The following is a 124,138-nucleotide window of genomic DNA, read 5'->3' as shown; positions in this document are numbered from 1 at the left end:
GTCTGGAGTAGCCAAGATTCCAGCTTTAAAACAGACATGTTCAGACTCAACCCTACATGAACTCTGTAATAAGCCACTGCTTTTATGGCTTGTCAGTCTCCTGACTTCCCAACAGAGATTATTTTAGCATGTACTTTTTTCTATCCTTTTTTTATTGTTTATTCTATTACAGTTGTTCCAATTTTTCCCTTCCCCCACCTACCCAGCTCAACCCTCTCTTCCACAGTCAATCCCCTCTCCATTGTCCATGTCCATGGGTCATTCATACATGTTCTTTGACTAATCCCTTTCCCTTCTTTCCACCATGCTTCCCCTGCCACTGTCCCTTCTACAGCTCTCAGTCTGTCCCATGTTTCCATTTACACAATGGATACTATGCAGCAGAAAGAAAAAAGAAAGTCCTACTTTTTGTGACTGCATGGGTGGAACTACAGACTATTATGCTAACTGAAATAAGCTGGTCAACAAAAGACAAATACCATATGACCTCATTTACAACTGGAGAACTAGCATGTACTTTTTAGGGGTATCCACAATCATATGTGAACTAAACCTATTAAACTGAAGGATTGCTGTCACATGTAGGTAGTTCCTACTACCTCTATTTTCTTCTTGTTACTTATTGTATATGTTCATGTTAAGATCTTACCTGTAGTCCTTATACAGGGGTGGGCAAAAAGTAGATCTACAGTTGTTTGTATAAAACTAATACAATTATTTATATATAATAATACAAGAAAAAACTCTGTTTTGTGTACTCACAACCACACCTACTTTTGCCTACCACTGTAGTTACTACAATATTATTGACTATATTTCATATGCTGTAATTTACATCCCCATTGCTGTTTTGTAACTACCAATCTGTACTTCTCAATTCCTTTAGCTTTTTTACCCAGGTCCCACTCTGGCCAACCATCATTCTATTCTCCATATCCATGTTTATGTTTATGCTTTGTTTGATCATTTATATTCTTCTTTAGATTCTACATATACATAAAATCATATGGTATTTGTCTTTCTCTCACTGACTTATTTCATTTAACATAATACCCATAGTAAGTGCTGTCACAAAATGATAAGACTTTGCTCTTTTTTATGGTTGGGTAACATTCCATTGGGTGTGTGTGTGTGTGTGTGTGTGTGTGTGTGTGTGTGTGTGACAGCTTTTTTTATCCACTCGTCTATTGATAGGTACTTGGGTTGCTTCCCTTACTTGGCCACTATAAATAATACTGCAGTGAATATAAGGGGTGCATATATTCTTTTGAATTAGTACTTCGCATTTTTTCTGATGTATACTTAGAAGTGAAATTGCTAGGTCATAAAGAATTTTCATTTTTAATTTTTTGAGGAACCTCCATACTGTTTTCTACAGTGGCTGCACCAATCTGCATTCCCATCAACAGTGCACTAGGGTTCCCTTTCCTTCACATCTTCACCAACACTCATTTGTTGATTTATTGATGATAGCCACTCTGACAGGTGTGAAGTTATATCTCGTTGTGGTTTTAATTTGCATCTCTGTGATGATTAATGATGTTGAGCATCTTTTCATATGTCTATTGGCCATCTGTATGTTCTCCTTGGAGAAGTGTCTATTCAGGTCTTTAGCCATTTTTTAATTGGATTGTTTATCTTTTGGTGTTAAGTTATCTAAGTTCTTTATAAATGTTAGATATTAACACCTTATTAGATGTATCCTTAGCAAGTATGCTCACCCATTCAGTGGGTTATCTTTTCATTATGTTTATAGTTTCCTTTGCTGTGCAAAAACTTTTTAGTTTGATGTAATCCCATTTGTTTACTTTTTCTCTTGTTTTTCTTACCAGAGAAGATATGTCAGAAAAAAAAATTCCCAAGAGAAATGTCTGAGATTTTACTGCCTGTATTTTATTCTAGAATGTTTATGGTATTGAGACTTACATTTAAATCTCTAATCCATTTTGAGTTTATTCTTGTTTATGGTGTAAAAAAGTAGTCTAGTTTTGACTCCACTCCAAGAAGACAAACAACCCAATTAAAAATGGGCAAAGGACTTCAACAGGCACTTCTCCAAGGAGGACATATAGAGGGCTCAGAGACATATAAAAAGATGCTCAACATCACTAACCATCAGAGAGATGCAAATTAAAACCACAATGAGATATCACTTCACACTGGCCAGAATGGCCATCATAAACAAATCAAGAAACAAGTGTTGGAGAAGATGTGGAGAAAAGGAAACCCTAGTGCACTCACTGTTGGTAGGATTGCGGACTGGTGCAGCCACTATGGAAAACAGTATGGAATTTCCTCAGAAAACTAAAAATGGAAGTGTCTTTTGATCCAGCAATTCCACTGCTGGGATTATATCCTAAGAAATCTGGAACACCAATTCAAAAGAACCTACACACCCCAGTGTTCATAGCAGCACAATTTACAATAGCCAACTGCTGGAAGCAACCTAAGCACCCATCAGTAAATGAATGAATAAAAAAACTATGGTACATTTACACAATAGAATATTACACAGCAGAAAAAAAGAAGGAGCTCTTGCCCTAAATGATGGCATAGATCGAACTGGAGAGCAGTATGCTAAGTAAAATAAGCCAGGCAGTGAAAGACATACAATCTCACCTATAAGTGGAACCTAATCACCAAAACAAACAAGCAAGCAAAGTATAACCAGAGACATTGAAATTAAGAACAAACTGATAGTAACCAGAGGAGAGGTGGGAGGAGATAACGGAGAGAAAAGGGTGAAGGGTTTTCAGGAACATGTATAAAGGACAAATGGACAAGACTAAAGGGGCTGGGATTGAGGGTGGGAAATGGGGATGGCTTGTGGGTAGCGGTGGAAGGAAAGTGGAGACAACTGTACTTGAATGACAATAAAAAGATAAAAGAGTGAAATGCAAAAGTAAGAAAGAAAGAAAGAAAGAAAGAAAGAAAGAAAGAAAGAAAGAAAGAAAGAAAGAAAGAAAGAAAGAAAGAAAGAAAGAAAGAAAGAAAGAAAGAAAGAAACTAGTCTAGGTTCGTCTTTTTGCATGAGTCTGACAAACTTCCCCTACCCTATTTATTGAATAAACTGTCTTTACCTTATTGTATGTTCTTGCCTCCATTGTCAAATATTAATTGACCATATAGGCATGGGTTTATTTCAGTTCTCTCTATATTCTTTTCCATTGATCTATATTCTGTTTTTATGCCAGTACCATGCTGTTTTAATTACTATGGCCTTGTAGTATATTTTGATATCAGGTAGTATGATTTCTCCCACTTTGTTCTTCTCTCTCAAGATTGCTGAGGCTATTCATGGTTTTTGGTGTTTCTATATATAATTTGGTATTAGTTGTTCTAGTTCTATGAAATATGCCATTAATATTTTGATAGAAATTATATCAAATCTGTAGATTGCTGTGGGTGGTATGGACATTTTAACACTGTTAGTTCTTCTCATCCATGAGCATGGTATGTGCTTTCACCTATTTGTATCTTCTTTAATTTCCTTCTTTAGTGTCTTATGACTTTTTGAGTACAAATTTTTTTACCTTCTTGGTTAAGTTTATTCCTAGGTTTTTTTTTTTGTTTGTTTGTTTTGGTGCAAGTGTAAATGGAATTGTCTCCTCAGTTTCCCTTTCTGGTAGTTCATTATTGGTGTATACAAGTGCCACCAATTTCTGAATATTTATTTTGTATCTTGTTACTTTACTGAATTCATTTTTCAGTTCTAGTTGTTTTTTAGTGGAATCTTTAGGGTTCTCTATGTAAAGTATAATGTCATCTGCAAGTGATGACAGTTTTAATTCTTCCTTAATTTGAATGACTTTTATTTCTTTTTGTCTGATTGCTGTGGTTTGGATTTCCAGTACTATGTTGAAAAAGAGTGGTGAAAGTGGACATCCTTTTCCTGTTACTTAAGGAAAATGCTTGTAGTTTTGTTCCCACTGAGTATGATGTTAGCTGTGGGTTTGTCATACATGACTCTATTATATTGGGTATCTTTCCTCTATTCCACTTTGTTGAGAGTTTTAATAAAAAATGTGTGCCATATTTTGTCAAAAGATTTTTCTTTATCCACTGATATAATCCTATGATTTTACCCTTCACTTTGTTTATATAGTGTATAATGGCGTATCATGTTAATTTGGTTTATGGGTATTGCACAATATTTGCATTTCAGGAATAAATCCTTCTTGATTGTGGTATACGATCTTTTTACTGTATTGCTGGATTTGTTTTACTAATATTTTCTGAGGATTTTAGCATCTATGTTCATCAGGGATATTGGCCTATAATTTCCTTTTGTTGTAGTGTCTTCATCTACTTTAGGAATTAGGATAATGCTGGTGTCATAAAATGAGCTTGGGGATCTTCCCTCCTCTTGAATTTCATGGCATAGTTTGAGAAAACAGGTTTTAGTTCTTCTTTGAATGTGTAATAAAGTTTACCTGCAAAGTCATCCACTCCAGGACTTTTGTTTGTTGGAAGTTTTTTTATTACTGCTTCATTTTATTAGTTGTATTTATTGTATTCAGATTTTCTGTTTCTTCTTCATTCACTTCTGGTAGATGATTCTAGTAATTATTCATTTTTTCCAGGTTTTCCAATTTGTTGGCACATAGTTGTGTGTAATATTTTCTTATAATTGTTTGTATTTCTATGGTGTCAGTTGTTACTTCTTTTTCATTTCTGATTTTATTTATTTGGGCCTCCCCTTTTTTCTTTATGAGTCTGGTTAAATATTTGTCAATCTTGTTTATCTATCCACAGAACCAGCTCTTAGTTTCATTGATTTTTTTTTGTATTTTTAGACTCTATTACACTTATTTCAGCTCTGATTTTTATTATTTCCTTTCTAATACTCACTTGGGGTTTTCTAGCTCTTTTAACTATAAGGTTAGATTGTTTATTTGAACTTTTTTGTTTCTTGAAGTAGACTTTTGATGGCATGAATTTCAATCTTAGAATTGTTTTTTCTATTACTCCTAGATTTTGGGTTGTTGTGTTCTCATTTTCATTTGTTTCAAAGTATTTTTTGTTTTCTTCCTTGGACTCCTTGTTAACTGATTTGTTGTTTAATAACATGTTATTTAGCCTTTATGTTTTTGTGTATTTTTCAGTTTTCTTGTGATTGATTCTTAGTTCTGTACTATAATGGTCAGAGAAGATGCTTGATATGATTTGAATCTTCTTAAATTTATTTAGAACTGTTTTGTGTCCTAATACATGGTCTATTGTAGAAAATGTTCCAAGTGCACTTAGAAGCAATGTAAGTGCTGCTGTCTTGGAAAATGCTCTGAAGATATTAGTTAAATCCATCTTATCTAGCATGTCATTTAAGAATGCTATTCCTTGTTGATTTTCTGTTTATATTATATATCCATTCATGTCAATGGAGTGTTAAAATCCCCTACTATGATTTTATTTCTGTCAATCTCTCCCTTTATGTCTATAAAGAATTGCATTATATATCTAGGTGCCTCTATATTATGTGCATAAATGTTTACAAGGTTTATATTCTCTTGGATTGACCTACTTATCATTATGTAGTGCCCTTTTTTCTCTCTTATTATTACTCCCATTTTAAAGTCTACTTTGTCCAACATAAGTATTATACATCAGATTTTTATTTCCATTTTCATGAAATATCTTTTTCCAACCTTCTATATTTAGTGTGTGTGTCTTTTGTTCTGAGTTGGGTCTCTTGTAGACAGCTTATACATGGGTCATATTTTCTTATCTATTTAACTATCCTATGTCTTTTGATTGGAGCATTTAAATCATTTGCATTTAAAGTGATTATTTATAGGTATGTATTTATTTCCATTTTATTTTCTATAACTGTGTTCCTCTTTTTTCTTTCTATATCTTAAAGAAAACCCTTTAACATTTCTTACAATATTGTTTTGGTGGTAATAAACTCCTTTAGCCACTTCTTGTCTGGGAAGCTTTTTATTTCTTCTTTAATTTTAAATGCTAGTCTTGCTGGGTAAAGTAGTCTTGGTTGTAGGTCCTTCCTTGTCATCACTTTGAACATTTTGTGCCAATCCCTTCTGGCCTATAATGTTTCTATTGAAAAATCAGCTGACAGTCTTATGGGAGCTCTCTTTTAAGCAATTAACTGTCTTTCTCTCATTGCTTTTAAAATTTTTACTTTGTCTTTAACCTTTGCCTTATTAATATGATGTGTCTTGGTGTGGACCTCTTTGGGTTCATCTTGTTGGGATTATCTTCACTTTCTGGTCTTGTGTGTCTTTTTCCTTCACCAGGTTGGGGAACTATTCAGTCATTATTTCTTCATATAATTTCTTGATTCTTTGCTCGCTCTATTCTCCTTTTGGTAGCCATATAATGCAAATGTTGTTATGCTTCATATCGTCCCAAAGGACTCTTAAACTATCCTCATTTTTAAAATTCCCCTTTCTTTTTGCTGCTCTGATAAGGTCTGGTCTATTACATTACCTTATCTTTCAAATGACTGATTCTATCTTCTGCTTTATGCAACCTGCTGTTTATTCCTCCTAGTGTATTCTTCATTTCACAAGCTGTGTCTTTCTAACTGGTTATTTTTTTATGGTTTGTATGTCCTTTTTCATGCTGTTGAAGTTCTCACTAAATTCTTTGTGCATTCTATTAGCCATTGTTTTGAACTCTATAAGCTAGCAGATTGGTTGCCTCCATTTCATTTAGCTCGAAAAGAGGGGGAAACTGGAGAGTTCTCCTGTTCTTTCATTTGGGGTATATTTCTTTTTCTAACCATTTTCGCTGCCTTTTTTGTGTTTGTTTCTGTGTACTAGATAGTCTGGTATGTTTCCCAGTCTTATTAGGGTGGCCTTATGTTGTAGATCCTTTGGGAGCCAGTGGCACAGTGCCTTTAATTACCTAAGCTGTGATTCCCAGAAATTTCCCTTGTGTGGGTTATGTGAGCCTCCTTTTGTAATTGGGTCTTGACTATTTGCCTATTTGTGAGTGGGGTCAATGCTCATGCCAGCTGACTGTGAGGATTGACCCTGACCACAATGCTGTGCAGGGGCTAACCACAGAAAACAGAATTTGCTTCAGCAGTGTCTAGTACCTGCTGATATCTTCCTTTCTATGTGTTGCTTATGGAGCTAATTAGAACCGGTTCTGACATTGTCTGAAGCTTGCCTCTTGGTGTGTTTGTTGTGGGGTGTCATGAGCAGGACTGTGGTGAGGGTCAATGTCAGGTGCTGTGGCTGGACATGGGCAACCTGTATGGAACTGCAAAGCAATCTGCAGTTTGTGGCTGCCTTTTCTGGGCCTGGGTATATGTGTGAAGGATTAAGTTGCTCACTAAGGCTTTCTTCCACCAGGTCCAACCCTAGGGACATGTCAGCAAAAGGCTCAAGGTACCCTGATATCCACCTCTGCCTTCCTCTACCTGCTGGCTGCCTGTTAGTATCAATCACTGAAAGAGCTTTTGATGGTACTAGAGTTGCATGAGGTAGGTTCTTAGTGAGTTAGCAAGTAGAGGTAAGTGGTGTTCAACAGGCTGATACAGGTTCAAGCTCAGTGCCAGTGCTACATCTGGGGCCACTGAGCAAAAGTCTCAGGGTAACCCTGACCAGTGTGTCTCAGTGGGTTGGGTATCACCCTGCAAAGTGAAAGGTCATTGGACCAATTCCAAGTCAGGGCACATGCCTGGGTTGAGGGCCAGGTCCCCAGCTGGGAATGTGTGAGGGGCAATCAATCAATATCTGTCTTGCACATCGATGTTTCTCTCCCTCTCTATTCTCTCCTCTCTAAAAATAAATACAATCTTTAAAAAAGTATCAGTGGATTCTAAACTTAGCTGCCACCTGTCAGGTGGCCTCAGATCTTTGAGGTATGGCAGGGTCTCAGGGACTCATCAGAGTGAGGCCAGCAGAGTTTATCAGGCCCCAAAAGACCAAGATTTGGATGTGTGAAGGAAGGGCCTGCATTAGTCAGGTGTGCAAGAAAAAAATGGTCCCTGTCCTAGAACCACACAACTCAGTTTGTCCTGAATTCTGCCAGGACCTCCTGGAGAGCGTGAGCTAAGCAGGGTGGAGCCACCATGAGTTGGGAGGGTGGGACTGCTGGGAGTTGGAGGATGGAACTACTGGAACTCCTGTGATAAGAAGGTATTGGTCAGGCTTATGGTAAGTTTGGGAGAATGGTCCCTGCTCCATAGCTACAGAACTCAGTTGATGACACTCCCTGAATCTGCCTGGACCTCTATATCTTGGGCCCAGGCAGCTGACTCCTCTTCAGAGTGTGGGATTTACAGGGTGGGGACACAGTGATTTTGGAGGGTGGGTCTCTTGTTTTCTTCTGGGCTGAAGCCTTATGTAGGGTAGTACTCCACCCAAGAAAGATGGCATCTGCAGTGTTGGAGAGGGACTCAGCACAAAAACTCTGCAGTTGTCTCTTTACCTCTCTGTCACCACAAAACCCAGCCTCTTATCACATGACTCTATTCCAGTCTGTCCTTTCTCTGCCAGAGCCCAGGATGAATGGCTGCAAATGAGACTTTGTGCACTGTCCCTTTAAAAAGTCACCTGAGTCTCCAGAAGATACCTTTCTGGCCCTGGTGGACAGAATCCCTGCAGATTTTTCACAGCCAAATATTATGTGAGCACATCTTTCTGGTTCTGGTGCTCTAGGCTGGGGAGCCTAGCTTGAGGTTTAGATGCTATGCTTTTCAGAGGGAAATCCCCACAGCTGTGATAGCTCCCTGGATTCTCAGCTGCTGCCCAGGGAAGCAGGGCCAGCCCTTTTCATGTCTCTACCCTTCCTACCAGTCTCAATGTGGCTTCTTCTGTAAATCCTTTGTCAGATGACTTCTGTTCTGCTAGTCTTCAGTTGGTTATTCAGTCTGACTTTTCTATATTTTAGTTGTAGTTTCAGTTTGGTCACAGGAGGTGATGTTAACTTCCATCTATACCACAACCATCTTGGATCCCTATACCTTACTTTAAAAATAAACTTTCAAAAGTATAACTCAAGTATTAACTTTTCTGTAAAAATATTTTAAAACCTATTATAAACAGTTTTAAAAACTGTTTTTTCTTTTATTAGCTGTAAATAAAATTATAAATATAACCATAAAAAGTCTTTTAAATGTACAAATTATATTTAAATATTTTTATATAATACACATTTAGTTTGGCCTTGTATTCAGCTGAGTACAGAGGGTTTATTCCACAAGTTAGTTTTAACTGTTTTTATTCATAGCTGTGTTTGTGATTCATGGACCAAAGCTGATTGTGTTATAGCATAAGTCATTTAAAGTGTTAGCCATAATAAGCCATGTTAATGCATAGTAAGACTATTAATGTTAGGCATGATAAGATTATTAATATCAGGTTTTATATCAGTTATCTTACTGAATCTCAGGCACATGAAAATATAAGGAGAAAATAAACTTGTGATATCATTTTGATGTTGATTTGAAATCATTAAATTTTAAAGCATATATTTATAAACTATGTATTTAGTAAAGTACAGCATAAAGAATATGGTCAATAATATTGAGATAACTACATAAAGTATAAGATTGTCTAACCATTGTGCTGTACACCTAAAACTAATATAAAATAATATTGAATATAAACTGCAATTAAAACATTAGTTTCTTAAAAAATAGAAACCATGTATTTAATAATTAATATTTTATTTTTGCTCCTAAAAGTGTGAATCAATGGAGCCATGAGAAGGAACACTTTCATCTTAAAAGGCGCAAGTTAAATTCTTATTTGTTGTCATGGACATAGTATGCGTCTTTCAGTGAAAAAAAATACATGTTTGTACTGGTTAACTAAGTTAGGCTTACACAATGTTATTTTAGACAAGTAATAAAGAATTTAAAGACATAAACAGGAACAAAAAGTTATGTTTTGCAACACTCTAAAAATATGTTATCTAATAACAAAGAAAAATGATTGCTACCTTCTGGATGAAAGAGAAAACTAAGAAATATATCTGAGGTGTTGAACATAAAACAACATTATTATAAATGTCAATATTTATGGGCTACTGTGAAAGCAGTAGTAAAAAAAAACAAGTTCTCATAAAGCTTAAAACAGACAACCATTTAAATATCTTAACAACTTAAATTATTGTAAAGTCAAGGGTTTCTTCTAAATTTTTACTTTATGTGATAGTGAAGGCAACTGTTTATAAACTGGCATTCATGAATACAATATATAATATACATGAAAAATATTCACAGAGTCATCCATTATTCTGTAAGCATTCCTATTGTCTAACTACTGCTATCAATTGTAATGTTGGAAGCACTTTATCAACAATGACTGATTAGAAAAAAGAGAAATATATCTGTCATTAAGACAGACCTCTGATAGTGGAAGCTTATTGGTATTGGTACTGTATATAAACCTACATCCACTGTGTTGTATACCTGGAATAAATATAATATTGTATGTCAATTATACATTAATAAAAGTAAATAAATAAAATTCCAAAATAAAAATATGATTGATTTCTCAACATTCTGCCCCATAATTTTTGTGGGAATACTCTGTGTTCTACTTTGTCCTATGGCCATGTTAATCTTTCATTGCAATGCATTTTCTTAGATCAGCTGCAGTTTTTTCTAGTTGTTGAATGTCCCATTGCCATTGCCTTCTATTTGACTGAAGCTTGTTCACCTGACAATGCAAACGCTTAAGAATTGCGCCATATCTCTTATGTTGTACCTATAAAAAGAAGAACACATGTCAACAGGACTAGAGAAGGATAAATAGTAAATAGCCAGAATGTTTTTATTATCCTAAAGAGGTAAGCACTTGATTAGGAATTATTCACAGTAAAGGATAATAATAAAATAAACAGTATTATAACTTTTGACACATACATGTTACTGTGCTTTTTACATATAATTCTCATAACACCTTATTATGTGGATACTATGACACCCACTTTTGTATAAAGAAACAAAAGAGCAAAAGGATTAAGTAATTTAACCAAAGTTTCACATCTAGCAAGTGATGATGTTTGGGATGTGAAGCATCTGTGACAGAGTGCCTTTTACTTATCAAGCAGTTACCAGTTAAGAGCAATAATTTTATTTCTTTATCTAGTGATTCAGTGAGACATAGACCCATTGACCTAAAAGGTGCAGAACATATCCATTTCCCTGTCATTAAATAGATCAGTGTTTGAGCCAGACACTGAAGCACAGTGAAAAGTGCAAGGGCTTTGGTATCAGGGTACATGAAAGTAAAAAAGTCAACATTCCTGAGATTAGTCCTTTGTATAGTACTGAGACTATACAAAGAACTTTCAAAAAGCTTTATTGAGGTATAATTCACATACCATACAATCCACCATTTAAAGTGTACCATTTAATGGTTTTTATTATATTCACAGGGCTGTGCAGCCATCACCACAATCAATTTCAGAACATTTTCATTAGCCTAAAATGAAACCTAGTGCCCATTAGTAGTGACTCCCCATTTCCCCAGACCCACCCTTTGCACTAGGCAACTACTAATCTACTTTCTCTTTATATGTTTAGATTTTCCTATTCTGGGAGTTTTACAAAGTGTATCATATGGTATGTGGTCTTTTGTGACTAGCTTCTTTCACTTAATGTTTTTAAGGGCCATCCATGCTTTAGCATGTATAAATACTCCATTCCCTTTTATTGCCAAGTAATATTTCATTGGAAGATATACTACATTTTATTTATCCATTTTATCATTTGATGGACATTTGAGTTGCTTCCACTTTTTGGTTATTATGGATAATGCTTCCATGAATATTCATGTACAAATTTTTTGTGGACATGTTTTCTCTTCTTGGGGGTATAAGCGGTTTGTCCAGAAAGTATCCACCTACACAATGTGAAAAATGGAAACTTTTATTGAAGAAGATACAAGAAACATACATAGGAAAATAATGCCTCAGTCCCCTCAAAGTAGGCACCTTGGGACCTCACACAGTTCTTCCAATTACAATCAGCTGCCCTGTCATATTTTCCTAATCTCATCAATGGTCTCTTCTCTCCCCTTTCAAAGGTGATTTTAGTTTTGAGAAAAGTCAGAAGTCACAGAGCACCAAATCTGGGCTGTAAGGGGACTGAGTCAACTGGGTGATTTCATGTTTCACGAAAAAAGTCTGCATGAGATGTGATACATGAGTGAGCACATTGTCACAATAAAGCTTCCAATGACCCATAGCTCCAGCCTTCTGAATCATCCAAATGGTTTCCATGGAGGGATATTTAAGCTTAATGCAAAATTTGACGCAGATTTGTTGTTCTACTTGCTCAGTCATTTCGAATGCAATGTCCACACAGTACACATGCTCACTCAACAGTGTCTACTGTCCCCGATGACTAATACAAATAAAGATCAATTTGTCAAAACACCATGTCACCAAATTTATCAAAGTAACATATCAAAAATAAGTTTATAGCCTAAGAGGAATGTAGGGAGACAAGACCCTGGGTTTCTTGGGCCTTAAGATTCTGTCCCCAACCTGTCTCCCTTTTCTCTACCCCTCAGCTGTCATTGGGACCCAGATTATACCACTTGTTGACTCTCATCTTTCTCCCCCAGCAAAATGTCTCATTTTTCTTTCCCAGCTCCTCACTTAGTTAAAGGCTTCCTTACCTTTGTTATGGAATAGATCGTTTTGACAGTATGGTTAAAACTATGGATTCCTTAGAATGATGTTTTTCAATGCACAGAATGTGGAGAAAAGGGAGGTATATGGGGAATAAATGGTAATGAAATACAATAAAAATCTAAATATAAACCCATAAAATAAAACATAGAGGATTACAAAAAAGACAAATTATATTGAAGCACAGTTCTGCAGCAGAGGAGGGTAACTGAAATGAAGATACTCTAAGCATTACAACATACAGAAACAAAAACAAAGTGAAAACCTGTCAATTAGTACCACATAAATTGCTACAAAATTTGTACATTTTTGTAAGTTTTCAATTTTTGGTAGTTCTGCAAATTCTGAAAATTCATTCAAATTGGTGATCTTGGCTTGCTGATGATAACTTGGTAAAATAAAAAATGACTTAAAAAAGATTAGAAATAAATATGGAATAAACTGAAATATATTAAGTGATAAAGCTATACTCAAGATTTTTTATACATTGAATATATTCAAGAGGATGCATATCCATTTATATATGTATATATTACATATGCATATATATAGCAGTTATAATAATCGGAACAAATTTTTGGTTAATCAATAAATTTGGTTGGTGGTAAATTAACCTGCTTCTGAAATTGTTCTTCAAAAGTTAAAGTATGAAATGAATACACAACAGATCAGAATAGAGATGTGCAAGTTCCCCAGAGCTAGTGCTAAGTATCTTACTTATACATCTTGTTTATGTCTATCTCTCCAACTAGAATGAAAGTTCCACGAGGGCAGGGATTTTTATCAACTTATTTTGTTCACCACTCTATATTTAGAACTAAAAAGGATAATGGACACATTGTCTGAACTCAATAAATGTGTTGAATAAATTAATGAGACAATTTTTGTAAATCAAAGGGCTGCAACCCTGTTTTGAGAAGAACATTATATAAAATATATTGCTAAATCTTTATTGTTCACAATTCTCCATACATGTGACAAACATTTACACAAGGTTATTGTTTTACCATGGAGAACATACCTCACTTAAAAGATTTAGTGCTCACTTGCTGCCATTTGAATATGTCATGTAACCTCTTGTTCTTCAGCTGTTTAATTTAAAGAGTGATGGTTAAATATTTTAATGAAAGTATAAATATACAGATTTTTTTAGTGCAGGTCAACTTTTGACAAATTTATATACCCACATTTTGTGTATGTATTGCTGACTAATATTTCATATGAGCATACCACAATTTTCTTATCCATTCTGCTTTTGAGGCACAGTTTGAGGGACATTTGTGATGTTTCTATCTTAAGATTATTATTAATAAGGCTTCTGTGAGCATTCATATGCAAGTTTTTTTCAAGGACATGTCATTTTTCTTAAGTAAACAGTCAGTGAGGGAATTGCTAAGACATAGTTTAGGTGTATGCTAACATTTAAAAAAACTGTGAAGCCACTTTCCAAAACAATCACACTATTTTATAATCTCAACAAAAATGCACAAAAATTTTGGCTGCTCCACACCCTTGACAACATTTGGCAGTATCATTTGTTGTAATTTTGACAATTCTATTGAGTGTGAAATGTTACCTTTTCATTTTTTATGGCTTCCTTCTTCATTTCTCTGATTGTTAAATATGCCAAGTATCTTTTCATGTACTTATTGGCCATCTTATGCCTTCTTTTGTGAAATTGCTATTTACATATTTTACCTATTTTTAGAAATGATTATAGGAGTTCATTATCTACAAGTCCTGGGCATAAATCCTTTCTAGGATATACATGTTGCAAATACTCTTACTCCTTCTATAATTTTGTCTTTTCATTTTCTTTAAACTTTTTTCAATTACAGTTTACATTGAATATTATTTATATTAATTTCTGTATAGCATAGAGGTTAGACAATTCTAATTTAATGAAGTGATACTCCTGATAAGTCTAGTATCCACCAGATACCATACATAGTTATTATAGTATTATTGACTATATCCTGTACTTTACATCCCTGTGACTATTTTGTATCTACCAATTTGTACTTCTTAATCCCTTTACCTTTTTCACCCAGCTGTCCCATCCTCCCCCATGTGGAAACCTTCAGTTTTTTCTCTGTATCTATGAGTCTGTTTCTGTTTTGCTTGTTTATTTTGTTTTTAGGATTCACAAATAAGTGAAATCATATGGTATTTTTCTTTCTTTGACTTATTTCACTTAGCATAATATCCTCTAGGTCCACCCATGCTATTGTAAATGGTAAAGTTTCATTCTTTTTCTGGTGGAGTAATATTCTATTGTATGTACAGTATGCACTACCTCCTCTTTAGCCATTCATTTATTGATGGGTACTTCATTGTCTTTTCATTTGCTTGATGGTGTCTTTTGAAGAATAGAAGTCTCAAAGTTTGAAATCCAATATGTCATTTTTTTCCTTTATCATTAGTACATTTTGTGTCCTAAGAAATCTTTGGTTGACCTAACATAATGAAGATATTCTCCTATTGTTTCTTCTAAAAGTTTAACAGTTTTAGCTTTCCTGCTTAGATCTCTGATCCATTTCAAATAGTTTTGTGTGTGTTGTGAGGTAGGCAGAGGGGTCCATTGTTTCCATATAGATATTTGGTTGTTCCAGCATCATTTATGATAAGACTTTCTTCTTCATTGAATTATCTTGAAATCTTCATAAAATTGACAAAATGTGATTGATTTTTAAACTCTACTCTGTTCCATTGGTCCATTTATCTTTCACCAATACACACTTTCTTGATAACAGTAGCTTCATAATAAATCTTACTATAAGACAGGGTAAATATTACAACTTTGTTCTTCTTTTTCAAGATTGTTTTGGCTAACTAGACCCTTTGCATTTGCATATAAATTTTAAATGTTTGTCAATATCTACAAAAACACCTACTGCTATGTTTTTATAATCATTTTTATTGTTATTCTATTACAGTTGTCCCAATTTTACCCCTTTGCTCTCCTCTGCCCATCCCACCCCTGCTCCTACAGTCAGTTCCCACACTGTTGTCCATGTCCATGGGTCATTCATTCATGTTCTTTGTCTAGTATCTTCCCCTTCTTTCCACCATTATTCCCCTCTCTCCTCCCCTCTGTTCACTTGATCTCACCTATAAGAGGAATAATGAATGAACTAATGAACAAAAATAGAACCACAGGCATGGAACCATGGAAGCTACTGGGATTTTTATGAAATGGTGTTGAAACTATATCATTCTATAGGAAAATTAACATTTTAAAAATATTGAGTTTTGTAGAACATGAATATAGTATATCATTCCATTTATTTAGTATTATTTATTTCTTAGTAATATTTTTTATTATAGAAGTTTACATATTTTTTCATAAAAATTTTGGCAAGGATCCTTTGTTTTTAGTGTTAATAAAAAGCATTTTGCTTTATTTATTTCACTTTCCAGTTGTTAATTGCTACCCATAGAAACTATATAGAAATATAATTGATTTTTGTATTTTGATATTTTGTCATTAGACCTTTCTCACTAAATTCACTTACTGGTTTATTAGGGTTTTTTACGTTCCTTAATATAGAAAAATATTTTTCTCTTGTCTTATGGCACTGAGTACAACCTTCAATATAATGTTTTAGAGAAAAGATGGGATAAGAAATCTTTTCTTTGTTCCCAATCCTAGGGAGAAAGCATTCAGCATTTCACCAATAAATATGATATTGTTAGCAATAAGTTTTTTATAGATGCCCTTCATCAGGCTGAGAATGTTCCCTTCTATTCTTACATTGCTCAGAGCTGTTGGTATGAATTGGTGCTGAATTTTTCTAATGCTGTTTCTGCAACTATTGCATTAATTACACCTTTTTATGTCCTTCATTTTGTTAGTGTGGCAAATAACATTGTATGCTTTTTGAAAGTTGAACCAACTTTGCATTCCTGGTATAAACTCTGCTTGGTCACAAGGGATTATACTTTTTATATATAGCTGAATTCAAGTTTAAAATTTTTTGTTAGGAAATTTTGCATTTATGTTCATGAGGGACATTAGACTGTAATTTCTTTTTTGCTAATGTTCCTGTTCACTGTTTTGTACCAGATTTATGATGGCCTCATAACATGAGTTGGAATGAGTAGCATTTTCCACTTTCTGAAAGAGTTTGTATAGGCTGGGTTTTATTTCTTCTTTAAATGTGTGATAGAACTCACCAGTGAAGCTGTGCCAGTCTTAAACTTTCCTTATGAAGATGGTTTTAATTATGAATTCAATTTCAATAATTCCTACCCCACACTATTTATAAAGCTTAATTTGAAATGGATCACAGGCCTAAACATAAAGGATTTTCTTCTTGTGTTAGTTATATATTTGTTTTTTGGGGAATATGTCCATTTCACCTAAGTCATCAAACTTATTGACATAAAGTTATTCATAATAGGCCTTTATCACCCCCTTAAGTCTATAGACCTCATTATCCTATTGTTTCTTCATCAGTGTTGTGGTGGTTTATCTATTTTACTAGGCTTTTCAGCTTTTGCTTTGTCGATTTTCTCTGCTGCTTTTGTTTTCTATTTCATTGATTTCTGCTAGTTATTATTTCATTTCTTCCACTTGCTTTTGGCTGAATTTATTCTTTTTTTTTTTGTAGTCTCTTATGGTGGAAGCTTAGATAATTGCTTTAAAATCTATTTTCTTCTCTAATATAGTCACTTAAATATGTAAATTTTTTCTTTAAATACTACTTTTGCTATACCCCACAATTTTTCATGTGTGTGCTTTCATTATCATTCATTTTCAAATATTTTAAAATCAGTTTTGTGATTTCTCCTTTGACTTATGGGTTATTAGAATTATAATGCCCAATCTGTAATTTTTTATATATTATCTGGCTATATTTATTTTTCCTTTTTAAAATTAATTTTCAGCTACAGTTGGCATACAATATTATTTAGTTTCGGAGTGAACACTAATTTAAAGTATGGCCTCTGGGAGATAATCATGTGTCAATGTAGGTCCATCAGTTGAAACAAATGTACCACTCTGGTGGGAGATGTTGACAGTGGAGGAGGCTTGGGGGAGGCTGTTGGGGAGCAGGAAGCATATAGAACTCTCTGTACTTTCCATTTAATTTTGCAGTGAACTTAAATAATAGTCAATTTATTATTCTAACTATTGTTCTTGACTTTTTCTGGCTGCTTTTAAGATGATTTTTTCTTTGTATTTGGTTTTCAGTAGCTTGACAATTTCCTTATATATACCCTCCTCCTCCCATATTTATCTTGCTTACAATTTGCAGAGTTGTGTAATGAGTTATTTTTTGTCACATTTGGAGAAATTTTCTACAATATTTCTTTAAATATTTTTCTAGACATATATATATGAGGAGGGATTCCCTCTACCCTACCCCCCAAAAAGGAATTATCTTCTGGAGGGCAGGCCCCTTGTCGTACAGGCTTCCTCCACTATGTGAGTGTTCTAGGAACCCATGTGTATCAGTGCACCAGTTGGCATTGTTGTGAGAGTCTTTTCAGCTTCAGGGAATATTTTCTGAAGACTCTTTCAGTACGTTTGTCCATTTCATGATAGGTGATTTATAAGCCCATTTGCCCACACTGCACTTTGTGTTTAGCAGCTTTTGACCCAAAATTCCATGACCCCCATGTTCCCCCCTCCCTCAAAGCAACTTTATTTTGCTTATCTGGATGATAAAAGTCCTCAAAGGGAAATGTTTTGCAGATGTGGGAGAGGTGAAACAAAAAAAACAGCAAAAGCACTAAAAGGCATCAAAATTGATGAGTACAAAAACTGCTTTGAGCAGTGGAAAAGAGTCTTGGTGTATTGTATCAAATGGAGAGTACTTTGAAGGTGACTGAAGTTTCACTATGTAAGAATAAATATACACATTTTTATAAATAAATTCCAGGATTTGAGAGTCCCGCCTTGTAAAACAAACATAAGAAGTTTCTGAGAAATGGAGCAAAAAAGGAAGCTGTCCTGGGACCTCAGGACCCAAGGCATCATGTGGTGATGGGTTCCCTGGGTGATTTTGCCTCAGATATCACAGAGTGGATACTGGAGAAGACAGCTACCTGGAAATGCCCATTGCTGCAGACAAATAAGCTCCAAGTAAAGCCTACTCTCTCTGGCCAAAGAACTAGGAAAAGGGTAGCCTAGCAAGATAGAAAACTTTCAGATGCTAACTTCTAAAGTCAAACACTACAGAAAAAAAAGAAGGAAAAAAAAACTATGGCACCATCACCACACAAAACAGCAAAGGATGAGAGAAATGTCTAAATGTCCACCATTGCTAGGTTATAACTATGTGCCTCAATTCCTGTGAGGGTGGTGTCAAAGAAGGTTAACTGGGGAGCCAGGACTTTTCACTGCTACTGAGCAATAATGAACCATAAACTACTGGGTCAGTGGAGCCCATTTGGGAAGCCTGGCTTTCTACCCCATCTAGTGATTTCCCTCTCACTGAAAGAAGTCAGAGGAGACCTAGTGGAGAGTCATGATTTTCACTAGCATTTAGTACTAACAAGGCCTTATCTACATGGTATTAGTGGAGGCCACATTGGGGGCAGTAATGAGGTGCCCCTGCCCTTCCCACCCAGAGGGTTATCAGCACTGGCCTAATGGGCAGCCAGAACTCCCACACTTGGCCAGAAGTAACAAGAAGTCCTTCCTCCCTCCATGAGTGTCAACAGAGACTTAGTAGAAAATCTGAAATTCTACTACTACCCAGAAGTAATAATAATCCAAAGACTTAAAAATAATATTAGATAGAGTAGGTAGTAAACTAAGGCAGGGAGGAGGAGGGAAACATGCCTCAACCATTGACTCCACAGTCCTGAGCCTGGTCTGATAAGATTCCCAGGCTTTCCAAATATCACAAGCAGGGATAGCGTAGGAGGACGGGAGCTTTGAGACTTGGTGCTGGTAAAGGGAGCCTCTGTACCAATTTCACTAAGACAAACAGCCTTTACTAGTTGAGAAACAAAGCCTTTGTAGCTGTATATTATCCCCAAAGTTTAGAAGGGGAAGGAGGAAAGGGAACCTAAAAGTTGATTAAGGTATATAATCCTTGAACCCCAATAGTCAGGGCACTCAGATTAGCTAAGCCTACTTCTAGCCTCAGCTCAAGTGTATAGAACAAAATGTCTAACAAACTTACTAACAACTTTATTTCCTATGTATGTGGGGCATTCAGACTAGCTGGGTGTTTGTTTGCAGCTCTGTGCTCAACTGTGTTTCATAAACTTGGTATCTCATTTCCACTATATGTGCTGTCTCTTGCTTGAACTCATCTTTTGTGAGTGAAGGAAGAACCAAGGAACAAGCTCAGTGGGGGACAAGGGGTTCCTGACTTGGGTCTCTTCCCAATAACCATAACATCCAACATGTCCAGATTTCAATAGAAAATCACTCATGAAACCAAGAACCAGGTTCAGTAGCAGAATGCAAGGGAAGAGGGAAAAAATCAGTGAATAAAAGAACACTGGAAATTACTCAGTTTAAACAACAAAAAATAGACTGAAAAAAAAAATGAACAGAGCCTCAGGTACCTGTGAGGCTAAAACAAAAAAAGATCTACTATTTGTGTCATTAGAGTCCTGGAAGGAGCAAAGAAACAGGGCAGAGTTAAAAAAGTATTGAGATAAATAAACATAAGAGTTGAAAATTTCCCAAATTTGTCAAAAGACATAAACATATAGAATTAAATAGCTAAGAGTATTCCAAACAGGACAAATTTAAAGAAATTCATGCCAAAGCATATCACAGTAACACTTCTGAAATGAAAGACAGGAAATCTTGAAAGCAGCAAGAAATAAACACCATATCTCTAGGGAGAAAAACAATTTGAATGGCAGTAGATTTCTCATTAGAAATCATGGAGACCAGAAAGAAGTGGAAACACATTTTTGAACTGTAGAAAGCACTGTCCACCTAGAATTCTATATCCAGCAAAAACATCCTTCAGGAATGGAGAGGAAATGGACATTCTCAGATTAAAAAAACTAAAAGATTTTGCCAATAGCAGATCTAACCTAAGAGAATAAATTTAGAAGTGTTCTAAAGAGAAGGAATTGATAAAAGAAGGAATCTTAGAACATCAGAAAGGAAAAGAATGTGGTAGACCAAATATATGGGAAAACACATTAGATAAATGGAGCAGTCGTAGCTAAAGTGTATGAAGTTTCTTTTTCAGGCAGTAAACATTTCTAAAATTGACTGGTGATGGTTACACTACCTGTGAATATACTAAAAACCATTAAATTATGCACTTTAAATAGGTATAATGTAAGTGAATTATATTTCAATAAAGCTGTTTTTAAAAAACAGAATAGTGGTAGCCTGAGTAAAAGGACATAAGAGAACTTTCTGGTCATGATGAAAAAGTTTTGTATCTTAGTCTAGTTTATGGTAACATGAGTGTACATATACATTAGTCAAAATTAATCAAGTCAAACCCTTACAATTTGTGCCTTTGTTCTTATGACAGTTTTAACTCAATAAAGTATATTAGCAAAAAAATTATTAAGTAATCTCAAATTTCTTTCCAAAGTGCTTTTACCAATTTACACTCATATCAATAGTATATTAGAATTCAGGTGCTCCGCACCTTACCAATTGTAATATTGATAATCTGACAGGATAAATATGGGACTACATTGTGATTTAAATTATCAATCCCTTATTGATAATGAGATTACTCATATTTTCCATTGTTTTTTGGATATCCTTATTTTAAAAAAATTTGATACCATTTGATACCATTGATACTCAATGTTCTGCTGGCATGTTTGGCATTTTATTTCTAAATAATACATACATATATATGTTAAACATACCTTCTCTCAAAATGAATCTTGTTTTCTTTATTATTATGGTGAATTTCAATAACTGAGAAATTTATGATACAAAGTGATATTTAATTATGCAGTTTGTGTATGTGTCTTTTAAAAGAAATAACTCTCTGATACAAATGGTTAAGTTTGTCTCCTATATTGTCTTCAGTCCTCCTAGAAGTGTGCTATGACATATAAATCCAATTTTATTTTAACATTTTCTTGAGTTTTCTTTATTTATATGGCTAACCTATTTTGTTTCCACCTCATATGATGGTTATCTCTTGATAATTTTTTATATTTCACTAATTACTTTTCTATATCTATGCCACTTACATACTTTCTTACTATATATATAGTTTTATAATAAACTTTTATGTCTAGAAGGGTAAAAAAAATTTGTTAGATTACTAGAAAAATGTAAGAAAATGATGGTATTTCTTAAAGAGAATGTTTTATAAACATAAGGGTTTTTATTTTCAAATTCTTCAGATGCTTTTTAATTGTATCAAATTAATCACATGCAAAGTTAAAGACATGGAACTTTTTAATTTCCAAATTAATGTCTTAAGGGTTAAAATTATTTCTTTGCCCTTAACAACATATTCTTTTTCATTTTTATGTCCATTCATCTAAACAATAATGACTATAGGAGTCTACTAAAGGTACTCAAATATATTCTCATTTTTAATTTTTCATATCATTTTTAATTGGACTCAATAACTGCAAATGTGAAGGAGTTTGTAATATTAATGACTTCTATTATCTTACTCTATTTTGAGGAAATCCTGATGTCTGTCTTGAAATGGTCATCATTTTTTATTCAATAGCCTCTGCTCTCTAGTCATTATTCAGTCACCAGGTTGTTGGTGGAATGAAACCTTGCAGAATTTTTGGCCAGGTTTAAATATGAGTGATTGCTTGCTTTGTCTAAGTACATTCATATTTGAATAACTTTGAATGAGAGAGTTATCTCTCATTATCTATTAATGATTTGGACTTATCCAATCCTTTATATGGTTCCTTATTGTTCTCTAGCTGTTAGGAGGATTGAGAGTTAACTGTGCAAAGTCTGAATATAGTATAAGTTTAAGAAATGATCCCATCAAACACTGAAATCCAGGTAACTAAGACTTACCTCTATTTCTTTTCTTAATTTTTCATGTGTCTTATTTTCTACCTGAAGAAAACAAGTATTTTCGATGATAGATTCTTTTATAGTTGTAATTTCATCCTTTAGCTTTGTAATATCTTCCTGTATGTTTATAAAATTGAAAATATAAAGTCAAACAATGAACAATAAATATAAATCCAAGATTTTCAGTGTTTTTATAATATAAGAAAACTAGTCATGATATTTAATTTTGATAAATAGAATTGGAATGTTACTTCTACAGGAGCATATAATAAAAAAACTATTATCTATTATCCCAAGAAACAAACCACAGATTTAAAAATTTAGAACTAAAATCCAAATGAAAATAAGACATAAAGGATAGTGGCACCATGGTAATTATCCAGCAACAGTGTAAAGGATACTTGTAAGTCTCTAGCAACACATAATAGATATTTTAAGTTTGTCTCTTCCACTCTTTTCAAAGAATAGTAAAAAAATAGATGTGTAAACTACAATTATTAATTCATATTGTTTGCATAACAATATTAAGCATTCTAAACTGACTAGTCTTGGCCTGAATCCAATCACTTAGAAGCTAGGGTTTCAACATTTTTGTGAGTCACACTTTCTGCAACAAATGGATTAACTGTTCACCATGATTCTGTTTGACTATGTACTTTCATTAATCTACATGGGAGCTGGGTATGTCTTCTTTACACACTTGCACATTTGGCATAGATGTTACATAAGTCGTGTACTTATTCAAGTTTTTTAAAGTTATGAAAATATTAGTTTCTGAATCTAGTTAGAGCAGCCATGATATTTTATTAAGTTAATGATAGATGTATCACTTAATAAGTGTAAATTTAAAAGAATAGAAAAATATTTAATAAGTGATATTTCAAACCTGTACTTGTTTCATCCAGTTTCCTTCTGGATTCTGGAGATCTTGCCTTAGTTCCTCTTTCATTGTCTTTAGTTTTTTAACAAGATCTTGTTTTTCATGGAGTTCAGTCATAAATGGCCATTTGCTTTCTTCCTCCCTCAAACTGTCCTTATGCACTTTTATTTTTGCATAGTAATCATTATATCTTATCAGGTGTTCCTCAAAATTTTCTTGGGCTGCTTCTATGTCAAATTTAAGTTTTACATTTTCTATATGTAAAGATTTGATTTGCATTTCCAGGTTTTCACACTGACGTTTGCTATTCTCTATGGCAGCATCTTGCTGATAAGTTAGCCTTTCTATTTCTGTAGTTTCTGCAGAAACAGATGCTATTTGTTTTTCCAGATCATGAAATTCATTCTGTAAAATATTTCAACATTATTATTATCAATTCATGATATTCAACATGAGAGAAAAAGTTATTTTTCAATCCATTGTTCAAGCAGGAAACCACAATATGAGAAAATATTTATCAGCTATAGAAAAATGGATGTAAAATGGAAGGAAACATTCAATAACATAACAAGATTGTTATAATTTCAGTGGGAGCCCAGTTATATATTTCTTATTTTTAATAGTTTATTTTTATTGTATTTTTCCATTACCATTTATCTCCCCTCCTGCAATCACCACACAGTTATCTATGTCCGTGAGTCCTTTTCTTTTTGCCAGATCCCTCCACCCCCTAACACCATCCCCCAGAGCTGTCAACCTGCTCTCTATGAGTCTCTATTTTGCTTGTTACTTCAGTTTGTTCATTAGATTCCACATGTAGGTGGGATCATATTGTACTTGTCTTTCTCTGACTGGATTATTTCACTTAGCATAATGTTCTCTGGGTTCATCTATGTTGTCGCAAAGGGTAAAATTTTCTTTTTTATGATATTTCTTATCTTTTACTGTTCATGTAATTCTAAATATTAAAATTTTATTATTTGTTTTAACATCTTATATGTAAAAGATACCTTACAATCATTTAAATGATATATTTATATCAAAATACATACTGAAGAGAGACAACATGATAAAATGATAAAGCCCCGGGTTAAAAAATTGGAAAGACCTATGTTCTAGAGCCCTTACTGTTATTTACCAGTTGTTACCATCACACACAACAAACTTAATCAAACTATCCAAACCTAATTTTTCTTTATTTGTAAAATGAGTGTAAAAATGCTTACCTTTACCTCTCTGTGCATTTGGCAGTTCTAACAAACACTTCCTTTTTTAAATCTTAAAAGATTTTTTTCAAACACAGTTTACATTCAATATTATTTTATATTAGTTTCAGGTGACACAATCATATACTTTACAAAGTGTTTCCTTGATATTTTCAGTACCCATCTGGTGCCATATATAGTTATTCCAATATTATCAACTATATTCCTATGCTGTACTTTATATTCCATGACTATTTTATAACTATCAATCTGTACTTCTCAATTTCTTCATCTTTTTATACCTAGTCCTCCAAACTAACCCACCACCCTGGCAACCATCAGTCTGTTCTCTGTGTCTATGAGTTTGTTTCTTGTTTCCACACTACCGCTCTTCTCTGATTCTCCCCTGATATTTCTGAGCATTCATTTTCAGTCACAATGGTTCCTTCAAATGCAGGTTTTCCTTAGAGTACAGTCATCATAATTTCCTCCTTTCATTATCCACACTTGAGCTACATGTATGCTGATGATTCACAAAACTTAATTTTTGAGTCCTACACCCAGCTGCTACTAGCCATTTCAAATTCAGCATGTCCAAAAATCAGACTAATCCTCCCCTCATTTCCATCCTATTCTTCCTTGTATCAGTTATATATTGTCAGAATGATAAAACCTCAAACACTTAAAAATAAGTGTTTATTGCTTATGTGACTGGAAACAGCTGAAGATTGTGAGACATTGACCTCAGCTAGATTTGCTCAAATGTGTGGAGGTTGGATGGCTTTTAGATAGTTTAGTTTGGCTGACTGAGCCAGCTGGGGTGTCTTGCCTTTGCAACTCACATATCTTATCCTTGACTGAACCAGGCCAGGCATGTTCTTCTCATGATGATATCAAATGCAGAAGAACTGAAGCCCAATTATGGAAGAGGTTTTTCAAGCTTCTGTTTGAATAACATCCTGGCTGGTCACATGATGAAATTCACAGTCAAAGGTTAGATGTATGCCCATCCACTATGGGAGAGCATAATAATGATACATAGCAAAGGGTATGAATATACAAAACAATGAAGAATGGGACCAAAATGCAAATTACCTTATGCCTATTTTCACAAGTACCAAATTAACTAATGGTACTATTTTGGGGGCCAACCTTGTGCCCCTGCTTCTCCTTATTATGTAAATCTAACTGATATCAAACCAACCTTTTTTTTCTATCTAGTATGGTTCTACTCTGAACACTGTTATAATTTTGGGAGGGTGTCACTGCACTAAAAAGCAGACCCAGTCTATCCTTTTCCTGGCAAACAAGAGGGAAGTATACTGAAAAATACAACATGCTGATGAATCTCAGTATTTATCTCCAGTTCTGATATTTCAAATGCCCACTTGACATTTCTATTTCTATAACTAGTAGACATATTAACTATACATGTTCAGAAAAGAACTTTTAATTTACACACTCAATGTGTTCTTTCCCCAGTCATCTAATTTCAATAAACTGTACCACTTTCCACCCGAATACTCAAAAATCTAGAAGTCATTCTTGATTCTTCCCTTTATTTTAACCCCAACACCTACTTACCAGCAAATCTTGATGTTTTAGCCTCCAAAATAAAATCCCAAATTCACTGCTGACCATTTTTTTAGCAGAACTTAGCTTCTAACTGATCATCCTGCTTTCATTCTTCCCCCTGTACCTCAACTAAGTTCCATTAAAAATCAAATCATATTATATATTACTTCCCTGCTTAAGATCCTCTAATGGTTTTCCATTTCATTAATAATAAAATTCAAATCATTAATGTGGTTTACAAGGTCATATATGCTCTAGCCTCTACCTACATTTCCACCTTTCTTATAGTTTTCTCCCCATCTTCCAGCCCCCTTTCTGTTTATTAAATATGCCTAGCTCCCTCCCACCTAAGGGCATTTGTACTTGTCTCTACTTTAGAATTCCCTACCCCTAGCTATTACCTGTTAGTGTCTGCCTTTCACAATTCAGCTTTATTATTAATCCTCAGAGTAGTTTACCCTGAATCAAAATATAAATTAACCACCCACCCTCTTCTCAGAGTTACTCTCTACACATTCTATTGTATTTTTTAACATATCAATCAAGTTAACTTTTGTTTATTTCTTTATTGCTTGCCTCCCCTTACTAGAAAGTAAGCTCCATGGGTATAGTAACCTTGTCTATATCGTCTTTATCACAGTCTTCCCAGTTCTTAAAATAGTACCTGGCACAAAGCAGTGCTCAATAAATATTATTACATGAATGACTAGTGATGAATATGGAATCACCAGGAAAGGGACACATGCCATGCCAAGCAGATCAAGCTGTTGGCCCTATTGATTAATATGGGAAGCCATGGCATTTCCACTGATTTGGCCATCATTTCTTCTCTTTCCTGGACTAATATAATTGACTGTTTACTTTTCTCCCCAGCTTTAGACAGTTCCTCCTACAATCCCTTCCTCCTTCAATCTCGTCCACTAGAATTACATTTCTTGTTGTTGCTGTTCTTCCCCCTCACATTTCCTCCTCCCTCTCCCTCTTTCTTTCCTTCTCTTCCTCTCTTTCTTCTTCTTCCTCTTCCTCCTTTCCCTCCCTCTCTTCCTCTTTTTTTAATTTACAGATTTAATCAAGTATATTTGATGTAAATAAACTGCAGATATTTAAACTTTACAGTGTGATGAATTTTGACATACATTTATGCTCATGAAATCATCATAATGAATATAATAAAAATATCTACTATCCACAAAAGTTTCTTCCTGCTGCTTTACAATCCATCCTTCCCTCCTCATCTCTGTTTCTGGATAACAATTTACCTGCTTTCTGTCATTAAACATTAGCTTACATTTTTGAGAATTTAATATAAATAGAATTATATAAACTATACTTCTTAAAATCTCACTCCTTTCACTCTGCATAATTGAGATTCATCCATGTTGTTGGATGTATCAGTAGCTCTTCCTTTTTATTGCTGAGTAGTTTTCCTTATGTGAATATATCACATTTTGCCTAACCATTCATCTGATGGGCATTTAGGTTGTTTCCAGATTTCCAATGGGCATACACTTTTATTTTTCTTGTGTAAACAAATACCTAGAAATTGAATAACTGGGTAATATGGTAGATATATTTTAACTTCTTAAAAAACTGTAAACTGTTATCCATTGTAAAGTGGTTATACCATTTTACATTCCAAATAACAGCATCTGAGAGTTCTGTTCTTTCATATCTATATCAATGCTTGGTATGATCAGCCTTTTTTTGTATAACTTATTTTTATCTTATTTTTTCATCACCATTTATCCCCCGTATACCCTCTTCCACCTCCATCCACCTCCTCCCCCCTGCAATCACCACATTGCTGCTCATGTTCATGAGTTTTTTCTCACTTTCTTCTTTTTTGCTTATTCTCTTTACCCCTAGATTCTGCTCAGAGCTGTCAGCCTGCTCTCTATCTATGAGTCTGTCTCTAGTTTCTTGTTAGTTTAGTCTGTACATTAGATTCCACATATGAGTGAAATCATATGGTACTTGTCTTTCTCTGGCTTATTTCACTTAGCATGATGTTCTCCAGGTCCATCCATGCTGTCACAAAGGGTAAAATTTTCTTCTTCTTTATGACCAAGTAGTATTCCATGGTGTTAATATACCATAGCTGTTTTATCCACTCATCTACTGATGGACACCTCAGCTGCTTCCATATCTTGATGATCGTAAATAATTGATCGCAATATTCATTGTGTAATATTCATTATGCAACATTCATTGGGTAAATAATACCACAATGAATATAGGGGTGCATGTATTCTTTTGAATTAGTGATTTGAGTTTCTTTGGATAAATTCCCATAAGTGGAATTGCTGGGTCATAAGGCAGTTCCATTTTTAATTTTTTGAGTTAATTCCATACTACTTCCCACAGTGGCTGCATGAACCTGCATTCCCACCAACAGTACACAGGGGTTCCCCTTTCTCCACATCCTTTCCAACACTTATTGTTTGTTGATTTACTGATGATAGCCATTCTGACAGGTGTGAGGTGATATCTCATTGTGGCTTTAATTTGTATTTCTCTGGTGATTAGTGATATAGAGTGTTTTTTCATATGTCTATTGGCCATCTGTATGTCCTCTCTAGAGAAATGTCTATTCAGGTCCTTTGACCATTTTATAATTGGATTGTTTGGTTTTCTAGTGTTGAGATTTATAAGTTCTTTATAAATTTTGGATATTAACCCTCATCATATGTTTAGAAAAATATTTTCTCCCATTCAGCAAGTTTTCTTTTCATTTTATTGACGGTTTCCTTTGTTGTATATAGAAATAGAATTGATTTGATAATTAATCTTATATCTTATAAGCTTTCTAAACTAACTTATTATTCCTAACAGCTTTTTTAAAAAATAGATTCCTTGGGATTTTCTAAAGATAAATCATGCTTGTGAGTAAAAACAGTTTTACTTCCTCCTTTCCAATCTGGATGTCTTTTATTTCCTTTCCCTGCATGATTGCACTGGCTTGAACCACCAGTACCAAAAAATAAATAGAAGTGGTAAGAGCACACAACTATGCTCTGTTCCTAATCTTATGAAAAAGACATTGTCTTTCACCATTACATGTCTAGTTGGCTGTAGGATTTATGTAGATGCCCTTTTTTAGATGGAGGAATTTCTATTCTAACTCTAATTTGCTAAGAGTTTTTATCATAAATGGTTGTTGTATTATAAGCATTTTTTACACATCTAGAATTTCCTTCTAAAACATAAATTTAATCATTTGCTCCCTTGCTTAAAGACTATCAAAACCTTCCCACAACCTTTAAAGTAAAGCCCAAGTTTCATACCATGGCATACATCTCTCACCACTTCTCAAACACACTCTATGCTATACCACCACTGAATTACTTACAGTTTTGTGAATGTACCAATGCTATTTCAGGTCTTAGAATTTTCTCAGGTTATTTTTTCCTGGAATACTGTGCTCCTCATCCCTTAACCCTTAAACCTGTCCCACACACCCAATCATTAAAGTGAATTCTGTCCTTTAAAACTCAATCGAAGATAACTTTCTTTGTGATCACAACTTCAGTGTTAAATCTGTACTCATGCCTCTGTTGTTGACACTGAAACCCTGCAACTATTTGTTTTACTTCTTTGTCTCCTTCTTCAAATGATAATGAGCAACTTAAAAAAGTAGATCATGTTCAGCAACATGCTTAATAGAAAGAAGTCCCTCAACATAAGTGAAATAACATCTGTGAAACTCTTTGAAGGTTGAGAAGTATTGCAGGAAATTCCTTTATAGAAACTGAAGATATTATTTTTATATTATATTCTATTGTAAATATGAATTCCTTTCTAACAGTGACTAATGCAATACAAATATGCATAAGAAATACATATTACCACTATATTATAATCATCAGATCTCTGTTGATGCACTAATATATTCTTAAAGCCAATATCAAAATCCAGTCCTGCCCTGGCTGGTATGGCTCAGTGGACTGAGAGCCGGCCTGCAAGCCAAAGGGTTGCTGGTTCGATTCCCAGTCAGGACACATGCCTGGGTTGCAGGCCAGGTCCCAGTAGGGGGTACATAAGAGGCAACCACACACTGATGTTCCTCTCCCTCCTTTTCTCCTACCCTTCCCCTCTGTCTAAAAATAAATGAAATCTTTAAAAAAAAAATCCAGTCCTATACTATCTGCTGGGGCTCCAGCAAGGATACCTTACATAACATTTTCAAGTATTAATTCATTAGTGATCATGAAAACCTTATAGACAGTTCCTATTATTACCTCCATTTAAAAAATGAGAAAACAGAAGCATGGAGAAATTAAATCACAGAGCTGGAAGTAGTAAATCTTGTCTTTCAATCTAGGTAAGTCAGCTCTGAAACCTCTTCTTTTCATATCTATGATATATTTAATAAAAAACTTTTGCAAACCACATAGTAAAGATACTGTTTCCATTTTGCTTTTTAAAGCTGTATTAACATATTATGCTAAATATATATTAACATATTAAGCTATATTAACATATTATTCATATATATTATGCTGTATGCAAAAACCAAATATGGCTTCCAGATTGCCTATAGTGGAATTATAAATATATTATGAAATGTAATAAACACAGGAATGTTCCTTATTTATTTGAAATGTACACTGACAATTAGTAATTCACAAGCTATAACTCTAAAAACACTGGCTTAAAAACTTAACATTCCCTAGATTTCAGCATTTTAGGAAATGCTGAAAATAGAAGTGAATTTAAATTAATTCTATGAGACACACTGGGTATTATATGCTCACACCAGAGTCGCAATGACATTGTTGATTATTTGTATATTGGGTGTGTAGAATACTCCACAAAACTGGAATACTCATTTGGATTTCACTTAGGGATAGGAGAATAATTAAGAAAGACGTAAATATAAAAATATGGGTATATCCCAGAGGAAGATGGTGGTGTGGTAGGAGGGAGCAGATTCTATTTCCCCCTATGCACGGGAGAGAAAGTAACCAATCTACCAATCTACGGAGGAACAGAGCAAGGGGCCAACAATATCATACCATATATGAAAATACAACATCAAAAATTATACCGGACATTGAAAAACCAGGTGGTAAGGAGGCTACTTCAGGATAATAAGGGCCCAGGAATCAGCGCAGGGGCCAGGGAGGTTGCAGCCCCCAGGTCCCGGTGCTCCGGGTCTGCCCCGGGCACTGGTGAGAGAGCAGGGTCAACCTCTCCCTCCCCAGCCAAACAAGGATCCAGCAGTACCGGGGGAGGGCTTGTTGCTTTAACGCACAGAGAGGGGAGTGAGGACTGAGAGACAATCACACAGGGGCTGTGAGCACCCACGCATAGCTCTGGGAAGAGTGTGTGCCCCAGCCTGTGTGACCAAGGGCGGCCTGGCCATGAACCTGAACCCCTAACCCAGAGATAGTGTGGTTTTGTGGAAGACCCAGACCCCACAGCCCTGGATACGGAAAAGGTGCGGGTGCTCCGAGGGAATTTGGAGCTCACGGCAGTGAACTCCGGGGAAGTACCTGCACCCTCGGGATCCCTGCAGCTTACACTGTGAACCCAGAAAAGACACACGTGCTCTGAGGGATCCCGGAGCCTGGGAGCCTGCAGCAGTGGGCTCCAGAGAGCATGCTTGGGAGCACCCAGACCCACACCCTGGGCCCTGCGGAGAGGCACCAGACAGGCTCTGGGGAGACCACGCAGCTAGCCCTGGGGACAGACAGTACATGAGAGACTGACTGAGTCCTGATTGAGAAGGGTGAAAAGCATTCCAATCGCCCCTCAGCCTGCTGAAGTCAGCAAGACCAGAAAAACTGATTTGGCCAGTTAGAAACCAACAAGAGGTTTTGTTGTGGTTGTTGTTGTTCTTGTCTGATTGTTTAATTTTATCTATTTTTAAGTAACTTTTTAGTTTTTAATTCTTATTATTTTTATATCTCTCAATTCCTTATGCTTCTCTTCCTTTCATCATAGTGTTATTCCTTCCTTTCCAAATTTATCTTTTCTTCATTCCATCTTTTGCTTTTTTCCCCTTTTTTTTTGAACCTGCAAGTTACTGCAAATTTGTCTTATCCTTTTTTCATTATTCTTACATTATTTATTTTACTAGTATTTTGGGATTCCTCTTATTTCTGCATAGTCTTCTTTGTTTGGCTGAGTATACTGTATCATTTGATAGGTTTCCCCTGTTAGCTCATCCATAGTGTATTGCTAATTTACTGTCCTTCATTTGTATTCCATTAGAACACTACCCAAGGTTCTATACTCTCCATTCTTGTTACCTAGATCTCATAGATTTGGCCATATGATTGTTGTTCTAATATTACTGTAAATAAGACCTATTCCATACAATTGTAAATACTACACAACATCATTCCCAGATCTCAGCCCACTTCGTGGTTTCCCGAACTCTATTACTGTAGTGGTTAACTCTATTCTCTTACACACTACATCTATTTACTATTCTTTACTCTCACCCTACCTCAGAATCTGACCTCGCACTGGCTGCGACTGTAAATATCATAGAATACTCCCTTGCTGTCTTAAAACATTTTGCCTTACTCCTACAACTGATCACAAAAAAAGAGTATGGGGAAGCTGTGAACACCAGGATACCCGAAGGAGACGGCACCACTGAATGTCACAGGTATTCTACCACAGAAGTTCACACCATAAACCCAGGGAACCAGAACAAATCAATTTAAGAAACAGAAGCTAACAAGAGCAGTCTCACGAACAATGAAAAGACAAAGAAATAATCCCCAAATGAAGGGAAAGGAGGAGGCATCAGAAAGAATGCTAAACGAAATAGAGGCAACTCAACTATCAGATATTGAGTTCAAAGAAATGATTATCAGGAAGCTCAATGCGCTCACAATGAGCTACCAGAAACTACAGGAAAGCTACAACAAACTCACTGCAAACTATGTCAGCATGAAAAAGGAAATAGAAACTATCGAAAGGGCCAAAAGGAAGTGAAGAATACAATTTCTGAACCGAAGAGCACAGTAGAAGGAATGAAAAGTAGGATCTATGAAGCAGAAGATCAGATCTGCGAACTGGAGGAAAAAGTAGAAAAGAACACCCAGAAAGAGAAAGAAAAGGAAAAGAGGCTCAGAAAGAATGAATAGGGATTAAGAGAAATGCAAGACAATATGAAATGTAATAATATCCGCATAATAGGGATACCAGAAGAAGAAGAAGAAGAAGAGCAAGGGATAGAAAACCTATTTGAAAAAGTAATGATGGATAACTTCCCTAATTTGATGAGAGAAAAAGTCACACAAATCCAGGAAGCACAGAGAGTCCCAATCAAGAGGAACCCAAAGAGGCCCACATCAAGACACATCATAATTAAAATGGCAAAATTTCAAGACAAAGAGAGAAGCTTAAAGGCAGCAAAGGAAAAATAGGAAGTAACATACAAGGGAGCCCCAATAAGGCTAGCAGCTGATTTCTCAGTGGAAGCACTCCAAGCCAGAAGAGAATGGCAAGAAATATTCCAAGTAATGAGAACCAGAGGTTTGCAACCAAGGCTACTTTATCCAGCAAGGCTCTCAATCAAGATAGAAGGCTAAATAAGAAGCTTCCCAGACAAAAGAAGTCTAAAAGAACACACCTCCACCAAACCAGCTCTGCAAGACATGCTAAAGGGACTGCTTTAAGGAAAGGAAGGAAAAGAAAGAGAGAGAGAGGAACACAGGTACATAAATGGCAATGAATTAGTACCTATCAATAATAACCTTAAACATAAATGGATTAAATGCTCCAATAAAAAGACATAGAATAGCTGAATGGATAAGAAAACATGACCTACACATATGCTGTCTACAAGAGACCCACCTCAGGATGAAAGACCTACACAGGCTGAAAGTGAAGGGCTGGAAACAAATCTTCCAAGCAAATGGACAAGAAAAAAAATCCCAGGGTAGCAATACTCATATCAGACAAAATAGACTTCAAAAAAAGGGCCATAAAGAGAGGCCCAGAAGGTCACTTCAAAATACTCAAGGGAAGAACCCACCAAGAAGACATAATAAATATTGTAAATATATATGCACCCAACATAGGAGCACCCAAATACATAAAGAAAATCTTAGAGGACTTCAAGAAAGATATTGACAGCAACACAATTATAGTGGGGGATTTTAACACCCCACTATCAAAAATGGGCTGATCTTCCAAACAAAATATCAACAAAGATGTGGCATTGAACAATGCCCTAGATCAAATGGACTTAACTGATATATACCGAGCCCTCCATCCAAAAGAAGCTAAATACACATTCTTTTCAAATGTACATGGAACATTGTCAAAGACAGACCACACGATAAGACACAAAACAAGCCTCAACAACTTCAAGAAAATTGAAAGTATACCAAGCATTTTCTCGAATCACAAGGGACTGAAACTAGAAACCAACCCCAAGGAAAAAACCCAAAACACTTAAAATCGTGGAGATTAAATAGCATGCTATTAAACAGTAAATGGGTCAAGAATGATATTAGGGCAGAAATCAAAAGGTTTCTGAAAACAAGTAAAAATGAACTCACAACAACCCAAAACTTATGGAACACAGTGAAGGCAGTCCTGAGAGGGGATTTCATAGCTATACAGGCTCACCTAAAAAAGTTAGAAACACTTCAAACAAACAACCTAACCCTACATCTATAAGAACTCAAGGAACAACAATAAAGACAGGTCAGAGCAAGCAGAAGGAAGGAAATAACCAAGATCAGAGTAGAATTAAATGACATAGAGACTAAAAGTACAATTCTAAGGATGGATGAATCCAGGAGCTGTTGCTTTAAAAAGATAAACAAAACTGACAAGCCTTTAAGCAGACTCATCAAGAAAAAAAGAGAGAAGACCCAAATAAACAGAAGCAGAAATGAAAGAGGAGAGATTGTAACTGATACCAGAAAAATACAAAGGATTGTAAGAAATTACTACGAAGAACTGTATGCCAAGAAATTTGAACACCTAGGTGAAATGGACAAATTTCTAGAAAAATATAATCTTCCAAAACTCAATGAAAAAAGAAGCAGAAAGCCTGAACAGACCAATAACAGCAAAAGAAATTGAAGAAGTAATTAAAAAAACTCCCAACACACAAAAGCCCTGGACCAGATGGTTTCACAGGAGAATTCTACAAAGCATTTAAGGAAGAGCTAACCCTTATCCTTCACAGACTTTTCAAAAAACATCTGAAAAGATGGAAGACTCCCAAACTCTTTTTATGAAGCCAGCATCATCCTAATCCCAAAACCAGATAAAGACACAACAAAGAAAGAAAACTTCAGGCCAATATTGCTGATGAACAAAGATGCTAAAATTCTCAACAAAATATTGGCAAACCACATCCAACAATGCATTAAAAAGATCATACACCATCACCAAGAGGGATTCATCCGAGGAATGCAAAGATGGTACAATATTTGCAAATCAGTAAATGTAATACTTCACATAAACAAAAGCAAAGACAAAAAACTCACAATCATGTCAATACATGCAGAAAAAGCATTTGATAATGTACAGCACCCATTTATGATAAAAACACTCAGCAAAGTGGGGATAGAGGGAGCATTCCTCAACATAATAAAGGCCATATATGAGAGATCTACAGCCAACATCATACTCAATTAGCAAAAACTAAAATCTTTTCCACTGAGATCAGGAACAAGACAAGGTTGTCCACTTTCACCTCTTCCATTCAATATAGTACTGGAAGTTTTAGCCACAGCAATCAGACAAGAAAAAGAAAAAAAGGCGGAGAAAAAGAAATAAAATCCAAATTGGAAAGGAGGAAACAAAACTGTCACTGTTTGCAGATGACATGATAGTGTATATAGAAAATTCTATAGACTCAGCCGAAAAAACTGCTTGACCTAATAAATGAATTTGGCAAAACAGTGGGATACATATTCAGTATTCAGAAATCAAAGGCATTTTTGTATATCAACAATGAAACAGCAGAAGCAGAAATCAAGAATAAAACCCATTTGATATAGCAAAAAGAAAAATAAAATACCTAGGAATAAAGCTAACCAAAGAGGTAAAAGACCTGTACTCAGAAAACTACACAACACTGAAGAAAGAAATCAAGGAAGACACAAACAAATGGAAATATATACAGTGTTCATGGATTGGAAGAATTAACATCATAAAAATGTCCATACTACCAAAAGCAATTTACACATTCAATGCAATAACTATTAAAGTACCAATAATATATTTCACAGACATAGAACAAACACTTCAAAAATTTATATGGAAGCATAAATGACCCCAAATAGCTGCTGCAATTTTGAGAAAGAAGAGTAAAGTAGGAGGGATCACAATACCTGACACTAAACTATATTACAAGGCCACTTAATTAAAACAGCCTGGTACTGACATAAAAACAGGCACATGGACCAATGGAACAGAACAGAGAGCCCAGAAATAAACCCAAATCTCTATGTTCAATCAATATTTGACAAAGCGGGCAGTAAAATAAAATGGAGTAAAACTAGTCTCTTCAACAAATGGTGTTGGGAGTACTGGTCAGCTATGTGCACAAAAATGAAACTCAAGCACCAACTTACAAACACCTTATACAAAAATAAATTCAAGGTGGATAAAAGACTTAAATACAAACCGTGACAACATTAAAGTCCTAGAGGAGAACACAGGCAAGAAAATCTCAGATATTTCATGCAGAAACACTTTTACTGATATGTCCCCTAGAGCAAGGGATATAAAGGAAAGAATAAACAAATGGAATCTCATCAAAATAAAAAGCTTCTGCACAGCTAAAGAAAACAGTATCAAAATAAAAAGAGAACCAACTGTATGAGAAAACATATTTGCCAATGATACCTTAGACAAGGGTTTAATCTCCAAAATATATGAAGAACTTACACGATTCCACTCTAAGAAGACAAGCAACCCAATTAAAAAATGGGCAAAGGACTTGAACAGATACTTCTCCAAGGAGGACATACAGAGGATATAAAGACACATGAAAAGATGTTCAATATTGCTAGCTATCAGAGAGATGCAAATTAAAACCACAATGAGATACCACTTCACACCAGTCAGAATGGCCATCATAAACAAAGCAACAAACAACAAGTGTTGGAGAGGTTGTGGAGAAAAGGAAACCCTAGTGCACTGTTGGTGGGATTGCAGACTGATACAATCACTATGGAAAACTGTATGGAATTTTCTCAGAAAACTAAAAATGGATCTGCCTTTTGACCCAGCAATTCCACTGCTGGGACTATATCCTAAGAACCCTGAAACACCTATCCAAAAGAACCTATGCACCCCAATGTTTATAGCAGCACAATTTACAATAGCTAAATGCTGGAAGCAACCTAGGTGCCCATCAGTAAATGAATGGATCAAAAAACTATGTATGGTACATTTACACAATGGAATTCTATGCAGCAGAAAGAAAGAAGGAGCTCCTACCCTTTGCAACAGCATGGATGGAGCTGGAAAACATTATGGTTAGCGAAACAAGCCAGGCAGTGAAAGACAAATACCATATGATCTCACCTTTAACAGGAACCTAAACAACAAAACGAACAAACAAGCAAAATATAGTCAAAGACACTGAAATAGAGGACAGGCTGACAGTGACCAGAGGGGAGAGGGGAAGGAATTTCAGGGGAGAATGGGAAGGGTTTACAGGAACAAATATAAAGGACACATGGACAAAAACTAGGGGGGGGTGGAAATGGGAGGGAGATGGGGAGAAATGGGTGGGTGGGCTGGAATGGGAGTAAAGGGCAGAAAACTGTACTTGAACAATGATTAAAATTTAAAAAAAAGAAAGCTTTAATAAAAAAATATGGGTATTAAATTGAGTCCCAAAATTAAATATCCTCAATAATTTTCCTATTACCAATTTAATTTAATTTTGAAGAAAATGAAGACTCATTTAGAAAACAGTATAAAAACAAGTTACCTGTAAATGATACAGAATTTTTTTGTTTTTTTCTATTTCTGATGTTTGTGATTGTTGTTGCTTTGCAACTTGCTCTACAGCATCAGTTAATGAAGATGTGTCTTGTTTAGCCAGAGCTAGAGAAAGGAATAACATACATAATAAAAATTTAAAAGCGAACAAGTCATGTTTTTTTACTCAGTCATAAAATATGTGATGTTTTTTTCATAAATAAATTTAGGGTTGGTCGTTTTCCCTTTCTGGCTATAAACCAAACCAAATCAAATGCCATAATAATAGAGAATTCAAAATATCCTACTGCAATGTTAATACCTGTTTCTTTATGGAACAGTATAAATATTTTGACTGTACCAATTGTTTTTATCCAGATCACCATCACATATCTTATAATTATACTGCCACCATAACAATATAGCGATTATAGTTGATGAATTTTCATTACAGACCTGCATTTTCAGGTTGTTATGCCTTTTCTAAACACTGAATAAATTTTTCTTGGAGAAATATAGAAGCTTCCCAATATTCTAATTTTCTTATTTATTTTCTATTATTTCTATTATTTTATTTACTAACTTATGACTTTAACACAATTATCCTATCATGTACATTTTTGTTGCTGCTTATCTTTTCATTATTTATTTCTAAAGGTTGCTTTTTCACCTTCTTCAGGAGCTTGTTGATTCTTCCTTTCTTTGTTGCCTGACATTTTTCTGTGCCTTTTTCCCTTTCTTAGTTCACCTTCTTTACACCTACAAAATAATCAATGTTGATAATATTTCAGTTTTCATTTTTCTTTTCATACATCTTAGTGATCCCAAAAGAAAGTTAATTGCCAAATACCTCATAGGAATGGCAATGACATTTCATCATTAGTTTCAAGACTTAAACTACGGTAGTTAAGTAAGAGAGTTTTGGAGGAAAGTAAAACCGTATTTGAATTTTGGTTCTCCTGCTTTTTAGTGTTATAATCTTGAGGAAGTTTCTTAACTTCTTCGGTCACCAGTGTACTCAGCTGTAAAACCTCACAGGACTGTTGTAATAATTAAGGTAATATATATAACATGGTTGGCACAGTAACTGACATACTTAATGAGTAATTAATTACTATGGATTAGTAACTGGTACTTCCACTACTGTAATGAAATGGATTCTAAAACTGTAGCCAGAATCAGGCAGAAACAGTGCAAACTGGATTAGCAATTTCTGCCTTGGGTATAGGTTGTAGAAAATACAGCTCTCCTGTCAGTGATATTCTGGCCTGAGTAAGCCCTATGCAACTTTAAAATCATATTTTACCTCTGTTATACCTAGGAGTAATTGTTAAGATGAAGGGGTAGATATTTTTCTCCTTTGAAAGATGGGAAAAAAGTGTTCCTTCCTCTACCAACACAGCAAATTGAAAGCTAAATTGGCATAGTTAAAGACATTAGCATCTTTAGGAACAAGAGTATCTGAATTTGCTAATTCATTCCTATGCAAAAGAGATCATACAAAACTGCATGGTTAATCAAAGAAATTTAATGTTGTTAAATACTTCTCAAATTGTTATCTCCTATTAACATTTGAACATATGAAGTTTTTATTTAAATGACATTCTTTAAAAAATCTTAGTTAAATTTTATAGAACTTGTGAATATTTGCAATCATAAAAGTCATGATAAACTTTGTATGCCAAAACAATTGAAACATTACCATACAGTAAGGCATGTATAAGGAAGCTTCTACAATGAAATCTGCAAAATCAGTAAATATCTTTCCTAAAGATTCATTAAATGCAAAATACTGATATACTAGTTGCATGTGTTTTCCAAAAACAAAAACATAAAAGGCTGAAACCTGGTATCTAAGTAAAAAAGAAAAGAACAGCAAAGTTAAATTGTTTCCTAAGTCAGGAGACTCAAATCTATCCAGAAATAAAGAAATCTTGAGAACTTTACTCAGCACAGGGTCATAACCACCCCTCAGAATTTATGATTCTTTCTCATTTCTTCATGTCCCTTCCTTCCTCCAAATCTCACTTCAAATTTGCCTCCTTTATGATGTCTTCCCTGATACTGAGCCCATTCATTCTATTTATGCTGTTAACCTATGACCTTTCTGCTTAACATACAAACTACCTCAGATTAATGCTAATAAATCCAAATCTGATTTTTCTCTCTAGCTCTTTTGTATGGGCTTTATGATTATAGACTTTATCCTTAATTCTACCTAATGATCTCGAAAATGCATATTTATACTTTAAGTTAGTTCTCTCAGTTGATTATAATGGTAAACAATTAGACTTCCAGTCAAGGTGGCAGTGTAAGTAAATGCAGTGCTTGCCTCCTCCAACAACCATGTTAAATTTACAACTAAACTGCAGTACAACTATAATTCATAACCACCTGAAATCTACCTGAATGGAAGTCCTACAACAAGGGATTTAAAGAAGAAGCACAGCAAGACTGGATAGAGGGGTAGAGATGCAGAATGAATTGGTCCCACATGTGATGGGTAAAAATTGGGAGGGATATTTTGGCTGTGGAGGTCCCCACTGAGGAGTGAGGGACCCCAGCCATACACCAAGCCCCCCAACCCCACACCAGGCCCTCCAGCCTGAGGTTCCAGTGGCAGGAAAATAAGTCTCCATAATTTCTGGCTGTAAATATCAGAGGGGATTGAGGCTGAGGCAGACAGAGGGTTTCTAGAGTCCCAGACAGTTCCTCTTAAAAGGGCTCATACATGGACTTAATTGGATTCACTCCTTCCGAGATCCAGTGCTGGGGCAGCAGCTTGAAAAGCACCAGGGACATATGGAGAGAAACTGAACTATCTGGCATCAGAGTGAGAGCTGGGAGGTAGCTTTTGTCAGACAGAAGTACTGGCAGAAACCCTTCTTCCTTTACTGAGTCCTTCTGCTGTCCACAGAGCCAAACAGTTAGGCACCATATCTGAGTTTCCATCAACCAGGCTCATGCTACTCTCCTCACCATGGTGGTTTCCTGAGACCCTGCCTAACCCAACCTGAAGGCCCTTCTAAACTGTTTCCAGTCACTTTTCCACATGAATGGTCTGTCTTGGCTCACACTTCAAAATTCCCTAAAATCTCTCAAACAAGCAGCATCTGGCCTCACAATAGATGGACCCAGGGCCAGCATTAGTACCAGCAAGCCTTGATTCACACAGTGTGGCCTTGCCTGGGTACCTCAATCTTCCATCTGTAGGTTGCTTTGTAGTTCATGCGAAGTGGCCCCAGGGAGAACATAGGTGGCAGCTGACCTTGGCCTGCAAAACCCTGGAGGCTCCAGAGCCAGTGCACCCAATGGACAACTTCAGATCACACTGAAGCACCACTCAATCACCTGCAGAAGCCACAGTCAAGGGGTGGACTCAGTGGGCACCAGAGCCCTGTCCTGTTCTGTGGGGTGGGCCCTTGCACTGCTGATCCTCCACAGTGGTCAGGGGTTAGTAGTCAGTGGTCACAGCCAGTCCTTGCAGCTAATCAGCCTTAGGGTAAATCCCTCTCATTGATATGCTAACAGCAATCAAGGCTCAGCTACAACAGGAAGGTGTACACAGCCCACATGGTTGGGGGGGTATACCTGGAATGCCCTGTTTGGGTGAATGTGAAGGCTGTGCCATTGGCCCTTCAGAACATTTACAATATTATGCCACTCTACCAAGCCCAGGAGATGTAGCAACTCTACCAAATAAACACAAGGAGGTGGCCAAAGTGAGGAGACAAAGAAACATGTCCCAAATAAAAGAACAAAACAAAACTCCAGAAAAAAAAAAAACTAAACAAAACAGAGATAAGCAATGTACTAAATGCAAAGTTCAAAACACTGGTTATAAGGATGCTCAATGAACTCAGTGAGAACTTCAACAGCATAAAAAAGGACATGGAAACCATAAAAAAGAACCAGTCAGAAATGTAGAATATACGAACTGAAATGAAGAATAATTTACAGGGAATCAACAGTACAGTAGATGAAATTGAGTCAAATCAGTGATTTGAAAAATAAGGAAGCAAAAAAAAATCTAATCAGAACACCAAAAAAGAAGAAACAATCCCCCCAAAATGAGGGGGGGATCATGTAAAGGAGCCTCTGGGACAACTTCAAGCATACCAACGTTTGCATCATTAAAGTGTCAGAATGAGAAAAAAGAAAGCAAGAAATTGAAAACCTGCCCTGACCAGTGTGGCTCAGATGGTTGGGCATCATCCCACAAAGCAAAAGGTCGCCAGTTCCATTTCCAATCAGGTAATATGCCCAGGTTTCAGGTTTGGTTCCAAGTTGGGGTGTATATGAGAAGCAACCAATTGAGTTTCTCCCCCTTTCTTTCATCCCCCCTTGCCCTCTCTCTAAAAATAAATAAAATCTTTTTTAAAAATTAAAAACCTATTTGATAAAATAATGACAGAAAACTTTCCTAACCTGGTGAAGGAAATAGTCACCTAAGTCCAGGAAGCATAAAAAGTCCTAAGAGAGATAAACCCAAAGAGGCCCACACCATGACACATCATAATTAAAATACAAAAGGTTAAAGGCAGAGAAAATCTTAACAGCAGCAAGAGAAAAGCAGTTATCTACAAGGGAGTTCCCATAAGACTGTCAGCTGATTTCTCAACAGACCTTTGCAGGGCAAAAGGGATTGACATGCACTTTTCAAAGTGATGAAAAGCAGGGACCTACAACCAAGATTATTCTACCTATCAAAGCTATCATTTAGAATTGAAGGACATATGAAGAGCTTCCCAGACAAGAAAAAGCTAAAGGAGTTCATTACCACCAAAGTAGTATTACATGAAATGTTAAAGGGTCTCCTTTAAAAGAAAGGAAAAAAAAGATTAAAATATGAACAATAAAATGGCATTAAATGCATATCTATCAACAATTGAATATGAAAAAAACAAAATAAGCAAACAAGCACAATAGAAACAGTCTCATAGATAGAGAGAACATTTTGATGGTTGCCAGACAGAAGGGGGCTTATGGGGATGAGTGAAAAGGGTAAAGGGATTAAGAAGCACAAATTGGCAATTACTGAATAGTCATGGGGTTATAAAGCACAGCAGAGGGAATACAGTCAATAATATTCTAATAACTATGTATTGTGTCAGATGGGTACAAGATTTATCAGAAGACAACTTAGTAAGTTATATAATGTCTAATCACTAGGCTGTACACCTGAAGCTAATATAATAATGTATATCAACTATAATTGAAAAACAAAAATGACTTAAATTTTTAAAAAAGGTAAATGATTATATAGCTCTTACTTTGTGTCAAACTCTGCTTTAGATAAAAAAAACAACAAAAGCAAATCTTAATAGTAATTTTGTGCATCTATAAGAACTTCACAAATATTAACTTTCAAATAATAACTCATTTAATCCTATGAGTTAGTACTATTATTATAATTTCTATTTTACAGAGAAATACAGTAAGCACAAAGAAGTCAAGAAATTTACCCAAAGTCACACAGCTCTTAGAGATTTTATTTGAATTCAGATAATTTGTCTCCAAGTTTCATGTTCTTGACCAGTATGTTAGACTACCAAGATTATAATTTTTTAAAGGAAGAGTAATATTTTATATACCACTCTAGAAGCCAACTACTTTTGTATTCTTACATTGCTAGAATATCACTTTAATTAACCCTCTCCTTTCCATTTCTACATTTCTTTTTAGGGGAACTATTTCACTCAAGTCTACCAATGAAACTGCTTCAGTTCCTACAGATCTCCAGTAGCCTCAACACACAATTTGTATGACTGAAGAGGAGACTCAGTGCATTCTTCACGTTCCTGATAACTTCCTTCTAGGTAAGTTACCTTTCTGGTGGATCCCGTTTCTCTCTCCTCCAAATCATAGTGTCATCAACACAATCTGCCTAAGACGCTGTGGGCATTATTCCTATTATACCCCACATCTCTGTTAACCTTACTCGCTAGAAACCTAAGGCCCTCAGGTCATTCCTAATCATGAAAACCATCCTCATTAGGCTCAGAAAGTCCCTTGATCTGATATGCTACCCACTCCCCAATTCTTTTATATCCTTCCTTTGTGAACCCTGGAATTCTTAGTCCATTTGAGCAAAATCAGCTACATCTTCAAGCTCTTCAGTATACTCTTCTTTCATCCTTTTTTCCAGTTATAACTGAAATCCTCAAAGATAGTGCTTTCTTATCCTAAGCCATTAAGTCTGGAGGTGAGGCATTTTTTCCTGTTCTCCATTACTACTGACAAACTATTATCCTCTTCTTTCCCTAAACTACTTAATTTCTTTGAAGTTCATGCCATCAGGCTACTGTATAAGCTTTACCCTTCCTTGCTGTTATCAGTTGGCTTCCAGATCTCTACTCTTTATTCCTATATTGTAGCATTTAATTTATTGTGTCTCTATTGCTACTCCTCTTCTGTTTCTTTGGGATTTAAATATCCACACAATGGTACTTCTCATATCTTGACCTCTTAGTTCTTTAAAGTATTCTTTCACCTATCCTCCCCACCCATCCACAGATTATAACTATACCTCAGTCATAACCTCAGATTCAAACTCTTTTCAATTTCAGCTCATTCCTCCTAGTATTTTGACTATAAGAGCTGTTCAATCACATTGACTCTTCTACATTTTCACACTTCCTTGTCTTACCATATATTCAATTCACTCCTTACCTGGCTTAGATTCCTTCACATTCATCCTCACTTCTATTATAGCACTCTCACTGTCCTACTTCCCTGGAAAAATCCTAACCAGCTGCCTTAGACATACTCTAGTAGCTGGAATGCCTCAAAAATACCTATTCTGTGGTCTCATTTTAAATTCAAAATTGTGTCAATTGGACCACTGATGCTGGCCATTAGAATTCACCAAGTTTCACAGGTATTGATTTTGTTCCTTCTCTGTCTTCAAACTTCCCACATCTTTCCCATTCCTCTTTTAGTTGATAACCCAGCTACTTATGTAACTGAGAGTAGAAAAATCAGAAGATGGTAAACCACACCCCATCTACCAGTCTTCTTGCACCTGTATCTATAGCTATTCTTTTCTTGCAATGAATAAAGTGTCCTTGTTTCTATCTAAGGTAAATCCTCCACTTTTGTACTTCTTTCTGTTCTACTCAAGGACATTACTACTTCAAATGTTACAGCAACAGAATTTCTTTCTTAACTTAGTCAAATATATTATCCTGAACAACTCATTGTAAAATTAACAATAATAATCACCCTTGCTTTACCCTATAACCTCCTTCAGCTATTCTTTGGTCTTCATAACCAAGATGTTTGCTGTCCACTTCCTTTCCTATTATTCTTATTAAGCCTATTATAATTAATCATTCACCACTCAACCTTTAAAGTTCTATATTGTATATCTGAAACTAATATAATATTGTATGTCAATTATAATTAAAACTAAATGTAAAAGAGATAGGCAAAGTTATGCTGCAATAATAACCTCAAAATCTCACTGGCTTAAAATAATGAAAGTTTATTTCTTATGATGCTGTATGTCAATACAAGGTTGGCAGGGAAGTACTCCCCATCTAAGGGAATTAAGGCTGGTGGAGGCTCCATCTTTTTTTAACTTTTTTTATTGTTGTTTAAGTACAGTTGTCTCCATTTTCCTCCCACCACTCCCATCCACCCCAGCCATCCCCACTTCCCACCCTTGATCCTACCGTCCTTTGGTTTTGTCCATGTGTCCTTTACAGATGTTTCTGAAAACCCTTCCCCCTTTCCCCCCATTATCCCTTCCCCTGTCCTCTCTGGTTACTATCAGTTTGTTCTTAATTTCATTCTCTCTGGTTATATTTTGCTTGCTTGTTTGTTTTGTTGATTAGGTTCCATTTAGAGGTGTGGTCATATGGTATTTGTCTTTCACTGCCTGGCTTATTTCGCTTAGAATAATGCTCCCCAGTTCTATCCATGCTGCCACAAAGGGTAGGAGCTTTTACTTTCTTTTTCTGCATTGTATCCCATTGTCTAAATGTACCATAGTTTTTTATCCGCTAATTTACTGATGGGCACTTAGGTTGCTTCCAGCACTTGGCTATTGTAAATTGTGCTGCTATGAACATTGGGGTGCATAGCTTCTTTTGGATTGGTGTTGCAGGGTTCTTAGGGTATAATCCCAGCAGTGGATTTGTTGGGTCAAAAGGCACTTCCATTTTTAGTTTTCTGAAGAAATTTCATACTGTTTTCCACAGTAGTTGCACCAGTTTGCATTCCCACCAACAGGGCACTAGGGTCCCCTTTTCTCCACATCCTCTCCAATACTTGTCTGTTGATTTTTTTATGATGGCCATTCTGACTGGTGTAAAGTGGTATCTCATTGTGGTTTTAATTTGCATCTCTCTGATGGTTAGTGACACTGAGCATCTTTTCATGTATCTCCGGGCCCTCTGTATGTCCTCCCTAGAGAAGTGTCTGTTGAAGTCCTTTGCCCATTTTTAATTGGATTGTCTATCTTCCTAGAGTGGAGTCGTGTAAGTTCTTTATATATTTTGGAGATCAAACCCTTGTCCGAGGTATCCTTGACAAATATGTTTTCCCACACAGTTGGTTCTCTTCATTTTAATGCTGTTTTCTTTAGCTGTGCAGACGTTTTTTATTTTGATGAGATCCCATTTGTTTATTCTTTCCTTTATGTTCATTGTTATAGGGGACATATCAGTGAAAATATTGCTGTGTGGAATACCTGAGATTTTCCTCCTATGTTCTCCTCTAGGACTCTTATGGTGTCACAACTTATATTTAAGTCTTTTATCCACCTTGAATTTAAAATTAAATTTTAATTTAGTTTTTTATAGAGGGGGAGGGAGGGAGAAAGAGAGGAAGAGAAACATCAATGGGCAGTTACCTCTTGAGCATCCTCTACTGGGGACCTGGCCTGCAACCCAGGCATGTACCCTGACTGGGAATGGAACTTGTGACCTTTTGGTTCACAGTCCCATGCTCAATCCACTGAGCCACACCAGCCAGGGCTTATCCACCTTGAATTTATTTTTGTGTATGGTGTAAGTTGGTGATCAAGGTTCTTCTTCTTCTTCTTCTTCTTTTTTTTTTGAATGTAGCTGTCCAAATCTCCCAGCATCATTTGTCAAAGAGGCAATTTTTACTCCATTTTATGCTCCTGCCCCCTTTGTCAAATATTACTTGACCATAGAGACTTGGGTTTATTTCTGGGTCTCTAATCTGTTCCATTGATTTATGTGTCTGTTCTCATGCCAGTATCAAGCTGTTTTGATTACAGTGGACTTATAATACAGTTTGTTATCAGGTCTTGTGGTCCCTCCTACTTTGTTCTTCTTTCTCAAAATTGCTGTGGCTATTCAGGGTTGTTTATGGTTCCATGTAAATTTTGAAGTGTTTTTTCTATATCTGTGAAATATGTTATTGGTATTTTAATAGGGATTGCGTTGAATTTGTAAATTGCTTTAAATAGTATGGACATTTTGATGATGTTAGTTCTTCCAATCCGTGAACATGGTACATGCTTCCATTTGTTTGTTTCTTCCTTAATTTCTTTCTTTAGTATTGTATAGTTTTCTGAGTACAGGCCTTTTACCTCCTTGGTTAGGTTTCTTCCTAGGTACTTTATTTTTCTTGTTGCTCTATCAAATGGAATATTTTTCCTGATTTCTGTTTCTGATATTTCATTGTTGATATACAAAAATGCCTTTGATTTCTGAATACTGAATATGTATCCCACTGTTTTGCCAAATTCACTTATGGAGTCTATAGGATTTTCTACAGACACTATCATGTCATCTGCAAACAATGACAGTTTTGCTTCTTCCTTTCCAGTTTGGATGCCTTTTATTATATTTTTCTTGATAGAGGCTCCATCTTAATATGAGCTTCCACAATTAACATGGTAGAGGAAAGGAAACATGGCAAATTATGCTTTCAAAGTCTTCTGTTCAGTAATGACACACATAATCCCTACTTACATTCCATTGGCCAAAGCCAGTTTGTGGTACACCCAAATTTAAATAATAAGGGAGTGATTTCCACTATATAGCAAGAGGAGTGGAAATATATTAAGAGGGTTTGCTGGCGTGTAGTTGTCGTCAGAATACCAGTGAACAGCCAAATAACAATCACAACCCTATTGCTGCTATTTTTCCATTGACAGCCATGTGCCTATCTCTGCCAGCCAGATCCAAGATGCTAGCATCACATTTTAGGCATTACAGCCAAAAACAAGTTCACTTGGACGAGATTACGGATATGTATGAGAGAACTTCCTTATCCTGTGTGTCCTGTTATCAACAAGGCCTTCATAGTATCTTTTCTGGGTTCTTCAGGAGTAGAACACAGACCTATAATAATCCTTGTTTGCAGGAAAATAGCAGTTGGATGTAAGCTGGTATGTGGGTTTTTCCCTGGAGACCTTGGTAGGTGTCAGACTAAGCAAATATTACTATGTCCAAAAATGCATACTCTTAACCACTGTGCTTTACCATTAAAAAAAAACAGGCTGTGCCCTGGCTGGTGTGGCTCAGTAGCTGAGTGCCAGTATGTGAATCAAAGTGCTGCCAGTTTGATTCCTTGTCTAGGGCACATGCCTGGGGAGCAGGCCAGATCACTGGTAGGGAGCACATAAGATGGAACCACACATTGCTGTTTCTTTCCCTCTGTCCTTCTCTAAAAAATAAATAAAATCTTTTTTAAAAAGATTGTTCTTTCTTCTAAGCCTTATAACTTCACTAATATAATAAAAAGTGAAACTCACAGTTTTCATTCTTTCAATAAGAATTATTTGAAGGTCTGCTTGAAAGATCCTAAGCACAATACTATCAACTCTTTAGCAGCAATAAAATGCAAGTTTATAGGGAAAATATCACATATATCTAAGCTTATTTTTATTTTAGATGGACAACTACTACATGGTTCACTGTCTACAACCCACCACCTCTGTGGAATCATGTCACATAATATTCCAAGTAAAAAAATATGTTCAAGGAATCATGAAGGTGTGGTAATTTAGAAAGCCATGAACATATGTCAATCTCATCTGGAAAGCACCTGCTTTACATTTTCAATTTATCTCCCAATTTAAATAATAAAGTGTTTTATTATTCTCACTCACTCATGAGGTATTACCTCATGAAGTCACACAGATGTGAGGAGGAATTAGAATTGTTAAGTAAATTAAGTTACTCTTAGTCTATATCACTCTTAGTCTAGTTCTCAAACTGGCTCCCCATCCCCACATCCTTTAAAAACTCACCCAATGGCCTTAAAGAGTGTAAGTTGCCCCTCTTTACATCTCCTTTTACTAAATTTGGTTTCCTGATTTTTTTCACTCTTCATTCCTTGTTTCATTTCTTGGCCAAATTTCTCAAGCTGGGCAATCGGCTGACCCCTGACTTCCCTTCATAACTGTAATTTGCTCCTACCCTGAAGATTACCTGCTTCCAAGTACACTGGGTATACATTATACAAAATGCCAATGGGTCCAAGGTTGCATAATAGTCACAGATTGTTTGACTGATATTCCTAACAGGTTTCACTTATGCCTCCTCCTCATCAGCTAGAACCCAACATAAACTTCTTAGAAATTACTTCTTGCCCAGAGTGGATTTCCATACCAATGGAAAGACACTGCTAAGGTCATTCAATCTCATGCTTTCATTTTTAATGGTGACTTTATGCTTTGTAGATTCTCTTTGCGAAGCTGCCAACTGAAAATGTGATCAAAATGCTAAATTTACTGAATACCAAAATAGATAGCCAGACTTCCTCATGAAAGATTTTTGGAGTTCTCCTCACTCTTAGTTTAAAAAAAAGTTCTTATCAAAGTATCTATGACCTCTACGTTGCTACAGTGAACAAGTTCAGTCCTTATCTTTCTTGACCTATCTGCATCATTTGACATATCTGATCATGCCATCCTTCTTGAGACACCATACTTTTTGGTTTCCTTTGCTGGTTTCTCCTCATCTTTCTCATCTGTGTTAGAGTGTTCTGGTGCTCAATCCTCAGGCCTTTTATTTTCCATATACTCACTCTGCAAGGGATGCTATCCAGTCCCATAGCTTTCAAATCCATTCATAGGCTGACAACTTCTAAGTTTACATGTCTAACCTGAACACCCTTGAGCTCTACACTGATACCATATTGCCTGATGTCTGCATTTGGATTTCTTATAGGCATTTGACTTAACATGTTCCAAACTGAACTCTTGATTTCTCTGTCCACTGGTATCCATCATGTTCACAGAAACAGCTTCTTCATAGTCTTCTCCATCTCAATAAATTATTGGTTCATTTTTCTTGTTCAGGCCCCAAACCCTGAAGACATTAGCAGGGAGGTCTCTAATAGGGTGCAGAGCCAGGGGCAACTGAATCAGACTTGCTTAAGATAATCATAAATGAGACCTCATTATTGGTGGTTCACAGGTCCTCTGGGAAATCCTCCTAAAGTATGTGGTTCACCACTGCTGCCCCAATTGTTTTACCCAAAGGACCAGCCAGAATCTTGACTCTTTTCTTTCTCTTACAAGGTGCATGCAATTCTTTTAGCAAAGCTCATTGGTTCCACCTTTGAATTACATTGCAATCCAATCACTCCTCACCACTTCTAAATACTACCTTAGTAGAGAAGCCTTCCCTGGTAAGTCTCTCAAAAAAACGTGACTTTCCCTCCTTTATACTCCATTTCCTTAAACTACCTCACTTTTTCTAAATAGCATTTATTATCACTTGCATCTTATACATTTATTTCTTTTCTACCTTCTTTTACTAAGATAAGTTCCATGAGGGCAGAGACCTAGAACAGTGCTGGGAACATAATAAGTTTCTAATTCTACTCTATCACCACTCCAATTCAGTTCTACTGATAATGCTCCTAAAACCCTGTTCTGATCATGTCAACACTGCAACCAATCTTTCAACTCTCTTAGATGGCATCTTCTATAAGATGTCTTTCTTGATCTTCCTGAATAGATGTAATTTCTCTCTCTCATACAATTATTTCTATATCTTTATTGTATCATGACTTATAACAGTAGAGTTCCCAGAATAATATAGAGCTTATTCTTGAACCTAGGTTGTGCCACTTACTAGTTTATCAGGTTAAATTCTTTATGACCCAGACCTCAGATTCCTTACCTGTAAATGGGAATAACAGGAGTACTTGGCCTTGTTAGGATTATTGTGAGTACTAAATGAAATAATACATGTTGTAAAGCATTTAGAAAAGAAGTTCTGCTATATAACACATTTTTAATATTATTTCCACTATTTTATACTATATTTCTCCATTAGACTGTAAGCTCCAGAAAGGAAAATACAAAGTCTCACTCATTTTTGTGTTCTCTAAAGTATTTGATAAACAAACTTTAAAAAGAAAGAAAATCAGATTTATACTATAAAAAATAAAGTGACTGGTCCTTCTTGATCTATATTGCTAAAGCAACATAAATTGAAGAACTCCTGGGATGATCTTTATTTAAACCACCTATTCAGGTAAAAATATCTGCTTTAAAATTGGGGAAGTTTTAGGGTTTTTTTCTGGCTTTCTATTATATAATAGACAAAATATAAAAATGAAAACAAACTACTGCCATCTACTGATCATTCATTATAATTGTATAAAGCAAAACAAAAGTTTATAGACTAACTAGATGTTATCAATTATTCTTTCATTCAAATGGGAGTAAAAGGGAGAAAACTGTACTTGAACAATGATTAAAATAAAATAAAATAAAATAAAATAAAAATTAAAAAAAATTATTCTTTCATTCAAACCACATATGTGGATACATAGTAAATGCAAGGCATAATAGGAAATATAAAAATAAATTAAGCGACTGATTCTAAAACAAATAAACCTATAATACCTAAAGTATTTGATAGTAAATATCCAAGCATTAAATATAAAACTAAATTGTTTAAAAAATACTTTCAACTAAAAATGCTTTACAGAAAACAGTGCAATGGAAATACTATAATAAACCACCATTCTTCTATATTAACTATAGTTAACATTTGTTGGGTATTGACTAACCAGTATTTTTTTAAGTGTTTTTACATAGATTATCCTTTTTCCTCTCAGAGCAACCTTACAAGCTAGATTTTATTTTTACTTATATTTTATAGATGAGAAAACTATGACTTGAAGAAATTAGGAAATAATGCCAAAGGTCATATATCAAACAAGTAGGAAGGATGGAATTTGAAGCAATTAGGATCCAAATTACTATTTACTAGGTACTTAATATATAACAAAACACTATGATAAGCATGATTTGTGCATGATCTCATTTGAATTCCAGAGACAAGCCCCTGTTCTTGGCCCTTGGGAGGAGATTTTAAAAATGCCATAGTTCCAGCTTTTGGTAACTCATTATCGGATACCTTGTTCTCAAGTTAATGAGCACAATAAAGCAAGCCTGTCAAACTCCACTGGGGCTTTTGAGAGCTTTTGGCTTAGAAGAATTAAGAGGAGGCAACTGTATGTGTGCACCATGTCACATAAGCACCATTTTCCATTTTGAATGGAAAAATCTGGTGTGTGAACTTACCAAGTAGTTTAAGTAATTAAGTTCATAATTTCATCCTACCCACCTTAGAGTAGATATTTCAGTTAAAAAAGCAAGGAAAGAAAATTATAGATAATTTTCACATAAGTGTGAAATTGTTTTGTTTTGTTTTCTAAGAGGGAGGGGAAGTTTAATATTAAAGCTGACATTCCATTGGGTAAGCTAAAAAATTAACCTGGAGAAAGATGAGATAAAAGTTTTTTCTGGTATCAAGGGAATTTATTATTACGGTCTATATTTATAATAAGTATGATAAAATCAGATCTGAGTGGTTCAATTTCAACAATAAATTAAAGAGGCATAATGAAGAAAATATGACATACTGCATAAATGAGTAATAATCAAAAATACATACTTCATGGTAAAAAAGACTGCAAGTCTTTTCAACCAATGTTTTCATTAAGCTATAACATCATCAGAATCACCCAAAAGGAATTAAGAATTAAATCATTTAAAAATTGCATACCTATTATACATCAATGTCTTAAACCTGCTGAAACTATGGATTGTTCTCTTTTTTGGCTAGGAAATGAGATTAAAGTGTCAGAATGCTAAAAACAGAAAGAAACCAGAGAATTTGTAATATTCCTTAACTTCCTATCATATACAATATTCATATATTATCCACCATGCCTATAGCTTTCTCCTAAAGGTGGGATGTCTCTGAATACACAGATAATACTGGACTACCAAAACATCTCATTTTGGGATGTATACATACAAGAATTAGTGTGTAGCTTGAATTCAAACTTTAAGAGACCATTCAAGAAACTGTTTGAAAAAAATATATAGGCCCTTGGTGAAATGTAGTCATAACCTATCTGCTTTTCTAATTCAGGACAGTAAGGGAAAGGTCTTTTCTAAAACTCTATAAATAAATAACCATGATTCTAAAATAAGAGGAGCTTGAAATGGGTTCTAGGGTGACCCCCCCAAAAAACAGGTCCATGTCCTAACTCCTACAACCTGTGAATGCGACCTTATTTGGAAAGGGTCTTTGTAGATTAAGGTACGGATCTCAAGATGAGATTTTTCTGGATTTAGAGTGGGCCCTCTTTTCAATGATAGGTGAGAGACTGAATATGCAGAGACCAGACCACATATAAAAATAGAACTCTGACCTACAACCTGAGCCAAACAACCCAGAAAACCACTAGCCACCCACATATTATCTACAGTAACCAAACCAGGAAGCCATCTGTAAAGTTAATCTGTAAATCAGACTTTTAGGATTTTATACCACTATCTCTAATAACAATTGAGGAAAACAAACAATAAACCCTTTAACAACTGGTCCAAAATGGCCAGTGTTTGATTAATAACTGACAACTTGTCTAAGTTTTGTCCCCACTTCCACCTTGGGACCAACCAGCAAAAAACAAATATGCATCACATATGTCATCCTGCTTTGAATTAGAACACCTACAACTTCCCCATGCCAACAGCCTCCAATCAGGGCACACCTGAAGATTTCCCTTTTTTCCACAATAAAGTTTTCCCACTCCTATGCCTGCCTTGGTGGCTGACTCGCTTGCTCTAGAAAGCTCTGAATCAATAGCCTTTGTTCTCATATGGTTGGCCTGTCTTTATTTCCACACAGGTGCTCTTGTTTGAGAAAGATAGAGGGGAAATTTGAGGCTCAGACACACAGGGGTAGACCATGTAAGGATAAAGCCAGAGAGCCCCAAGTCATGGAACCACCAGCATTTGGAAGAGGCATGGAAACCTTTGAAGGGAGCATGGTTCTGACAAAACCTTGATTTGAGACTTCTGCCTCCATAACCATGAGAGAATACATCTTTGTCATTTTAAGCCATCCAATTTGTGCTAATTTGTTATGGCAACTTTAGAAAAACAACAGAGCTTTTAAAAATATTTGCATGTTATATATCCTTTTCTGGAAGTACCCATAAGCCTTAATGTAAATGGCTTAAAAACAACTGTTCAGATTTTTTTAATTCCTCTTGTGTTCATGGGAAGATTTACATAGTGCTATGAGAATGTCTGGGATTTTCCCAATGGTTCCCCTTAACAGGCACTATCTCTGCCCTCAAAATGCTCTGAGTCATTACAAGGAGATAGACACAGTCAAATACTTAAAATGTAGGAGGTACAATAAATACAGAATAAGTCTAATTACACTTAAACTCTAATTAACTCATTCTATTTCTTTTGTAAATTATAAGTTGCTAATTCCCATATCATGCTGAATACTGAATGGTTAGGAAGCTACTTTTTAGTGAGTCTGCCCACTTCTGATCCTACCAGTTGATTTGTACAATCTACCAATGAGTTATTTATGTATGTTCCTGAGCCTGCTTATATCAGTTACACTTGTTCCTATGCTTTCATAACTTAATTAAATGTTATGTAAACCAATTAAATAGTGTGGAAATACAACAAAATCTTGGAATAGCTTACTGATGGTTTGGAGGCATAGTTTATGTAAGAGATACAATGTAGAACTCTTACTGGCAGGCCACATGTAAACAAGTGGCCTTGGACTTTCTCAATCCAGTGACAAATGAGAATATGGTTGTTTTAGGTTAAAACAAAATATTTAAGGTACTTATGTTATACTTTTTCATGGCTCTCTGGTTTAACTGACTTTTCGTTTTAACAGATGAATTTAGATAAATTATATGCCAGCAACTTTACCCTTATAACATTTCCATGTTTAACCCATTTTTAAAAATTTATTGTTTGGCTATGGGTCAGCTAGCTCTATGAAAGGGCTCCTTCTTTATGAACAAAATGCTAAAAAAGAAGCAATTAATTGTACTTGATGAGAAGATGGGAATTCAAGGGAGGTTATGTTTGAGCTTGAAGAGTCTTGAAGAAGAAACAGTCAAATAACTATATGAAGATATGGTTGTTCTAACTTGAAGAAATAGCATATGTAAAGGATAGAATCATGTGGCCCTCCCAAGGAATAGCCTTGAGTTTGAGTGGCTTGGGAATAGGGAACTTGCTTTTGCAAACCTAATTATGTATTTGACTCATCTGTAGAGATGAAAATAAAACAAAGCAAAATATGCCCAGGCTTGACTCCCATAGATTCTGTTTCAAATGTATATCTGGAGTGGAGGCTCTGGATTTTTTTTTTTTTTCCTAAAGTTCTACTTGTCATTCTGAAGTGCAGAGAACCACTGGAGTTGAGGTAAGAGTGTTACCAGGTGGGTGTTAGGACCAGATGTTGAAAGAAAATAGCATGTCAATAATATAGAATGACAAACTCTCCCTTCCCTGACACAATAATATAGAATGACAAACTCTCCCTTCCCTGACAGCTTTCCTATGTTGAAATATTTCTTTAATTTTTACTGTAACATGAAAGAAAATTAATTCCCACCATTGTCTACTAAAACTGGAATAAATGTGTTAAACTGGCTTTTCAACTAAAAGACTACTTTCCCTTAAGGTGATATTTAACATAAAACAAGCTGAGGGCAGAGTGCACTTTCTGATCAGGTATACAATCTACCACTCAGGGATCTTAACAAATGTCCAGCAAAAATAATGAAAATGCAAATTTTAACAAAAACATCTGCCAGGAATATTAAACAGTAGGCTCCTATTCTGAGTTGGTGGTCTCATTCTCTAATCAAATAGAATAGAAACACTCGCCCCCTCCAAGTGCTGTTAGCCAAGTGCTGTTACCCAGATAGCCAAGAAAATTATTTCTCTTTCAGGTAAAGGTTCTTCAGCCTTTACCGTCTGAGCAACTATAAAATAAAAGGGAACTCTTCCTGCCATCATGACCAATCCGCTGAAAATATCCTTTCTTTTACTGTTGGAAGGTGGAATATATTCTCCCTTTACCTTGGCATTGGTCTTTTGCATGTCTGTTTATTTTTTTTTAAAGGTGAATGTTACAGTCTTTGAGGGCCAATACAGGACGCTAATTTGCACCTTTATCACCATTTTAATGTGACTTCTAATTTTTTACTAGTGGCATATATTTTTAAAAGGGCATACAGGACATCTGTCAACACAAGTGAAGGAACTGCACGGTGTTGGTACAGTCAGCAACAGGCAGAATCAGAAGAAAACAAAGGAAGATTCGAACAACTCGTTTTTGGAAATAAAAACGGAGGAAGAAGAAAACCTTGGATGTAACAAACAGCCAAGTGCTAAGAAAGTGCGGTTCTCAGGCCCGTGCTTTGGTGACTGCGCCAAGCGTCCCGACCACACTTCAGGGACAGCGACCCGTTCCCACTGGAAGGTAAAGCGGACGTGGGGTGAGGGCTTCCCGACGCAGGAGGGAATCGGTGCCTTGTGACCGGGGTGTCTCCCCCACCCGCGCCCCTCCTGGCCCCGTTTGCCCACGTACCTCCCCAGCCCCCAGCCCTCCGACCGCCGGGCTCAGACGCGACGCCCTTCCGGGCTCCGGTTTCGGTTCCTCTTCCCTCAGCTGGGCCGCGGGAGCGAGCTCGAAGGGCCGCCCTGACCCGGAAATGCAGAGCCAGCCTCAGGCGCTGCGCTCTGCAACTCCCGGGTTCCGGGGCCCTGAGGTCGGCCCGCTGCGTTTGCCGGGTGGGCGTCCAAGCCCCTGAACTCTTCCCCAGTCGCTTAGGCCGTACTCGGACTGCAGGACCCTAGCTAGGCGATGCCAGGCGGGGATAGTCGTCTGCGCTGAGGTGGGCGAGGTGAGGGAGATGGGAGAGGTGGACCTGCGTCCTTACAGCCCACCAGCCGGCGGAGGCACGGGGTCCAGGCTTTGAACTCCAGGTGACAGTCTGGCAGCTTCCCGGTTTTGTCGGGGTTCAGACGTGGGGTGGGAGTGGGGCAAATCCCAACCCCTGGCCGCTGACGGAGTCCACAGGCGAAGGTTGGGCACTCGGAGGCGAGTACGTGTGCTACCTGAGGTGTGCGTGTGACTGTTGGAAAGTCCCTAGGGGTGGGGCGAGGTCAGGGGAGGTGCCTGGGCAGGTGGGGATCCGCCCGGGGAGGGGGGGGGGCGCCCAGCTCGGGGCCGGGCGGTGACAGACGCGTTTTGTGGAACTTCACGGGCACCCTCGCTTCTCTTAATGTTTTTCGAAACTGACGAGATGAATTCGGGCGAGAGTCCTGGATGGTAGGGAGTGGAGGTTGGGAGTGGCGGCCCAAGGATGTCTTGGGCAAAAGGAGGTCCGGGAAGCGAGTCACCTGAAGCCGGCCGACTGCCTGGTGGGAGGACCCAGTGAGGTGAGAAATCCTCGCGACAGGAAGGAGTAGGAAAGCAGGTAGGAGGCATGGGGTAATTGCCATACCTGTAGTATTGTGTAAATACTGGAGAGAAATGTGTGGGTCATCTCCGCTTTTATCTCTTAAAAACACGATTTTAACGTGCAGCTCCATTTAACTTACTGATTTAAGATTCCACACTTCTTGTCAAGGGATGTGACCTAACATGCCAGTCCTATCAGAATTAATAATGTATAACTTAAATTGACACCATGTAATTAATAAACTGTACTTTAAGTCAACAAGAAATTCCCTATATGAAAACAAAAACCAAAAACACAGGAGCTATTGTTTTGCTGTGAAGATGTACATGTACTTTCAGAAAATAAATGAATAGTTGGCTTTGCTTTAATTGTCATGATTCTTCTATGACAATGAACTAGCTTTTTTGGGAGAGGTCTAGAGTAACTATTTTGCTTACATATTTAGATCAATGCAATTCTTTTTTAGCCTCAGCCACAAATTTCTGTTGTAACTATAAGAATATCAATATAATTTTACAGTCTTATTTATGGTAATATTTCTTTACAGGTGATTGTGGGGGGCACAAAAACCTTCTTGAAGAGCTGTGTACCCTTACCCAAGGATGGCGGAAGCAGTGGTGATTGATCTTTTTGGTTTGAAATTGAACTCTCAGAAAAACGATCATCGGACATTACTGAAGACATTGAATGCTCTTGGGTACCACCATGCTGCCAAGTCCAAGCTCCTTTGCATAATGTGTTGCAGCAACATCAACTGTGAAAGTAACAGTGACCATGACAACTATGAATTAGAAACAAGCAGTGGATTATCAGCTCTCTTGAGAGAATTTGAGACTGTTAGCAATCCCAGTATGGCTGTGTCTTTGTATACCATTAAACAAAAAATTGATGAAAAAAATCTGAGCAGCATTAAGGTAATTGTACCCATGCACCGGAAGACATTAATGAAGGCTTTCATTGATCAACTCTTCACTGATGTTTACAATTTTGAGTTTGAAGATTTAGAGGTAACTTTGAAGGAAGGTCTTTTGAAACAGGCTTCTGAGGTAAACATCATCACAGCTCAAGAACTAGAAGCAATACAGAATGAAATAGAAACATATTTGAGAAGTCTGCCAACACTGAAAGGAGAATTAACCATAATCACATCTCCTTTGATTTCAGGTATATTACATGGCATCTGTTGTTTTCATCATGCATGTGAAAAACCAGTGGTTCTTTAGAAGTTGTTCACTTCTTTTTTTCCTTCTTTCTTTTGTAGACTGTGTGGGCATCAGTTGCAACATGGGAATGTTGTGGATGATCTTACAGAGTTAGGAACGTCAAGGGATATCAAGGGATAGCCCCTTCAAAGCCCCCTGCATAAATAAATTTGCTTTATTCAAATTCAGCTTTAAGACAGATCCCCAGGCTTCCTTTAAAATGAGATTTATAACCCTAAGCATTTCCTATTTAGCAATTCTGAAGCCTCAACTCACTGGCGTCATTACAGAACAGTGAAATTTAAAACATTCTTCTTGAATAAATAATATTTACTATGTACTATATGCTATTGGGAATAACAAAGACAAATAGGACAGAAAATTCCCTTTGAAGAGTAAAACTCCATAGGAAAGGTAGAACAAAGCAGTGGGTAATAAGAACACATGGAGGTGCAAAGATCTATAGAATTAGGTGCCAGGTAAATACAGGTTGAAGTGATCAGGTAAAGTCTTACGAAGAGATAGGGTTTATAATGCTTTTTATACTGTTTTGTATGGCATATTTTTACTCTTCACTATTTATCTTCAACAGATATTTTCATACATGGATTTACTACAAGAACAGGTGGGATATCTTACCTACCAACTCTCAGCTCTTTAAATCTCTTCAGTAGTTCCAAACGGAGAGATCCTAAGATAGTTGTTCAAGAAAATCTGCGTAGGTTGGGGTGTGCTGCAGGATTTAATGTGAAGAACTTTTACCGAATAAAGGTAAAATTATGTTTCATATTTTAGAAGATCTAAAGTATATTAAGTCTGCTAATGACTAATGGACCTTAAGCAAGCTATTTAACTTTTTTCATCTGGTGTTTTATCTAAAACTTTAGGATAATGATTATGGTTGTTTTTCTTTGACCCATATACCATAGCCTAAAAAATCAAGAATATATGTAAATATATATATATATATATATTTATATTATATTATATTATATATATATATAATATATATATATTCATTCACCTGGAGTTCCTCACATCTAAAAGTACAATTAACTCTCAGAGAGTATAGAGTACCACTGCCCTTTTTGACCTAGAAGGAAGATTCCTGAATTGTGGAAAAGAAAGGCCATTATTTTCTAAGTTAACACCAGGAGGAACTTAGGATACAATTGATGAGATAGTGCTTTGTTTGTTACAGAACTTTAACTTCACTTGAGTCCAGAAAAAATAAAAATATCATTGACTTAGTAATTAACTTATTTCAATGAATTAGTTCATTGTGGAAAGTACTTCACATACTTACCCATCTCTAGTAGGAAGTGTTTGTGATGGGTACTGTTGAATTATTAAATGTTAAATTCTGCTTTCTTTAAATAAAATATGCAGCAATTATAACAAAAATGAAATGATAAGTAAATTTGGTATTTTATCTTATATAGAAGTGATATATTTAATGAATGGTAGTAATCTTAAACTGGTTATATAATTTTGTGCAAAATGAATACTTTAATAAAAGCTTATGGTATGAGAAATCCTACTTTCAAAACATTTTTATTACACATCTTTGATATTAGACTGATCATGCCAATGACGTCTGGGTCATGGGAAGGAAGGAACCTGAATCTTATGATGGAATCACCACAAATCAGAGAGGCGTCACAATAGCAGCTCTTGGTGCTGATTGTATACCAATAGTTTTTGCAGATCCTGTCAAAAAAGCATGTGGGGTTGCTCACTCTGGTAAGTAAACTTAATTAAACATTTAGGATTTTACCATTTTGTAGCACAGGAAAAATTACAATTTCTTTCTGATAGGCATGGCAAACAAATAAACAGTTATAAGTAAAAAGATAGGATTAAGATTAGCATACTACTATTATAGAAGCAGATAAAAGGAGAACCTAAATCAAATTATGTGAAGCAGAGTAGAACTCCCCCCAGAAAAAGTGGCACCTAAGCTGATTCCTGAGGAATTTATAGGGTTAGGCTAGGTGCCAGTGTTGCTCAGCAGGAGTGCTAGTAAACATTTTGGGCAAGATCATCTTACATGGCAGACAGTTTGCTGAGATTTTGAAATTCCCATTTGTTGTGATTTTTAAAATTTAAAAAAGCCTTCAAGCTTTTCAAACACTCCCCAGGGTGTGGTGTTGCTACTGAGAAGCCTAGAAGTCTAGGCAGTGAGGAAGAGGAAGGTTAGCATGTTGCAGAAAGGTGTTCATTATGGTGTAGCAGCATGTGTAAAGGTATGGAGGTAAGAAAAAGTGAGAAATGTTTGGAAAATTGCATTTAGTTTAATATGCTAAGAACAAAGAAGGGTTTTTAGATTATATATTAAGGTTATGGAATTTTGTTTTTCTGGAAATGTTTTAAAATACTATTTTAGATTATCCAGTGGTTATATGTCTATGTGAAATGAGGAATGATCTTTTTGGATTTTCCTCTACTTGTAAATTTATGACTACTTTTCTTTTTAGGCCATAGATAAATAAGAAAGTGGCTAAGGTAATAGAATTATACAACTAGAAGTCAGGATTGCTATTTGACATTGTCAAAAGTTACTTAAAATTTGAATCTTAGTTCCTGGATATAAAAAGGGAATGTTATTTATTACTTCTTAGATTTTGAAATATTAAGTTTTAAAATACCAAAGATAAAGCTATCAAAATGAAACTATTAAAAAATAACAGACATCTCACACTTCCTGATTTCAAAACTTATTATAAAGCTACAGTTCCCAACAACATAGAATAGAGAGCCCCAAAATAAAACCATGCATATATGGTCAATTGATTTTTGACCAGGTACCTATGGGAAAAGAATAATCTCTTTAACAAACGATTCTGGGAAAAGTGGACATTTCCATGCAAAGAAAAATAGATGGTGGACCATTGTCTTATATCACATATAAAAGTTAACTTAAAAATGGATCAAAGAAGTAAACGAAAGAGCTAAAGCTATAAACTTGTAGAAGAAAACAAATGTCAATTCTTGTGATCTTGGACCAGGCAATGATTTTCTAGATATCGCAATAAAAGTACATGCAACAAAATTACAAATAAACTGGATTTTATAAAAATTAAAAACTGCATCACAGCTCGAAGAATGGGAAAAATATTTGCAATTCAAATCTGACATGGGGTTAATGTATATAATATATAAAGAACTCCTATAACTCAACAACAACATTAAAAACCAAATAACCTGTTTAAAAAAATAAGCAAAGTACTTGGTTAGACATTTCTCCAAAGATAATATACAAATGACTAACAAGCATGTGAAAAGATGCTCAGTATGACTAATAACTAGGAAAATACAAATCAGAACCACATGAGATATCACCACACACCTATTAGGGAAGGGATTAACCAAAGAACATGTATGCATGACCCATGGACATGGACAACAGAGTGCTGCCTGAAGGAGTGGAATAGGGCCTGGGTGGAGGGGGATGGAGGGGGGTAAAGGGGGCAAATTGAGACAACTGTAATAACAAACAATAAAATGTAATTTTTTAAAAAAGAAAAGTTTTGGTGAGGATGTGAAGAAATTGGAACCCTGTGCACTATTGGTGGGAATGTAAAATGGTGCAGCTGCTATGGAAGATGGTATGGTGTTTCTTCAAAAATTTGAAAATAGAATTACCATATTATCCAGCAGTTCCATTTCTGAGTATATATTCAACTTAATTGAACACAGGATCTCGATAAGATACTTGCACATTCATGCTAATATTAGCATTATTCACAATAGCCAAGATGTTGAAGCAAGTCAAGTGTCCATTGATGGATTAATGGATAAGCAATGTGAGGTATATGCATAATATGGAATATTATTCAGCTTTTAAAAAGAAGGAAATCTTGACACATGCTACAACATTAATGAACCTTGAGGACATTATGCTAAGTGAAATAAGCCAGTCACAAAAAGAAAAATACTACATGATTCCACTTACATGAGGTAACTGGAGTAGTCAAATTCATAGAAACAGGAAGTAGAATGGTGGTTACTAGGTACCAGGGGGAGGTTGGAAGGGAGACTTATTATTTAAAACTTGTATAGAGTTTCAATTTTGCAAGGTGAAAAAGTTGTAGAGGTTTGTTGTACAACAATGTAAATGTACTTAACCTATTAATTGTACACTTTAGAATGGTAAATTTTATATTTTTTCACAATTTTTAAAAATGGGGAAAAGTGAGGGGGACAGGAAGTGAAGACTAAGAAGGCATAATGCCAGTGGAAACTAGAAGTGTAGGACATTTTTTAAAGGAAATGGAAGGGACACCCTCCCCTATTAAATGTCTCTTCTATGTATACCTCATTTAAAAATCAGTATTTTAATTAGTTAATTCATCATTTAGCTTAATTAATTTTATAATTCATTTACTAATTCTGGACTTGAAAAAATAGAAACTGTGCTTATTTTTAACTTAGATAAAAATTAAGGTGAAATTTTTTGTTATGTTTTAACTGTCCTTATCTCTCATTCTTCCCATTTATCAGGTTGGAGAGGTACTTTGCTAGGTGTTGCTATGGCTACTGTGAATGCTATGATAACAGAATATGGCTGTAGTTTGGAAGATATTGTTGTCGTACTGGGGCCTTCAGTAGGACCTTGCTGTTTTACTCTTCCAAAGGAATCAGCAAAGGCATTTCATAATCTTGATCCTGAATGTGTGCGGCAGTTTGACTCATCAGATCCCTATGTTGACATTCGTAAAGCTACCAGGTATGTGTGGTTTCATTCCAGAACTGCAAGTTTGCTTATTGCTTCTAAAATTCAAATTAATTTAGAAAACAAGTAACTGCAAGAAAAAATTCAGGTGGCAGATATTTAAATAGCAGACATATGTATGTACACAAAAACTCATTTTAAATATGAAATATGTTCTTATCTAAGTTTTGATAATAGACATTTTCCTAGCTGGTATCTCTAATTGATTTGAAAGTGAAGGTTAAACTTGATATAGACAAATTGACATGTACCTTGCTTCATAGCTATTCCTCAGGTAATTCTCCTAAATGTGATAAACAAGGAAGCTAATATTTTAAAATCATTGGTATTTTTTGAATAGAGGAATATATTTCTTAGCAAAAATATCGTATAATATAAACACATAGTCACTTTCAAGTTTTTTATGGTCCCTTACAGTTTGGAGTTTATGAAGTTTTGTTATTAGCTGTTAAAAATTATTTGTCCTTTCGACAATGGAAAATTAATGTCTTATTTGAATCATGTATGTATTTCACTCAGCAAAACCTTGCCTAGATTCTGCCTCATTTAGCACGTTAGCAGAAAGGATTGAAATGGATTCTTAAATGTTACTTTTGGTTATATTTTGCTTGCTTGTTTATTTTGTTGATCAGGTTTCATTTAGAGGTGAGATCATATGGTATTTGTCTTTCACTGTCTGGCTTATTTCACTTAGCATAATCCTCTCCAGATCCATCCAAGCTATCACTGGAACAGCAATAAAAAAAAGAGAGAAAAACACAAATGTTATTTTTGAACTAAGTATCACTAATTTATAGTCATATTTTATATCATAAAGTCTTTATGGAGAAGCACCTTTTCTAGGGAAAATGTGGAGAAAGGAGATGGGAGGATCAAATGACTAAAAAGCATGCTCTGTCCAAATCAAGAGAATCTTGTCTACAAATACCCTGGTTACTTGACAGTTTCTTCTAAAATAAGTACTTGATTTCAGTTATAAAATTCTGTATCCAGATCATGTCTGCAGGATAATATGAAAGGTTGGATAGTTCATATAGGAGATAAATGGTGATAAAATCTATAATTTCCTGACATGTCCAAGTTCTGTAACTAAATAACAACTTGCATTGTTTCAAGCATATCTTTCTACAAATTCTTTCGCACCAATATCCATACCTATTTCATATTGCTTTAGCTATTGGTAAAATAAACTTGTTATGTTTTGAAAAATCTTTATCCTAAGGATTCTTCTAGAAAAGGGAGGAATTCTACCACAGAATATTCAGGACCAGAAACAAGATCTCAACCTTTGTACATCCTGCCATCCTGATAAGTACTTCTCCCATGTCCGAGATGGTCTTAATTTTGGTACACAGATTGGCTTCATATCAGTTAGAGAATGAGGTACAGTGAGTTTGCTCTTCCCTTTCCCCAATATTCCTTTCCCTCTCCCCTCTCTCCTTCTTCCTCTTTCCACCATTTCCTCCCCTTATTTTTAAAAATAATTATATTTAACTTTACTCCTTTATCCATATAGGAAGAATTAAATTTCTACTTTTTAGTGAAGCAACAGTGGTGGAAAAGTTAATTTTCAGTAACATACTCTAATATAAAGACTGTTACTTTTCCTAGTTAATGAAGAACAATAAAGCAGGCATATGTTAAAGGTATTAAAATAAAATAATTTATTCTTTAAAAATATTCCGTATGTATATGCTTTATATTTTTCATGTAGTTGACATCTATACATTTCCTATCATAATATCCCTTTTTGGGGGGGAGTGTCTGCCCTTTTTTTTTTTATTTCATTATTGTTGCTCAATTACAGTTGTCTCAAATTTCCCCCATTACTCTCTCCTACCCTGTCCACATGTCCCCCCACATACAATCTTCCCCCTATCACTGTCCTTGTCCATGGATCCTTTATACTTATTCCTTGACTAGACCCTTCCTTTTCTTTCCCCCATTACCCCTCTCCTCCCTTGCCTCTGGTAACTATCAGTTTGTTCTTTATTTCCATGTCTCTGGTTCTATTTTGCTCACTTGTTTGTTTTGTTGATTAAGTTCTACTTATAGGTGAGATTATGTGGTATTTGTCTTTCACTGCCTGGCTTATTTCACTTAGCGTAATACTCTCCAGTTCCATCCATGCTGTTGGAAAATGGTAGGAGTTCCTTCTTTCTTTCTGCTGTGTAACATACTATTGTGAAATGTACCATAGATTTTTGATTCACTCATTTCCTTATGGGTACTTAGGCTGTTTCCAGCACTGGGCCTTATGGCTGCTATGAACACTGGGGTACATAGGTTCTTTTAAATTAATTTTTCAGGATTCTTAGGGTATAATCCCAGCAGTGGAATTACTGGCTCAAAAAGCAGTTCATCTTTAGTTTTTTCAGGAAATTCCATACTGTTTTCCACAGTGGCTGCACCAGTCTGCATTCCTACCAACAGTGTACTAGAATTACCTTTTCTCTACAACCTCTCCAGTGCTTGTTTTTTGATTTGTTAATGATAGCCATACTGACCAGTGTGAACCAGTATCTCATTGTGACTTTAATTTGCATCTCTCTGATTGCTAGTGAAGTTGAACATCCTTTCATATGTCTCTGGGCCCTCTGTATGTCTTCTTTGGAGAAGTATCTGTTCAGATCCTTTGACCATTTTTTAATTGGATTGTTTGCCTTCCTTGTGTGGAGTTGTGTGAGTTCCGTATATGTTTTGGAGATAAAATCCTTGTCCGAGGTATTATTGGCAAATATGTTCTCCTGTTGGTTCACTTTTCATTTTACTGATGCTTTCCTTAGCAGTGCAGAGGTCTTTTAGTTTGATGTAGTCCCATTTGTTTATTCTTTCCTTCATATCCCTTGCTGTAGGGGACATATCGGTGAAAATATTGCTGCATAGAATAGCTGAAATTTTCCTGCCTATATTCTTCTCTATGACTTTTACGGTGTCATAACTTATATTTAAGTCTTTTATCCATCTTGAATTTATTTTTGTGTATGGTGTAAGTTGGTGGTCGAGTTTTATTATTCTGCATGTAGCTGTCCAAATCTCCTAACACCATTTGTAAAGAGGCTATTTTTACTCCATTTTATGCTCCTGCCCCCTTTGTCAAATATTAATTGACCATAGAGACTTGAGTTTATTTCTGGGCTCTCTGTTCTGTTCCATTAATCTATGTGTCTGTTCTCATGCCCGTACCAGGCTGTTTCGATTACAGTGGTCTTGTAATACAGTTTGATATCAGGTCTTGTGGTCCCTCCTACTTTGTTCTTCTTTCTCAAAATTACTGAGGCTATACGGGATCATTTATGATTCCTTAGAAGTTTTTGAAATATTTTTTCTATATCTGTAAAATATGTTACTGGTATTTTAATAGGGATTGCATTGAATCTATAAATTGCTTTGGGTAGTATGGACATTTTAATGACGTTAATTCTTCCAATCCACCCCGGCTGGCATAGCTCAGTGGATTGAGCACAGGCTGTGAACCAAAGCATTGCAGGTTCGATTCCCAGTCAGGGCACATGCCTGGGTTGCAGGCCACGGCCCCCAGCAACCACACATTGATGTTTCTCTCTCTCTCTCTTTCTCCTTCACTTCCCTCTCTAACAATAAATAAATAAAATCTTTAAAAAAATTCTTTCAATCCATGAACACAGTATATGCGTCCATTTATTTGTGTCTGCCTTAATTTCTTTCTTCAGTGTTGTGTAGTTTTCTGAGTACTTTTACCTCCTTGGTTAGGTTTCTTCCTAGGTACTTTATTTTTCTTGTTGCTATATCAAATGGGATATTTTTCCTCATTTCTGTTTCTGCTATTTCATTGTTGGTGTACAAAAATGCCTTCTGTTTCTGAATATTGACTTTATATTCTGCCGTTTTGCCAAATTTACTTATTAGGTCGAGTAGTTTATTGGTGAAGTCTATAGGATTTTCTGTGTACACTCTCATGTCATCTGCAAACAATAACAGTTTTGCTTCCTCCTTTCCAATTTGGATACCTTTTATTTCTTTTTCTTGTCTGATTGCTGTGGCTAGGACTGTCAGTACTTGTTGAATAGAAGTGGTGAAAGTGGACATCCTTGTTTTGTTCCTGATCTTAGTGGGAAAGCTTTTAGGTTTTGCCCATTGAGTATGATGTTGGCTGTAGGTTTCTCATCTATGGCCTTTATTGTGTTGAGGAATGTCCCTCTATTCCCACTTTGCTGAGTGTTTTTATCATAAATTGGTGCTTTACCTTATGAAATGCTTTTTCCACATCTATTGATATAATCATGTAATTTTTTGTCTTTCCTTTTGTTTATGTGATGTATTATGTTCATGGAGTTGTCAGTATTTAACCATCCTTGTGTCTTGGATGAATCCCACCTAATCATGGTGTATGATCTTTTAAATGTATTGCTGAATGCAATTTATCAATATTTTGTTGAGGATTTTAGCATGTTCATCAGCAATGTTGGCCTCTAGTTTCCTTTCTTTGTTGTGTCTTTATCTGGTTTTGGGATTAGGATGATGCTGGCTTCATAAAAAGAGTTTGGGAGTCTTTCCTCTTCTTGGATTTTTTTAGAATAGTCTGAGAAGGGTAGGTGTTAGCTCTAACGTAAATGTTTTGTAAAACTCTTCTGTGAAACCATCCAATCCAGGGCTTTCATGTGCCAGGAATTTTTTGATTTCTGTTTCACTAGCTGTTACCATCTGTTCAGACTTTCTGCTGCTTCTTGATTCAGTGTTGGAAGATTATATGTTTCTTGAAATTTGTCCATTTCACCCAAGTTTTCAAATTTCTATATAACTGTTCACAGTAATTTTTTACAATCCTTTGTATTTCTGTGATATCTGTTGTAATTTCTCTTTCATTTCTGGTTTTATTATTCATTATCTGGTTTTCTTAATGAGTCTGCTTAAAGGCTTGTCAGTTTTGTTTATCTTTTTAAAGAACCAGCTCCTGGATTTATTGATCCTTTGAATTGCTCTTTTAGTCTCCATGTCATTCAATTCTGCTCTAATCTTGCTTATTTCCTTCCTTCTACTTGCTCTGGGCTTATTCCACCAGTTCTTCTAGATATAGGGTTAGGTTGTTTATTTGAAATGTTTCTATCTTTTTTAGGTATGCCTGTATCACTATGAACTTTCCTCTCAGGACTGCCTCAGGACAGTCCCATAGGTTTTGGACTGTTGTGAGTTCATTTTCATTTGTTTCCAGAAACTTTTCGATTTCTTCCTTGATCTCATTGTGACTCCATTTATTGTTTAATAAACATGTTATACAATCTCCATGAATTACACTGTTTTTGAGTTTTTTCCTTGAGGTTGGTTTCTAGTTTCAAGCCCTTTAGGTCCAAGAAAATGCTTGATGTAATTTCAGTTTTCTTGAACTTGTTGAGCCTTGTTTTGTGACCTATCATGTGGTCTGTCTTTAAAATGTTCCATGCACATTTGAAAAGAATGTGTTTTTTGCTTCATTGAGGTGAAAGTTTCTGTATATATCAAGTTAATTTGATCTATTGTACAATTCAATTCAACAATATCCTTGTTGGTATTTTGTTTGGAAGATCTATCCATTTTTGACAGTTGGGTGTTAAAATCCCTTACTATAAGTGTATTTCTCTCAATATCTTTCTTGAAGTCCTCTAAGATTTTCCTTATATATTTGGGTGCTCCTGTGTTGGATACATATATGTTTACAATGTTTATCTTCTTGATGAATTCTTCCCTTGAGCATTATGAAGTGTCCTTCTGTGTCTCTTTTTGTGGCCATTTTTTTTAAGTATCTTTTGTCTGATATAAGTATTGCTACCCTGGCTTTTTTTCCTTATTTGCTTGGAATATTTTTTCCAACCCTTCACCTTTAGTCTGCATAGGTGTTTGTTCAGAGGTAGGTCTCTTATAGGCAGCATATGTGTGGGTCATGTTTTCTTATCCATTCAACTACCCTGTGTCTTTTTCCTATCATAATATCCCTTTTTAAAAGATTAATTTTGTTGGGGCAATATTGGTTAATGACATTATATAAGTTTCAGATATACAACTTCATAATACATGACATGTATATTCCATTGTGTGTTCATCACCTAAAGTCTGGTCTCCTTCTGTCTCCATGAAAAAATTTGACACCCTTTACCCTACTTTACTCTATCTCCACTCCCTTCCCCTTTGGTAACCACCCATAATGTTTGTTGTGTGTGCCCAGAAGTGAGTTTGTCAGGTCATAATTTCTTATACCTTTCTTAAAAGTTTGTTTTTGAGATGAAGTCTTTGGATAAATATTCTAAATGCTAGAATAATAAATCCTCACATACACAGACTGGCTAAGTTCTCAAACTAGAATTCCAGTTGATTATCTACAGCAGGAGTTGGCCGATTTTCTTTAAAGGATCAGATAGTAAATGTTTTAGGCTTTGTGAGACATATAGTTTCTGTCCTACACTCAATTTTGCAGAACAAAAGCAGACAGGAATGATACAGAAACAAATCGGTATGGCTAGGTTTCAATAAAACTTTTTCAAAAAACAAATGAGGGGCCAAGTTTGGCCTATAGTCTATTGTGTGCTGACAGCTGATCTACAGTCAACAGAGCAATATTGAATGCAATTTTATTAAGTTATAATTTATTAGAGATTTTTAGACTTTTATAAAAATATTTTGTGACAGTGATTTAATACTGACCCTTTAGCATATATCTCATTTTTCTTAATGTTACCTTTAACTGAATTAATATTCTTTTTAGTCTTCAAAATGTCTCGAACCCTTTAACATACAAAGACTTTAACAGACTAAATGATTCTTACCTTGATACTCTTAATAGCATTAGTAAGGATCTTATATTTGATTTCTATTTTTTTTACAGGTACTTGACTGGATTTTTGCATAACTATTTCCTGCCTCCTTTCAAACTGAGAGAAATTTAGTTGTTTGATTTACTTAATACTAAAAGGATAATGTGGAGAATTCATGTTTAGGGTAAATTTTCACTATTATTCAAAGCCAAGTGATTTTCATTTGATTCTAATAATAACTGACAAAAAAAATCAATGTTATGTGGCTTTTACATTTTATATAGATGAGGATTATTCTTAAAGTTTGTTTAATTTGTTACGTAAATCAAGACTAAGTCTGTTCAGCTCAGTATTTATTGTGTATCCTCTATTTATAGTCATTTTTTGAAGCTTGAGTGAAATCAAAATGAGTAAGACTTTTTCCCTTTGTGTGTACATAATTCAAGGGAAGAGATAAATAATTTTAACACTTAAATTTAATCTTAATAGCAGTAGAAGAGTACTGAAGAAGAAAGGATTAATACTATCTAGGGGCAGGATGTATGGAGAAGACATTATAGAGAAAATGACAGATCACATGGGCCTGAAAGATGTATAAGTTTTTGAGAAATGAAAAATAATAACACATCGAGGGAACACTATGAACTAGAACATGAAACCTAACGTTTATAGCATGTTCTAGAGAGAGAAGGGTGTGGACAGGAGTTTCTGGAAAAACAAATTGGAAACAGATTATTTAGGATCTCAAATGCCATGTCAAAGAGTTTGGAGTTTATTTTCCAGGCAAAGAGTAGGCATAAAATGTAGGGGAGTGTTTTCATGTCCTTGAGATCACATTGAAAATGGTTGATAACTTTCTAATTTTTCACTGTGCATTATTTTGTTTGTAGTTTATAAATTTATAGAGTATTAGGTAGTCATATTTCACTTTATGTATGAAAATATTCAAAACCCAAATAAAAATTGTTTTATCTATGGTGAAAAGTTGTCTTCTATTTATTGTGTGAAAAGTATTGATTCAGTAACTCAGAAACAAAATGACTAGGTTGTTAAGTGATCATATTGTATGGCCTCTACAGGATCTCTGTCATTCTTAAGCATTTGTATAAAGGTTCCTGGGACTTTTAGGTTGCAACCACAATAATTTTTAATAAGTTTTATTTTCAATCTAAGCACTGTTACTTAGCTGCACATAGGAAATATCAGTTGTAGTTTTATTAAGAAGAGAAATTAAGTTTGGAAATCAAACAAAGGCTCATGACATGATTTTTTTTTGAAGTACTAATTATAAAACTAAAACTCAGTAAATTGTAACTTTAAATTATAAAGAATAATATTGTAGTGACTAAATGTACTATACTCCATTGCTTTATAAAACACATAGAAAAAAAGATCTTTCTACTAGGAGGTAGCATTTCTTCAAATAGCTCTGCTCTTTTTTTAATATAAAGTTGAACCAATCTGTATCTCTGTTTACTTATACAGGAAAAAGGAGAGCATTTAATGTTAATGAATCTCTTTAGATGTAACATATTGTAGTTCAAGTAGATGAAAGCATTCAGGAACCCTCACCCACCTGGATCTCACTTCTGCAGAATCTCCAGTAACTGGTTTTCTGTAAATTGATTTGGGGGGTGGAATTTAGAGAAACTCACTCTGTATTACATGACAAAAACATAAATAATACCTATGGATTCAGAAGCTGGAAGATCTGATGACAGTGCCATCTGAATTACATCATTTTATATCCCAAAGTGGTATTTGTTTTCATTAGGTTGTCCTAAAGTTAAATTTACAGTGTATCCACTTCATTTTTTATGTGAATGCCACTAGTCTATGGGAGTCCAGCACTTTTTAAAAAATTTTTATTGTATTTTTTCCATTATCATGTAGTCCCCTTATACTCCCCCTCCACCCCCCTGCAATTACTACAATGTTGTCCATGTATGTGAGTCAAGTCCAGCACTTTAAAGAAAGCACTGCTCAGTTATGTGTGTTTGTGTGTGTGTGTGGATCTCTGTGTGTATAAGAAATAGTATCTTCTTCTAAATAGTGTACAAGAAATATGTATCTTCTATGTGTGATATATAGCCTCTTGCTCTAGCTAATGTAAATTCAGATAAACATATTAGATGCAGTAGAATTATAGATTTCCCTCTATAAAAGTTTTGTAAACTGTACATTAAAGAATTGGAAATGTGGTCCATATGCTTACCATATGTGTTTATGGGAACTCTGGCCTAGAGCATGTATATTTCCACTGTAGGCAGAATTTCTAAACTTGTGATTTCAAAGACTATGCAGCTGCTGTAAATAATGACATTGTTCTGTGCTAGGTTGTTGCTTAATGAAGGCAAAGGAAATCTGCCAGTATTTTTTTTCCTGACACGTTTAGTTTGGACTCAATGATAACATGTTAATTGTGTTGAGACAAACTCTTTATACTCTCCTTAGGTGTATTTTCTTTGTAGAGAAAGAAATGCTATAATATCATATTTTCTATGTCTTTGTGCCAAGTGCCTGAGGTAAACTATGTCCTCTCTGTATCTGGAGCAGGCAGGCTTTTTATTTAATTCTCAGAAGGCTGGGGTGTCCAGTTACTGTATTTTATTAAACAATTAAAATTTCCAGCAGACTCTATAGCCCAAAATACCACATTCCTTTCTAACAACAAAAGAAGAGTACTCTCATTTCATGAGAAACATTTGTGGAAAATAAGTTTGTTCATGGTGACAATTGAGTTGTGAGTTTTTAATATCCTTGGTTTTCTTAATTCTTAGTTTTGCATCACACATTGCTTTAGTTTACATCTTGCCAGTATTTGCCTATTTTAATTTCCTTAAGTATATGTTTTAGAGTTGTATTTTCTTATCTGCCTCCCATCATCTTTGTTTTTATAATTCCTGTTTTATATTCACAAGGTAATTTAATTCTTTTGAGTTTTCTACTTTTAAATATGTATTCAGACTTGGCTAGAGAGTTGCCTCTTAGACATGCCCTATGGGCCTCTGAAAACAACATCCTCCAAACTCAACTCTTCATTTTTTTCTCCAAAATCTGTTCCCCTCTGGTATGCTATCTCAGAGAATGAAATTATTCATGCAGCTGCCCCTCCAGAAATCCTAGAGTGTTTCTGAGTGCCTTCATTTCCTTCACCCCTTCCCTTCCCACACTATACTGACTGGAAATCTACAATCTGTTCCTGTGTCTTTATCTCAATTTCCACAGATACTCAGATCATCATCTGTCACCTACCTCATTAGAGCAGCCTTCTAACTAGTCCTTCATCAAATCCCTTTTTATACTGCCATTAGTGATTGCTCCAAAATACAAATCTAGTCATATTACATACCTCAAAATTATTTTAGGGCTTTTTCACCATCTCCAAGATAAAGACCTACTCACTAAAGTGTATAACTGCTATCATGACTTCACCCCCAGTTACCTCTTCAATTTCTACCACTTTTCACTCTACCCCATATATTCCAGCTATTCTGTACTTTTTTTAATTTCCTAGAATATTCCATTGAGCTAGGTCAGACCACAGAGAGGTTGGTTTGTGTTCAAAGACTGATTAGAACTCTGAGTTCAAGGCTACTTTCACTTAAGCTTTCCACTAAATTAGCAAACAAGCAGTACCAAGAATGTATGCAATATATACATCTAAGTGAATGGATACAACCCTAGCATCCTAGTTTCTCATGGAGATAAAGCCAAAGTTCCATTGTCAATGTGGAATATACACAGTGACTAGTATGTCAATCCATATATGAAGCTCAGTAGCTTTTGTTCCATTATACAAGGTGAGGGGCCATGATAATGTTGAGAGGCCTATCTTCTACCACATAAGGCAAGTTTTGCTACATCTAAAAACATGAACAATCTTTTTTTCTGTCTCATTGGCTCCATGGTAGGTCCTACCAGTGTCCTCCACAGCCATATTTACTCTTGCCTCCAGGTTTTGTACCTAATGCTGGTTCTCTATGCACAGCAATTCTTAACCCCACTTCTCTTGAATAAGACTTAACCTTTATGACTTGAATCTGGGGTCACCTCTTCAGAACATTTCCTTGGCTGGTTGTCTTGCTAGCATCCTGTGCATTATTTTGTACAGTACTTAGTGTACTGATTTTTAAGTGTTGGTCAGTTTACTATCTACTACTAAACATGAGCTCCATCAGAGGAAGGGCCATGTCTTAACCATCTTCATATTTTTAGTTTATAGCAAGGATACTAATGCAATGTAATCATATAATATCTATAGAAGAAAAAACGGAGTCAGGAGAGGGGGAAAGAAATGATCCAATACAAAGTCTTGAAGGATTCGGGTTTGTGTGTGTTGTCAGTTTTTACAGGTACTTTTATAGTTTCAATATTTTGTTGTATTTGTGTAAATAATAATGACACATTAAAGTAATTCTAAGGAAAGAAACTTTGTAATGGAGATACGTTTTAAGGGGGCAACCCATGTTACTCTACCCATTATTAGACTTTCCTATTTCCAACTTGTGACAAATTTTAGAATATTAACAAGCTCAATCTGATCTAAATTTAAAGCTTCTCCTCTCCTCAGCTTGGACTAGACAGACATTGAGGAATAAGGCCTGGTTTGTCTCTATTTTCCCCATCATGCTCAACTTTTCCACCTGCTATTGCCAGAGTTTTTATAGAAAAGAAGAGTGAGAGATAGGTTGGGTTAATGGGAGACTTCTTCAACTTACACCTTCCACATATACACTTGCAGACAAAGTGCTGTCCAGCTGACCCTTTAGCTCCTGCTTTGATGGTACACTACACAGCTGTTCTCTAGTTTCCTGGGTAAAGTTTTTTAAAGACTGTCTAATTTTGGTGTTTTAACCTACTAGAAACTTGGCAGTTTTGCCCCTTCAAATTCTGATATACAGTCTACTCTCAACATAGCCCTCTCTCTCTCTCTTTACTATTATTCCAGGCAGCTCCAACCACCAGACAGCCTCTTTTCTTTAGATAGGAGAGATAGGCACAGATTTCCAGTCCATGCAGTCGCCAAACTTGGGAGCCACAAGTAAGGTTAGTAAGGTTTCTTAAGTGTTCTGATTTAGATCAGATGAAAAATGATTAAATTTAGGAGTCATAAACTTTAACATTTCATGAAGCATAAAGTCTTTATTCAGAGAAAACAAAGTGAGGCAAAAGGAAGCTTTTATAGGATAAAGAATAAAGAACAAGAAGAGAAAAATAAAATATCATTGGCTGGGTCACACAGTCAACCTTGTTTGGGGTAAGAAGGAACAAGTATCTAAGTCCAGAATTAGCTTTAGTGTTTGGGGATTGGCTGACTGCTTTTCTAGTCAGGTGGAATCATTTAAAGGAACAAGAAAGTTTAGTTTGCTGATATGGCACCCTGGGCAGGAGGGGCTCCATCTTTGGCCTGCAAATTGGTTTCAGCAACTCCCTGCAGCATCTGGTTCTGCTGGGGAGTAGGGGTTCTTCTGAGGAGGGAAGGGAAATGCACAAGACTCTGACAATGCTCTTTAAATAATTCTCACCAACTACCCCGACCCCATGCAGCCCTATTCTCTGCAGGAAGGTGATAATTTTACGGTACCAGGAGTTGTCTGAAGTTTACCTCTTAGTAAATTTTGTTTTCATGCCTGGTTCCTATCTAGAATATGGGGCCACTGTTTTCACCTTTAGCCATTCATCAAACACTCCACAACAGGAAAAAAATAATCTAATGTTCTGTTCTGTTACAATGTTATGGGAAATCACATCTTTAATTTCCCAAACTACTCTAGAAGAATTAAAAGAGACATAGAGGAAGAAACTTTATCTGCTTTATCTTTTTTCACCTTATTTTTATTCATATAATTTTACTTAAGTAGATTTTAATTTATAAACCTCCAAAGATAACATCTGTTTAAAGTACATAAAGAAAAATCTGGCATTGGTAATACTTATTGTTTTATTGCAGATCTTAGTCATTTGAAAGTCTGAGCAGGAATCTCCTTCACTGTGACTCTACATTTCCCTTCCAAAAGCTGTGGGTTTGATTGAAGATATAGTTGGAATAGTATATGGCTCAGATTTCATTTGCTAAAATTACTATTCTATCCTCTACTTTTCATTGTAAGTTTTGAGCTTCTTAGGCCTGATTTTCTCAGTGCAAATGGGATTCCTGTGCTTGGCCTTGAAACTCCAAGTTGTTCAAACTGCTGGTGAAGAAAATAGAAGAAATCACATGATGGGGGGGGATGTTTATTCTTCTCTAATTGCAAAACAGAACAAAAAAAAAGTATCCTTATAAAGAACCCTTATAAAGGCACCGAGACTTCAAGAATTATTAGTATGGTCTGTGATGATAACCTTTATCTCTTTTTAAAATACCTACAATTCTAACTGATTATCTTAATAATTTGTTGGGAGATATCCTAGATTTGTGATCAGAGTAGCAATTTTGAATCATCACTTTAAAACTCATACTGAAAACCAACTTCTGGCCAAGATGGAGGTAGATTCATTTTGCCTCCTCGAACAACCAAAAGGACAACAAATTAAAAAAAAAAAAAAAACAGAACTGCCAAAAAATCAAACTGTATGTAAGTCTGACAACCAAAGAGTTAAGGAAGCAACATTCATCCAGATCGGTATGGGGGGCAGAAACAGAAAGCCAGGGAGGAGACGACTCACAGCAAGGCAGTGACTGGTGGACCAAGGCAGGTGAGGTGGCTGGTGGAGCGGGTGGTCACACGTTTGCATGTGGATAAACTGGGAGGAACAACTGGGGAGCGAGACAGACCACCCAACCCAGGATTCCAGTGTGGGGAAATAAAGCTTCAAAACCTCTGACTATAAAAACCTATAGGGGTTGCAGTGGTGGGAGAAACTTCCAGTCTCACAGGAGAATTCATATGAGGGACCCACAGCATCCTAGAATGTACACAAACCCACCCACCTGGGAATCAGCACCAGAAGGGACCAATTTGCTTGTGGGTAACAGAACAAGTGACAGAAAGCTGGCCAAGAGCTGAGCAAGTGGCATTGTTCCCTCTCCGACCCCTCCCCCACATAGAGCACCACAAAGTAGGGATGTGGGTTGCCCCACCCTGATGAACACCTAAGACCCTGTTCCTTACTACTTAGCAGGCACACTGAGACTAAAAGTATGACTCAAATGAAAGAACAGATCAAAGCTCCAGAAAAAATAAAACTAAGTGATGAAGAGAGAGCCAACTTACCAGATGCAGACTTCAAAACACTGGTAATCAGGATGGTCACTGAAATAATTGAGTATGGTCACAAAATAGAAGAAAAAGTGAAGGCTATGAAAAAATGAAATAAAGGAAAATGTACAGGGAACCAACAGTGAAGGGGAGGCAACAGGGACTCAAATCAATCATTTGAAGCAGAAGGAAGAAATAAACATTCAACCAGAACAGAATGAAGAAACAAGAACTCAAAAAATGAGGAGAGGCTTGGGAACCTCTGGGACAACTTTGAATGTTCCAACATCTAAATCATAGGGATACTTGGAGAAGAGGAAGAGCAAGAAATGAAAACTTGTTTTGAAAACAATGAGAGACAACTTCCATAATCTGGCAAAAGAAATTGACTTCCAGGAAGTCCAGGAAGCTCAGAGAGTCCCAAAGAAGTTGGACCCAGGGAAGCACACACCAAGGCACATCATAATTACCTTAGCCAAGATTAACGATAAGGAGAGAATCTTTAAAGCAGCAAGAGAAAAGGAAACAGTTACCTACAGAGGACCTCCCATAAGACTGTCAGCCAATATCTCAAAAGAAATCTTACAGGCAAGAAGGGGCTGGAAAGAAGTATTCCAAGTCATGAAAGGCAAGGACCTGCATCCAAGATTACTCTATCCAGCAAAGCTATCATCTAGAATGGAAGGGCAAATAGAGTGCTTCCCAGATAAGGTCAAATTAAAGGAGTTTGTCATCACCAAGCCTTTATTACATAAAATGTTAAAGGGACTTATTTAAGAAAAAGAAGATAAAAAATATGAACAGTAAAATGACAACAAACTGACAACTATCAACAACTGAACCTAAGAAAAACAAAAACAAAAATGAACTAAGCAAACAACTAGAACAGGAACAGATTCACAGAAATAGAGATGACATGAAGGGTTATTGGTGGGTGGGGTGGGGAGAATGGGGGAAAAGGTACAGGGAATAAGAAGCATAAATGATAGGTACAAAATAAACATGGGGAGGTTAAGAATAGTGTAAGAAATGGAGAAGCCAAAGAATTTACATGTATGACTCATGGACATGAACTAAGGTGGGGGAATGATGGTGGGAGGAGGGTGCAGGACAAAGAGGAATAAAGGGGTGGGGAATGGGACAACTGTAATAGCATAATCAATAAAATATATTTAAAAAATAAAAACTCTTATTGAAAACCAAGTAGACTAACAAGATAGCAAAACAAAAACCAAAACCAAACAGAAAACCCACAGATAGCATCTTTAATAAAAGTTGGTGACACAAAATTCCTCAAAATCCAAGAACCAAGGGGAATGTGGCCACATCACCAACAGGAGCATGACCTATGCAAGATGAAAAGATATGCTTTAAGAGTTACTAAAAGTAAAAGTGGTTACAAAAATAAACCCAGGATGTCTAGGAAATAATGACAATAAAAATTAAAATCTATGGGATACAGCTGAAAAATATTACAAGGAACATTTATTGCTTACTTACATTAAATGACCTTTACTGTTACTTATGTGGGTTGGCCAAAAATTTATTTTGTTTTTTTTCAAAGCATGGCTCTAGTAGTGTGCTTAGTTTTTTTTAACTTCATTTGAAACAATTTTAGATTGTAATTTTAGATTGTATTGTGACAGCGGTCATAGCAGCATGCATTTAAAAAAATCAAAATTGGTTAATTTTCATGTAGCTGTTTTAATATTGTAGAAGAAAATATGCAACATTTTCAACATATTATGCCTTATTAATTCAAAAAAGGTAAAAATGTAACTGAAATGCAGTAAAAGATTTCTGCAGCGTATGGAGCAGGTGCTGTGACTAATCAAATGTGTTAAAGTGGTTTGTGAAGTTTCATGCTGAAGATTACTTTCTGGACAATGTTTCACGGTCAAGTAGACCAGCTGAAGTTGATACTGATCAAATCAAGACATTAACTGAGAATAATCAATGTCATACCACACAGGAGGTAGCTGACATACTCAAAATATCCAATCAATAAAATTATTGGTGAAAATAAATAATATGTCTTTCATTTTATGAAAAAAAATAGGGACTTTTTGGCCAACCCAATACATTTTCTATTAAGGGTATTAAATACCTTTATCAATAAAAATTCAAAATAAAATTTATTGATGAATATAAATAAGATATGTTTATTTATGAAATGAAATACAAAAAATAAGAATGGTAACTAAAAGTAAGCAGAAGAAATTGATAAAAATAAAGGGAGATATATTCATGAGCTAGAAAAGAGAAAAACAAAAAGCTAATTAAAAAACTGGTTAAAGAGATCAACAATTTTAAACAAACAATTAACCAACTGGAGCAAGTACAAGCTCACAAAAAATAAAATAACACAGAGGGAAGTAATTTGAAACAAAGAAACAGAAACAGTTCATAGATACACAGACTGACAACTGTCAGAAGGGTGGAGGTTGGGGGACTGGATGAAAAAGGTGAAGGAATTACGTAAGCAAAACAGAACAAAACAAAAAGGCTTGTAGATACAGACAACAGTATGGTGATTACCAGAGGAAAATGAGGTCAGGGGAGGTAGAAAAGGGTAAAGGGGGGGAACGAATGGTGATAAAAGGAGACATGACTTGGAGTGATGAACACACAATACAATATACAGCTGATGTATTATGGAATTATACACCTGACACCTATATAATTTTATAACCAATGTCACACCCAATAAATTCAATAAAAATAAAATGAATATTAAATTGAATAAAAAACATTTAGGAAATACTATATAAACTAATGGGATTCATTTTGGGAATGCTAGAAGTGTTGGTTAAATATTAGAAAATTCATTTACATAACTTCTAAATTCATCATCCCAATAATTATAAGAAGAAAAATCATGTGACTATCTCCATAGATATCTTAAAGGCTTGACAAAATTCAACGCATTCTTGACAAAAGAAAGGGGAGGAGTTGTGAAGGGATAAGGAGGTGGAAAGTAAGAAAGAAAAAGAAAAGAAAACCTCAATAAACATTGACGGATATTTCCTTAACATGATTTAACCGTACATAGTGAGGCAACCAATAATTGTTGCTTCTCAATGTGCTGCAATAGGAAGTAAACAAAACCACCTTGAAATATTCCTTCCACAAATATTGAGTTTGAATCTAATCTAGCTCCAGAGCTAACTATCAATTTATAAGAAATATGGGAGATGAAGGATTAAATTTAAGATACTATAAATTCAGAGTGGAAAAAAAATGATTCACTTTTCCCAACTGGTTAAGAATTTTTGAAAGGTTGGGAAGAGGACTATTCAAATTAAAAGAGACTTAGGAGACATTACAATTCCATGAAATGGGTGGACCTAGTTTGGATTACAATGAGAAGACACCATCTATAAAAACATGATTTTTAGGACAAATGGGGAAATGTGAATATGGACTAGATATTAAATAATACCAAGGAATTGTTAATGTTTTAGATGTTAATGGTAATGAAGTTCTGGAAAAAATATCCATGTTGATCTATATTGAACTACATAGGGCTAAACTAATGTGTTTTCTGTGAGTTGCTACCAAATGCTTCAATAACAACAAGAACAACAACAACAACAACAACAAGGGACAGGTTAAACCTCAATAAGATCGTCTCAGGACAGGGTCTGTGAGACATGCTGACTCCAGATGTTGTAAAGGCATTTTTCTTGAAGCAAGGAGTTACTCCTTATGCTTTGAACTTAATTGTCTGGTTTACACTAACAGGGCTATACCAAAGCAAGCTTCAAAGGATACAATGTATACTTCAGGCCTGATTTCCCACGGGTGCTCCGTGCTAGTATCCCATCATGCCTGATGCCTGCTTCCTGGCTTTCCAGTGGAGAGTTAGAGACAAAGCCTTGCTTGAGTCTCTGAAACCACACAAGTGGTCCCCAGCAGGTGGCCATATTGAGATATAATTCTAGAATAAGCAAAGTAATGTTTCTATTCTGCCCTGAAGTGATTAGACCATATTGGAGTATTTAGTCTATTTGGGTAAGTAACCCTTAATCAAGTTCAGAGAAAAAAACGATACTAATGGTGAGGGGGCCCAAAGCCAGATCATGGGAGGAATGGTCCAAAGGATCAGAAGTTATTAGCTCAGAGAAAAGATCTTTCAATGGCAGTAGGATAGCACATTGCAGATGTCTGAAGTACAAAATGCTGAAGGGATAGGAAAAAAACAGAACTAATTAGTGGAAAATACAGGAAGGTTGAATTTGGATTAGTATGAATGCTGGGAAAGGTCATCCACCATGGGCCTTAAGTAGCCCAGCAAGGCTCTGGCTTTTTTTTTGTCCAGGACATTTATTAGAGTTGTGTTTGCAGCAAGCACCATTAGGAATATGTTAAAATTCCACTTTGGAAAAAGGCATACTTTTTGACCACTTATCGTAAAAGCAGTGGATACCCCAAGCTTGTTATTCTTAACTCAGGACACAAACCTACTGTGTGCAAAAGAAACACTTGGGCCCCTCTTTGGTGCCTCCATGGGACTTGGGTTATAAGAGGAACTAACTCAAATATGATGCTCACGGTGCTTGTTAACTGTGAATGGTGAAATCTTTTGTCTCTGACTCAGGCATCTCATGTCTTCTGCTGATATCCATGAAACAGTGATAGTCTGGTTTATTAGTATATAAGTAGGGTTAGATCAATAAATCCTAAACTCAACAAAGGAGAAGCACATTAATTAGTGGATTCCTTCTCTGGAGGTGTTCAAAGGGGCATGGGATAAACCTCTTGGTGAGGATACTGCATAAACATAGCAAAAAATAAATAAATAAATAAATAAATAAATAAAGCCCCAGATTAGTAGTTTTCCTTGGACTTTAAATGTCATTCAGATTGCATAAATTCTATTATTCTTTTTAGGAAACACAGTAAATAGACTTGGCTACAAAATATCAGAAGATTCTTATAGCACCCCAGGGAGTCAAGATTTGAATCTCTAAACTCTATCTTGACAACCTTCTTCCTGTTCTAAGTTAAGTATCTCTGACCTGTCTTATTGGAAGTTCATGGACATAAGTTTCATTAGCATTAATGAGCCTTCAGTATTTAACGTGGTGTAGGCACACTCAACATTTTTCTCTGATTGCTGAAAGCCACTGATATTATTTATCAGAATATTTTTTAAATGTATATTAAAATCTACTCTGGCATTTTAAATAAGTGGTGTGATTTGGGTTTGGTTCACATAACTGTCTTTCACTGACAATAAGCAAAGTTTTAACACTATCATCTGTCTTCTTTTTTGTCTTTTCTTTTGCAAATGCTTTGTGCATCATACATATTTTTCCACTGGGTGGCAATATGTACTCAGGAATGTTTACTGTTTCTAGTTCCCTCAATCTAGCTGAATCCAAAATATAAAACTTTTTTTTAATCTAGAAAATAGCCATTGTATCAAATCTTAAGAAACGGCATTGTCTGAATTCAAGCTGCTAACCAAAAAATTACTGAGGAGGTTTTAATAATGTTAATATTTCCTACCATTTACTCAACCACACTCTCTTCCAACATGTTCACACATTACATATTACAAAACAGCTGACCCTCTTGGTCTCATTCCTTACCATCTTAGAGTTTTTTTCTACCTCACTCTTTACACATGTACCCTTTTAAAATTCTGTTAAATTACTTTCCAACTCTAATACCCTACCTCTTATTTCAGTGGCTCTTGCTTTCTTTAAAATTTTGTTTCTTAAATATCATACCTCCTTCACGGTGAAATCAAGAGACATACCATTAAGCTAAGCATTAAGATCCTTCTGGTTTTGTGTTACATCCTACAGAAGTAGAGTAGATTTGGGATATTCATATAATCTTGGGAAGTTATATAGTTCCTTTTTACTTAAATTAATTCTGTCCAAAATACAGAATGAATTAATAAGCAATTAATTAGCTCTATGTAAGATGTATCTTTAATTAAGAGAGGGTAAAAAATCTAAGAAATGAAATTGAATACCACACATGATTATAACATGAGGAAAACCATAAAAATATATACATATTTTAAAAATTGGCCCTGACTGGTGTGGGTCAGTGGGTTGGGCATCACCCTACAAACTGGAAGCTCACCAGTTTGATTCCCAGTCAGGGCACAAGCCTGGGCTGCAGGCTAGGTCCCTCTCTGGGGGCATGTGAGAGGAAACCTATTGATGTTTCTCTCTGACACTGATGTTTCTCACCCTCCCTTTCTCTGTTTCTCACCCTCACCCTAAAAATAAATGAATATAATCTTTAAAAAATTAAAAACAAAATAGTAATAGTAGTTGTGTTAGATGATGAAATTATGAAAACTTGCTTACATTTTCCCTTTCAGCATTTTTTTGTATTTTCTCTATATTTTCTTTAATGATACATGCTTTTTTTCAAGTGAAAGGTATATGTAACTGCATAAACTATCTTTTATCTTTTTTCTTCCTAGATTGAAACATTCTTATTTCTTTACTGTATCCTTCTGCTATCCAATTATCTAAAAAGTACTTAATAATACTTTGATATTTCCTCAAATCTCCACATGGTGTCAAGTGTGGTGGGAGGGTAGGATTATGCTTTGTTAAAAAAATGATAACAATTCTGTATTTTAAAATAGCATTTAAAGAGAATTGAAATTACCCTATATACCCACACCATATTTTCCCTATTACTAATATCTTACATTAATTTAGTACATTTGTTACAATTAATAAACCAATATTGTTATATTACAATGAACTAAAGTCTGTACTTTATTCAGATTTCCTTTGTTTTTCACCTAATGTCCTTTTCCTGTTCCAGGATTCCACTCAGAATACCACATGACATGTAGTCATCATGTCTCCCTAGGACACTTTGAACTGTGACAGTCTCAAATTTTCCTTATTTTTTGACTTTGGCAGCTTCGAGGAGTACTGGTCACGTATTTTATGGAATGCCCCTCAATGGGGATTTCTCTGATATTTTGTCTAATGATTAGACTTGGGTTATAGATTTTGGGAGGGACACCGCAGAAGTCTATGTGACAGCACTGGTGATCACCATGCTGAAGTCGGGTTCATCAGGTTTCTCTGCTGGAAAGTGCCTCTTTCTGTCCCCCCTTCCTGCACACGTCTGGGAGGGCAGAGTATCTACATAAATTAGTGGAAATGTTTCTCCACAACATATTTGTCTACTTTCCTCCATTTTTTACTTTTTTAATACTTCATGTCAGTATAGACTCATGGATATTTATTTTACACTTTGGATTATAATCCACATTGGCCATCTGGGACTTTTCTGTTGGGCTCTTTTGTCCCTTTGACATAACTCTATCATTATGAGTTTCTTTTTTTTTAAGCACCTTCTTACTTTCTGGCACTAAATGTCCTCCATAATCGTCTTATATAATTCCTGCCTCTGTCCTAGAATTGGCACTTAACTCTTGAGTATAAACATTAATATTAAAAAGCACTGAATGTCTATTGCAGGCAAGACCTTATGCTAGGAATACATTTTTTGAAAAGTTTCTGTTCATCTTGATCTTGCATTTTAGCTGAGAAAGTTAGACAAATACATAATATCATAATTTTGTATATTAAGCCTTATATTAGCCTAAAAATCACAGTAGTATTTGTTCTCTCTTAGATTCCCACCCAGGAGTATGGCCTGGATTTGAGGAAGGGATCAAGCATGATACAAGGGATCCTGGGGCTGGGTCAAACCAGGAGGAATGGCATCTGGATAGCCATTATTAGAAATACGTAGTTGAGGAGGAGAAATGATGACAATCAGAAGACAACCTAGTTCAGAACCAGAAAGATTCCTCCAGCTCTGAGTTCAAATTCGACTGCCAAAAGTTTGCATGTCACCTCTGGTAAACCTTCTTATACTGTTGAGAGAGGATAGTGAGAAGCTAGGAAAATTCCTTGGCAAGTGGAATAGCACAACTGAAAAAAGGTAGCTGAATACCATGGTTGAGCAAAGTACAGCCAGGTGCAGGTGGCCACCAGGGCAAAAAGACCTGAGTTCCTGGCAGGGGGCAAAAGCGGGAAAACAAGGACCTGGCCCCCAGGGTAACCTCTCTTCTCCCGGCCTTTCCTCCTTGGAGAGAACATGTAGGCCTCAGTTGTGATTCAGCTCCAGGCCCAGAAAAGCAGCAAAACCAAGTGGGTGATGCCAAAACCAACTGCAATGACTAAAGACCCCCTACCCTGCCACTGACCAATCAGTGCAGACCAGGACCCTGAAAGGGCACACCTGGAGAACTGATGAATACTCTGCTAAAATCCTCCCCCTTGACCTCCCCTAAGATTCCTGCCTGCACAAGAGAGATAAAAGCCTCAGGACCAAGGAACCAGTGTCACTGCTCTCCTTCTGGGGAGCAGCCCACCTGTTTCCATTCCCTTCTTCTCCCACCTCTTTCCTTAAAAAATTGAACCTAAAATTGGATTAACTGCCAACAGGTGGCATAAGCCTTCAGCTTGGCAAGGACAGTGTAGGTAACCATTCAGTTTTTCTCTTCCTAGACATTTTTTCAAAATCAGATTGTGGAAACTGGTCTGAATGTTCAATCCAAGCTTATAATTTTCTGTGAAGGCACTACCAATATTCCAGCATCCAGGCAGAAGTCTTTGGGTTATTTTTATGTTTCATTTCATGTTTTACTTATTGAGTCATTGCTTTGTTCAAATTGGCTCCTTCCCTCACCTTAACCCGCTTCATTAAAAATAACAAAACAACAACAACACCCCTCCATTTTAGCCATGTCAGGAAAAAAAACACCCTGAGATGTTCTCAGCCAACTGCAAGTTTGCTGCTGCTTCTGAGTCTGCTCCTGCTATTCTCTTCCCCTGAGATTTCTCTCTTTTAAATGCTTTCATCTCTGACTCACCAGTGTTCAGCAAACATTTGAGTTGTCATTACAGTGATGGCAATATGTGAAATGCCAAACTATGTACTTTCTCCCCAAACCAGAATCTGCTCTGTCCCTTTCTACCCTATTGAGAGTAGAGAAGATGTAGCTGGTAAAATGAGTATATGAACAAATATATGGAAGGCATTTACCAGGCATATTGGTGACCACAGTATCAACCTTGGAGAGTGGTCAACAAAATAATTAGTCCTTAAGTTAGATATGTAAGAAACTCAAATTGTTTAAGTAGACACAGAGTCATAGATAGTTTTACATAGTGAGATTGTTACAGGGTGCAGCCAAGAGCGGGGACCCCAAATAGGGATTTAAAATGGGGTACAGAACTCAAGGTGTCCAGGAAATATTAGGATGTCCTCACCCCCAACCCCACAGGTGTGAGTTGGGGGAAGGGACAAATGGAGCAGGGCCATTGAGAGCTGGTTTGCATAGCAACAGCCTTGCAGCTAACTTCTAGTGTGGTCATTTAACATATCTATAACCTTTAACTGGTTTCACAGATATGTTAAGTAGTTGTGGCCATGCTCTGAGCCAGGGGAATGGAAGTAACTTCCCCACCAAGATGTAACTGAGGGGCAAGTCCCCTGAGTTACAGCGCCTGAGTGAGAGCTTGGAGAAGACTGGCTCCATGACATGGGGCCATGCCTGCCCAGACTCACGATGGCAGCCCAGTAAAGCTGGAAGGATATGAGAGTGCTGGCAAGTATAACCGATAGTGGGAGGAGTTGAAAATGGGGCTACAGAGGAAAATTGGCACACGGATTTAAACTGAGTCCGGGAAGCCATTAGGGGGAGAACCACGCAGCTTTGCTAGAGTGGGGACTTTCTTGGCCATTGTGCAGAGAAGACCACGCAGCTGAGGACATGTGAGAGAACCACTCGGTCTTTAGCAGAGTGGGGACTCCCATGGCCCTGTGAGAGAGAATCACCACCCGGCTTTGGCAGAGAGGACCACACGGCTGTGGCAATAGAAAGGACAGCCACGCAGCTTTGCCAGAGTGGGGACCCCCACAGCTTTAGAAGGGGGAACCACCACACGGCTTTAGCAGAGATTCCAGTGACACAGCTGAGGGTACCGGGAACTGAGGGAGGCCTACCAGCCAAGATGGATTACTGGGAAGAACTGGGGACTGCCTGAGCCATGGACTTCTATTTCTTTTCCTGAGATAGGGTACCCCAGACTGCACAAAGGGGGGAAGGAAGGACTGTGTGTGTTTGTGGGTGTTTTAAGGGACTTTGGGATTTTGGTGAAGACATTAGGTCACTACTTTAAGTCTGTATAGCATTAAATAAACATTTCCTTTCCTTTTCACGAATCTCTGGCATTGAGAGATGTCTTTCCTATGGGGTGGCAGACATAACGAACCTGGGGGGTTCCTTTCAGTAACAGTATATTGTCCCAGCCCCAACCCCTTAGCCCTCTGTTGTTCTGTAACAAGATGAAATGTCATGGTACTTCAAAGCCTTCCAGTTTTAGCATGGGAAGAAGGCATGATGCACATAGGCAAATGGCCAAAGCTCCTATTAAAATAAAAGGCAGGGACCAGATTATGAAGGCCCTTGAATAACATGCAACAAAGTTAAGACTTTATCTTTTAGGCATTAAAAGTTACTATAATATTTGGAAAGGGGAACAACTTGAACAGATTTGCATTTTAGAAAGATCATCCCAAGCTGTGTGTGTCATGGATTGGAGAGAGGGGAGACCAGATACAAGGCAATCAGTTAGGAAATGACCATGGAGCCTGGGTGGAGATGCTAAGTCCTGAGGCAAGATAAAAAACAATGCTGAAGGAGAGACAGAGATGGATCTGCTCCTAATACCCTTGGAATTTTCTAAGTGATGAGAGCGATGAAGGTGTCTTCTGTTATGTTAATCAGGTGACTTTTGCAAAGTTCCTAGGAAACCTAAAGATGGGGACTGGTTGCCAGGAGAACCAACCCTATGACCACAAGGTTAGAACTTTCAGTTCCACAGTTCCCCATCTGACCTCTTCAATTTATTAAATATATAATTAATATGATCTAATTTTTATATCTTGTAAGACTTCTCTCAGAACTTCATAAATTTTTAAAAGGCTTAAGGCATGAATCTTGCCAGTAAAGAAGCTATAGTCTAATCCAGAAAAAAAACTCAGCACCCATTAAAGAGCCATTTTATTGGTAAACAGTATGTTATAAGGGTTCATAGGTATCCAGAAAGTGACTGTTGTTTTGGGTAGAAGGAAGTAGAGAGGGCTGCGCTAAGGAGAAGCTAGATGGCAGCATGGCTCTAAAGAATGAATGGCATCTGAAAAGTCAGGCAGTGGATGAAGGGAGCTGCATTAGGAAAGACAGAAAGTTGGAAATGACCTCAATGTGTTCAAGGAAGATTGAAGACAATGACCTGTCTAAATTAGTCTTTTGATTCAGCCAGGTGGGTTGTATGGGTAGTAACTCCTATTACTGCTCCCCTTACTCATCTCCTGTTCAGAATTCACTTCTTGATAATATTTCTAAGGTATAAGTTCTAGTTGTGTGGTATCTAGAATGTTTTCTATTCCTTTCCTGGCTTTTTTCAGTTTGCATCTCATTCTTAACTTTAGCTTTTCTGACCTTAGTCTTACATTCTTTTGGTAAATTTTAGTTTTCCTGGATCAACTTAGTTTCTATTTTTGGTCACATTCCCATTTGCCTGTGAGGCCCACATGCAGCCTTTTGAGGCATGAAATTGAAATTCCCATTAGAGCTAACTGTATAATAGTGAGATGTCCTTCTAGCATATTTTCAAGAACTATGGACAAAATAAACACATGGTACTGAAAAATCTATAATGTAAAAAAGGTATGTAAAAGTGCCTTCTATATAGTAGGAATTTGATTTTTTTCTAAATGAATGAATTTTACATAGTAACCTATTAATAAAGAAAATGCACGTTTTGTGTTACTCATTTTTTACAAGCAATTTTTACTGCCAGAGCAAGAGATACCACAGGAGGTTCAGGGTATAAGTTTTAGGTGCTGCTTCTTGGGATATGCTTTCCCCTGACTTCCCCTCTGTCAAGTCAATCTTTGATTTCTGAGGTTCCCTGGTGAGGTGGGTGACGGTCATGGACCTGGTATGTTTACCCACCTCTTTTCAGAGGGCCCTAGCTCAGGAATCTGTGTGAAGTGTATCAAAAACACTAGTTCAAGTAGCTGACGTCTACTTTAGCTATTTGTATACAAATAGGAGCTCTGACACTTTGACCACAGTTTGTTCTTTAACACTGGTGAGCATTCCTTTTAAAATTTGTTTACACTGTGTGTTGAAAGAGCTACTGGTGTCACTGACAGAGCAAAAGTAAATTAAAGTTCAACTAGCCTCACTCAGATGGCTGATCATAAATTCTAAGTTAGCAAAGCCCAAATTAATAAGATTTCATTATCTATGTTTATATACTTTCCCATGTATCTACATAGGGTTCACATACATATGAATTAAGAGGCATAGGAATTTAGAACTAGAAGGAAACATTTTAAAATTCTATTTAAAGCCTGCATTTTGCAGAGAAGAGATTTGTGACTGATAAATTGTTCTTTTTCTTGTACCCAAGAGACTAGTTCTATATTTAAACACAATCCAGAAATAACTGTCTTTACAGATATAATTTGCTGTGATTCCATGGCTCCACTGAGCGCGTTAAATGTTATGTAATGCTCTTACTCCTATTGGTTGTCCTATCATCTTCTGTAAGTCTATGGGAACTTTGAAGACAGAGGTTTTGTTTTGTTCGTCCTTGTATTACCCATGTTACAGAGCACAACAAGGGGGGCCTGGGACAATATACTATTACTGAAAGAAGCCCCCAGGTCCGTTATGTCCACCACCAGAGGAAAGATGTCTCTCAATGCCAGAGATTCATGAAAAGGAAAGGAAATGTTTATTTAATGCTATACAAACTTAAAGTAGTGACCTAATGTCTTTATCAAAAATCCCAAAGTCCCTTAAAACACCCACAAACACACGCAGTCCTTCCTTCCTTCCCCCTTTGCCCAGTCCTGAGTACCGTATCTCAGGAAAGGAAACAGAAGTCCATGGCTCAGGCAGTCCTCTGGTTCTTCCCAGTTAGTACTCCATCTCGACTGGGAGACCTCCCTGGGTTCCCGGCACCCTCAGCTGAGTCGCCGGGATCTCTGCTAAAACCAGGTGGTGGTTCCCCTTCTAAAGCTGTGGGGGTCCCCACTCTGGCAAAGGCATGTGGTCCTCTCTCCCAGGGCCACGGAAGTCCCCATTCAGCCAAAACTGCGTGCTTCTCCCCCTGCGCAATGGCTGCAAGGGGCGGAGGTTTGCCACACTGCCAAAGCTGAGTGGTGGTTCTCTGCTAAAGCTGCATGGTGATTCTCTCTCTCAGGGCTGCGGGAGCCTCCACTCTGTCAAGGCCGCGTGGTTCTCCCCCCAATGGCTGTGATCCTCTCTGCACTTCCACAGCTGCATGGTTCTCCCTCCTCAATGGCTGCTGCCTCTGGGTTTAAATCCCCACGCCAGTCTTCCTCTGCAGCCCCATTTCCGACTCCTCCTACACTCGGCTTCACATGCCGGAACTCCTACTCTTTCAGCTTTACTGGACTGCCATCATGGGTCTGGGCAGGTGTGGCCCCAAGTCCTGGAGCCAATCTTCTCCAAGCTCCCACGCATGCGCTGTAACTCGGAAGATCTGCCCCCCAGTCCCATCTTGGTGGGGTAGTTACTTCCATTCCCCTGGCTCAGAGCATGACCACAGCTATTTAACATATCTAAGCGACCAGCCAAAGGCTATAGATATGCTAAATGACCACACCAGAGGTTAGCTACAAGGCTGTTGCCATGTGAAACAGCTCTCATAGGCCCTGCTCCATTTGTCCCTTCCCCCAACCCACACCTTGGGGGGAAGGGGTGAAGATATCTTAAAATCTCCTGGACACCTTGAGTTCTGGACCCCATTTCAAATGCCTATTTGGGGTCCCCCCTCTTGGCTGCACCCTGTAACACCCACAGTACCTGTTCCAGCCCATCCCCACATCTGACAGGGCATTGACCATGAATCCCTCTGCAGGCAGCCATGATCCACACTTAGACGAAGAAAACAGGCATCAAACTCTTCCACAATCTTTGTGAATATTTTTCTGCTCCAGGACATCTAGCAGTTTCCCTGGATGGCCTTGTTTGAGTCTTGGAGCCAGGCTATCTGTGCTCTACACCTAATTGTCATGAAGCTGTGCCCCAGGGCTAAGGCCCTCCCATTCTCCTGTTCCCCATCCCTGTACCAATAGCTACATTGGACTGGACTGGTTTGTGATGCAGACCCCAGCTTGTGGGGTTTGCCACATTGTGGATGAGATACAAGACAAATTCACATGGACTACTGAGTCCTGTGGAGGAAAGGGACAGCGTGCCTTTTCTCTCAAGGGGAGCAAAAGCCTCGGCCTCTGCCATGACAGGCCTTTATTCCCTGCCCTCCCCCCCGCCCCCCGCACATTATATGATGGTCCTCATTTACTATGCACAGGTTAGCTTTAGGTGGTTACCTTTTATAGAAAACAAAGGAGATGATGCTGCTAATCACATCACAAAAGAAGGATATTTGCAAATGAAAAGAGAAAAGTGGTTGAACCAGTTACACTCATCCTTGGAAGGTTTAGCATGGAGTTTAGGAAGTTACTTTTCAGTAAATGTCCTCAATTCAGGGTGAGGGAGTTTTAGCAAAAGCAAGTCTCAAAGTGGCCTAGGTACATTGTAGGCCTGATTTCCCACAGGAGAACCTATCCATGGGTGTGGGTCCTGTGCATCTCTGAGTGGGAGCTGGGCCCACACCATGCAGAATGGTGTCCTACAGTTTGGACATAAACTGAGATTGCCGCCACTCCCTAGCTTCCCCCTCACTGTGTCCCTGAGCTCAGCCTTCTCCATCCTGGCATGCTGAGTAGTAAATCACTCAGGCAGCCTGCTGTAATCCCACTCTGACAGTTCTAGCTATTGCTTGCCTGGCACTGTTACATAAAATAAATGGAAGTTGAACAACTTGAAATAATAAATATTGACATTAATTATATACTCAACAAATATCTATTGAGTACCTAATATTTACCATACCAGATTCTGTTCTGGGTTCTGGAGACATAGCAGGGAACGAGACTGAATCCTCACCCTCATAGAGTTTATATTCTAGTCATGATAAACAAATAAACTAATATAAAGTCACTGCTAAGTGATAAGTGCTGTGACAAAATGTAAAGCAGAAAAAAACCCCAAAAATGACACCAGGGGATATTATTTTAGAAACCATTGTCAGGGAAGTCCTGAACATAGAGACATTTGGGATTTGTTTACACATAGACGGCATTTAAGGCCATAGTGTTACAGGGTGCAGCCAAGAGGGGGGATCCCAAATGGGCATTTGAAATGGGGTCCAGAACTTAAGGTGTCCAGGAGATTTTAAGATGTCTTCACTCCCTGCCCCCAGGTGTGGGTTGGGGGAAGGGACAAGTGGAGCAGGGCCATTGAGAGCTGTTTCACATAGCAACAGCCTTGTAGCTAACCTCTGATGTGGTCATTTAGCATATCTATAGCCTTTAACTGGTCACTTTGATATGTTAAATAGCTGTGGCCATGCTCTGAGCCAGGGGAATGGAAGTAACTTCCCCACCAAGATGTAACTGGGGGGCAGCTCCCCTGAGTTACAGCTACAGCACCTGCATGGGAGCTTGGAGAAGTTTGGCTCCATGACATGGGGCCACACATGCCAGACTCATGATGGCAGTCCAATAAAGCTGGAAGGATATGAGTTCTGGCATGTGAGGCCGAGTGTGGGAGGAGTTGGAAATGGGGCTGCAGAGGAAGACTAGCGTGGGGATTTAAACCCAGATGCAGCAGCTGTTACAGAACAGAACAAGGGGGGCCTGAGACAATATACTATTATTGAAAGAAGGCCCCAGGTCCGTTATGTCCGCCGCCAGAGGAAAGACGTCTCTCAATGCCAGAGATTCGTGAAAAGGAAAGGAAATGTTTATTTAATGCTATACTAACTTAAAGTAGTGACCTAATGTCTTTATCAAAAATCCTAAAGTCCCTAAAAACACTCACAAACACAGTCACAGTCCTTCCATCCCCCTTTGCCCAGTCCAGAGTACCGTATCTCAGGAAAGGAAATAGAAGTCCACAGCTCAGGCAGTCCTCTGGTTCTTCCCAGTTAGTACTCCCTCTCGACTGGGAGACCTCCCTGGGTTCCCGGCACCCTCGGCTGAGTCACCGGGATCTCTACTAAAACCAGGTAGTGGTTCCCCCTTCTAAAGCTGTGGGGGTCCCCACTCTGGCACAGGCACATGGTCCTCTCTCCCAAGGCCACGGGAGTCTCCACTCTGTCAAGGCCGCATGGTTCTCCCTCCTCAGGGCTGCGGGAATCTCTACTCTGCCAAAGCCACGTGGTTCTCTCTCTCTGGGATGCGCATGGCTCTCCTTCTCAAGGCAGCATGGTTCTCCTTCCTAAAGCACCACGGTTCTCTCTCCCCAATGGCCGCCAAGTCTGGGTTTTAAATCCCCATGGCCAATCTTCCTCTGCACTCTCATTTCCGACTCCTCCCACACTCAGCTTCACTTGCCAGAATTCATATCCTTCCAGCTTTACTGGGCTGCCATCATGAGTCTGGGCAGGTGTGGCCCCATGTCTTGGAGCCAATATTCTCCGAGCTCCCACACAGGCGCTGTAGCTTGGGGGATCTGCCCCGAGTCATGTCTTGGTGGGGAAGTTACTTTCATTCCCCTGGCTCAGGGCATGGCCACAGCTATGTAACATATCTAAGCGACCAGCCAAAGGCTATAGATATGTTAAATGACCACGCCAGAGGGTAGCTGCAAGGCTGTTGCTATGCAAAACAGATCTCAATGGCCCTGCTCCATTTGTCCCTTCCCCCAACCCACACCCTGGGGGGGGGGGATGGAGATGTCTTAAAATCTCCTGGACACCTTAAGTTCTGGACCCCATTTCAAATGCCCATTTGGGGTCCCCCCTCTTGGCTGCACCCTGTAACAGGGCCATTGGAGAGAGAGCCATGCAGCCTTGACAGAGTGGAGACTCCTGCAGCCCTGGGAGAGAGAACCACGTGGCTTTGACAGAGTGGGGACCCCCACAGCTTTAGAAGGGGGAAAGCTGGTTTTAGCAGAGATCCCAGTGACTCAGCTGAGGGTGCGGGGAACCCAGGGAGGTCTCCCAGTCCAGATGGAGTACTAACTGGGAATAATCAGAGGACTGCCTGAGCCATGGACTTCTATTTCCTTTCCTGAGATACGGTACTCTGGACTGGGCAAAGGGGGAAGGAAGGAAGGACTGTGAGTATTTGTGGGTGTTTTAAGGGACTTTGGGATTTTTGATAAAGACATTAGATCACTACTTTAAGTCTGTATAGCATTAAATAAACATTTCCTTTCCTTTTCACAAATCTCTGGCATTGAGAGACGTCTTTCCTCTGGCGGCGGACATGATGGACCTGGGGGCTTTTTTTTTTAATAATAGTATATTGTCCCAGGCCCCCCCTTGTTTTTTCTGTAACAATAGGAAGAGTGAGATCATCTAGAAAACAGATGTAATTATTCAAGAGAGGTGTGAGGATTTGACTCTGGGAATTCCAACATTAAGGAAGGTAAAGGAAGGTAAGGAGGATTCAGGAAAGAAGGTCAAGAAGGAATAGCCACTGAGGTAGAGGCAGGATAGGCAGGAGACGGTAGTGTTCTGGAAATCAAACTAAGAAAGTATTTCAAAAGGGGGCACAATCAATTAACACCAAGAATTGACCTTATAATTCAGTGATGTAGAAGCTAAAGGTGACCAAGGAGATAGCAATTTCATTGAAATGAAGAAGTCAGGTCAAGATGGAATGGGAGAACAGGAAATGAAGAGAGTGACTATATACCGTGCCTCTGAGGTCCACTACTGTGAACGAAAGCAGAAAATGTAGAGGACCTAGAGAGGGCTGAGGGACCAAGAGAGGCATTTATTCTTCTTAGATGACAGAAGTAATAGCATTTTTGTGTGCAGAAAATAAAGATGGAGTAGAGTGGGAAAAGTGGTGATGCAAGAGAGGTTTTATCGTACAGCAAGAAGCAACAGACAAGCAGAGCCACACCCCCTCCATCATAAAGGGAACTTTCAGTCAAAGACAGGGCATTTCAAAAGAAGGGAAACAGAGAGTCAATAGTAAATTCATCATTCGGCAAGCATGCATTTCATTTCCTCTGTGTTCCTTTCTCATCATAACTGTTCTTGATATAAGTGAAGTTATACTGAAAATAAGAATGTCCTGAATAAAAATACAGGATTTTAGACAGTGATTCTTGAGTGAAGTCACTGGTATCTTACTCAATTATTTGCAGTTTCTAAACCTAGAGCAACTTGAAATTTCCTCTCTTCAGTGTATGATAAATAATTTCTCACATTACTGTATTTTAGAACCATATTATTAAAAACAAGGAGTTCCAGCCAAGATGGAGGCGCAGGTAGAAACCCTTCACTTCCTCTCACAACCAAAAGGAGGATAACAACTAATCTAAAATCAATAAACAACCAGAAGCACCAGAAAATCAAACTGCATGGAACTCTGACAAGCAAGGAATTAAAGAAAACACCAATCAGAACAAGCAGACCAGTAAAATGGTGGACCACACAGGCCAGCCTGTGGAGAAAAACTGAGGCAAGGCAGCTGAACGGATGGGTGGGGCTGACTTAAGGGGAAACTGAGACTCAAAGTTGATGCAACGGTTACTACATTGCGAGAAACTCTCAGTCTCACACAAGAGTCCATCAGAAAGTGCGCTAGGGATGAGCAGGTGAGCTGCATTGTTCCCTCTCTGGCCTCTCCCACACAGGCAACTGCAGCACAGCAAGGAGGGTTGCCCTGCCTGAGTGAATTCCTAAGGCCCCGCCCCTTTTACCTTCTCAGGCGCATCAAACAAAGAAATATGGCCTAAATTAAAGAACAGAGCATAACCTCAGAAAGAGAACTAAACAATAAACACATAGCCAACCTATCCTATGGAGAATTTAAAGCCCTAGTAATCAAAATTCTCACAGATCTGATTGAGCTTGGTTGAAAAATGAAAAAACAAATGAAAGATACTCAAAATGAAATAAAGCAAAATATTCATGGAACCAACAGCAACAGGAAGGAAACCAGGACTCAAAGCAATGATTTGGAACAAAAGGAAAAAATAAATATCTCACAGAAACAGAATGAAGAAACAAGAATTCAAAAAAGTGAAAAGAATCTTACAGACCTCTGGGACAACCTGAAACTCTCCAATATTTGAATTATAGGGGTGCCAGAAGGATAAGAACAACAATAAAAAATTAAAAACTTATTTGAACAAATAGTGAAGGAAAACTTCCCCAATTTGGTGAAGGAAATAGACTTCTAAGAACTCCAGGAAGCCCAGAGAGTCCCAAAGAAGTTGGACCAAAAGAGGAACACACCAACGCACATCATCATTAAGTTACCCAAGACTAAAGATAATGAGAAAATCCTAAAAGAAGTTGGGAGAAAGGAGACAGTTACCTAGAAAAGAGGGCCCATTAAGCTTTCAGTTCATTTATCAAAAGAAACCTTGCAGGTAAGAAGGGGCTGGAAAGAAGTATTCCAAGTCATGAAAGGGAAGGACCTACTTTCAAGAGTACTGTATACAGCAAAGCACTCATTTAGAATGGAAGGGCAAATAAAGTACTTCCCAAGATAAGGTCAAGTTAAAGGTGTTCATCATCACCAAGACATTATTATATGAAATGTTAAAGGGACTTACCTAAGAAAAGGAAGATAAAAAACTATGAACAGTAAAATTACAACAAAGTCACAACTATCAACAAATGAACCAAAAAAGAAAAGAAAAACAACAAAAACAAAAACTAAGCAAATGACTAGAACAGGAACAGAATCAGAGAAATGGACATCACATGGAGGGATTTCAGTGGGGAGTGGGAAGGGAGGAATGGGGGGAAAGGTACAGGGAAGAAGAAGTATAATTAGTAGGCATAAAATAGGCTGGGAGAGATAAAAATGGTATAAGAAACAGAGGACTCAAAGAACTGATATGAACAACCCATGGAATGCTGGGTGGCAGGGGAATGCTGGAGAGTTGGGGAGGAAAGGTGGAGGGGGGATAAAGGGAGAAAAAAGTGGGGAAACTATAATAGCATAATCAATAAAAATAATTTAAAAAGAAAACAACAATTACAAAGACAATAGCAGTTTCTTTTCTGTAGCACTTCCATTAATGGGTCTTCAGTTTTCTTGAGGAAAGCCTCAGAGAAAAACAAAATGGGAAAAGTATGACCCTATGAATAGAAAATACAACCTTTCCTGTTTGGGTTTTTCTCTTTATAGTACCTCAGTTCTAAGTTCTATAAATAGGAGTAGAAACTAACTTAAAGTCCACAGGACTTTAAAAAAATGTTTTCCACAGGATTAAAAATTTGGATAAGAAACAAGATTTTTAGGACATCAGAGTTGTGTCAAAAAGAAGAGCATCTTCAATGAATATAAAGCCTTAATTAAAACAGATTTCTGCTGTGTGAGAGATTATAACAATATTGAGTATTTTCATACATACCAAGTACTGTGCTGACGGCTTTATATTCATAACTTCATTTAAAGCTTACAGCAACTATATGAGATGGAAAGTAAGAAATTTCTTAACTAACTGCTACTTAATTGACTTATAAATTTCACCACTTACCTCTATTTCCTTCTCTGTAAAAAAACTGGCTGATGCTCATACTATGTTGAACAATTATGTCTGGTAAATTTCTTTCAAATATTTCTTTCCACTTATGTCTGCAATCTGCAGGCACAATCTGTGTTGGTATTTGTATCTTCCTGGGAACTTGTTAAAAATGCAAATTATGAGACTACATCTAGACTCCCTTGGCTAGAAGTCGTGCTCCTTGCTGTCTTTCCTTCAACTCACATCATGGTCCCATGGAGAGTTCCCTACACCTTGTTGCCTGAGGAAAAAGGAATTCAGTCCTGTTTTACAGATATTTCTTCCCAAAAGCCAGTGCCAGGCATTCATGGGGGACCTAAACAACAATGGAAAAAATAAACCTTGTGACTGAACAAAATTTCAAACAGTATATTTCATGGTTAACTTTGCCTGGGGAGAAATAACTTGTTTCAGGAAATTGCCCTCAATTTTAATCATATGCCACTGGAAACGTCACACAAATAACACATTGACATTAGTAGGTAATCTGCTGAATTCAATTAAACAATTGATTCATTCAATAGTTTTAAAGTATAGTCCCCTTTGAGAATTAATAGTATAGCAAATGACCCATATTCTTTAAGGGAATATCATCTGCATTAATTAGCTATGCCACAATAACACTGTCTAGCAAGTCACCCAAAACTTAGTGGTATACAGTAGTGTGTATGAGCTATTTCTGGCTTATGCATCTAAAGGTCAATTAATGTTTTGTCTGTCTGTGGGACACATTGACACCAAGTGTTTCTTATTCTCCTTTGACTATTGCCTATTCAATACATGCTCTTCATATGGTAAAAGGCAGAAAAAAGTTCAAGAAAGTAAGCCCAATTGTACAAGCGCAATTCAAACCTCTGTTCAGGTCATGTCTGACATCCTATTAGCTAAAGCAAGGCACACTGCCAAAGCCTAAATTTAAGGGGTGAGGAAACACATTCTTCTCTTTGAGAAGAAGAATGAGGATGAGCATTTGTTAAAGATCTGATTTGCTATACCCTCTGAATTTAAAACCAGTACTTTTTTTCTTTACACAAATGTTACCCGGTGTGTTTTCAAAGAACTACAACTGTGCAGATAGTTGATTCATACAATTTAACAAACATTCATTGACTGTCTTATTTGCTGAGCATAGGTTAGATATCCAAAGAATACAGATATAGAGGGCACAGTCCTTGCCCTTAAGAAGCTTAGAGACAGAACTCTAAACTAATCAAAATTTAATGCAGTGAATGCAACAAAACATTTGTAACACTCTAAGTTTGGTGTAATTATTCCTATCTTATAAGAAACAGACCCAGAGGGATTAAATTATTTGTTCAATATTATACGACATAACTGAAATCCAACATTTGGGGGGCGTGAGATTAAAATCCTGAACTTTTCCTCTTATCCATACAACATTCCTCAGAAAATGAGCACAGAGGAATGCAGTCCAATACGTCACTGAATGGTGGAATCCTTGTATCCTTAAGGCAGCAAAAGGCCAATACCTTGGTGAATTGAATGGAGGTGATGCAGTCCAATACGTCACTGAATGGTGGAATCCTTGTATCCTTAAGGCAGCAAAAGGCCAATACCTTGGTGAATTGAGACGCATGATAATGAATGTAGAATGGATTATAAATTATTTCCCCTGCTTATAATTCTGCCTTTTTAAAAGTATATTTTATTGATTATACTACTACAGTTGTCCAGTTTCCCGCCTTCCCTCCCCCCTGCACACCCCATCCCACCTACATTCCCCCCTTTAGTTCATGTCCATGTGTCATAAGTTCTTTAGCTTCTACATTTCCCATACTATTCTTGCCCTCCGCCTGTCTATTTTCTACCTACCGTCTATGCTACTTATTCTCTAACTTTTCCCCCTCTCTCATCCCACTCCTCTGTTGCTAACCCTCCATGTGATCTCCCTTTCTGTGATTCTCTTCCTGTTCTAGTTGTTTAGTTTGCTTTTGTTTTAGGTGTTGTTGTTAATAACTGTGAGTTTTCTGTCTTTTTACTGTTCATATTTTGATCTTTTTCTTACATAAGTCCCTTTAACATTTCATATAACAAGGGCTTGGTGATGAGGAACTCCTTTAACTTGACCTTATCTGAGAAGCACTTTATCTTTTCTTCCATTCTAAATGAAAGCTTTGCTAGATAAAGCAATCTTGGATGTAGGTCCTTGCTTTTCATGACTTGGAATACTTCTTTCCAGCCCCTTCTTGCCTGTAAGGTTTCTTTTGAGAAATCAGCTAACAGTCTGATGGGAACTCCTTTGCAGGTTACTGTCCCCTTATCTCTTGCTGCTTCTAGAATTCTATCCTTCATTTTAATCTTGGGTAATGTAATTATGATGTGCCTTGGTGTGTTCCTCCTTGGGTGCAACTTCTTTGAGACTCTCTGAGCTTCCTGGGCTTCCTGGAAGTCTATTTCTTTGGCCAGATTAGGAAAGTTCTCCTTTATTAGTTGTTCAAATAACTTTTCCACTTGTTCTTCCTCTTCCCCTTCTGGTACACCTATAATTCAGATGTTGGAACATTTAAAGATGTCCTGGAGGCTCCTAAGCCTCTCCTCATTTTTTTGAATTCTTATTTCTTCATTCTTTTCTGATTGTATATTTTTTTCTTCCTTCTGGTCCACTCCATTGATATGAGACCCACTTTTCTTTCCATCACTATTGGTTCCCTGTGCATTTTTCTTCATTTCACTTATTGTAGCCTTCATCTAATTTGCAACTGAAATCAACCAATTCTGTGAGCATCCTCATCACCAGTGCTTTGAACTGTGCATCTGATAGGTTGTCTATCTCTTGGTTGCTTAAAAGTATTGACTCTGAAGCTTTGATTTGTTCTTCCATTTGAGCCTTTTTTTTTGGTCTGGTCACTCCTGGTACATATGAGGGGCAGAGTCTTAGGTGTTCACCAGGGTGGGGCAACCCAATTGCTAGATTGCGATGCTGTATGTGGGGGTGGGGTCAGAGAGGGAACAATGGCCCTTGCTCCACTCTCTGTTGGATTTCAGTCCCTTCTGTCTCTTCCCACAAACAAATTGGGGCCTTTTGGTGCTGGTTCCCGGATGGGTGGGCTTGTGTACATTCTAGGACCCTATGGGTCTCTCCAACAAACTCTCCTGTGAGGCTGGGAGTCTCTCCCAGAACCTCAACCTCCACAGGTGTTTTCAATCAGTGCTTTTAGGCTTCATTTCCTGGTGCTGGGGCCCTGGGTTGCATGGTCTGTCTCGCTGCCCGTTTTCGCTTGGTTCATCTGTATTTGAATGTGTGACTGAGGACAGCCAGCTGCCTTGCGTGCCTCACTGGATCTACTCGTTGCCTCCCCGCAACCATAACCACGTCCATGTTTGCCAGCCACCACTTTTTCCGGTAGCGACCAGTCTCTGCAAACGCGGGCTCTGCCCCTCTTACTGGTCTGGATGAATGGTTGTAGGGACTTCTGTACAGTTCAATTTTCTGTCTGTTCTGGTTGTTTTTTTGTTTCTAAATTTTTGTTGTCCTTAATTTTGGTTGTGCGAGGAGGCACAGTGTGTCCACCTATGCCTCCATCTTGGCCAGAAGTTATATAATTCTGCCCTTTTTACCAATTGACTTAAATTGCCCATCAAAAACTAACCTTTATAATATTAAGTAGTAAGGGAGATTTGTATGCCTATCCTGGGTTAATAGAGATCTGAGATGCCAAAGGATACCTTAGTCAGTTTTAAAAATATCTGAGTCTCAGGTCATAGCCTTTTAGTTGATTGAATTTTTGTTAATATAAACTATTTTGATAAAAAGGAAAAAACTGAATGGACCATTGGGTTCTTTGGTCCTGAAAAGTGGAAAGGATTGTGGACAACAATAAGGAATTTTGAGGGCTGGAGTGTGCATGTAATTCTGACTTTCACCTCTGTTAAAGTTATTACTATAATCTTCTACATCAATATCTCCAGTATAAAACGGCTCTTCATATTTGTTCAGAAGAATTTCCATGTGCTAATGTTTGCAGAGCCTTCACCATAACCCTGTTATGGCAAATAATAGGTACAATATTGTTTTCATGTTTAAATAGATAAACTAGAGAGAAAAGTAAAAAATAGGCACTTCACTTGGGTAAATTAACAGGTCACTAGAAGAATCTAGGATATACCAGGGGTCTAGCCTAGACAGTAGATTTTTGATTTTTGAAACAAAACTATTAGGGAATGTTAAGGGCACAAAAAACAAATTCAAATACTAAAACTTAATTTTGCGCAGCCTGTCAGAAAAAGATTTAATAAACACATTTAATGCTCAGGCAAGAACTAGAATAATTATGAATATTCAAAGATTAGGAAGTTTGGTGAATCAGAGCAATTTTTCTATGCCTTCATTATACACTGGAGGATTTTGTTGTTGCTGTTGTTCTTTTCTTGTAGTGAGTATTATGTCTGTTATTTGGGTTCTGAATTTTCATTTCAGAAACCCAATAACTTCAGTTATACTTAGCATAATACTGAATGCCAGCATTTTGTTACTTCAAATTTTCCGCCCTTTTCCCCCCAATTCCCAAGCCTGTCAACTTGTCGGCCCTAGAGGGATTCCTTTCATGGATGCTCAGTATTGAAAATCTGTCTTAGTTTTGAGAGTTTCTTACACAAAGGCCAAGTCAAAGCTGCAGGCATTGCTTCTCCTCCAACTTAGCACTGGAGATGAGTTGGACCTGTTTTTGAGGTAGCCTTCACTATTAAAGCTATTAGAAAGCACATTCAATACATCTGTGATGGATTCTGGAAAATAATGAAAAGGGAAAAATATATATATATATATCACTCTTAACTTCAGGTTTAGGTACTAAGAGAACATCTTATTTACAGTGAGCAAATATTCTTAGAGAGAGAGTTTTAGGAGCTATTCCCACTTGTTTGCATTTGCTATAGAAATAGGGGCCCAAGTGCCTCTAACTCCTGAAAGGGTATTTGTTTACACAAGAGGGAGGTGAGGTGATGGCATGAAGTTGTAAAATGACTTGTTTATGAACATATATGAGCAGGCCACTTGTATAAGGAACAATATCTATTAGAAATCAATGTTATTTTATTCTTATTTTTCTTCTTTGTCTTATTTATAAAGAGATTTGTGGATGAAAAAATTTATTGGCCCTTTTCCTTTGGATCAGAAAGTAAACATTCTCTTATCCTGAGAAATTATTTGGAAAAGGGTAAATTAAAGAGGTAGAGCAATTTGAGATGGGAACAATCAACCTATTTCTATGCCAGTAATGGATATTTACTTCATGGCTATGTTTGAAATTTTCCTCAGCCTGCTTCTAAGGGCTAGAATTGATCAAGTCAAGCATTTTCATGCACCAATTTCATATTTCAACATCTGAATTTCACACAGTTGTGTGTAGCTAGAAGAACATAATTTGTCTGGCCCTTTACAAAAAATGTTGAAATAACAACAGTTTCCAAAAACATTTCTGTTTCATTTTTATTTTTGTACAACTCACAGTTTTGTACAACTGTTTCAATTGTCAATTGCTAAACTAAATGATTATATCCTTAATTATTCCCATGGTTTGCAAGGTTATTGTTGTAAATTTTTTTTAAAAAATCCTACCAAAAATTTATGTAACTTGCACTACCAATTTTGGGAAATTAGATCCTTTCTTCTTTAAAATTTCTGCCATTTTTCTCTCCCATACACAAGATTGAATTACTTGTGTACCCTTTTTGTTTTCAGTCAAATTATTCAATTTCTTTCAAGCTGTTAATTCAATCATTACATCCTCTGTTATGGGTGTGTTCAACTAAATTTATTATTGCAATTTGTTTCTTTTATCTTTTTCCTTCCTCTGTTTTGGGATTGGATTGGTATGCTAGTGCATTTGTTTTCTGTGATGGAGCCTTGTTGTTCTATTTTAAAAGATTCTATTTATTCTTAGAGTGTAAGGGAAGGAGAAAGAGAGGAGGAGAAACATCGATGTTTGAGAGAAACATCAATCCTGTTGCCTCCTGAACACCCCTGACCTGGGACCAGGCCCACAACCTGGGCATGTCCCCTGATCAGGAATCAAAACAGTGACTTCACTTTGAGGAATGACTCCCAACCACCTCTGAGCCACACCAGTAAGGGCAACCTTGTTGTTCTTATGTTGAAGTTTCTTAATTTATTTTGATATCTCTAGGTATAATTTAATTGTTTTATGGTGGTTAGACTTTTGTTTCCTATGAATCAATACCAATTTTGTGCCTTTTTCTCTTTGTACTTTTTTCTACTCATAATTCAGATGGTATTGCTCTCATATCTTAAGGAAAATATTTTTCAGGTGTGTTGAGGTTTCTTTTGTCCTATATTAGGTACAACAGATATGATTATTTGATGAAGTATACAAATGAAAGCTAGAGTGAGGTGGATGAGCTGATTTTTCAAAGTGCCATTAGAATGCCAGTATCAGAGCCAGAACTTAATTGCATTCTCTTTGATTACAGAATGTAGATTTGTTTATTGGTTCTGTTGTCTCTCTCCATTGACCAGCCTCCGAGGGAGAACAGTGGCTGAGAAAAAAAAAGGAACTAATTTATTCCAGGACAGATTTGGCTCTGGGAGCTCTATTGCTTTCTCTTAAGTACCCTTTGAAAGTCCATTGGCACTCTGATGGAGAAACATTATAATTCTTCATCACTCATCCATTAACTAGTTAATCAATATGTAGCTATTATGCCAGTTATGGTGGTTATACAGAGATAAATACAAATAAAAGTTTCCATTTATTGAGAAACCTGTTCTAAGAATGTACTATATCCTTTTTCTAATTGTCACAACCATCTTTCAAGAGAAGAATGGTCTCCATTTTACACATGTATAAACTGAGACTAGATAAAATAACTTGCTCAAAGTTACACAATCAGTAAATAGGTGAGCTGAGATTTTAACTTGGTTCTGTGTGGCTACAAATTCATCTCTTTCCATTATGGCACATACGGTGCTGCTCATCAACTCCTCCTTCCATGAATAGGACTTGATCTCTGCCTATAAAAGATTTACATGTACATGAAATATCACATATTAGATGAATTCATTCATATGAAATGTCCAGAATAGGCAAATATATAAAAGCAGAAAGGATTTAATGTTTTTTTCTACATCTATGGGTAAAGGGGTATAAAATGATTGCTAATGAGTATGAAATTTCTTTTTGGGCTGATAAAAATGTTCAAAAGTCATGGCAATGACTGCACAACTCTGTAACTATATTAAAAATTATTCAGTTGTGCCATGTCTGGTGTAGCTCACTGGGCTGCCAACCAAAGGGTTGCCAGTTCGATTCCCAGTCAGGGCACATGCCGGGATTGCAGGCCAGGTCCCCAGTGGGGGCCTAGTGAGAGGCAACCACACATTGAGGTTTCTCTCCCTCTCTTTCTCCCTCCCCTTATCTCTGAAAATAAATAAACAAAATTTTAAAAAAGTATTCAATTGCATACTTGTGAATTAATCTCAATAAACTGTTTTTAAAATAAGGTTAACAGTGTAGTTAACCTTATTTAAATTACACAAATTATATTATATAAATTCAATTATATAATTTTCCTTAGACAGATCTATAAACAGCTAACATGATACCAGGCAACATGAAAACAGATATGAACAATACACTCTGGAAACTCAGGGGATGGTGCAGTTTTCAATTCCAAGGGACTGGACAATGCCTTTGTGAAACAGATGGCATTGGAGTTGAATCTTAGAGCCAACTTAGAATGTTGGTAGGTAAAAGACAGTGGAGGCTGAAAAACAGCATGAGCAAAGTCACAGGTACACGCAGAGATGGAGATTTTCTGGGAGAATGACAAGTCATGGTAAGTCATCCACTGGAAATTGGTGAAAGGCAAGTGGGGGATATAAAGGGACATGATGTTGGAAAGGGATGCACCTATAAAATGCTGTGCTAAGGAGTTAGGCATTATTCTGTACATTCTGGAGAAGATTTTTCATGGTTGGAGAAAGTATATTCTATTTTCAGGTTCTTTTCGGTTTTGTTGAAGTGTAATTAAAAAATAAAATTGTATTTAAAATGTACAATGTGATGATTCCACATACATATACTTTGTGAAATGATTATCACAATTAGGTTAATTAATACATCCATCACTTCACATAGAGGGGTAGGAAAAAGTAGGTTTATCCTTGTGAGTATGCAAAACTTGGAGTTTATTCTGACGTTATTATTTATTAATTATTGTATTTTCCATACAAACAAAAGTAAACCTACTTTTGCCCACCCCCCTGTAGTTACTATTTTTTTTTATTTGTATGTGATTAGAATGCTTAAGGTCTATGCTTTTCGCAAATTTCATGTACACAATACAGGATGATTAATTATAATCACTGTACTGTGCATTATATCCCCAGAGCTTTTTTATCTAGTAACTGAAGGCTTGAACACTTCAACCAACATTTCCCCATCTCTGCCACCTCCTGACCCTGCCTGGTAACACTCATTCTAGAGAAAGTATATTTTAAAACTGGATCTGAGTTTCCATTTTTCTACATCAGAGATCTAGTTTCAGCAAAACATCATACATGAAATTAAATTAATGTTGCAAATTTAAATTTTCCTAATTTTGTTTTACTTTGGGTATAGTATGTAATTATAAATTCCTTTTGATTTGATAGTTGTATATTGTTTAAAGTGAAGTAATTTATACTTAATTGTATGCTTTCATTTAAAAATGGATTATTAAAAAATATCCTTTTAAAGGGAGTTCATAATTTACTTAAATGAGAAATATTAGCCTAGGACAGGGATGTCAAACTCACTTTCACCAGGGGCCACATCAGCCTTGTGGTTGCCTTCAAAGGGCCAAAATAATTTTAGGACTGTATAAATGTAACTACTGCTTAAGGAGCTGAAATTACATTCGGCCCTTTGAAGGCAACTGTGAGGCTGATGTGGCCCCTAGTGAAAATGAGTTTGACACCCCTGGCCTAGGATATAAAATATCACTCAATGTCTATTACAAATTTTATTTGGGAGCACCAGTAGATACTAAGGAACAATCTGGGGGTCCTATTCTACAGAGTTGAGAATCTATACAGAAAAATCTCAGCACCATCTATACATCGTAGTAGAGTTGTTATACAAAAATGAAATAAGATTTTATAGTTTGTAGGTGATTGGACCTATTAAAAATGAAAATTCAGACAGTTGAGCCATTTGGAGTAGTCACTAGACATGATGTCACTGTAGGACAGGACCTTTGCTATGAATTTTATTTCATGATTTCAAATTTTCTTTAGGTAATGTTGCTATGATTATCACTATGGGGAACAATGGCCACATTTTCAGCAACTTTTTCCCTCTATCCACTCATCTGATTTAATCTTTTGACAGAAACAAATTGGCTGACCCTTTAATCTCCTGCCGGAAATAAATAAATAAATACATAAATACATTAAAAAGAAAAGGAAAGGAAAAAAAAAGAAAAAAGAAAGACAGAAAGGAAGAAAAAGAAAAAGAAAGAAAGAAAAAGCGCTCCACTAAATTTTAACAAACAGACATAGGGAAGCATTAATCTTTTTTCTTCCTTGTTTCAGAGAGACAACTAACATGCCCCTGAAGGCAAGCTCAGAGTTCATTTTCTGGTGAAAAAGATATAGGAACTTTGAAGGTTTTTCCCCCATCTCCTTCTATATTTCAACTTTTAAAATTATTGTATCATGATGCCTTTCAAAATGATGCAAGAAGCAGAATTAGCATATTTTGTCCAATGATACTTTGTTAGAATTTGAAAATTTCCAGATAACTACATTTTTACAATTCTTAAAAAGTTAAAAATTAAAACATTAAAAAATCCAAACACTTATATGTTCCTATTGTTAACATTTAAATTGAAAGGTCATTACAAATTCAATAAAGAGGGAAGCAAAAGGAATGGGAAGGAAGAGGTATTTTGTTATTACTTCAGTCTTTACCAAAATGCTGTTTGTTACCAGTAGTCATTATGTTACCATACAGTCATGTGGGGCTCTGTTGCCTGCCACCCGTAAATTCCAGATGCAAAGATTTGGTGAAAAAGGAAATGAGTCTTTCATTTAAAGGCTATACAATTTTGGAAGAATAACGGACTTCTTCCTCAACACCCATTCCCTTTAAAACACCCAGAACAAATAACCCCTGCACCCTTTGCCATATCAGTTCAAGGCTTCAAGGCTGTGCCTGGAATTCTTTCTCTCAATTAAAAATACCATCCTTTGTGATACGCAAGCTGTTGTAGCATGATTATTCAGGCAACTTAGGTGGTTCCTGGTCACAGCCCAGCTCCAGGCGACTTTTGGAGTCTGTGCTTGGTGGCTTCCTATTCAATTCATCCTACCCTTTCTTCTGGTTGCTGCCTGTTGGCCCAGTGCCTGCACCCTGTCTCTCTAATCATCAGCTTGCAGGTGCATCCATATACCTGGCCAAACAGGACCGCACAGAGCAGTGCCAGTTGCCAATGTTGCCATCTCTTCTTGTGCGAGGAGTGCAGGGCTTACCACTTGGCCAGGTAGTTTTCAGGGCCTGCCCGCCCAGGAAAGCTTGGCCACAGACCCCCAACCAGGCTAGCAAGGGGAAGGGGAAAAGGGCCGGGACTCCACACTCTCAGTTTAAATCTTCTGCCCCCAAGTCCTGCACTGTGGGAGCATTCAACTTGCTAGCTAATCCAGGTTAATGTCCATCACTCACATCAGCCCAAGCTGTGTCTCTGTCCCTCCTCCTGCCGCTGCGTTCCAGATGCAGGCAGGAGGGTTTCTAGCCATGCACAAAGACACAGCAACTCTGCCCAGAGCAGGGTGTCGCCACACTTGCCTCCATGAATGAGGTGTATTGTGACCTTTTCAGCCCACGCATGCTCTGTGCAAGCTTAGTTAGGCACTGTATTAGTTATTTACTCTTCCCTGGGGGTATGGAAGTCTGTCACACAGTTTCATCCATAGCTTCAATCTACTGCCTTGGAGTTTCCTGAAACCCCTACCTCGCTTTGGGGAGTGCAGTCTTCTTCCTTGCCTCAGGGATCCTGCCCCTCTGCCCCCGACCTGGCCAGATCCCGCCTGTTACAGTAACATTTGTTTCTTTTATCTTTATTGATATATCTGACTCCTTTTTGTTACTCTTTACCTCCCTCATTGCCTTCCTTTCTCCTCTTTATTCTTGTTCTCTTTGTATAAGTTTTTCTTTTATTGCCTCCTCTCCTCTCATTTTTCTCCTTTCCCTTCCCTTAATGAACCATACTTGAGACTAAAGAATAATTTATAGTACTATTGTATATTGAGGATGATTAAATATTATTTATCTTTTTTAATGTAAAAATTTAAATTTTTATGTATTTTTTCTTTTGAAGAAAACAAGGCAATTAAATCACTTTTCTTTTATGTGTAACATTTAATGAGAATGCTGGAACTGAGTGTGAGGGGTGATGGAATCAGGTGTGTGCATGGTCTCACTGTCGTCGCCTTTAAGAGAATTCTTTCAGGTTACCTGTACCTATACGAGGGGCTTTTCTTTGATGTCTCCTTACTCCCTTTTCTGTCTCTGCCCCTCCTCCTGCTGCCATGTCTAGCATGTCCTAGCATGAAGTTCTCATCTGCAGTTGAGAGTATGTCAATTTAGTATGAGTTTTGCTTGCATATATAAGCTAATTAAGTGCCTTTAACTCCAATTCTCAAAGCAATGTCAAGTGTGCATGGCCTTGACACTTGGCCTAATTGTTCACCTAATTGGTGAAATAATCAGGAATTGACAACAGTGTGTGAGCACCCCTTTCTGCAATTCCAGCAACACTGCTGAGAAGCAGAAGTAGACATTCTTCATTCTCTCAGGATAATAATCACCTTCCTTTTTCTTCTGGGACTCACAGTTTGACCCTTTGGTTCCTTTCCATCATTTGAGGCCACAGATTGCCTTATCAACACATTTATATTAAAACTTTTGCCCATTTACAAAAGTGGAATTATTATTTCCACTTACTGTTCTTACTGTGCTTGAAGAACAGGAAGTGAAACCACTCCTGTGGTCACTGAACAAATCAACCTGGGAGCCAGAAGTGGTCCTCATTTGCACTGTAGAACACTTGACCACTTACTATCTAAAGAAGGCAAAATGAACATGTATAATTATTACCCTTCCAGTGCATTCATTTTTAAAAAATGTTTACCTGGGGATATGTTTATTGATTTTAGAGAGAGAGAAAGAAACATCAATGAGTTGCCTCCTGTAGACACTCTGACAGGGGATTGAACCTGCAACAAGGTCTGTGACAATGAATTTAGAATTCTAATGGGTAATTAACACATTCTGTTCTATGACAAAGCTACTATTCTGAAAGTAAACATTTTATTTCTCACCCACTGTCAGGTTCAAAGACTGAAGATTAATGACTAGGAAATGGACAGCTACCAGTGTGCTGATTATTTGGTTCAGCTGGGATATCCCCACACCACTTATCTTAAGTAAACTGAGTGTTTTCGGGGAATTCAAATCTAGCAGGAACATAATCCTTTTAGGAAGACAGTATCAGTTCTGAGGGTGTTACCAACTGTACTTTCTAGTCCTCACACTAGTGTCCTACTTTCCAAAGGCATTGACTTCATTTGTTTTTTTTTTTTTCTCTTCTTTCCTTCTATAGTGTGGCTCAATCTCATGTGTACTCATTCTAAATTCTAAGAAAGGGAAACTTAGTTTGGGCAAGGTACTCGTCTTTGTGTAAATGTGTTTAATTAAGGAAGAAAAGGTCATGTGCTACAAATATAACAGCACAGGTTCAGAGTGAAAGAGCAGTTTTGAAGGTGCATGGACTCGGCAGATACCAGAAAATGTGTCTAGGATTGCAGTTTTCAATATTCCACTATCTGGAGACAGGGCATTGGTGGCTTATTAAAAGAGCCTACCTAAATTTAATAGAGTTGCAGTAATTAAAGACCTCTTAGAACTGGAATTTTAGCTGGGTAAGAGCTGTATGCCTAAATACAGTCTACAGTCATTGACCAAAAATCAGCTAAACATTGCTTACTTAAAGGAGTTGAATGGTGGAGGTTCAACCTCTGGCAGTATGGAATTCTGAATTTTCCAGAATTCATGAAGGCCATGAACCCTCGGATTTAGGAAACACCATGGGTACCATGCCAGAAAATATGCTAGACAACATTATAGGGAGACTACAGAACACAAAAGATGAGGAGAAGATTTTAAAAAGTAACTAGGAAAAAATACTGATATCACGTAATAACTCTTAAAAACCTGCATGCATTTGGAAATTTAACTATAAATTCAATTTAAAAAAAGATAGGGCAATCTAGGCTAGCTAATTCTCCTTAGGTGAGCTTTGGTTATTTGTGTCTTTCAAGGAGTTTGGTGTTTTCTTTTCTTTACCTAATCATTCCAGCTAGATATTATTAATTTTATTATTTTTAATAAATAATTTTTTGTTTCATTGATTTTTAAAAATTTATTTTTTAGAGAGAGGGGAAGGCAGTGAGAGAGAGAGGAAGGAAACATCAATGTGTGGTTGCCCTCCCATACGACCCCAACTGGGGACCCAGCCCACAACCCAGGCATGTGCCCCAGACTGGTAGTCGAACTGTGACCCCTCGGTTCTCAGGCTGGCACTCAATACACCGAGCCACATCAGCCAAGACTATTTCATTGACTTTTATTTTTGTTTTCTATTTCATTAATTTCTATTTTAATTTTATTTTTATGCTTATTTTGGGCTTAATTTACTCTTTCTACTTTTGGGGGATGCAAACTTTAATCATTCATTTTAACCCCTTCTAGTCTGCTAATGTAAACATATTATTTTCAAGCACTTAATATGAATTTATGATGTCCCTAAGCACTCTTTAGGTGAGTTCAACAGGTTGTGATATGTTGTGTTTTTCTTTTAATTCACCTTAATTTCTAATTTCACTCACGATTTGTTCTTGTATCTATGTGTTGTTAGAAGTGTATTGTTTCATTTCTGAACAGTTTGAGAGTTTCTGACTATATTTATGTTTATTGATTTTTTAATTTAATTTCATTGTGCTGAGAGAATATACATTTTGTTATTTTAATCCTTTTATATTTATTAAAACTTGTTTTTGGTCAAGAATATGGTCTAATCTGGTGTTGTGGGTTGACTTGTGCTTCCCAGAGTGACATATTCAAGTCCTGGTATCTTCAATAAAAAACTCTGGTATCTGCAAATGACTTTATTTTGAAATAGGATCCTTGCAGCTCTAACCAAGGTCATGCTAGTTTGGGGTGGACCTCAATCCAATGATGGTAAAAGAATAAATTTCTATTGTTTTATGTCACCTAGTTTGTGCTATTTTTTATGGCAGCCTTAGGAAACTAATACATCCAGTGAATGTTCCATGTGTATTTGTAAAATAATGGATATTTTGTTGAAGGTGGATAGAATCTTCTGTAAATGTTAATTAGGTCAGTTCTGTTGATAGTGTTGTTCAAGTGTTTTATGTATCTAATGATTTTCTTTCTGCCTCATCTGTCAATTATTGTGAGTAAAGTATTGAAATCTCTGACACCCACAGTGGATTTGTTTGTTTCTTTTTTTAGTGTTAGCAGTTTTTGCTTCATGTATTTTGAAGTTTTGTTGGTAGGTACATTTAGAATTTTTATATTCTCTTGATTAATTGCTCCTTTCATCATTATAAAATGATACTCTTTGTCCCTGCTAATATTCTTTCCTTGGAAATCCACTGTGTCTGATATTAATATAACTCCAGATATATTTTAATTCATGTTACCATGAGCTATCTTATTTAATTAATTCTATATACATTTTTTATATTTAAAGTATGATTCTTGTAGATATCATGTTATTGATTTTTGACATGTTATCTGATCTGACAATCTCAGCTTTTTATTTGATATGGTTAGAACAATTACATTTGATATAATTAGTAATATTGTGAACTTTAATTCTATGATTTTTCTATTTATTTTATTGAGATCATAATAAATTACAAAGTTTAGAAAGCTGACAAAAACCAAACATCAAGAAATTCAGATGGGGCCCTGGCCAGATAAGTCAATTGGTTAAAGCATTATTCTGATACATCCAGTTGTAGTCTGATCCCCGGTCAGGGCGCATACAAGAATTAGGTATACATAACATGTTTTTAATTATATCACTGCTTAAATATATTTTGATTTCATATCCTTTTAACATTTGATTGAGTCTTCATGTAACAATGTCTTTTATAGTATTTTCTATAGGAATAATGTAAAAATAATCCTCTCTGTCTTCTAACATGGTTAATAAAAATTGTTTTCATTATTGATAAGGTTTAAAACAGTTTTCCAGTTTCATAACTCATTATATGAATGGTCATAACTCATTTAGTTTCATAACTCATTTTAAGGACTGTTGTCAAATTTGGGGAAACCTCAATCATGTTTCTTTCATATATGATTTGTAATTGGAGGAATTTTCCATAGACTAGACTCTGGATCTGAATAGTTCATGTTTTATTTCTTTGCTACTTATGCATTTCTAGTGCCAATTGCAATGTTTATATGATTACATGTTCTCTGGCCACACATTCTCTTACCATTTTTGTGAAAATTGGCATGATAAGTGGTAGGAACATTCAGAAAGCCATTCCCATATCAGGACAGCTAGCAGTAACTTAAGTATACATGGAAATGACTAACAATCACATATATATATTTCACTAGACCCAAACTAAATAAATTTCTAACTCAATAGCCCCTTAGAGGATCTCAAAAGCCTAAACTCTAAGGGCTTAGTGCAAATTTTGGGTCAACAGGAAAAGTCACTGATTTCCTGTGTTCATGAGTGTTTTGCTCTAAACCTTGCTCCCTTCTCACCCTATTCATTCTTTCCAGAACCAATATTCATTCCCATCAACTCAACTGTATGTTAACGATTTCCAAATCAGAATCTCTAGCCTGTCCCTTTTCTAAGCTTCAGACATGTATGTTCAACTGTTCAGTAGAACAGTTGTCAATGCAGGCAGTAAAATGAGGTTTAAAAGAGAGACAAGAGGTTCTAGGGGTGAGTATTAGATATTTGCTCATTGTTGTAAGGAAAAACTTCAACACATTTGGTGACCAAAGGTGTCAGAAGTGAAGTGTTTTGTGTGAGCAGTACAGGAGACATGCAGGAAGGATAAACATAGGAGGTGAGTTTTTTCCTTCATAGAAAGGGAAAAACTGACTGCTTCCTTTACAGTGGGTATATGAATAAATAAACTGTGGTACATCCAAACAATGGACTATTATTCAGCACTACAAAGAAATGAGGTGTCAGGCCATGAAAAGATACAGAAGGATATGAACTATATATTACTAAGTGAAAGAACCAATCTGAAAAGGATACATACTATATAATTCTAACTCTATGATGTTCTGGAAAAGGCAAAAACTATGGAGACCATAAAAGATCAGCAGTTTCTGGGGTCAGGGAGTGAATAGGCATAGTAGTTTTTTTTTATAGGGTGATAAAAATACTCTGAATGATATATATTGGTGAATACATGTTATTAAATATTTGTCCAAATCTATGGAATATACAACACCAAGAGTGAGCCATAATGTAAACTATGAACTTTGGGTAATTACAATGTGTCAATATAGGTTCACCCCTGGTAAAAAATATATTGTTCTGGTGAGTGATGCTGATCATGGGGGAAACTGTACATGTGTGAGGGCAGGGGACATGTTGAAAAATCTCTGGACTTTCAATTTTGTTTTGTGAACCTAAAACTGCTCTAAAAAAGTAAAAGTTTTAAAACATGAAATAATGGCTCCTTCATACTTATACCTTGAAAAAGATAGACCACACAAACATAGCACTATCCAGGGTTCCAGTGTAGCCAGAAGGGCACAGGGTCCTCTCAGAATTCAAGTTTAGGTTTATTTATTGTAGAAATGTTTGATAGAGCCCATTTCCTGCTTTCTGTTGTTCACCCCTTTTCTCATCATTATCCCATCCCTCAGGGCCAACTTCTAACAGTATCATAGTAAAGAAACAATGTGTTATGCATCCTGAGACCTCTATCTTACTCTATTTTGTGCTACATTCTTTTGTGCTTGAATTATAGACCCAGTTTCATTGTGAATTATGTCTTAACTTTTTATGTAACCTCGCAGCTTTTATCTTTGTCCATAGCAAGGATTTCATAAACACTTGTTAAGCTAAATTGAATTTAACTGGCAGACAAAACAGACCCAACTCATCTCCTTTACAATATAGCAGTAATCTACCAGAAGAATAAAAAAACCCATGAACGTAGAACCTCAGAATCCTGTGGCATACACAAAAGCAGTCCCTGAAGTGTGGCAAATTGGTAGTACAGGCAAGCTGGGAAGGTAGCTATGCCAATTATAGGGTGAGAAGGTGAGTAGTACGGCTGAGAATTAGGAGCAACAGCATAGACTGAGTGCTTATGTCCTGGTCCTCAGTAGAACCTGACAGGCGGAGCCCTCTGGGGATCCATGAAATATTGCACACCCAGGGAGTTCAGTTCATTGTTGATGTTGCCAGGAATTACATACAGTATGAGTTAGAAAATACCAGAACTCACAAAACAAAAATGGTTTTGTCTTTTTTGTAGGCATCTAAAGGTGGAATTATCTGCCAATGGGTGGAAAAAAGCGACCAGATTCCTCCACAGGAGGGGGAGAGGCTTGATTCCTCTTTTTGTCTTACAGATTTCTCTTTGACTAGTAAAATTATGCTCATTAGTCCCCTGGTATCCCACGGTATCTGCCAGGTTTCTTGGGTCTGTAAATTATCCACATTCTCCCAGACTTATGTCATTTGGAGGTCCCGTAAGGGGCAGCATCCTGCTTGAAGCTGAAAATAATTGCTTATCTTTATAGAGACAGAGAGAGGCCCCAGGGAGGGCATAATGGAAACGGAGACTAATGGCAGTGGGGAAAGGGGGAGAGTATTTGGGGTGGGGAGGGGGAGAGTTTACAATTTGGGAGCAAACTGACCAGCTTGCAATGTAATATTTTCCTCAAAAATTCAATTGAAAGCATTCACAAATCTGCACATCCAACCCTTGTTGCCTGGTATTCTGCAGTAGCAGAAATCACAGATGTTGACAAGGTTCTGAATCCCAGTTGGACAAAAGATGTTCGTTCACATGGTGAGCCCCATGGGACTTTCTGCTTTCCAGCTGACAGCATTGTCTGGTTCAAAAAAACAAAACACAAACAAACAAGCAAAAAAACTTCCCCAAACCTTGTGCTTTCAATCAAGAATAAAGCTGAGAAATTTTCCTGATGGGGTGAAAGTTGTACTATGCACGGCCTGTTAGATTTGCATTCTTTGTTTAGTGAGATATAAAGTCACTACTCTACCAACAAATTGAAATACCTGGGATATGCTCTCTCTCTTAGCTTTCATACATACTCACCCCCTTCCCTCCATGTGTATACATGCATACACACACATCACCTCATTAGTTTAGAATCAGGTCTATTTTTTTATAGTTACAAACAGAATCATCTCTCTCTCTCTCTCTCTCTCTGTCCCCTCCCTCCCTCTCTTGCTCTCTCTCTCTCCCTTCCTCCCTCCCTCCCTTGTTTCCTCCCTCCTTCCTTCTTTTCATCTCCCTCCACTTCTCTCTATGTCTCTTTCTCCAATATTTCATAAATAAATGACTAATTTTCTCCCAAGATTCAGAACCACCCTAATAGGACAAAGATTTTTTTCCATTAAGTAAATTTGGGGGAAAATGTGCCACCAGCTCTAAAGGAAATACCAAAAGGTTACTGCAAACATTTTTTTGAATAGGGATTAATTTCTGAAATAATCAAATAAGTGATGGTTTCCCACAATGGCGAATTTCAAGGAGACAAGGAATACCTAGATTTGGTGTTTTTGATGAAAAACAAACCAGCCTCCTTACCTTACAATTACAGCCTGTGCTAGAGGCTTCTTCCTAAGGTAGAGATATTGCTAAGGCAATCAAGTGGCAATCTTCTAAGTGGCTGCTTTTCACATTAGTCCACACAGGCTTCACAGACATTAATCTTTGTAACACACCTGTGTCCAAAGGGTAAAATACATTTTTAGTTTCTTTTTCATGGTAGGGAAAGAACATTAGACTACAAGCCTTTGTGGTTGCCTTTCACTTTTTCAGGACACTCTGTCAGTGACCAGACCATGCGTTTTGAAATGGCCTTTAGACCTCAGCCCAGGACTGTGAAGAAAAGAGAGAAGGAAACCTAAAGGGAATATATGCAACAAACCTGATCAGGGATGTGGATGATGGTCAGAGCTGAAAATTTTGCTGCTGAGACAAGGTGGAAGCTAGGATGTAAAAACCAGAAAGGAACCAAAGCAAAAAGTCACAGTTAGCAAAGCTCAAGGCCAAAACACAGGATAGAAACCAGAGGAGCAATTAACACAGAACAAAGATGTCCAGAGTTGGCATTAAGAATATGCTCTCATGACTGTTCTTGGTACAACAGTGTTTCCTAACTCTGCATGGAACAGCTCCTTAGGAAAGCATCTGCCAAATCTGGGCTTTGGGGTGCAATTACTCTTAAAGTCACTAGTTTTACACTGTAAGGAAACAGAAGACAGAAGCTCTTCATATCCAAGGTGTCTCTGGAGTCATAAAGCTCACCAAAGTAGTATCATTAAGGCAGGGCCTGGATTAAGGTGGGTGAGTGAGGTGCCTGGGATGCCAAACATAAGGATGCATTCACTCTTAGGGTCATACAGATGCAGGTTGCTGAGGTTCTGAGAGGGAAAGCGTGTGCTGCACTGGAACTAAGTGGCAACTGACGGTATCTGTTTCCCTTTGACATTAGGCCACGAGTCCATTCTAATGAGTCTGTGGAGCTCATGGTGTTTCTTGAAACAAAATACATGATTAATATTGGCTACTCCTGGACATTTAATAATGTAGGGTGGATGAAAATAAACTCCTAAATTAATACAACAGAAAAATTTTTATTTACACCATGGTTATGATATCTTTTCTTATCCTTTTGCTGGCTAAGAAGTTCTAAATACTTTCCAAGAATATATTTGTTTCAAAAAGAGCAGAGAGGAAGTTACTGAGAGACCTTAGCATGCTGAATGAATAGGTAATGAATTAGAACTGAGGAGAAGGAGAATGGAACTCACATGAACTCAATGAAAATATTCAGTCTTCTTTATTTTACTTTCATAAGGTGGTTAAAGTAACAAGCCTGATTTATTTTATATGCTTTTTTAAACACCCTTTTTACAGAAGGTATTAAGAGGTAAGGTGTAAGAGGTATTTGCAGTAAGTGTCCACAAGCTTTTCCTCTGAAAGTTGTCATTTAAATCACTTCAGTGGGCTCTGATCACAACCAGGTAAGATGTTAAAGAAAGAACAAGAACAACAGAAACAGTATAAAACTTTATCCACAAATTTAAAAAAATACCTCAGGACTTCCGGTCAAGATAGTGGCATAGACAGACATAGTTCACCTCTTTGCACAACCTTGTCAAAATCAAAATGAAAATATAGAACAACCATCTCTTAGCAATGTCAGAAATCGAGTTGAATGAAAGTCTGTGAACTATGGAATTAAAGAAACCACATCCATCTGGACTGGTAGGAGGGACACAGATGTTGCCCCTCCTACCTGTGGATATGGGACTGGTCCCATATCCAAGTGTGGTGGATAAAAATTCAGGAGGGATATCTTGAAAGTAAAGAGACCCAGCCCTACACCACGCTTCCCAGCCTAGGGTTCCAGTTCCAGGAAGATAAGTCCCCATAACTTCAAGCTATAAAAACCAGCAGGAATTGAGTCAGTGGAAGAAACTTCTGGAGCTCCAAGCAGTTCCCCCACCTACTCACTCATTACCTCTGAGCTCTAGCACCAGGGTAGCAGCTTGAAAGGCACCAATAGTATATAGGGAGAAACTGAAGTATCTGGCATCAAGGGGAGCAGAAGCCATTGTCCCTTTTCTAAACCCTCCCTGAACAAAGCCAGCAAGGTGGTGCCATATCTGAGACTCCATCAACCTGGCTAACATTGTTTGACCTGTCTTAGAGATCCCCAGAGACTCTACACCACCCAAATTATGGGCCTACCCAAGCTGCTTTTCTATATGAATGGCTGGTCTTGGCTCATGTGTCATAACTTCCTAAATCCTATCAAATAAGAAATAGCTGGCTTCAGTGGTCCCCAGGCCCAGGACTAGCAGCAGCCAGATTAGTTTCACAGTGTAGCTTTGCTTGGGCATCTCCAAGCCCAGCACAAATAGTAGCCATCTCAGATTGCTTTATAGCTCAGTCAGGGAGCCCAAGGAAAAACACATGTGGGAGCTGACCTTGATCTGCACCACCTGGGAAACCCCAGGGTCAGTGCACCCAGTGGGCAGCTATAGACCATGTCAGACCACCACTACCCTGCCCCTGCACAGCTGATCCTCCATGGAGGACAGAGGTTGGCGGTCAGTGGTCACAGCCAGTCCTTGAAGCTGACTGGTCTGCGTAAATCTCTCCCATTGACCTGCCAACAGCAACCAAGGATCAACTACAACAGAAGGGTGTACTCAATCCACACAAAGGGTGCACCTCAAGTACACAGTTTGGGTGATAGGGGAGGCTGTACCACCGGATCCTATAGGACACCTCCTACATTAGGCCACACTACCAAGACACAGAGTCAAAGCAGTTCTACCTAATACATAGAAACAACACAGGGAGGCTGACAAAATGAGGACACAAAGAAACATGGCCCAACAAAAGAATGGATCAAAACTCCAGAAAAAGAGCTAAATGAAATGGAGGTAAGTAATTGATCATATGCAGAGTTCAAAACAGTTATGCTGTTAGTAAGGACCTCAACAGTATAAAAAAGATACAGTTAGAAATGATAGGTACACCAAGTGAAATAAAGAACAGTTTACAGGGAAACAACAGTAGGGTGGATGAAGCTGAGAATCAAATCAATGATTCAGAAGATAAGGAACCAAAAAGCAACCAATCAAAATCACAAGAAGAAAAAAAGAATCCTAAAAAAATGAGGATAGTATAAGCAGCCTCTGGGACAACTTCAAATGTACCAACATTCAAATCATAAGGGTGCCAGAAGGAGAAGAGAAAGAGCAAGAAATTGGAAATCTATTTGAGAAAATAGTAAAAGAAAACTTCCCTAATTTGGTGAAAGAAATAGACAAGCAAGTTCAGCAAGCACAGAGAATCCCAAATAAGATGGATGTAAAGAAGCCCACTGCAAGACGCATAATAACTAAAATGCCAAAGGTTAAAGATGAAGAGAGAATCTTAAAAGCAGCAAGAAAAAAGCAGTTAGTCTCCTATAGAGGAGTCACCATAAGACTGTCAGTTGATTTCTCAAAAAAATTTTTGTAGGCTAGGAGACACTGGCAAGAAATATTCAAAGGCAAGAAAAGTAGGCACTTATAGCCAAGATTGCTGTACCCAGCAAAGTTATCATTTAGAATCAAAGGGCAGATGAAGAGGTTCCCAGACAAGAAAAAACCAGAGGAGTTCATCATCACCAAACCATTATTTTATACAATGGTAAAGGGACTTATTTAAGAAAAGTCCCTTTACCATTGTAGAACATCAAAACTATGAATAATAAAATGACAAAACATACATATCTATCATCAATTGAATCTAAAAAACTAAGCATACAAGAACAGAGACATAATCATGGTTATGGAAAATGTTTTGATGGTTGCCAGATGGGAGGTGGGTGTGGAGAATGGGTGAAGAGGTAAGAGGGTTAAGAAGTATAAGTAGGTAGTTACAGAATAGCCATGGGGATGTAAAGTACAGTATAGGAAACAGAGTAGCCAAAGAATTTATATACATGACCCATAGACATAAACAATGGTGGGAGGATTGTGTGAGGGAGTTGAGGGGTGCTGGGTAGAGGGTGGCAAAGTTGGAAAAGTCAGTACCACTGTAAAAGCATAATCAATAAAATATAATTAAAAATAAGAATCTAAAATTTAAAAAAATAAAAAATAACTTATTGGTTAATTTTGATTGGGGTTGATTGTGAAGAGAGTCCCCAAATCCACATTCTAAATCTAAATAGGAGTTTCCTCAATTTTTCATTCAGGAGGTGACTTTCCTTTCCTTCTTCTCCTCCTACCAGGCTCCACAGATTGGGCTGTATCCTCTTTGCTCTGCAGCTGTCATCAGCCATCAGGATTTATCATCATTGACAGTATGTTTCAATAATCTATAAGGAATGGAGCTCATTTTGTATTCCCCCTTTTCTCAGTTGGCTCAGTGATTCAGGAAGATTAAAAACATGCTTTTTGTCAGTGAAATAAATTGAGAGGAATCAGAGATGCCCTAAGAAGAGTAATACCTACTGAAGGAGTTACTAAATGTTTTGGCCCCTATACATGACTGGATAAAAACAGACATATCAGGATTTGTCATGAATCCTTGAATTTTGCTCTCCTGGTGACTATACTTAAGTTAAGCCTACTCTCTTGCATATCCTCCAAAATGTGGACTTTATTTATACTGACTGTACTGGCCTTTGATCTTTAAAGAAGAGAAATTTAAAGGCAAAATGACATTCTAAATTCAAGCACCTTCAATTTATAACCTGTAGCATATGTTTGCTAATTATTAGTAAAAATGTATAAGTAACAAATATTATGTATTGTTTCTATAACTCTCTTCAAAAGAAGATGGCTTTTACTTTGGAGTAACCTCAGACTTCAGGGGAGGAAAGAGAAGGCCCTGCAGCCATGACTTCCACTCCTCAGTGTCCTGACTTTGTTGATTGACTCTAGTAATTGAAATTTGGCAGAAGAGAAGAAAAGGACTCATGGACAGGGACAACACTGTGTGATTGTTGGGGCGTGGGTATTAGGGTACTAAATGGCACTGGAAAAATAAAATAAAATAAAAAAGAAAATCTTTAGGAAAGTATTTTTTTAGAAAAAAAAAGATTAAAAAAAATGCCTCCTTCCTGAAGCCAGCTCCTCTCCTGGAGCAAACAGGACTATACCTCCAAGGCAAAATAAAACAGTTTCCACAGTCAGTTTCAGTACTTGCTTCCTCTCTGAAGCCGGTCACTAGACACACAGCAGAAGATGGGCATACTCTTCTAGAAAAAGAGTGCATTTATTTAGGTTCATGCAAAAACCAAAGAAGAAGGAAGGCCTTAGCTGTTTTCATAAAATTTTCTTCCTTATATTTTCTACATATCTCATGCCATTATTAAAAGTGTGTTTTGGATAGACTGGTCCTAGCAATTCAGTAAAAAGCTATAGTCTCAAAGAGTATTATTTTCATTTTAATATTTCAAATTTCACTATCTGGAAACCAGCTGACATCTGATACATCCTTATATATCTAATTATGTAAATGTACATTTGTATATAGATAGATAGATCTAGGTATAAAATATTAACTATATTTATATATGGTTTTCTTTAAGTAATTATATGTATAATTTAACCTCAATTTCACTTGGCTTTTGGAAATAAGTTATTATCTGATCTTACATCTAACTGACAAATACACACAGTTAATAAATGAGTTTAAGTAACATAATTTTTGAGGTCTATATTGCTCCATAAATTCTAGTCATTTAATATGATTTTTTCTTTCTTTTTTTTTTACTCCTTCATATTCTGAAGCCTGGGGTAGCCCTAAAAGGGTTGCCAGTTCACTCTTACAACTCCACCCCAGCCTAAAACAAAACAAAACAAAACAAAACAACTTACTCCAAAATGTGTTCTCTCTGACAATACCATTGAAAGTACTACCTGACATGTGAAAGTACTACCTGAGATTGGGGAGAATATAGAATGAATAGTAGGGGAGGGAGACAATGTGTTTTACTTGTGATCCCAAGAGTGGCTGCAGTGGTTAGGGCTGCACTTCATGCCACTAAACCTCAACAAGGTTTACCTGAGAAAAAGATGCATCTGCATCCTAACGAAGCTGCTTCCAGGATGTATACAAAGCAATGGATCCAAAGGACAGACCCTGATGGACTCCGTGAGGTGCTACTCTTATCCTCGTTCAGTACAAAAACACATTTCCCAAGCTGTTGGGAGTGCTGCAAGCAGTGTTAGCTGTCAGCTTTCTTTAGGCATTGCCCTCTTGACGGGAGCTGCTGTGTTTCCTTGGGGCAGCTGGTATACAGGTACTGGTTGATGTGGAGATATAAAAACCTGCCACAACTTACTGAAATTTGGTATTGAAGCTTTAGAATTTAACTGTGGTGTAGGCTGAGGCCATTTGAACAACAGTGTTTCAATGAAAATAACAGAAAGACTCAGCCTTGAATTACTTCCCAACCAATTATTACTGGTATAATATTGGACTATTGATACTTCTCAGAGTTTTAGTCCCTCGTAAAACTAGGAATAATATACCTACCTCATACAGTTACCGGGAGAATTAAATGATGTCATGTCTTTAGAGCATAAAGCAAGTAATCCAGTTCTTTACTTACAGCAAGGTTCACTAATTTAGTCTCTTTCAACCTCTCTCTAAAAGTATAGTCACAAATTATGAGCATTTTAAAAAGTCATTATAAGGTGTTTGACACTTAGAGAATTAACACATGAAGTTTATTTTTAATTTTCATTTACTGATTTTGTAGAGAGAGTAAGGAAGAGGCAGAAACATTGATTTGTTGTTCCACTTATTGATGCATTGGTTGATTCTTATATGTGCCCTAACCAGGAATCAAACCCA

General features: G+C 36.9%; 2 protein-coding genes across 10 annotated transcripts; one reads left to right on the top strand and one right to left on the bottom strand.

Moving 5' to 3' along the window:
• Window positions 1-9,623: 9,623 nt before the first annotated feature.
• CCDC122 (coiled-coil domain containing 122) lies at window positions 9,624-57,142 on the bottom strand. 2 transcript variants are annotated; one of them, XM_045839104.1, is made up of 7 exons: window positions 57,031-57,142; window positions 38,820-38,908; window positions 38,160-38,275; window positions 23,457-23,855; window positions 22,571-22,687; window positions 13,640-13,706; window positions 10,561-10,685 (listed from the first exon to the last, which is right to left on the bottom strand). In XM_045839104.1, exons 2-6 carry the CDS (start codon window positions 38,863-38,865, stop codon window positions 13,641-13,643), a joined length of 744 nt encoding a protein of 247 aa, XP_045695060.1. In that variant the 5' UTR covers window positions 38,866-38,908; window positions 57,031-57,142; the 3' UTR covers window positions 10,561-10,685; window position 13,640. The 2 variants fall into 2 exon arrangements, with proteins under 2 accessions (XP_045695059.1, XP_045695060.1); XM_045839103.1 differs by lacking the exon at window positions 13,640-13,706 and having other exon boundaries at window positions 9,624-10,685.
• LACC1 (laccase domain containing 1) lies at window positions 56,603-71,584 on the top strand. 8 transcript variants are annotated; one of them, XM_045839101.1, is made up of 7 exons: window positions 56,603-56,922; window positions 58,455-59,071; window positions 59,702-59,880; window positions 60,687-60,852; window positions 63,613-63,838; window positions 65,067-65,227; window positions 70,680-71,584. In XM_045839101.1, the coding sequence occupies exons 2-6, from the start codon at window positions 58,510-58,512 to the stop codon at window positions 65,224-65,226; spliced, it is 1,293 nt and encodes a 430-aa protein (XP_045695057.1). In that variant the 5' UTR covers window positions 56,603-56,922; window positions 58,455-58,509; the 3' UTR covers window position 65,227; window positions 70,680-71,584. The 8 variants fall into 8 exon arrangements, with proteins under 8 accessions (XP_045695057.1, XP_045695056.1, XP_045695055.1 ...); XM_045839100.1 differs by lacking the exon at window positions 56,603-56,922 and adding an exon at window positions 57,144-57,337; XM_045839099.1 differs by lacking the exon at window positions 56,603-56,922 and adding an exon at window positions 57,144-57,346.
• Window positions 71,585-124,138: the final 52,554 nt, after the last annotated feature.

The sequence above is a fragment of the Phyllostomus hastatus genome, unplaced genomic scaffold (genome assembly GCF_019186645.2).
Source record: "Phyllostomus hastatus isolate PE091 unplaced genomic scaffold, TTU_PhHast_1.1 phas_contig_29, whole genome shotgun sequence".
Lineage (NCBI taxonomy): Eukaryota > Metazoa > Chordata > Mammalia > Chiroptera > Phyllostomidae > Phyllostomus > Phyllostomus hastatus.
Note: the sequence above shows the minus strand (reverse complement) of the source record. Positions and strands in the feature narration are given on the sequence as shown.

Bases quoted from the DNA above. Each gene is read 5' to 3' on its own strand.
- CCDC122 (XM_045839103.1), bottom strand. From the start codon at position 38,865: ATGTCAGGCAACAAAGAAAGGAAGAATCAACAAGCTCCTGAAGAAG. The intron at 38,276-38,819 runs GTGAAAAAGCAA...TCCTTTCTCTAG, and splicing joins TCAACAAGCTCCTGAAGAAG to CTCTGGCTAAACAAGACACA. The intron at 10,686-22,570 runs GTAAGTCTTAGT...TTCTTTTTATAG, and splicing joins AATTAAGAAAAGAAATAGAG to GTACAACATAAGAGATATGG.
- LACC1 (XM_045839101.1), top strand. From the start codon at position 58,510: ATGGCGGAAGCAGTGGTGATTGATCTTTTTGGTTTGAAATTGAACTCT. The intron at 60,853-63,612 runs GTAAGTAAACTT...CCCATTTATCAG, and splicing joins ATGTGGGGTTGCTCACTCTG to GTTGGAGAGGTACTTTGCTA. The intron at 63,839-65,066 runs GTATGTGTGGTT...CTTTATCCTAAG, and splicing joins GACATTCGTAAAGCTACCAG to GATTCTTCTAGAAAAGGGAG.